Below are 120,246 nucleotides of genomic sequence, written 5' to 3'. Positions count from 1 at the left end.
GATTACTTCATTTTACTCGTTTCTCCTGTCCTTTTTTCCTTCCTTTCTCTTACTGTCTTCCGCTCTCTCTCGGACGAATACCTCCTGTGCCCCAGTCTCTGTCTGGCTCGTCGTCTTTTTCTGTGGTTCTGTTTGTCCAAGTGTGTGTGTGGTGTGTGTGTCGTCTTTTCTATTTCCGTCTAGTCTGATGTGTTTGTCTTCTCCCCCTCCCCTCCCAGACACGCGCGCGCGCACACACACACACACACACACACACACACACACACGACTCCCGCCCCCCCTCCCCTCGCTATCACCGTAGGACCCTCCCCCTCCCACTTAATTCCTTCCATCTGCGGAATCGCTTTGCGGGCCAGCTCCGCCTAGGGGGGCCCGGGTTCCTGCCCCAGGAAGGACTCCCCGCCTCCTTCCCTCGCGTTCCCCCCTCCCCCTCTCCCTTCTCCTATTTCTGCTCTGGGCCGGCCTTTTCCTCCGCCCCGACCCCCGGCCCCAGCCCAACCCGTTGCTTCGGCGGGCCGCCAGGACCCCAGATGGGGCTGGGGGAGCTCGGGAAGACGACTGTCACCCACGGTCCAGGGTGACCCAACTATTCCGAGTATGCCTGGGGGATCCTCCGCCTGACACACCCCAAAGCCCCGGGGCCTTCACCCTCTCAGTCTGGGGTAGTCATCCGGCGCCTGCGCTGTGCCATCGCCAGGAACCTGACGGCTAGGCGCCTGGAGGGGACCGAGTCACCTCTCCCACCTCACCCCTTAGCTCTGGAGCCGTTCCGCCCCGGCGTTCAAGTGTCAGGTTGGCCACCTTCCAGCTCAGTAACCTCGGTATGGCACCTAACCTCTGCGAGCAAGCCTATTTTCTCTTCTGTAAAATGAGGACCGTAACCGTCCTACCTCTGGGTTTGTGAGCTGTTTGTAACCTGATTAGTGTGCGTTTGCTAAGCAGAAGACATTCCATAAAAGCTCTCCACCACTCCCCTCCTCCAGGATTTCTCCCACTACTGCACAGACAACATCTGTGGGTGGGTGCTTGGACCTGAAAGGCCTTCAGGGATGTGCCCCCCTTTCCCACCAACCAAGAACCCCTTCCAAGTTTTTGTCTCAGACCACTTGATGATGTTTTCAAAGATTCTGTCTATCAAACAATTTGCAATTATTCACACAAATGATAGTGCATATGCCAGTTACATCTCAATGTATTTTTATTCATCAGAGACCTACGTATACAATACCCTTTATCTTTCAAGTAGGTATTAAATCTATTTGTTTAAACAGGGGGTACACATTTGTTAGAAATAAGTGTGATAACCAGTTTACTACTGGAAATAATTGGGGTCATCTCTGGAACCCTGCTGCTGTCTTTGAGGTTCTGAGATGGAAGGAGGAAGAATAGGATTTGAAACCACTGGTTTTTATTTTCCCTGGACATTTTAGAGAAAGCCGCTGTTCAGAGAGGGGACATGTTCAATTGCACAAGCAAGCAGTTGGGGAGCCCAGATGAGCCTACCTAGGCCCAGCCCAGAGCTCTCTGTCTCTGCCCCCCTCCCCCAACTCTCCTCCTTGGTAAAAGCAGTCCTGTTATGTTGCGATGCTGGCATTTTCCCCTAAGGTGGATGGCAAATTCACATTGCTCGAGGGGTCAGGCAGGTCCCACCAGGTATAAGGCAATAAATGGGAAGCAGTGGGGCCTGCAGAGAACCTCGGTGCTAGCTACACAAAACCTTTACGTCACTAGGCCTGAAACTCTCTCTGTCACCTGCCTGGAGAGACGTCTGCTCCGGGGTCCCCTGTCTCTTAGTGATTTGATGCTGTGAGGGTTCTTGTCATACCTGGCAACCATGCTGGTGGCCTCTGCCTCCTTTACCCCCTGCCTCCCCACCCCTGTCCCATAGTCCCTACACAGGGCCTGCTGCATAAAAAGTAGGTGATCCAGAACTGTTTGCTACATGGATGGCTGGATGGAGGGTTGGAGAGGTGGCCAGATTACGCTCCCCTTTGGAGCCTGCATGGCTTCTCTGGCTTTACACTTGGCTTCCTCCTCTTGCCTACAGCACACGTGCCCAACACGTGGACTCTATACCCAGTAAGTAATCAATAAATTTGAGCAACTGACAGGCAGTTTGCCGGGGTAGCAGCTGATTGATCTGAGGTCAGCCCCTCAGCCAGTCCCTCAAGATTCCCTGAAACAGCACTTCCTGTGGGATGGGAGGTGATGGGTGAGGATCACCAGATGGGTATGGGGGGCCTGGAGAGCAGGCTCAGAAGACACACCCAGGCCTAAACTCTGTGCCTCCCCTGTCCCCATCATGTGCACATCAAGAAACCTTGCATTTAAAATGTCAGAGGTCCTGGCCCAAACCTTCACTTCCCAGAGGAGGAGGTCCCATGGCCCAGAGAAGGAAAGGGACTTGCCCAAGGTCACCCAGGAAGCCTAATGGCTAAGCCACCTTCTCGTAATCTGCTCCACGTCCTCCCTCTCCCCTCATTGGTCCTCTTCTGGCAGTCTTCTGGTGTGGCGGCCCTGGCCCCGGAAACACAGGGAAGACAGGACTTCCAGGTGAGGCTTGGGTCCCTGCCCCCTTCCCTTTCTGGCAACTCTGTTACCGCATGGTCTCCAGAATGGGACAATGGTGAGAAGACAGGATTTGGAGAAAAGAGAGCTGGCCAAGTGGCCTTGGGCAAGTCTCTGCCCTCTCTGTAAACCTCCATTTTCTCAATTACCGACTGACATGGTCAAGTGAGGGTGTGAACAGGAGGAAGGTGCTTTGCTAACTGTGAATAAGCAGTCGTTTGAAAGGGAAGCGTGGTTTTGGCAATTTCAACAAGAGAAATACCCAATTTACCTGGAGTGGCGGTCGGGAGGAAAAGGGCCCATGTAGGGAAGTGTCTATTCCTAAAGTCCCAGACAACAGTCTGATAGACGTTTGGGGGAGTTGCAAACCAAGAGCTTTGAGCTCAGAGAAAACAAGAGAAACTTTGGAAGGAAGAGCAAGCAGAGGTCTTCATGGGGGAATCAGCCTTCGGTTGGGGCTTGAAAGACACCAGACACGAGCAGAGGAAGAAGAGGGGGCTTCACGATGCTGTGCTCATTGATGCTGCTGCTTTCTTCAAAATGCATCACATCGTGACTTACAACGTGAGAGAATCCTTAACCCTCTTGAACTTGCCCACACTCCATGCCTCGGGAATAAACAGCAAAGTGCACCCTGGGAAGGCTGAGTTTGGCCTCTCCTCTGGGCCAAGACTAGGCATTGGGTTCCTTTGGGCTGTGTGTTGACACAGAAGGTGTCAGCTTACAGCAGTGATAGCAAAATGGCAAATACTCTCCCTGCGGGCGCCACTGCCCCATCCCCCATCCAGGACAGAAATCCCTGAGTGCAGAACTCTTCCCCAGACATGACTTCAGATTCCTTCTCAACACAGTGCTCGGCGTCACCACGAAGGGTGGAGTTGACTCAGAAGATGAAGACTATTTGCCATCTCCTCTTCCTGGGGACGTAGCGTCCTTGTGGCCCCGGGCAGAGGACTCAGCGACTGCCAGCTGGATTTCAGCATCTTTGTGCAGTGCTCTGATGGTAAAACTATAGGGGCAGCCTGACCACTCCAGGCCCCACCCACAGACTCTTGACCATAAGAGAACCACAAGAAGTGAGGAAATCCCTGAACCTTAAACTCAGCCAGCTACTCCATGTAGGTTCTGAGTGGTGCAAAGTGCCTGGGCCTTTGGAGACTGTCCCTTTCCTAGCTGTGACTTCGGTGAGTTGATTATCCTCTGCTAGACAGTTTGCTCATGTGTCACATCTTCCCACTGTTGCTTGAATCTCAGGACACAGGATGGCATTGGACCCTCCAATGACCTTGGCCTCTAGAAGGCCCTCAGAGAGTGCTTGCTTGATTTCAAAGCTGGACACTGTGCATGGGCATGAGGGGCAACGGCCTGGATGTCAGAAGCCTAGAGTTCTCTGCCCTACCCTTGTGCATGGCCTGGGGCAAGCTTGCAGAAGGCCCTGGACCTCTCATTCCTAGAAGTCATAGGGAGCAGGCCGAGCAGGCCCCTACTCACTGAGGAATGACCCTCAGAAAAGTGCTGGGGCAGAGATGGGCCCTTCCTCATGCAGCAGCTATGGGAAACCATGACTTGCCTCCTCTCCTTCCAATTTCACCTCCACTTTAAAAAACAATCCATACGCATTTCATCAATAGCTCCTCAGCAAACCTCAACCACATGGAGATACCCCAGGTCTCCAGGGCTGGAAAGAAGATGCCTGGTCACTCTGGACCAGTGATCGAAATGTGGTCATGTCTCATTGTGGAGCGCGTGGCAGAGAGGGGAGGAAGGGGTGTGGCCCTGGAGTTCCCATGTATTTAGGCTTATGAAGCATCTGTTTGAAAAAACGGGAATTAAAACACTCCACCTAAAGCGGAGTGCACAGAGCTCTCTATGTCGTTTTGGGGAAAAGTCCTGTCTACATCGAAGAATGGAAGAAAGCTTGCTGATGGAGACTTTGGGAGGGGCCAAAACTGCCTCCCCAGTCACCCCGTGGCCTTTCTTGCCTACTAAGAGAATCTTTCCATGGCTGCCCACTGAATACAGTCCACACACTTGAGCGTGACACATGACATTCAAGGCCCTTTTGACCTCTGATTGCTGACCACCTTTCTGTGCTAATTTCAAGTACAAGCTACCTTCCTGCTCCTGTACCACATGTGTACCCCACCCTCCAGCCAAGTGAAACAACTGGCCTTTCCTTCTCATGCAAGGCCTTCCTTGCCTCAGGGCTTCACACATGCTGTTCCCTGCCAGGAAGAGCCTCCTCTTTTGCCTCCCTGGCAGTCAGTCTTCTCTCACCTTTCAAAACCTCATGGAAAAAAATGACTTTCTCAAAGCCACCTTTTGTAATCATAACCCCACTCCCACCCTCATACCCATCCATTCAATATTCTTTTTTAGGGGGTGTTCACATGGCGTTACAATATTCGTAAAATGGTCAGTCCTCCCCTCCCACCCCCTTCCAGCCAGCAACACCACTGGGCTATGTGCTCCTTTGGCTGACCCAGCCCTGGAGCAGAGCAGGCTGCCTATTTACTTAAGGAATGAGTGAATACACTCAGAAAGCCTTTGTGGTTTGTGGACTCAGAGACAGGAGACTGTCGAATCTGGTCTGGAACAACTCAGAGCCCCGAGGATGGCCGAAACGCAGGGGGGCTCTGGCAAGGAGGGTCACTGGTCACTAAGCATCCATGTCCTCCCTCCATTTCCCAGCCTCCTTTGCAGCTGGGGACGGCATGGGACTTGTTCTCAACAATGGGACCGTGAGTAGAAGCAATGTGTCTCTGATGAGGCAGCAAGAGTAGGCGTGGGTTCTCCATGTTTTCTCTCCCCCATTCTTGAGGTGGGACGTGAAGACTCCAAGGCAGAAGAGGCCAGATCGCTCAATCAGCACTGCAGGAGATCTGCGGCAGAGAACCTTCCAGACTGTGATGTGCACTACAGACAAGCCTTCTGGTGTTCAGCCACGAGATTAGGGACTTATTTGCTACAATAGCAGATCCCGATCTAGCTCAGCTAGTAGAGGGGCTCAGAGATGAGCTAGTCCCCAAACCTCATCTCACCCATTTGAAAACTAGTATTAGGAAGAGAAAAATCGCATAGCTTCTGGTTCTGGGGTTTTGAGCTGGCCCCCTGAAAAATTAGCTGGTGGCAGCAGTCAAGTCTTCTGATGTCCAATGCCAACTTTGTCCCTCTCGCCCAGCCCAGGTGCATTGAAGGGCTTTGACCGTAATCCTCACTTTGTAACATTATTTTGTGATTAAATATTTATGAATATAATAAGCTCCTGTGAACAAACCAGCTAACGTAAAAAAACTAAAACCTTGGCAATAACATATGTGTGTGTGTATATATACACACACACATACCTATATATATATATAGGTATGTGTGTGTGTGTGTATATATATATAGGTGTGTGTGCATGTGTGTGTGTATATATATATATATGTACACATATGTGTGTGTGTATATATATATATATATACATATGTGTGTGTGTATATATATATATATATATATATACACACACACACACACACGCACACACACACACCTATGAGGTCTACCCCTAGCCAATCCCCCCCAGGACCCCCAACATGACATAATCACCTTCTGGAATCATTTCCCTGCCTTCCTAATTGGATAGTTTTGTCTCATATATGTGTATTCTAAAAATGTATCTTTGATTTGTTGTTTAACATTATTAAAAGGGCATCATGCAGTTTGAAATCTTTGTGACTTACTTATTCCGCTTACCATAGTACTGCTCAACTTTAATCATGCTGAAGTTACGCTACCACTGTAAATTTGTTCATTCGGATTGCTGTACTCTATCCCATCGTGTAACTATAGCACGGTTTAATCAGCCACTCTCCTATAATGGTTCTTGCAACAGTGCAGTTAGGACTCTTCCTGACATACATTCATAAGAGTCATCTCTTGAGTATATGCATTTGCTGCATTGTAGGATATAGGTGTTCACCTTTACCAGATACTATAAATGTTATCCGGCATAAGGGGCCCTGTGGGCCCACACCCTCCCCAAACTCAATTCCAAACTTTTTTATTTTGCCCAATGTGTATGCAGGTGGTTCTCTGGACACTGTGGCAGGCTCCCTGAATTCCCCGGACCTCAGTTTCCAAATCTGCTGAAGGGAAGTGATACTCAGAGTGCCCACAAAGCTCCCAAACTGAAGATGATATGGAGACAGGGTGATGTTCGTGCACGAGACGTGAAGCCAGGGAGTAGAAAGTTGGCCTTGCTTCACAGCAGACAGCTACTCCTTCTGATGCTGCAGGACCTGGCAGGATAGGCCATTTCAGAGAAGGAACAACTGAGACTCAGAACTATGTAGTCAACGTGCTGAAATATGGGAAGCAGAAGCAGGCAGAACATGAGCGGTCAGGGCTGGGAAAGATTCAGGCCATCCAGAGTGGCCAGCTCCTCAGAGACCCGTGCCTGGCGGGGGGTTGCGGGGGGGGGTGGCGGTTTCCTGTTGGCTCATGTGGTGATATTAAGTCAAGGGGATTGTTTTCCCTGGTCTCTGCCATTGATAAGACAGAGGAAAACAGCTCCAACAATAACACTGATGCCGCCAGCCCTTCCTGCCACTTGCCTTCCTGGTTGGAGTCCTTTTCTCCTGTGCTCTTTCCTCCCTCTCCTTCCAGAGACTGTAATTTGGGTGCAGACACCATGGGTGGGGGGGGCGGCGGGGAACCAAGGAGCAGAGGGGGAGGTCCGTTCCCACCTTCATGACCTCAGTGGGTTTGCTGCCCCTTCTTACCTTGGACCTTCAGCCTGTCAGAGCTCAAAAGGCTCCAGGACAGTGGTGTCCTAGAGCCAACTCACACAGACTGGCTAGAGCTGACTGCTACATGTTTACAGGCTTTGTAAGCCAGTGGTTAAACACAGCATTATTAAATGTTAAATTATATCCAATTACAATTAACTTACTTTGGAAAAAAAGGTAATAGATACTCAAAACTCATCGAGTCCTAATTATTTTGTGACATTTTACTGTTATCCATGCTCTTGAGGCGACTTATGTGTAGTATTTTCATGGCGGAAATGCTACATGATACTGTGCTGCTGCGCCTCTCTTCCCAGCATACGTCTGTCATGTACGTACGACCTTGAAACTGCGGGCAGTATTTATACCCTGGAAATCGGTGAAGGCTACAAATCGAGGATCTCTCCCCCTCCTAGAGCCAGTTGTTAAACATTAACCAGGATGCCGCTGCTCCTAGGCATTCCCTCAAACCTCCCTCTGAGGCCCTTATGGTCCAGAGAGGGCTTGAGATCTGCCTAAGTCCACACAGTGAGTCATATACACAATATACATATACATATATACATATACATATACATATACAATATATAGAGTACAGCAATAAAAATTATGTATGTGTGTGTGTGTATACACACACACACATACATAATTTTTACCAAAAAAGCAGATCAAAAACTGCATCTACTGTTTACTGTCTGAATTCTGCCTTTGTGTTTCAACTCCACAATATAATGTGGACATCTCTTCAAGTCAAGATTCATCCTTCTCCAAAAGACCGAGTACCTCTTTCCTTAACAGAGGTACATTTTGCTCAGGCAGACTTGTTTTGAATCTCAGCTCCGGAAGGTATTTGCTATGTGACTAAGGGTGAGGAAAGTAACCTCTCTGTGCCTCTTCTATAAAATGAAGACAATAGTAACACCTATTCCATTGCATTGTCCTGCGAATGAAATGAATATGTGTAATGCTTTTAACACTGCCTGGCACAGAGTAAGCTCTGAGTAGCTATTAACTAAGGTTTTTTTTTGTTTTGTTTTGTTTTTTGGGTTTTTTTAACCTTAATGTTTCACCATGGGTTGCTTTCTACCTGTTGTGTCCTTTCTTTGGAGCTGATGCTAAGCCTGGAGCAGGAACAATTAAGAGGAGCGAAAGCGTGCTGAAATTAACATCGCCCCAACAGAACTCTTGATTACCTGCAAATCTGCTGCCTCCCCATGGTAACCCCTGTCAGTAATCAGCACTGCTGTTCCCCAGCAATCCAAGCCAAAAACTAAGTCATTACTAATTCCTCCCCCTCTCTCCTTTTACATCGAATTCATTAATAAGTCCTGTCCATGCTGCTTCTAAAATATATCCCATGTCTGCCCATCTGCCTCTGTCTTCACCGCCAACATCCCAGTCCAATCCTCTACCCTTTTGTGTCCAGATTTGTGCACCACCCTCCTCACTGGTCTTCGGGCTGCTCCTCTTGCTTCCCCTCTCCCCCGACAATGTATTTTATACCCAAGGGCCCGAGTAATAGTCTAAAAGCAGGGTAATCTATAGGACACAACCAATTAGTGGGCATGACACCAATCTATGGGTCATGACCTGATTTTCATTTTAATGAAATAGAAGAATTGGGACTATCAGAACACGTTGCACAAGATATCTATTGTTTTGTGATACTTTTGTTTTATTTTAATATTTTTAAAACACATATGTTTGTATACATACCTGGTGTACCTGGTCATTATGTAACATGTACTCCTTTTGTTTTCTATTCTTTCCTTTTCTTTTTTTGTGATAGGAACACTTAACATAAGATCTACCCCCTTAGCAAATTTTTAAGTATACAGTATAGTTAACTGCAGGCACTCTGCTGTCTGGTAGATCTCTAGGACTTAGTCATCTCCTATACCTGAAACTTTGTGCCCGTGTCCCCCTCCTCTCAGCCCCTGGCAACCATGATCTTCTCTGCTTCTATGAGTTTGACTATATTAGGTTCCTCACGTAAGTGGTATAAGCAGTATTTGTCTTTCTGAGCCTGGTTTATTGCATTTAGCACAATGTCCTCAACATGTATTTCTGAAGCCACTGTTTTAAAACATCTATCAGATGCTATTACAGTGCCATTCAAAATCCTTCAGTAGTTTCCAGCCCACTAGAACAAAGCCCAGATTCCTAACCCTTTCCACAGGCTCTTAAGGGGCGCCCTCCCTCTTTCAGACACCGGTCTTCGTTTTGTTCTTCTAACACATTCAGCTTGTCTGCCCCTTAGGGTGTCTGTACTAGCCGTCTCCACTGCCTGGACCTCTCAGCCCCAAATACGTGCCTGGCTGCCCAATTCACTTGGGCTTCAACTCAAACATTGCCTCCCCACTCATGTATTTGTTCTTATTTGTTGTCTGTCTCTCCCCACTCCACCCACCTACAAACCAGGATGTAAGCCCCATGAAGACAGACACCTTGCCCAGCACACGGCATGCTGCCTGGCACATAGTGGGGCATCACTTCATGTTGGTGAGTCAATGAACTGACCCCAGCACCTAGGGCAGCACTCGCTGTCTCCTTACAACCGGAGATGAGCTAGAAGCTCTCCCCGAGCCCCTCCTCAGAACCGCCCTTGTGAACCTTTACCTAACTCACCCCCTCAGAGTGATAAGAGATGCCATAAGGTCACTGAGGGAGTGTACAGAATGACGAGAGCATGACACTGTCCCCTGCTGCCCCCGGGCTCCCCAGCCTGGAGCCAACGGCTTTGTTCTCGAGCCTACTTCGGGCGCCAGCCCTGTGGGAGTTCCGGCTCCCCTGAACCTTTATCGGGTGGTTTGGCACCTTTATTCCTTTTGGCGCTGGTATTTTATTTTGCTGTATTGTATTTTATTTTGTCTGTATTTCATTTCACTTCAGCATTTTATAATAACAATCCACAGCTCCTGTGTCCTGGCGAAGGCAAATGATTTACTAGCAGATCCTGAGCTTTGGTCATTTCTCTACTCCCTGCATCTCCCTCCCTCCCCAGTGAAGGCTCTCTCTGGGCTGATTCCCCTCCCCCTGCATCCCGCCTGCTTGGGAAGTAGGCACCATGCTCCCCCCCGGGCCTGCAGGGTACGATTCGGGGCTTGCCACTGCTCCCCCGCCCCCACCTTGCAAGAGCCGATGCCCTCCCCAGAGACCCCCATTTGTGGGCCCCAACTCCAGAGCCGCACAAAGCCTCCCCGAACTTCGGCTTTCTCCTCGGCACTTCGGGTACTGGGACCTGTGCTGTGCTACTTCCTCGGGCTGAGAGGATCCAATGAAAATGACAGGTGTGAGCACCATTTGTGGACTGAGGCTCCAGCTGTTTGTGAGCAAGTGTGAACAGTCATGAGCAGAAAGCATTCTTGCTTACCCCCCTGATGCTCCTGTCCAGAAGCTGACTCTGCTGCTTTTTTTTTTTAATTTATTTAAATCCAAGTTAGTTAACATAGAGTGTAATAATGGTTTCCGGAGTAGAATTTAGTGATTCACCCCTTACATACAACACCCAGTGCTCATCCCAACGCATGCCCTCCGTAATGCCCCTCACCCATTTAACCCATCTCCCTATCCAACACCTCTCCAGCTACCCTCAGTTTGTTCTCTGTATTTAAGAGTCTTTTATGGGTTGTCTCCCTCTCTGTTTCTACCTTATTTTTCCTTCCCTTCCCCTATGTTCATCTGTTGTGTTTCTTAAATTCCACGTATGAGTGAAATCATATGATACTTATCTTTCTCTGACTTATTTCGTTTAGCATCATACACTCTAGGTCTATCCGAGTCATTGCAAAAAGTGATTTCATTCTTTTTTGATTGCCGAGTAATATTCCATTGTATATATCTACCACACCTTTACCCATTCATCAGTCAAAGGACATTTGGGCTCTTTCCATAATTTGGCCATGGTTGATAGTGCGACTTTGCTGGTTTTGAGCCCTTTCCCCATGCTGGCCACTCTCCTTGGGTGGATACTCTTCTCTCTGCCTGGCTCAGACCTGGCCCTGCCCTCGCTGCCTCCCAGGTCATTAGCCAGGCTCTCTGATTCATACGGCTACTCACCTGCCTTCTGGATCACCAGGTTCAGCAAAACAAAACAAATAAACAAACAAATGAAAAAAAAAAAAGGGGCTGCCCAGCTCGTTTGAATTCACATGAACAATGAAAAAAAAATTTTTTTAGTGTAAGTGTATCCTATGCAATAACTACTTGTTTATTTGAAATTCGAGTTTAACTGGGTGTCCTGTGTCTTATCTGCAACCCTACTTCAGGGCTTTCCTGAATTTGCTGTGGGGTCAATCAACTAAGTCACACCCTGTCTTGGTTTCATTTTCTGAAAGGGAAACACAATAGATAACTCTGAAGAAAGTTATGAGGCTGAAAAAGAAATGCTTGAGAAAGTCCAAAAAATATGACTCATGTAGGAGGCTGAGCAAATCTCATTCTCCACCAGGTCTGGAGGTATCGCCTGTGTCTTCCACTGTCCCCAGACAAGCTTCCCATGCAGACTTCTCTGTCTTTAAAGCGCCTGCCCGGTGAGCTTCTTGGCATTGGTCATGCCACCTCGCCCCACTCTGTGTTCAGCTGCCTGCGTGCCCCATCAGTCCCTAATGGTTTTACACTAGGCACTTCTACTCCATTCTGAGGCCTGCCAGAGGCCTGAGTGGCTGAGCATTAGAATGATCACATGTCGGGGCGCCTGGGCGGCTCAGTCGGTTGAGCGTCCAACTTCAGCTCAGGTCATGATCTCACAGTCCGTGAGTTTGAGCCCCACATCGGGCTCTGTGCTGACAGCCCGGAGCCTGGAGCCTGCTCTGGATTCTGTGTCTCCCTCTCTCTCTGACCCTCCCCCGTTCATGCTCTGTCTCTCTCTGTCTCAAAAATTTAAAAAAAATTAAAAAAAAAGAATGATCACATGTCTCGGTTTGCCCAAAGAAAGCCTCCTTTACCTTGCAAAAGTACAGTAAAGTATCTGCTGCCCCATCACCACCCCACCCTCTCAGTTCCTTAACTGTTTAGTCTCCAGGGACTGGTCACTTCTACTTCCAGTTACTTCCACTGCCCTCCGGTCCCCACACTCTGGCCATGTCACCCGGGACCACATGGCCTCTGACACTGAAAACACAAACATCTCTCTTTGACCACAACTCGGTGGCCAGCATGGGGAAAGGACTCATAACCAACAAAGTTGCGTTACCACTATCTCCTTCTGACTGGGTGATAACTCAGCTTCTCTTACTCCCCTTTTTTCCTTCCTTCCTCATCTACTTTCCATGTCTTGGCACATCTTGTCAATCACTCTGGTAAACATCCCTCTCGTCCCATTGGCCTGCCATCTCACCTGGGTGAGAAATTTCCAGTACGGATCCATCCGTCATCAGCCTTCTCTGGACTGGCCTGGGCTGCCAAGGGATGCTGGAGAACGTCACATAATCGCACAGTCTGAAGCCACTGAATTCTTGGTCTTGGAAATGGCAGGATGTGCTTCTGGAGGGATGCCCTGGCTATAATGCAGAACATAGACTGGAGAGGAGGGCCTAGCAAGCAGGAAACCAGAGAGGAGTTACTCATTCACCAAGACTTTACTAAGTACCTGCTTTTGGTCATTATCGTGATCATCATTAAAGCTTTCATTAATTGCAAGGGCCATGGGACCAAGAGGGGAAGACGCAGTCATGAGTTGTCAAGAAGGGTTTGGCAGGATACAGGGCATTTGCAAGAGCAAAGCTCTAGGGAAACACCCAGCTTTCTGGCTTGGGTCACTGGCTGGATGGTCAGGCCTTACCGAGACTGCAACTATGGGGAGAGAAGGGAAGCAAGTTTTCAAGCGGGGGGATGAGGAACCCAGCATGGGCAGGCTGAGTTTGGGGCACCCTAAGGCCCCAGGTGAATGGGTGGACAGGCCTGGGGCTGATTGGCTAGCCAAATCTTCAGGAGAGACATCTGGGCTGAGGTGCCAATGTGGGAGATTCAAGAATAGATTAGAGCAAGACTGGACTGAAAGTTGGCTCTGCAGTAAATGATTACGATACCTTCCATTTATCAAGCCCATCCCATCAGATGTTAGACACTTAGAGACCACACTTCCTTTGCTCGCACGGCCACCCTATGACGTCAGTGACATCATTTTCCCAGATGCAGGGGAGACATGCAAAGGCGTTAAACGACTTACCCCAAATCAGACTTGGATCAAGTGGTCATCCAACATGCAAACTGTTCTGACACCAATACCCAGGCTCTTTCCATTGCCTCTGAGTTTAGTAGGGACATGGGATGCTTGATCCAAACACCAACCCAAACACTCACAGTGTTCCGGGCCAAGAGCTGAGGTCCAGGACAGAGAGCCCTGTGTGGCCTGGCACAAGAGCATGGTAGGAGCTTTCTAAATGATGCCAGACTGGAATGTGCTAGTGAGTCTTGCCAAAACCCATGGGTGTGGGCAGCTTGGAATCTGAGGCTGGTCAGCTGTGGTCCCCATCCACTGGCTCAGAGCTGGTTTGCCCTGGCATGGCTTAGGAAGATCCCCAGAGACAAGAGTCCCACGGGGGTCAGCTCTAAGTCAGCTGACCAGAAAGAGCTGCGGCCACAGAGGGTCTCTAGAGACCAGGAGCCGAGCAGGGAGCTGAACAGGGAAACCTGTTCCATTCTCTTGTCTGCCTGACTCAACCATGTTACGGCCCTTAGCCTGAGCTGAGGGCGCTAGAGTCTTGCTCTTGCCCAGGGAGCACAGTTTACCCTCTTGGAGTAGGAGAGGCCAACTCTCAAGCCCCCATCTTCTTCCCAGCACAAACCGCTGCCCTTGGCCTGGTGCAAAGCCAGGCTTAGTGGAAATTCTTTCTACTGGTGGGCATGTTCCAAGCAGGTCAGCCACTCCTGACCCCCTCCATCGTGTCCAAGGGTCTGCCCCTTCTCTGGGGCCTTCATGTCAAAATCAGGTTAGACCCAAGGGAAGACTTACTGGCCCCTGGATCATTATCATCACCATCATTGAAGCTTTAATTAATTGCACAGTGTAAACTTGTTTTTCAGAATTGGTCACTGCCCTGGGAATTTGTAATCTGAGACAGGCTTGTTCAAGATGCAAGTAATAGAAAAGACATTTACAAACCTCAGACAGAAATCAGAACTATACAGATGGAAAGACTCTCAACTTAAGGGTAAAGACTGAGTTTATCTTTGATATGCCACCAAAAGCATACGTAACAAAAGAAAAAATAGATAAATTGGACTTCATCAAAATTAAAAATGTTTGTGCTTTAGAGGGCACGATCGAGAAAGTAAAAAGGCAACCAACAGAATGGGAGAAAAACACTGGCAAGTCAGACATCCGATGAGGAATCCGTATGCAGAATATGCAAAGAATTATTGCAACCTATTAATAAAAAGACAAATGCCATTAAAAAAAAATAGGCAAAGGATCTGAGTAGACATTTCTCCAAAGAAGAGATACTAATGGCCAGGGAGCACATGAGAAGATGCTCCACATCATTAGTCACCGGGGAAAGGCAAATCAAAACCACCGTGAGATGCCACCCACCAGAATGGCTGTTTTATAAAAAAGGAAAATAACAAGTGTTGGTGGGGGTGTGGGGAAATCGGGGGTGGAAATGGAAAATGGTGCAGCTGCTGGAGGAGGAAACAGTTTGGTGGTTCCTCAAAGGCGTAAACACAGAATTACCCTATGACCCAGCAATTCCACTCCCAGGTGTGCCCCGGGACAACTGAAAACAGGGACTCCAACAAATACTTGCACACGCGTGTTCATAGCAGCACTATTCCCAGTAGCCCAAAGGTGCCAACAGCCCAAATGTTCACCGGCTGATGGATGGATAAGCAAACTGTGAATAGTACTGGGCCATCAAAAGGAATGAAGTGACGATACGTGCTACGACATGAACCCTGAAACGTGTCTCTGAGTGAAAAAGCCATACACAGAAGACCTCACTTTGTATAATTCCGTTTATATGGAATGTCCAGAAGAGGCACATGGACAGATATCGAGAAAGCAGTTTAGGGGTAGCCAGGAGCTGGGGAGAGCAGGGGCGAGGATGGGGGATGACCACTAACGGGTACGGGGTTTCTTTTCCAGTGATGACAATGCCATGAACTGGCCACTGGTGACGGTTACGCAAACGTGTGACTATACTAAGAAACCACTGAATGGTAGACCTTAAAGAGATGAATTTACGTTTGTGAATTGTATCTCAATTTTTTAAAAAGGCTGAGTGTGGGGCGCCCGGGTGGCTCGGTCAGTTAGGTGTCCGACTCTTGATTACGGCTCAGGTCGTGATCTCGCGGTTCGTGGGATCAAGCCTCACGTCAGGCTCTGTGTTGACAGCTTGGGATTCTCTATCTCTCCTTCTCTCTCTCTCTGCCCCTCCTCGGCTCATTCTCCACCACCCCCCCTCTCTCGCTCTCTCTCTGTCTCTCTCCCTCTCTCAAAATAAATAAACTTTAAAAAGGCTGAGTGTAAACTCCCAGGTCCCATAGGGACACCTTCTCCCCTGCTCCCTTCTCCCCTTCTCCCCTTGGGTGAGCCTGGGCTGCGTTGACAGAACAGGACAGTGGAGGAATGGGGACCCTATCAAAGCAGCTTGAGCAAAAGGGAAAATATTCCAGGGAGGTGCTACCTGAGAGCAGGCAGTGCAGGACTCTGGAGGAGTGAAAACAGGAAGGGAAAGCTGTGGGGAACCAAGACAGGCTGCCTCCCAGCCTCCCTGGGAGCACTGCCCCAAGCTTCACCTCCGCTTACGTAAGAACCCTCATGACTGCCCTCAAAGGCTCTGTTTACCTCCAGGGCTCAGCACTGGCTAATATCTTGACACTGACCATCTATACTCCAATTCTAGGAGACACAATTAGATTGGACCGATCCAGTTTCTGGATTGATTCCCCCAGGGGTCAAATGCCCACCCACAGTCCGATCAGTTGGACCTCAGAAGAGGCTGGGAAACACGGGCTGCTCCTTTGGCATTCTGAGGATGATTCGCGCCACTAAGGGGTGGGACAGGCAGGGCTAAAGGGCACCTGACCCAGGGACCCAATCATGCTGTGTCTTTTATCTCTGCTTCTCTGTGTCAGCTTTGTTCTCTCACTGCAGGCTGGCGCTTTCCACGTGGCTTCCAGCAGCTCCAGATCTACACACGTTGGAGGAAGGAAGATTCTTCCACTTCCAACATGATAAATCCCAGGGAAGAAGCCTGGTTAGCCCAGCTTAGGTCATGGAGAAGGCCATGACCTTCTCCATGAGAAGGAGGTCATGGAGGTCAACGGAAACCCAGGGGATGAGTAGTCATCAGGCAAGGTGCTCCCTCTATACACATGGGAAAGGGGTCGGGACAGTTCCCAAGAAGAGAACGGGAAGTCAGAACCCAGATGTCTTCTATGGGGTCTATAAAAGTAGACAGGACCACTACCCTATCTGATCAGTATGTGAGGGCGTCTTGGAGGAAGGCAGGAGGAATGCTTCCATGATAAAAGAGTTACCATCTGGTGCCTTCAAAGCTGCAGTGTTACTAGAACAAAAGATTAGTAAGCATCTCCACAGATTCTGACAATCTGGGGAGGGTCAAGGGAAGCTTTCACCAATGAAACTCCGTAACACACACCTATGTTAAGAACCCAGTGTATTCTGGGTACGTTCACATCCCCAAAGCACCTCCACGAATGAGTTCCTTCCCTGTTTTTCAGATAAGGGAAACTGAGGTCCTGAGGGGCAAAATCACTCGCCCCCACTGGAGCACAATCTTTTGAAGGACTCCTGAGTCGGGCTTGGATTCTTTCCATTGCTGTGTGCTTCTTCTCTCTTTGCAGACCCCTGAGGTGAGGAGAGGTCAGGACAGGGGCAGGGTGTGGGGCCTTGCTGAATGTGGCCTGATGGGACAGGCCTAGACCTCAGGGGCTATAGCCACAGGGCACGTGGCCATTCCCGGGCACTTTAGAGCTCCCGAGGGAGCTGCTCGGGTGGGAGGCTGGCAGAGTGTTTGTGTGTCTGCGAGGTCATATCCTCTGAGTAAACACATCCATGAGGGAACCCGGGCTCCTCCCTGTGACTGAGACCATTTGATTTGCCTCTGAGCAGTAAACTGTGGCTGACCTGCAGACTGGTTGATACTTCTGGAGAAGAAACCCATCTGATGCTCAACCGTCTCCAAGATGCCTGCCTGATGACCTCCCCCAACCCCCCACTCCAGATGTTGGGGCTCTTCTGTGGCCACCACCTTGGAGGTGACAGGCCTGGCCGTGGTCAGCTTGTTCTAGAGAAGTCCTGCGGGAAATGTAATAACTGTTTACACATCCCCGTGGGACTCAGATTTAGGGCAAACGAAGCAGATGTGTCCTAGAAACCCTAGAGAAAACACAGAAAGGAAGATTCCAACCTGGTACGATGAGAGTCTTCTAGTGGTTAGAGATGTCTCTAGGACAAACGTGGGGTGCTGGGTGAGTAGCGGGCTCCCTATCGCTGGAAGTGTGTGGGCTGCGATGGAATATCACCTTGGAGGACAGACAAGGAGCAGCACCGGTGGAATATTCTGTGTGACATTCAAAGTCCTCTCCCCGCCCTGAGCTTGCTTGCAAGTTTCTTTACTCCTCCCCTTCCAAGCTTGATTTCCGTTCCATTCCTTTTGTTCTAGAGAATACTCATGTGATGAACTTTGTCGTTTGCTCCCCAGCATCCTCCCTCCCTCCCAGCTTTCCAGAACAGCTGCCATTCTGTTCTGGTGGAACTGGCCCCTCCCCAGCCCTGAGGGGGGAGACCCTGCTTCACCTCAGCCAATCAGCGTGACTCCATCTCTTGCCACAATGACAGGTTGCCGGGTGGGCAGTAAGTGAAGACAAAGGCCATCGGGATGGAGTATTCTCCCGGGCGCAGGTTCAGGTTCAGGTGTGGGCATGGGGGCCCAGCAGGACAAACCCGAGTGCACTCCAGGACCACGGGGTGCCAGCTGTGGAAAGGGCCGCTCCCTCCCAGGGACATGACTGAGGAAGCACACTCTTGGGGTGACAGATACACTCAGCGCCCTCCCCGTGTCCCCTCCCTGTCCCATTCCCAATTGCCAGCTCTTGCTTGTTTCGGTCTGGTTTGGTTTTGGCCTGAGGCTTCTTTTTTTGGCTGCTGGAGCCTACTCTGCCTGCTCCCGGGGCAGGCCGGGAGGACCAGGGCCACTCGGGGATAACTCTGTACATGGTTCTTCACCGTTCCCCCAAATTCCTCAGTGGGCCTGCACTCCAGCCCTCTAAAGTTACTTTTCTAGAAAACCCTTTATGGGTTCTTTCCCTTCCCTATCTTAGTTTTGCCATCTTCCTGCTCCAGTTTCCTGGAATCACTTCCCAAATAAACTACTTCATCTAACACCCTCTTCTCAGGATCCGGGGGAAATCTACCCCATAAGTACCTGGACTGCTGCTGACGGCCCTCCTGAGACCTCATGAGAGCCAGTGTTAGTTTAAGACCAGGACCATGAAGAAGGAGGGGCAGGAGAACGAAGAAAAGTGGGTCCCTGCGGGCATCAATGAGCTGTGGGATCCCTCCTTGAGCGAAGTCTGCCTTTCCTCTAGACATTTCATTTCTGTGACCTGCACATGTTCTTTCTAGTTTAAACCGGCTGGAGTTGGGGTTTCTGTCGTTTGCACCCAAGAGCGTCGTGACCTACATAATTCACAACACGGAGAGCCCCAGGCACGGCCTCGCAGGTGGGGATGGCGGACAGGGAATGCCGGATGAGACGGAGAGAGCATGCCGTGGAGGACAGAGCCACATGGGCCTCTCAGCTCGGCCACATAGCACAGCCACTCCCTTGTCCTCTGCAAGGCTTGCTTCTTCGTCTATAAAACAGGAGGGTGCTGGAGGAGAAGCAGGCTTGGAGGCCGTGCTCGGGCAAGAGTCAGAAACCGGTTGGAGCTCTGAGAGGTCCTGTCATTCTAGGAAGATTCTTCAGTCACCTTGTCAACCGGCACAGATGTTTCTCTTTCTTCATATGATGAAGATCAGGGACCTAAAATCTAAACTTCTCCGAGAAAGCTAGAAAGGCACTGTTTGTCCCACTGGAATGGCGGGGTTGCAAAAGTTGTTGCTATGGGCTATATAAATTTAAGAGCAGGGGAAATACTAAAACGGCTGTTCATCTGATGCACATGCATGTGGCAGTCCAAGGCTTGGTTGTGGCATAGTGACTCTTGGTACAGGCTAGTCCATGTATAAGGAATTCTGGGCAAAGCCTAAGCCTTAGAAGAAGAGACTCTGTCTTGATTTCGTTGGTGGTGCTTGCTTTAGACATCTCATGTGGCATTTATATGTTTATGTTGAAAATAACTCATTTGAGGGGCGCCTGGGTGGCCCAGTCGGCTGGGCGTCCGACTTTGGCTCGGATCATGGTCTCCCGGTTGGTGCGTTCGAGCCCCGCGTCAGGCTCTGTGCTGACAGCTCAGAGCCTGGAGCCTGCTTCTGATTCTGTGTCTCCCTCTCTCTGCCCCTCCTCCACTCATGCTCTGTCTCTCTCTGTCTCAGAAATAAATAAACATTAAAACATTTAGAAAAAATAAAAATTAAAAACGTAAATCATTTGAACGGGTCAGACAATAACATGATAATTTAAATATTGGCTTCCTTTCTTGCAGGCTTGATTTGCTTGGTGACCAACTTACTAGTGACTAGTTAACTAGATAGGTCATTCAGGCGAGTCAAATTAGCACAAAAGAAACATGTCACTTTTAAATATACATGACAGTAGTAACACATGCACTTTCTTAAACTCTCCTGCTGAAATTAAGTGTAAAGAGGACAATCTGCCAATCTTGAAGTCCTCCCAGTTGCTGCAAATCATCACATGCTTTTGAGGTTATGTAGGAATCCTGTTTAATTTAACATTTTTCTGCCTGTGTTGCAGACTGACCGAGTACTTCAGTTTTTAGGGCTGGTTGGCTCTTAAAGAATCCTTTCAGAGCAGTGCTTGGAATATAACATTATAAGCTTCTCCACAACCGAAAATGTGTGTGTGTGTGTGTGTGTGTGTGTGTGTGTGTTTAAACCAAACCTAAAAAGCTGATAACAGCTGCTTAGAAGTAGTATTTATTTCAGAATCATGCGTAAACGTGAGAATAACTTAAGTATGGGTCCTAGTTTAGTTTTTTATGTAATTGCAGAATTGTATTTGTGCTGCTGTTGTATTAGAAAAAAATGTTCAATATCACCTTGAAATAGAAATGTGTATTTTAAGTACTAAGGCAAAGGTAAATGAAAAACACTTTTTAAATTCATTTTTAATGTGTATTCATTTTTGATAGAGAGAGAGGGAGAGAGGGAGGGAGGGAGGGAGCGTGAACGGGGGAGGGGCAGAGAGCGAGGGAGACACAGAACCTGAAGCAGGCTCCAGGCTCCGAGCTGTCCGCATACAGCCCAACTTGGGGCTCGAACCCACAAACTGTGAGATCATGACCTAAGCTGAAGTCGGACGCTTAACCCACTGAGCCACAGGCACCCTGAAAAACACTTTTTAAATGTATGAGCTTTGTTTATTTTTCTTCGTAAGAATCATAAATGTTAGCAAATTACCTATAACTGAAGTGATTAGTGATTTATCAGCAAGGTGGTTTGGTCAGATATTATACACAAATTTTGGCGTACTCTAAAATGCTTTATTGCACTTGTGACATTTTCTTATCTAACTGAATTTAGATGTTGCTAACATGGTAAATGTAGTATTATTAAAGTAAGTGAGCACATCAAAAAATAAACCAGTAAATCAATAAATTAATTACTTAAAATAGGAGGGTGTTACTAGCCTTTCAGGATTATGGTGAGTTTTGAAAAAAAATAACACCTGAAAAGTAGCCAATATGTAGCAAATATTCAATGAACAGTAGTTATCACTGATACTAGAAGGAGAAAGAGAGAAAGGAGAAGGAAGAGTAGGATTTAATCTTAAAGCCCTTGAAGACTCTACGGCACGCACAGAAGGTCAGGGTTGGGACGGAAACCGGGAGTGGTCTGGTCTGACTGGAGAGAAGGCTCTATCTTGGGACACACGGGAGGTAAGGAGAGTAGGGGACAGCTGCAGACCACTTTCTGAGCACTATTCTAAGCCCTTGTCACTTACTAATTAGGTTAATCGTCATGAAAACCCACGAGGCACACGCCATGATGACCATCACTTACCATTCTCCAGAGAAGGAAACAGAGGCACAGAGAGGTTGGGTAACTTGCCCGAAGTCTCACAGCAAGTGCACTGGCAGAGTCGGATGGGAACACAGGCACTCTGGCTTCAGAGCCTCCGCTCCTCACCTCGGTGCTCCGCCAACTGCAGCCCCCAAATAAGGGTCACACTGAGCGGCTTCCATGACAGGACTGGGAGTTTCTATCCCACAGACACTGCAGATTTACTGGCACAGGCCTGGGGACAGTGAGAACATTGCATAAGCCCCTGGTCATTGGTGAAATAGCTGTAGAGTCATCCTAGGAACCAGAGTTTCATCCCATATCTTCCCATGGGAACAGAACCTCCTGTGTATTTTCCAAAGGGGAAACCAGAGAGCCGGGAAACTGTATTTAACCCCACTGAGAGATGAGCTAATGGTGCAGGAGAAAAAGTGGAAGTTAAAACAAGCTCCAGGAAAAACTCGTACGTGTTTGTGAGACCCTGAGCTGTGCTGTCGTAAGAGGCCGGGAAACCTCCTTTTCCAAAGAAGGCGGACTTTTACTCGTCTTATGACGGCTGAGGGGCTGAAGCAACACACGAGCCCCTTCCAAAATGAAGGTGTCTCCAGGAAAGAAGGAATGTGTTCTTTCAATTTCAAGTCACACAGCTGTCTTGCCCCACCAAAGACCTAAAAAATTATAGCAAAGACATTTCAAAGCTAACAAAGAAATACAAACCAGTTCTCAGAAACAAAAAGACAATATACAAGTGAGCCAGAAACTTGGAGGGATCCTTCAGAAACACAAACAGATGATGGGCTCAGATCTGAAAAGGGACAGTATGGCACAGAGCACACGCACCTACGATATCTGTGGCACACCCAGGGCAAGCCATCGCCGCTCGGCTAGACTGTAGGAAGGGGACTGTGGCTGGAGATACAACTCGGGGGTGTCCTCAGGAAACAGTACGGGCTGTGAATGAGGACACGGAGTAGAAGGACTCTCCAGGGAGAAGGTACTCCAGGTAGAGCGAAAAGAGAAAGGACAAGGTTACTAGAGGATGGGCAGAGGGAGGTGATTCCATTCAATGACCATTCAATTTGTTGACTATAACCCTGAACCTCACCACTTCGATCACATCCCCAGAAGGCTTACTGCAAGACACTGCTTGTTGTGGAGAGGAGGGAGGATGTGCCAAACAGAGAGCACAACATGTTTAGTGTCCAGGGGGCTCTTGCTTTCTTTGTCCCTTCCCTGCTGTCCCACAGTGGTGTCATTTCTCCAGACGTGACCTTGCTCTGAGGCCTCCGGCTCAGAATGCTAAGCCAGCCATACCGCCCTTCTCCACACATGTGGGCCTTCAAAGCCCCAAGGCAGAGATCAGCCAGGGTGGCGGCTGGGACTGATGCCCTCAGGGGGACGGGCCCTGGGAGACAGATTTGGAGCAGAGGGGTCTTCTCCGGTAACTGAGTTGGTAGCAGCCATGACTTGACAAATATGGGTTCCACCCACTCCATGCCCAGGGAGATCCAATCGGAGGCTTGGAGAGAGGAGGGGAACGCTGCCGGTTGTAGGTGGTGGGCTGGACGCTGACACGAGCTTTCGCTCCCTCGCACTAAAATGACAGCGATCGGATCGCGAGAAGGTAGAAACCCACGAAAATAATGGGGGAAGTAGCGGGGAATGAAGCAACATCATAGTGCAGGCTGGAAAGCTGATGGAAAAGTGTCACAGGCTTAGGACACCAGCGAAAAGCTGAATGATAACGTGGGCAGGTAGAGAGCCCCAAAGCAAGTGGGTTTATACCGCGGAACCCCCGGAAGCTTGAGAACAGGCAGCTTCCCTTTCCTCTGGAAGTGGGTGTGAAGGTGGAGCCAAAAGGAAGAATGATTGGTCACGGGTCTGTTGAATGACCCAGCCGATTTGCAAATCGGATGCCCACACAAAACTCTGCGTGCAAACGTCTACGGCAGCTTTGCTCAGAATCGTCCTGGACCGGAAGCCACCGAGATCCCCTCCCATAGGTGAATGGATAAACAAGCAAACAAAATGGTGTATCCACATGATTGAATATTATTCAGTGATGAAAAGAAAGGAGCTATGAAGCTCGGAAAGGACATGTGGAAACTTAAACGCACACTGCCAAGGGCAAGAAGCCAGTCCGAAAAGGCCTCATACTGTGTGATTCCAAATAGATGGCATCTTGGAAAAAAAACACAACTCTAGAAGAAGTAAAAAGGCCAGTGATTGCAGAGAGTTGGGGAGGGCTCAATAGGTAAAGTGGGTGGGGGGAGGTTAGGGGAGGGGGGCTCCTAGGGCTGCGAAACTAGTCGGTATGATCCTGTAGTGGTGGATTTGTCAAAACCCATGAAACTCATTCACACGAGGAATGAACGTTAACATATGCAGATTTCTAAAAAAATCATCTAGGAGGTCATCAGATCCCAGGACGGAAGGCAGAATGTGACAAAACGATCTCACTGCATTACACATGCATGAAGGAACCTGACTGAAGGGGTCGGGCCAAAGGTGCTGACCTAAGTAATTCTGGAAATGACAGATCATAAAGACAAAAGGAGCCGTACGTAATCACTGTGCTCTAGTCGTGCCCGAAGCCCTCCCCACTGGAGCACAGGCAAACATTCTCACAGTTCCTTACACGGACTTGAGTGCTGAGGTAGATGGATGGAGACTGGCTTACTCGCTGCTGGAGGAGGAGGTTACAAATAAGCAGGGAGAAGAGTCTAGAATGATCCATTTCTTCGGGCGCCTGGGTGGATCAGTCGGTTAAGGGTCCAACTTCAGCTCAGGTCATGATCTCACAGTTCATGGGTTCAAGCCCCGCGTTGGGCTCTATGCTGACAGCTCAGAGCCCGGAGCCTGCTTCGGATTCTGTGTCTCCCTCTCTCTCTCTGCCCCTCCCCTGCTCATGCTCTCTCTGTCTCTCAAAAATAAATACATGTTTAAAAAGTATTTAGAGGGGCGCCTGGGTGGCGCAGTCGGTTAAGCGTCCGACTTCAGCCAGGTCACGATCTCGCGGTCCGTGAGTTCGAGCCCCGCGTCGGGCTCTGGGCTGACGGCTCGGAGCCTGGAGCCTGTTTCCGATTCTGTGTCTCCCTCTCTCTCTGCCCCTCCCCCGTTCGTGCTCTGTCTCTCTCTGTCCCAAAAATAAATAAAAAACGTTGAAAAAAAAAAATTTAAAAAAAAATAAATAAAATAAAAATAAAAAAAAAAAAAAGTATTTAGAGGGGCGCCTGGGTGGCTCAGTCGGTTAAGCGGCCGACTTCAGCTCAGGTCATGATCTCGCGGTCCGTGAGTTCAAGCCCCGCATCGGGCTCTGTGCTGACAGCTCAGAGCCTGGAGCCTGTTTCAGATTCTGTGTCTCCCTCTCTCTGACCCTCCCCCATTCATGCTCTGTCTCTCTCTGTCTCAAAAATAATAAATGTTTAAAAAAAATTTAATAAAAAGTATTTAAAATGATCCATTTCTTAATGGATCTGAGTGGGAAACAGCAGTGTGAATGGATATTTAGCTTCTGTAGATACCATACAGATGGCTGTAGAAATATTTATAGGTATGTATCTACACATGGCATCGTATACACACAGATGGGTTTTGTTACTCTATCAGCGGAGCAGACCTGGGAGCAACAACATCCCAACATCCATGCACACACCCGGCGCCCAGATCCTGGTCGCTAACACTGTCCAGTAAAAGGAACAAGGACTTTTCAGAGAAATGGCTGATTCTACAACTGGGGCAGGAAATAACACAGATGAGCCAGGAGCATCTTGTAGTGCTAAAAAGTAAGTGTTCTCTCTCTCTCTCTCTCTCTCTCTCTCTCTCTCTCTCTCTCTCTTACACACACACACACACACACACACACACACACACACGCGCACAGTGATGGGAGCATGTCAAAGGACACAGGAACCAGGTGAAAGAGCTCCTAATAGCCAAAGCTGGAACGATTTGACCAACTAAATAAAGCAGTTCTGGATTACAACTCAAGGTATAAAATAAAAGCCCATGGGTCCATACCGCTCTAAATGGCTAAATAAACAGAGAATAGTCAAATCTCCCGTACCGAAGAGTTCCAAACAACGTATGTCGAAATCTGCCCTCGTGGAGGGGGACAATAACTCCCCAGTTCTTAAATGTGGGTTGTGCACGGTGACTTCCTTCCGAAGATCACAGCATGGGGGATGGGAGAAGGTGGAAAGAGCCACTTTAGGGTGGAGAAACCTGACCAAGAGCACCTCAGCCAGGTGAGCAAAGTTAACACCATCAGTGATAAGCTGTGTTGATACTATGTGATCTGGATAAAACATGATGAAAATGGCGCTGTGTTTCTGTGGTCTTCCTCTCAAGAACACATAATTCCTTTCTAGTCACTAGAGAGACAGCAGAAGAATCCCAGTTGAAGGACAGTCTACAAAATACCTGACCAGTACGCCTCAAAATTGTCAAGATAATCAAAACCAAGGAAAGTCTGAGAACGGTTATAGCCAAAAGGAGACCAAGGCGAAACGACTGCTAAACAGAAAGTTTCTTTTTTTAAAATCCACGGAAACAATAAATGCTAGATAATGTTAGCTAGAACCCAGAATACTCCAAGAGTCGACTCAACTAAAAACTATAGAAATGTTTTCTGATAGGAGCGTTTTGTTCAAGTTCATTCATTGTAAGTACAGATCAAGGGTAACACAAACTGGATTTTTGGATGAACATATGACAGAAAAGGATACATTTTTGGTAAAGTCTTATCTTGGAATGACAGAAATAATTCCATCATATTGTTATTAAAAGGGAGTTATTAGGGGCACCTGGGTGGCTCAGTCAGTTAACATCAGACTTCGAATCAGCTCATGATCTCGTGGTTCAAGAGTTCGAGCCCCACATGGGGCTCTGTGCTGGCTTTGGATTCTATGTCTCCCTCTCTCTCTCTCTGCCCCTCCTCTACTTGTGCTCTGTCCCACTCTGTCTCTCAAAAATAAATAAATGTTAAAAAAAATTTTAAGGAGTTATTAAAAATTAATGTCAAGTACATATACTCCTTTATCATCACTTCTGATTTTAAAATTTAAGTCCACATGGGGCGCCTGGGTGGCTCAGTCGGTTGAGCGTCCGACTTTGGCTCAGGGCATGGTCTCGTGGCCTGTGAGTTCAAGCCCCACATCAGGCTCTATGCTGACAGCTCAGAGCCTGGAGCCTGCTTCCATGTCTGTGTCTCCCTCTCTCTCTGCCCCTTCCCCGCTCATGTTCTGTCTCTCTCTCTGTCAAAATTAAATAAACATTTTTTAAAAATTTTATAAAATTTAAGTCCACAAACACTATAAAAAGATGTTAGATGCTATTCTTGTAGAATAGAAAACACTGGGGGAAGGGGCACTTGGGTGGCTCAGACGGTTGAACATCCAGCTCTTGATTTTGGCTCAGGTCATGATCCCAGGGTCCTGGGATCGATCCCTGTGACGGTCTCCACGCTGAGCATGGATCCTGCTTAAGATTCTCTCTCTCTCTCTTCCTCTGCCCCTCTCCCCCACTCACGTGCTCTCTCTCTAAAATGAATAAAAAAGAAAAAAAATGTTAAAGGAAACATTGAGGAGAAATGAAATTTTCCCTTTGGAACGAACTCAATATATTACACACACACACACACACACACACACACACACACACACGATCTCTAAGAAGTTTAACCCCAAGATACATTCCCTCCCTCACTACACAGGTTGGGGATGGTCTGTTCTCCACCTCAGCAGAAGCCTGAGGCTTCATTTTCTGGAGACAATAAAACGAGAACATCCAGACAAGAGGACAGCAGCATGGATGGGTATGGAGTATCAAAATGGGATTAAAGGTAAGTTTACTTAATAGACGTTGAAACCTCCAGTCTTCTTCCCCAACTCAGATCTCAAAGCATCAGCAGCGAGACTTATCAGACCCAGACCCAGGTGGTATAGACACTCCCTGACAAAATGTCTGGCCCGATTGCCTAGAGGGAAGTTCATAGTCACCAAGCAGCACTCCCCAAAGACACCCGCACACACATGCCCGCACACACGTGCACACACGTATACAAGCGCACAGCATCCAGTGAAGATGTGGGGGTCCTCCTCAGACAAGAAGACAGCCAAGAATCTCTTATCTTTTGAGGGAAGCCTCTCCAAAGAAGCAAACGCAACCTGGAAGATACAGAGGCTGTGTAGGGAGAGGAGAGCATCAGGAAAAATGGCCCTGAATATCTTCAGAGAGATGGGAAGGAGTATGGCACACATGAAACAAAAAGAGGAACCATAAGAAAAATATCCAGAGAACAAAAATGAGCCCTTAGAAATTAAGCCTGGAGTCAGAACAAAAGTTCGGTACACAAGGAGAATGAAAAGACATGCCCAAGATGAGAGAAAATACTTCCAAAACACACATGTGCTAAAGCCTTGTATCTAAAATATACAAAGGAGTCTTGGGGCGCCTGGGTGGCTCAGTCGGTTGAGTGACCAACTTCGACTTAGGTCATGATCTTGCAGTTTGTGAGTTCGAGCCCCCCGTGGGGCTCTGTGCTGACAGCTGGGAGCCTGGAGCCTGCTTCCGATTCTGTGTCTCCCTCTCTCTCTGCCCCTCCCCCACTCACACTCTGTCTCTCTCTCTCTCTCAAAAATAAATAAACATTAAAAAATTAAAAAAATATATATATATATACCAAGAAGTCTACAAAGAAGTCTTAAAACTGAACAGTAAGAAAACAAACAACCCAATTAAAAAATTGGCAAAATATCTGAACAGATTCCTTCTCAGAGAAGATACACAGAGGTCGAGTAAGCATAAGAGAGGATACTCCACATCACATGCCATTAGGAATTATAAATGAAAATAACGAGACGCCACCACTCAGTTATTAGAATGGCTAAAATCCAAAACACTGACACCACCAAGTGCTGGCGAGCCTGGGGAGCAGCAGGAACTCTCGTTCGTTGCTGGTGCGAATGAGAAGTGACGCAGCCACTTTGGAACGCAGTCTGGAAGTTTCTTACAAAGCCAACCGCAGCCGACCACACAATCCAGAAATCATGTTCCTTGTATTCACCCAAATAGGTTGAACACCTGTGTCCACACAAAAACCTACACGTGAATGTTTACAGCAACTTTATTCATAATTGCCCCAAACTAGAAGCAACCAAGATGTTCTTCAGCAGGTGCATTTAGAAACTATCAACGCGAGCAAGTTATTTTGAAATATGGAAGTAAATACCATATTGTTAAGAAGAACGGGAAAGAACTGTTAAAAAGAGTTGGAAGTCATTGCTTTGGGAGAAAAATAAATAGTGAGGGCAGGGTAGGAAAGCTGTTTTTGTTGTAGCAAAAGAACAATTGGCTTCCTTGACTATGTCCATGGATAACGGTGATAAAAATAAAAACAGGAAAAAAGAGAAAAATAGAAAAAGAACTGGAGAGGGAGGAGAAAGCTCATACATAGACTGAGCACCGCTGACCCAGCACGGTTCCAGACACCTCCTCGTGCTTTTCCTCAATGAATCTCCCCACACCACACCACATGCCCCAACCACAAAGCATGCATCACCTCTTATAGGATATAGGTGATACATGAACAGCCCAGAGACACCGAGATCCTTCCTGGAGATACACGTCTAGTGAGAGAAGCTCAGTCCGTGCATCTCCCTGTTCCCACCCTTTTGGGCAGCTCTTACCAGCATGTTATTTTTCTTCTGAGGTAGTTCCTCTAAGGAGTCAAGGTCTGGTCCCTTCCCCAAAGCCTTCCTCCAGCCCCTGCTGACTTGGGAACATAACTCTGTCAGTGATTTAATTCAATCCAGATGGAGGGCTCCACTTGGCTCTTCAAGCATGCCTTTGGGGAGTGCTGAGATTTGCAGATAAACCTTGCCATGTCAGAGAAGAACAAGAAAACAGGAGGGTGACAGCATATGATGGTTGGGGGTGGGGGAGTCATTTAGGGATGAGTTTGAACCTGAAGGAGGAGACTCCTGCACAGCTGTCAGGCCTGTGGCCAGGCTTTGGGCCTTGGGCCACCAGCCCAGAATCTTCGAGGCAGAGACTCGTGTGCTCCACCCATTCACAAATTCCCCAAACACTTTTGAATGCCCTGTGGCAGGCACTGGGGTAGGAGCTGGGGTACAGCGTTGAATCAGGCACAGACCTCTGCCTTGAGGGATCCACGGTCTAGCAAATGAGATGGTAAGATGGGCAGACATATGGGTAACCAAATATTTATGATCCAGTGGGATCAGAAATAAACGTTATAGTAGAGTCAGGAACAGTACAGGAAAAGAGAGAGTCATAGTCTCGAAGGAATTGACATGGCGCTGGGTTATGGAATATGAACAGGCACATGCCAAGGCAAGAAGCTGGGAGGCACACCCCAGGCAGAGAAAAGAGCAGGTGCAAAGGCATAGTGGCCTGCATGGATGGTGAATCATAGAGGCAGGGTGAGAAAGAACTCTTGCTTGGAACAGCCCCATATAGCTCAGAGGACCGGGTGTCATGAAATATGGCCTCCATTCCTGGTCCTTCCTAGTGTTATCACCTAAGGAAAGTCACCTCCTCTTCAGAACCTCAGTTTCTTCACCTTTTTAATGACGAGGGTAGTTTTGAATTTTAAAAATATGAAAAGAATATATTACATTGTGTTCTTAAAAAAAAAAAAGATATGTTACATACATGTGTGTGGTAAAAAACAAGTTTCTTAGTCCAGTCCTCCCTCCCTCTGACTTACCTCCCCAAGGCAAACTCTTTTAATCATTTATGTTTTTGTTTATTTAGGTGGTTAGCCTCTAAAAATCTAAATCAAATGTTTATGGATCTGTTTCTTGATTTGCCAACTTTAGGTAGTCTCTTGACTTCATGGTGTGATAAAAAAGAATTTGGTTCACAGAAACTCCCTCCTTTGTCTCTTCTTCTCTGTTCATTCTATCTATCTATCTATCTATCTATCTATCTGTCTATCTATCTATCTATCTATCCATCTCTCATCTATTTATCTATCATCATCATCTAATTCTGTCTTCTAGTGGTTACATTTGAACATTGAAACATTGTACCTATACTTCTATTTCTTGTTTTCTCAACTTTATTCAGTAGCTCAACAACTCGGAGAATTTGACTATTAACTCCTCTGGTTTTTATTTCGTTGTCCCCCACAACTCCAGTCTTCCATGGACTCTACATGTATTTTTTTATATTGTCAAGATGATTAACACTGGTATCTGTCTTTAATCATCACTAAGTTTCTATGCATCGTCTACAAGTTGTTCTAAAACATCAAAAATAGCATTTATATTGTTATGACTGTATTAATATCATTTATTAGGGAATCAAAAGTATGCTATAATTACATTGCCTCTATTGTTTTTCTTGCCTTTTTTCCCTGGAGTCGATAATTGCCTTTCTTCCTTGCATTGCCTTTTTTTTTTTTTTTTTTTTTTTAGTGTTTATGTATTTATTTTGAGAGAGAGAGGGAGAGAGCGTGAGTGGGGGAGGAGCAGAGATGGAGAGAGGGAGAGAAAGAATCCCAGGCAGGTGCCACACTGTCCGCGCAGAGCCAGACGTGAGGCACGATCCCACAAACCACAAGATCATGACCCGAGTTGAAATCAGGAGTCAGATACTTAACCCACTGAGCCACCCAGGCGCCCCCTTCCTTGCATTGTCTTATTTTGTCCTATCCCTAGGTTCTAGTATCACAAGGATAATATAAAATCTATGGAATTTCTAGATTGTAAGCTCCACCAGGCAGGCATTTTTATCTGTTTTGGTCAGTGCTGTGTGTCCTCAATGTGCTATCTTGAACCTGAAATCAGAATGATTTTTATCTACCTCCCAAAACTATTTAAAAGTTCAGTTGTACCGGGGCACCTGGGTGGCTCAGTTGGTTGAGCGTCTGACTTTGGCTCATATCATGATCTCGTCGTTTCCAAGTTTGAGCCCCGCATCGGGCTCTGTGCTGACAGCTCAGAGCCTGGAGTCTGTTTCAGATTCTGTGTGTCTCCCTCTTTCTCTGCCCCTCCCCCACTCACGCGCGCGCTCTCTCTCTCTCTCTCTCTCTCCCTCTCTCTCAAAAATAAATAAAACATTTAAAAAAATTTTTTTAATTCAGTTGTACCAAAACAACTTTTTTTTTTTTTAAACTTGATTTTTTTCTTTAACTGTAAGCAATCTCTACACCCAACATGCGGCTCAAACTCATGACTCGGAAATCAAGATTCTCACGCTCTTCTGACTGAGCCAGCCAGGCGCCCCAATAAACTTATTATGTTTTAATTTTATTTTTTACATTTTATTATTTTTTTTAGTAGGCTCCACACCCAACATGGGGCTCAAACTCACACCCCCAAGATCAAGCATTGCACGCTCTTTTGACTGAGCCACCCGGGGGCCCCTTCAAAACAACTTAATGAATGTCAAGTACTATAAACGTAAAATGACTTTCATTATTTCTACTTAATTTCCTTATTTTTACTCAAATGTAGTAATCCTCTCCATCACCTCCCAGGCTAATGATGATTCAACATCTGTGTGCAGTAATGAGAAGCTCACTTTCTATATTTGGGCATCTCTGATTCCGAGAACATCTTTCCTCTGTCCAGTTTAAAAGGATCTCTCCGTAATTTCTTGCCGCTCTTCTTTCCACGCGCTCTTCTTTCCACGGTCTCCGACTGTCAGGCAGCCTGTTGCTTCCTGGGTCAGCTGTTCAGAAATAGGATCGCTGTATCATGACCTTCTTTGGGCTTATCTCTAGGAAAGCATTTTACTACAATTCCTCCCTTCCTTCCACCCACCATGCAGGTTCCCAACCTTCAGCATCTAACCATGCGGCCCAAAGGGAGGTGTCTCCAATTGCCCACAGGCTCAAGGCCCATTTCAACATTTACAGTAAACATGTGACTGAGCCAAAGTCAAACACTTAATGGACTGAGCCACCCAGTTGCCCCTTTAAAATTTTTATTTGATCATTTTATTAAATGATGAGTGATTCCCGGGGCACCTGGATGGCTCAGTTAAGCATCCGACTTAAACATCAGGTCATGACCTCACAGCTCTTGGGTTCGAGCCCTGCGTCGGGCTGTGCTGACACCTGTTTCAGATTCTGTGTCCCGCCCGCCCCCCTGCCACTTCCCTGCTTGTGCTCTGTCTCTCTCTCTCAAAAATAAATAAGCATTAAAAAATGTTTTTTTTTTTAATGATGAGTGATTCCCATGTAAAGGCTCCAGGAACATTTTTGAGAAAACCGAAGTGCAGGTCAGATAATATTTTAATGGGTTTCTTGGAAATATTAACAGTTAGGAACCTCATATAGTCTTCTAGATTGGGAATGTGGGGGTGGGTTTGCTTGTAGGCCCTTGAAATCCAAAAGCCAGGAGCGACCAGGCTAAATAAATGGGTGGAGAATGGGAATCCTGGCGGTCTCAGACTTCCGGGGCAATGCCCTTAGGTCCTCTCCGAGCGGTTACCTTCGCTGCTCTGGAGGCCAGCCCAGGGTAGGTGCGAGTGAGCCAGGGCAACCTTGATTGTTGAGATGGTGAACTGGGAAGGGACCGGGGGCCAGCATGCTGGGGCTTTGGCTACAGAATGGGCTCGTCTTGTGCAGGACTGGAATGAGCCTGGTCTTTTCCTCTCCTAGAGATGTCCTCCAGGAGGTCCTGTGCCTGTACTTCTCCCCAAGAATGAAGGGAGGGGATAAGTTTTGTTATACTAAGATAGGCACAGCAGAGCATCCAGGAAGTGACAAAAGAGAAGATATAAAGTGGAGTTATTTGCCAGAGCTCTGAGACGCACCAGCCCTGGGGGTGGGGGTGGGGGTGGGCAGTGTTAGAGATCTGGGAGGCCTTCCTGGGGAAGGAGGAGTCAGTTGAAGCCTGTGTGTCCAGGTGAGAGTTAAGGGGAGGTATAGAAGTGGCAAAATGCATGATGTCCACAGGGACTACGGAGGCAAGAGTCAGGTCTGGCCTGAGGGTAGGTTAATTTGGGGAATGCTACGTTTAACAAAGTCACGCAGTCTTCTTTACCACAGAGCTTTTAACATGGTGGTATGACCTGTGAATCTCCAGGTTTCAAATATTCCATGTTCCCCCAGTCAGGGACCCTTTATTTAGAAACTGCTGCGGAAACTAGGGAGAAAACACGAAGAGGCTTGACGGGCTAAGATCACGACAAGCCTGACTGAGGTGCTCAGTCTTTCCTGTGTACGAGGAAGGTGGGCTGAATACTAAACATGCAGATTCCCGGGCCCCATCTCCTGATGAGAGCTGGGGAGCAGGGCCCAGGAATCTACGTCTAACAAGCTGATGCCCACATGAGGGTTCCAGTGACCACACTTTGAGAACTGGGAGTACAGATGAGACAGTATCAATGCTCAGAGGGCCTGGAAACTACAGCTCAGACGGCAGTCACAGATTCAAGCCTCTGTCGGGGTAAAGGGCTGAGAGCTGAGAGCCTGTGGTCACTCCACCTCCCCCTGCTTTAAGGGATGGGGGTGGGGAGAGCTGAGCTGCCTACCTTCCGTAGAGCAGAGGAGGTCCCAGCAAAGCCACTCGTCTCCCCCCTGGTGTCTGTGATCAGGTACTGCAGGACAGGGCTCACAGACCCAGAGAGCACCCGCAGCAGCCCCTGGAAAAGTAAGCAGACAAGGCTCCCCTCAAACCTTGCTTCTTCCAGGAAGCCTCTCCTGACTTCCTCCTCCTTTCTACGCTCCTGCAGCGCTCATTTCTGAAACGCACGATCTCCCTTGGCTACACCTCTTCCTGATGTCTCTACAACGGTCGTTTTCAAGCTTATGCAAACACTGATGGCTTTGTCTCATGAAGCAGGGAGCCTTAGGGATACTGTCGACAGCTGAAGGTCTATGGACTGCAGTTAGAGGTACAAAGACAGCAACCGAGGGACAAATACCAGCGACATAGCTGGCCAGGGAGAAGGGGAAGAGGAGTCAGAAATCTCCCATCCATTAGGACTCAACTTCAATAAAGTAGATTAATTAAGAGACAGCAGAGGGGCGCCTGGGTGACTCAGTCAGTGAAGCCTCAAACTCTTGGTTTCGGCTCAGGTCATGACCTCCCAATTTGTGGGTTTCAGCCCCACAGGGGGCTTGCTCTGACAGCACAGAACCTGCTTGGGATTCTCTCTCCCTCTCTCTCTTCCCCTCCTCCGCTCATGTGCACACAGTCTCTCTCTCTCTCTCTCTCTCTCTCTCTCAAAATAAATAAACATGAAAAAAAATTTTTTTAAAGAGACAGCAGAAAGGCTACCTATGTGGAAAAGGCAAACTCATGGAGACATACATTAGCTCAGTGGTTATCAGGGCAGATTGGGGGCTGAACTGAAGAGAGTAAATGCTTTGCAGTCAGGCTCCAAGGCAGGAGGAGGGGTGGGTTAGAGAAGGCTCCAGAAAGCACCCTACCTCCATAGACCACATGACAGTAGTGGAGAAAGATCAGCCTGCTCAGCCAGCACACAGAACCCTCCCAACCCTGCCCTGGCCACTGACTAATGTCTTAGGGACGTGACAGGCCCAGAAAGTACACTGCCAAAGATTCCTTGAGCAGTGGGTCATAGGATCTCGGGGGGAAAATGAACTTAACAGTAAAAGCAGCTGACTTGATTAGAGCTTCCCATGTGCCAGGTGTGGTGTGCTACAGGCTTTACATATATTATCTCATTTAACCTTCACAACAATCTATGGAGTTATTATGCCCCCATGTAACAGAGGAGTGGACTGGAGTCCAGAGATGTTAGGTGACCTGCACAAAGTGACACAGTAAGACAAGAACGGGATTTGAAATCAGGAACCTCTGGCTTCAGAGCCCTAGGCCTCAACCACTACTGCTCTTTTCTGCCACAGAGGCCACCTCCCATCACCCCAGTGACAGGGGAGTCTCTTCCCCCGCCTTCCTGCAGGGCACCTATCCTGCCTTGGTTTGCACACATCTATTGGTAGGTACTCACTATTTTCCCAGGAAGATCATGCTTAAATGAACTTAAAGTTGACTTCTGAGTACATCCACCCACACTCAGTCACCCCTTTGGGGCCTGAGATAGTTGTTGGTGCTGCCCGTCAAACATTTCCACCTGCTCTTGGGCACTGGGTAGGATTGTACTTCCTGGCCTCCTGAAATTAGGTATTCCCACATGACGTCCTCTAACCAAGGAAATGTGAACAGACACTTTAAAAGACAGTGTAAAGTTCACCACATTCCTATGCTGCAGGGTTTGGGGGGCTCATGTCTGTCTGGAGGAAAACCCACTTGGCTTGGACCCCCAAGTTACTAGGACGAGCAGAGCCCCCCTCTCAAAACTGCCCTGATCTGTGCTGGGTGCAAGAAATAAGTCTTAGCTGGGTAAGCCTGAGATTTGGGGATTGTTCATTACAACAGCAATGCCTCGCCTATCCTGGCTGACTGGGTCCCACAGAGCAAGTCAATCTGCTCGGGGCCAGCAACAACCCAGCCTCCCCCAAGTCTTCGCTAAGTTATGTAGCCCCAGTTTTTTCGGCTGAGCCTCCCATGACTTGGTTAGTTGACTTCTTACCTACCTGCTCTTTTCCTCTGGACACATCGCGATGTGAGAACCGGGCACAATAGTCCAAGAGCAATTGGCAAAGCCTGTTGCCTCCTCCCTCGTCCTCAGTGCCCTCCCCTAGTGATGCAGCCAATGGTTCCACTGGGCCTTCATCAGGTAGATGAGGTAGTCCCAGCCACCGATTCTGTTCCCACCTGCCTGGTCCTAATTCTTTGGGCCCTGGATAAAGAGAAGGCTCAGGATTTAGAATTAGACTGACCTGGCTTTTAATCTGGACTTTGCTACTAACTTAACTGGGTTACTGTGGGCAAGTTACTTAACCTCTCTGAGCCTTTTTCTCAAACGAAGGACAGAAATAACAAGACCGACCTTGACATAGTTTTAAGTATCAGGTAAAGTACCCAGAATCCCCCTGGTGTCCAGTGGGTCTGTGCAGATACTATTTCCCTTCCTTTCCCTCTCACCTCCTTCTCCTTCAGGCTCCCAAGATGGGGAAAGGGGAAAGCATTTCTGGAATGAGGCCCCGGGTGATTCCTATTCCACTGCTGTGCCCTAAACCAAGTCTTAGGCCAGCCAGGGGCCCCCCACCCTCCCTTTCCCAGGTCGCAGCTGTCTGCCCCCCCCCCCAGTCCCCATTCCAGGGGGCTGCCCCATGGGGCTGGGAAAGAAGGAAGTGGACTCTAGGCTGCAGATGTTCAGAGCTCAGAGAAGGCTGCTGAGCTAATCCCGAGGCTGCTGGCAAGGCTGGGCCAGAGCCTCAGAAGTAGGCTTCCAAGAGGCCCTCTCCTGCCTGCCGGCTGCCTGTGGCTCGGCTCAAATTTCCGAGGCCCCCAGCTCAGGAACAGCTGCGTGGCTTCCCCTCCCTGCCTCCGTTTTCTCTTCTCTCTTCCCCCGACATGAGTCAAATGGACAGCGGAGCAGCGCTAGCCAGGGGTCTGGACGGAATCCAGACGTCTCCCAGCCACTCGACCCAGTTCTCTGAAGCCTTAAGGAGCTCAGACCCACGAGGTTTTGGGGGCCTTTCAACTTGGGGACACATTTCCTGCTGCTCTTCGTTTGGCGGAAAACCTCGGGCCCAGCTTTGATGCTCGGATTTTTGTCTGCCCCTCTGCTCCCTGGCTGGGTGGGCTTTTCAAGATAAACTCTAGCCAGTGTGGTGGAGCGGAACTAGGCTTGGAACTGGGGCCTCTTAGTTCAACAGCAACCCCACCTCTAAGCCTCCCCAGCTTCCTCCTCCCCCCAAGTCTCTGCTTGCCTCTTCCAACTGCCTCCTGGGGTGCTGGCCTTTTGACCTCTCTTCCCCATCATCACCCCATCATCACCACCCCCAGCAGAGGGGTGTGCATGTGGGTGCACATGCTCGTGTGTGTGCTCACTACCATTTTCTGGATGCTTGTTACATGAAAAGCTTGCTTTATTTTATCCTCCGTCATCTCACTTTTTCTCTCTGACAAATACAGAAATGGAGAGGAGAGGGTGAGAATCTTGACTTATTCATGGAAATAGGAAATGACAAAGCCAGGGTTTGGTCCCAGTTTTGATGTTCTGATGACCTCTGAGCCCACTATGCCCTTTCTCCAGCCAACCATGGGGCCTGGTAAGGACCAGATCAGTCACCTGCCTGGGAGCATGCAGGGCAGCTGCGTGATTTATCCCCATCCGGATACTGAGCCCACATCAGCCACAGATGTGTGTATGCCCTTTCAAGGTTGAGTCCGAGGAGATCCTGATTGAGCTAGTGGGGGGGACCCCACCATCCCAGTGTGCCGGGATGGAGCGTGTGATGGGGTGGCAGAATCTGTCGTTCTCGGCCAGGTCCCCAGTCCCTGGCACAGGACTGTCCCTTTTTGTGCTGGGAGTGATTCCAAATGAACATAAGGGGACTTTTCATGAGTGACCTCATCCACCGAAGCTGGTGTCCACCAAAGAAACCGGGTTCTGAGCCAAGGCGGGGGAACGCCTGCCGTCACGGGTTTGTTGAAGGACTGCGTGGAGGGGTCCACCAGGTGTCTCCTAAGCTGTTTTCAAGGGTAATTTTGACTCTATGCAATCTCTGCCTGTAATTACAAACTAAGTCCAAATATGAAGAGCTGTCCTTTCCTCCCAGGGAACTTGTCTCTAATGGTGGGATCCCAGGACAGGGGAGAAGTCTTAGGAGGGACTGGAGGCCTGGGGTCTTTAGAGAACCGGGTCCCCAGAGCTCCCTGTTGCTTCTCCCCATCTAGGTTTTTGGTGTGGGGCAATGCGGGAGCGTTGGACAGAGAATGGGATCTGGGCTCCAACGTGGCTCTGCAGAGGGACCCTGAGCAGGTCACTTATCGTCCATCTGGGCCCCAGCTTCCCCATTGGACAGACAAGGCTGTTGGACGAGTAATCCTGCTGAGATGCTGGGGCCCCTGGGGGCTGCTTCTGGGATGGGCAGGGCCCCGAACCCCGGTCCAGGGGGGCAGCACTGACTCTAAGACCGCTGGTCTTGCCTGAGGCTCCCGGAAGCCTGTGCCCACTACTGGTGCTTGCTTCTGATTCGGGGCCGGCTGCTAGACCTGCTTCCAGCGACGGTGTCATCACTTCATTTTCCAGGTGAGAAAAACACCTGTGTTGCCTCTGGGGCCTTGCCCTTCCCAACACCTCCATCCTCCCTCTGTCCCTCTGTTGTGATGTCCCCATGTCCTGTGTCTTGTGTCCTAGCCAGGACTGCCCTTCTGCAGAGCCTCAGGTCCAGGTGCCCGCAGGACCCCCCATAACCAACTAGGCACCCCTATTTCCTCAAAGAACTGCCCTCTGCCCTCTTCCTCTGTTTCAAAGTCTACATTTTGGCTTGAAATAGTCATGACCCCAATTTTCCTTCAATACCAACTGGGTCACCTTGGAAAGGTCACCTCAACTCTGAGCCTCAGCTTTGACATCTTGAGATAGGGGCTCTAACAATAATAGTAATTCCAGCAGTGACCTCGTGTTGGGTGCTTATCATGAACCAGGCTGAAAATCAAGTCTTTACATACAACTCAACACCAAAAACACAAACAGCTTGAGGGCACCTTCGGTTAAGCACCCAACTCTTGATTTTGGCTTAGGTCATGATGTGAGATCGAACCCCAACTTGGGCTCTGTGCTGATAGCATGGAGCCTGCTTGGAATTCTCTCTCTCCCTCTCTTTCTGCCCCTTCCCCCCTCACAGTAAATACACATTAAGAAAAAATCTGATTAAAAAACGAGCAGAGGACCTGCATAGACATTTTTCCAAAGAAGACACAGAGATGACCAGCAGACACATGAAAGGATACTCAACATCACTCATCATCAGGGAAATTTAAATCAATTGACCACAATGAGATGTCACCTCACACCTGTCAGAAGGGCCAGAATCAAAGCAACAAGAAATAACCAAGTGTCAGTGAGCATGTGGAGAAAAAGGAACCCTTGTCCACTGCTGGTGGGGTACAGCCACTATGGAAAACAGTAGGGAGGTTCCTCCAAAAATCAAAAATTAAAAAAAATTAAAAATAGAATTACTATATTATCCACCACTGGGTATTTACCCATTGAATATAAAAATACTAATTTAAAAAGATACATGCACCCCTATGTTTATCACAACATTATTTACAAGAGCCAAGATATGGAAGTAACCCAACTATCCATCCATAAAAGAATGGATAAAGAAGTTGTGTGTGTATACACACACACACACACACACACACACACACACACACACACTGTAATATTACTCAGCCGTAAAAAATAATGAGCCCTTGCCACTTGCATCAATGTGGATGGAGCTAGAGGGTATTACGCTAAGTGAAGTAAGTCAGAGTGCACAGCAGCAAAAGCCAAAAGCCCCTCCATCATCAATCAGCCCTTGGGGTGAGCAGAGTCCCAACCAGAATCCTCCCCATAAAGTGTTAGTCCTCTCATGGGGACTATGATTGCGAAGGAGCACATCACCTGCTTGCCGGGGCAGCGGCTGGGCAGTGCGTCCTGGAGAGTCTGACTTGCTTTGGCCTTTAGTCAGATCCCGTGGCCCCGGGGCTGAGGGACAAGGAGATGGGAAGAGAAGGAAAGTGGGAAGGAGGAAAAGGGTGAGAACGAGCCCCCGTGGGAGCCTCTGAAGCTCCATCACATACTGTGATGTATGAAGCTTAATGTGCCTGAGCTCCCACCAAAGCCCTCCTGAACACCATCAACTGGACAGGGCTTGGCCTGTTTAGGTGGGGAAACAGTCCCAGGGATCAGCAGTGGCTTGCCCAATCTGCAGCCGCACCAGGGATCAAACCCAGATCTTGTGATTCCCAGTTTGGGCTCGCTCTGCCTTCTGACATCAGCATGGCGCCTGAGTGCAGGCTTGGAGGGGATGTTCTGCCTCCCCTATGGGCCCATTCTACAGTTGGGGAAGGAGATGAGTGGGTCGGTCTCCTTCCATCAAATGGGCAGGGGACGGAAGAGCGAGGGCAGGAGCTGGGGCCCTTGTTCCAGCTGCCCCCTACGGCCCCTGCAAGCCTATTCTGCCCTAGCAGCTTCCCTCTCCATCCTTAAAATGGAAACTTTATCTCCCTGGCAGGTGGTTGCGGAACCCAATGAGACCAACCATACCTACGGAAGGGAGTTGCAGGCTGTGACGCCGAGGGGAGACAGGCATACTGCCTCCTCTGGCTCAACGTGGCCCTGGGGAAGGCGAGGTCAGGCTGTCCTGTGCTGCTGAAGGAAGGACTGACCCAAGTGGGTGTTTACCTCACCCGTCTCTGCGGTTGGCTTCGGGCCCCTTTGGCCAGTAACACACTTAAACCAAACCTGGCTCCTGGCCGCGGTCCCCAGCTCCGGGAAAGAACTACACGCAACGTGCCTTAATCTGCCCACCTCCCCGGACTTGGGCTAAATTAAGTGCATCCCAGGCAGTAGTTCCGTCCCTAGAAACCCAACACGCTCTTCTTCCCTCCCCCCTCCCCCCACGCACAGCTGTGCCTTCCATCAGGCCAGGTGGCTGCCGAGTTGACAGGCCTCCCAGCCGCGGCCCCGGAGGCTGTCCTCTGGCCCCTGGCTGTCCCTGGGTGGTGAGTGGGGGGACAACAAGAGGAAGGGAGCTACCCCCATACCCTCACCACAGCCCAAGCCCAGGTGGAATGTTGAGGCTAAGCCCCGCCCACCCGCCTTCCCCTCTTCCTTCCACACATACTTTTCCAACCCCTTCTGAATGCCGGGCAGGCTCCTCCAGGCACATGAAAGATAAAACGGATCCCTGCCCTCAGGGAGCTTATGTTCCCCTGAGGGGGACCAAGAGGGAGCACACTGGCTATAAAGGAAGCAGCATTAGAAGGTGCGAGTGTTACGTTGACAAAAGAGAAAAAGGAGACATCCGTGAAGGGGTCAGGATTGCGGTGGGGTGGAGGGGGCAAGCACTGCAGGCTGAATGAGGGAGGTCTGGACAGGGTTCCCAGGGAGGAAAACAGCTGAGGAGGCCTCCGGACCCCCCCACCCCGAGCCCCCACAAGCAGGGTTAAGGTTGGAAGATGGCCGGCATCTGGCGGTAGCTCTGACTTTTTGCAGGGGTGGGAGGGACATAGAGTTGTTGACATGGCTATTCTAGGTCAAGCTAGGGGGAACAGCTTCTCCCTGTCCTGGGCAGGGAGGAGGCTCTCCTGTGGGTGTAAGAGCCCCTGGAGCTCAGGTGGGCCCAGAGGGAGACCCGCGGTCGGGATGAGGCCAGCGTGAAGCCCCCGCCCGTGCCAAGCATTTGGGCCTTATTTAAAACAAAAGAACCCCAGTGGACACACACTGACACAGGCCTTCGCTGGGCACGCCGAGCCACGTGGCAAGGGGGGGGGGGCGGGGCAGCCACAACACGGGTGCTGCGAGAGGCATGGTGTTTGTCCCAGACCTGCCCTCCCCTCCTACACGCGCTCCCACACACTGGACCGCACAGACTCACACACGTGGCACAGCACACACCCATCCACCCGATGAGAACATGCCCACCACACACATACCCATGCGTACTGCACGGCCAGACTCCGAAGGACCCCCTGTGCACACTCACATAGACAAATGCCACACAGCGGAGACCCACAGCACATATACACACGCCGTATACACACGCACAATACGCCACAGACCCACCATACACACACACACACGCACACACGCACACACGCAAACACGCACGGGTCTACACAAACACACGCATAACCGCACATCACAGACCCACCTCGTATAGCCACCCACTGCCACAAACACACAGGCCACCCCCGGCCCCTCAAAACACTTTGTCGTACATAAAGCACAGGCCGAGAGCACCTAGACTAGCTGTCCAAAACTTTCTCTGTCACTTACGGAGCCGGGCGGGTTCTGACCTCCTGACTGGCCCCGATGAGGAATCCATCGGGCACCCACTGTCTCTCTGTTCCAAGGCAGCACAGAGGAAGAAGGTCAGAATTTTCTATGTGTCACTTCATAAAATGCCCACTCATGAGGGACCTTTTCTTTCATCACGTGGGGCTCTCTGGGACAAGGGGAAGGTCCTCTGGCATAAATACCAGAAATCAGGTTTCACTCCTAGCCTGTTGGCTACTGGGTACATGTGTGTGTCACTGGGTAAGATACCGTCCTCCTCTAAACCTTAGTTTCTCCGCCTGCAAAATGGGAATGGAATCTGCTTCTGCCAAACTTCGCTGCCGGGGTGAAATTCCGTGTGAAGTTGCTTTGCAACTTGAAGAAATACCATACAAAATAGGATTGCCAGTAATTTGGGCAAATTGTACAGGCTTTGTTGCCTAACCAAGGCAGGAGGCTTGGGGGGTGGGTGGGGGGAACCTATCTTCTTTTCTTCTGTCTCCCCTGCTGCTTCTAGGGGGAGGCTCACTGGAGTCACAGAGAAATTGAGATGGTGCTTGCAACGCGGGCCATCTCTTCTCATCTCGGCACCCGGCAGGAAGTGATTCTTGCCAGCCGTCATTCTCCCGTGGGCTGTGCAGGGCAGAGAGGTTGGGGATGGCGAGGACGCCAAGGCAGGGCAAGAGAGCCCAGCTGAGGAGGAGAGACAGAGAGCTACAGCATCACCAAGGCGCGGCCTGCCCACCCTGCTCGGGGCTGACACCAGCACTCTGCAGAAAGTGCTGGAAGGACGCCGGCGCTGGAAGAGAGCTTCTTAGTGCAAGGTTGCAGTTGCTCTGAGCGGTCTCGGAGCTGGGGGTCCTAGGCAAGAAGGTGACTAGATCCCTGTGGCACGCTGTAAAAACATGCAGGAGGCTCTTAAAGCTTCCTGGAAAATGGGGACTCTGTCCTTGTCAAAAGCCACCAAAGGTTGTAATAGTCTGGGTGGGGGGCCCAGGTTGGCAGCTCTGAGCCAGCACTGCTTTGTTTGGGTCTCTCTCCTGTAACAATCCTAATGGTACCCTCTGGAGAGAGGGCAGCAGTCCTGGGGCTTTGGGGACCAGGCTCACTCATTCTAGTTTCTCTGTCTTGTTGAGGTCCTGCCCTCATCTTCTGATGTGTCTGCATTCTGGTCCAGGAGATCGTGGGGCAGCCCGTAGCCTCTGCCCCAAAGGGTGGGGAAAGGAGCCCTCTCGCTGGCCATTCTGTTTGTCACCCCTCCCTCCCCCCATGTCTCTCTTCCCCTTTCTGCTATGAACTTGGGGAGGCTCATCCTTGTAGACTGAGTCTTTCTGGCTTCTCTGCCTCTGGTTTCTGATCAGCTTGACCAAAAGGAGGCCCAGGGGGCGGTTTCTGGAGGACAAGAGGAGCAAGCCCCAGGGGTATTCCTCCCTGGCTCCTCTCCTTCCTCACAAACATGTCTCCATTGGCAGATGTGACCTCCATGATGGCAGTTCCCTCAGGAGATCCCTCCTCCATGGCTCCGGCTCTCAAGGGGTCCAGAACACAGTTTCCTCTTCTGATCCCAGCAGCCTGGGGGTAGTAAAGGCTTCCCACTGTGGCTAGTCTCTGGAGCCTCTCCATTTCCTGCCTGTTTCCCTCCCCCACCCACATCTCTGTCAGTAATCTATTACAGCATCTTCACGGGTGTCACCCGAGGTGACTCTGTGTCCTGTAGAGACCCTACTGGATACAGCCCTTAAGGGAGAGTGATGTATAAACAGCTGGTCCAGATGGAGTGTTACTGACTCTTGGTGTCTAAGCTCTGGATCATCAGCAGCAATCCCTCTCCCTCTTCTCTCCCTATAGATTCTGCTTCTCCTACTGTCTCTCTTTCTAGATGTGCCGTGTGACACCCAAGTGTTGGTCTGAACACCTTCTATTAAATCAAAAATGGCTATCTCAGCGCCTGAATGAATTGGCTGAGAACCTGAGGCGACGAGACTGCCTTTCTCAGCCTCAGTCAAAAGCGTAGGGACCCCAGAGTCAGCTGTCAACATCCTTCTTAATGCAAGAGTCATGTCATGATGGCCAGCCAAGTTCTGCTTGTGTACTTCCAGAGACGGGGAGCTCGGTGCTTCTTGACGCAGTCCACTCTATTTACAAATGGCGTGCTGTAATGACAAGCTCGAAGCAAAATCTGTCTCCCTCACATTTCTGCCCACAGGACACAGCCGTGACCTTCCCACAAGTCTGCGCCATCTTCCACACAGCACAGCAGCCTTTCAAAGACTTCAGTAAAAACCGTGTCCTCCTGAACCTTCTTTTCTCCAGGCACTTCGTGTCTAATCCACCCTCCATGCGGATCTTGATTTTGCACACCAGCACAATTCACAAGGGTTTTGGTCACTAAGCCCCACATCTGACCAGTGAAGGCTACACCTTCCCCTGTGACTCCTAGGTGGAGAAGAACATACTCCATGGCCAGCAAAACACAGCAAATTCCCCTCCTTTGAAGGCCCGCTCTGAACATTTCTGTCACCTGTCTCTATCCTCAACCTCAACCAAATTCCAAGACACTCTCCCATAATCTTGGACACACAGTAGGTGCTCAAGAAACGTTAGTTCCCTTTCACCTTACGTGATCTCAATACCCACGTGTCATCGTTAATTCAAAGAAATAACATGCTTCCAGTACATACTAGTTCCAGAAGACGCGAAGATTTTTTTTAAATATATTAAGGCTTCACCAAAAGAAAAAAAATTAAAAAGATATGTTCCCTACCAACAGAGAGCTTAAAATAAGACATAAATAAGCAAATGAACAATAAGATGCTGTAATAAGTGTTACATAGTCCCTCCTTCCAAATTTTTGAAAATTATTCTACATAATTAATTTCCCACAACATTGTGGAGAGAGGTGGTGTTTCAGTCCTCCGAGAGGTAACCAAAAACAGAACAAGCATTTGTATAAAAAAAAAGGATCACTAGGTTGTGGATATAATATATATTATAATATATCTTGAAGTATACCAAGATTATTTTTCCTAATTTGTACATATAAAAAATTTCCTTGGAGTCAATAATTTCTTCTTTATTGACTTACCATATTTTATACATACTTAGAAATTTCATCCCCAGAAGCCCATGGAATGACACTTTTAAAGTGTTGAAAGTAAAAAAAAAAAAAAAAAAAAAAAAAAAAAATCTGCCAACACAGAATTACACCCATTGAAATACACTTCAAAAATCAAAGTGTGAGGTTGTAGGAAAATGATGACAATGACATCATTTTTAAATCTCCCCTAATCGTCACAGGTAAACAGAGCAACCGGATAGCAAAACCAAAAACTCACGGACAACACAGCGAAAATAGATAAAACTTGAGCAAAGACAAAACCAAAAAATTCTGGCAAGACTGATCAAGAAGAGATCAAAATTACCAATATTGGGAATAAAAAGAAGATAGCAATTAAACCCTACAGATATTAAAAAGATAATAAAGGGGGCACCTGGGTGGCTCAGTCGGTTGAGCTTCCAACTCTCGATTACGGCTCAGGTCATGATCTCAGGGTCGTGGGATTAAGTCCTGTGTCAGGCTCTGCACTGAGTGTAGGACATGATTAAGATCCTCTCTCTCTCTCCCTCTGCCCCTCTCCCCTGCTGACATGCTCACTCTCACTCACTCTCTCTCAGTCGGTTGAGCATCCCACTTTGGCTTTGGTCATGATCTCATGGTTCATGAGTTCGAGCCCCGCATCAGGCTCTGTGCTGTCAGCTGGGAGTCTGGAGCCTGCTTCGGAGGCTGTGTCTCCCTCTCTCTGCCCCTCCCCCGCTTGCACTCTATCTCTCTCTCTCTCTCAAAATTAAATTAAATAAACATTAAAAAATTTTAAAAAGATAATAAAGGAACATTATAAACAACTTGATGTCAACAAACTTGACAACGTAGATGAAATGAATTTCCTTGAAAGACACAAATTACCAAATCCGAATTGTTTATATCCATTCAAGAAATCAAACCAAGGAGAATCTACAACTGAGTTATTTGAATGAATAAGAATATTTATCAAGGTTGTGGGCTACAAAATGAGAATATAAAAATGGCTTGCATTTCCATTCACCAGTCACAAACAGAAAAGATGTATTTTTAGAAGATGCCATTCATAGTTGAAATAAGAGATAGAAGGTACCTAGAAACAAATTTTGGGAAAGATGTTTGAGTGGAAAAATTGTAAGTCTTTAGGAAAGATAGGAAGACAAGTAAAAGAGGCATAGACCATAGGCATAGATTGTAATATTCAGTATCTTAAAGATGCCAATCTCTCCTCCAACTGATTTAGAGATATAATATTATGATTCCGATACAAATCCTAACGGGTTTTCCTATGAAATTTGATAAACCGTCTCAAATCTATTTGCAAGAGCCAAAAGCCAAGACACTATTGAAGAACAAGATGGGCACGTTATTTCACCAGACATCTAGAATTACTAGAAAGCTATAGCAATTAACACAGTGTGGCTCTGTTGCAAAGATAGACAAATTAACAATGACACAAAATAAAGAGGCCAGACACAGACCTTCGTTTGTTCGGAAATCGCCTTCATGACCAGACTGCACTTGCAGATCTATGAGGAAATAATGGACTAGTCAATAAGTAGTCTCAGGACAAATTTTTATCCAAAGTGGGGAATAATGGAGTCCGAGCTCTACTTCACAGCAAGGGGAGAAATCAATTTTAGGAAGTTGGAATACTTAAACGTGAAAAAGCAAAACTGTAACAATTTTAGAAGAGTATCTTCACGACCTCGGTGTAGAGAATGATCTTTTTAACTCAGAAAGTGAGATAAATATAGGAAAATGCTGATAAATACAACCACTGTGTTTGTTTTCTATTGCTGCACAATAAATTCAGCAGAGCTTAAAAGCACGCCCATTTGTTGGCTCACAGATGAGTTGCCCAGAAACCCACGCACGGCATGGCTGGGTTCCCTGCTCAGGGTTTCACAGGCCGAAAGCAAGGAATGGACTGGGCTGTGGTCTCTGGGTCCTCTGGCACTCTGGGTCCTCTTCCAAGCTCATGGAGTTGTGGCAGATTTAGCTTCTTGAGGTTGTAAGACTGAGGTCCTTGGGTCCTCGGTGGCTGTCCATCAAGATCTATTAGTTTCCTGGAGACCACCTGCATTGCCATGGAGCCCCTCCATCTTCAAAGCCAGCAATGTTACATCAAATCTCTCATGCTTCGAATCTCTGACCTTTTCCGTTTCTGACCTCTAGACTCAGGCTTGAAGGGACCATGTGACTTGGTCAGGCCCAACTGGATAACATCCCACTTGGTTAACTCATACTCAGCTGAGTAGTAATCACAGCCATATCTGCAAAATTCCTTTTGCCACAGACTAGAACATGATCCCCAATGATACCTATCATATTCCATAACTCCAGTGGGGGGACATTATACCAGGGTGATGGGCATGGCGGTCATCTTAGAAGTCTGCCTGCTACAACTGCATTACCATTAATAACTTCTCTCCTGAAAAGACATTTGTAAGAAGGTGGAAAGGCAAGCTACAGAGTGGGATAAACATTTTCCAGTATACATAGATGATAAAAGAGTTGTATCTCAAATATATTTTTAAACTCCTACAGATTAATAAGACAGGATGTCCAAAGCAGTAAAAGCCTGGGAACAATAGGAAACAATTCAAATGCCATCCACAGCAGAATGTATAAAGAAATGATAATATATTCATATAATGGATGACTTCAGAGGCAACCATATGGTTCCATTTCTTAAAACTGGTGGGGACAACGCAGGCGTTGGTTCCAGTCTTCCTTCAAGAAGTCTTTCCGACTCCACTGTCCCTTCCCCTGAACAGAAGTCAGAGGAGGGCAGGTGCTTAGCGATCTGGAGCCTAGCCCATGGTGTCACAAACACGGGCACAAGGGAAGAGGACATCTGTCAGACTTTCCAAGGGCTTCTCTTGATGCCCTCCTCCTTTCCTTCCCAGTGCCCATCTGTAATATTCTCTTCATCTTTCAAGATCCTTGGAGACCATCCTAGTCCACGCACCTGATGAGAAACCTGAAGCTCAGAGAGGTCAAAGGGTGTGCTTGAGGCACACAGGCACAGGGAGGCGGCCCTGGCTCCCTGGGGTCCGTGTCCTCCTTATTGGCAGCATCCAGGGCTAGGTCATGTCTCTGTTCATAGCATCCTTGAAGATAGTCCCTTATAACCAGTAGGTGCTCAGCAAATGCCTCCTCCTCCCTCCAGGTCCTTAGCTAACTTTGAACGAGAGCTTTGCAAAACTATTAATTTGATGCTGCTACACAGGAAATGACCAGCAGATGACAGCATTTACCTTTCCCGGCTCCTCACTCTTCCCCAATTGCAAGCACAAGGGGAGAAAAGTTGGCTTTTCCGTTCTCCAGACTCTGCCGTCAGGGCGTCCAGAGTGCCCATTGCTCTCATTTGAGGCTCTCTTCTGCCTACTCCTTTGCTGAAATCAACATATATCTGCAGAAGCTCCAGTTTTAGCCACAGAAGGAGAGCACAAGGGGTATGCAACCACAACATGAATGCTTTTACTCTCTACGGAGCCTTATGAAATGCTGCGATACAGTGGGCGGGGAAGGCAGCTTACTCAAGGTTCCCATTTTCATTCGGGGAAACTGAGGTTCAGAGAGGCAAGCCAATGGGCTCAAACTCACACAGCAAGGTCAAATTTTCTGATTCCTACTCCAGCGCACCATGTTCATTTTACCACATCCATTCTCAAAGGCAAAACCTTCCCTGAAGGCATTTTTCAGCTCATAGATACAGACAGGAGATCTGAAAGTTAAAAAAATCATCCAAAATGCTATATGGTGACTAACAAAGGAACAGCACAGAAAACGTGTGGGGGCTCAGAGGAGCAAACCTTACCCTTTTCAGGGTGGGGGCGTGTGAAGAACTGTGAGGTCAGGGAAGAGCTCCTGGAAAGAGAGGAGCTCTTACTCTTGAAAGCAGTCAAGACATACAAAAGGAAAGGAGCCGTGGCGCAAGTTGTAGATCAGGATGGCAAATGTGTGGCCTGGGTCTGCTACTCTCCTTGTTCTTCCACACCCTCCAGCACCCATGCCCATGGCAGACATCATTAATCAATTGCAGGACTCCCCCCTGAGCTCAGTGCCTGCCCAGAATCCATTTTAGCACAGGGCTCCAGGCATCCGCTACCAACCCACAGCAGATGGAAGGCAGATGAAGCCTCTTTGTGCCTCCCCACCCTGCTCTGTGGCCTCCCTGCTTGCCCGCTATCCTTTACTGCGCACTTAACTGGGTGCCTGGAGGTGTGCGGAGTCCTTTACACAAAGCTTCCATTTAATCCACTTGACCACAAAGTCCCAGTTTTACAAATAGGCAAAACTGAGGTATAGAGGTGCTAAAAACCTCCAGGTGGCAGCACCAGGATGCAACCCCAAGCCTGTGTGTCTCCAAAGCCCATGCTCTGAAAGTGCCAGAGAGTTGTGATAAGCCACTGGGGGGGGGGGGGGGGGGGGTTGCAGGGGGGCTGTAATTGAGGCCCTTGATGGGAAGGTAGTGACAAGACTAACTGGTCTGCAGTGGACACTGAGTCCCACAAAACACAGGGCATCGGAGATGCTTTGTTTGTTCATGCATTCCTGAGACATGTATTTATTAAGCACCTACTATATGCCAGATATCTTCTATGCTGGGAGCAGAGTGGTTAACAAATGTAACAAGACACCTCACCCTCGGTTGGGGAAGTCTAACAAATGAGTGAGTCGGCCTTACTATTTGTCGGGTGCTGTGGGGAAAAATAAAGGGTGGAGAGGGCCATAAAGATCTATAAGGGCTTTCCAGTCTGGGAGATAAGGGATGGCCTGGGGGCCTGAACTGTTTGGAGCGACTGAGGCAAATCAAAATAAAGCCTTAAAGATAAGATGGATCCTGATGCTCTCTAGGCAAATAATGGTGGTGAAGAGTAAGCCTGGGGAGGAGAGATGAGGGCCTTCCAGCAACATGTGGAGCTCCTAAGGCCTTCTTCACTCTACCAAAGGTGATGTGGCTGGGGGAAGGGCAGTCTTATTCAGAACACACAGGCTCCTGGGCCCCCTTCTGGTTCTGGTAGATGTGGGATGGAGGCAGGGTTCCATTCATGCGTCATACATTTGAGCACCTAATGGAATCGATTTCATTCTTTGGACATCTCTGACCACTGCCAACATCCGGCCCTTTCGATGAGGTTGGAGCAGGGCGAGAGATGACTTTTCAGCCTCTGGGCCCTTACTCTCAGCAGGGCCATGAGTGGGAACTTAGCGTGCCATGAACAGTAAAAGTATGGAAACTGGTGTCTGTCACTCCCAACAAGTAGCTTGGTGTTTAGTTGGTGGAGGAAAATGACTGGCCTTGAGTCTGTGTAGTAACCCAGGAAGCCTGATGTTCAGAGCACAATGCCCTCTGTGTGCCCAAGCTGACAGATTAGCTAGATGTTGGGGGAAATGAATATGCAAAAAAAAAAAAAAAAAGGCCTTGCCCTGCTGGAGTCTTCAGGTCTCCCTTGGATGCATGACCAATACAGAAGGGAATGGAGAAGGAGGAAGAAATGTCACCCTCCATAACTAGGACAGGGTTTTGGAAGTCTCTTGGTCGATTCTTTCATGCCACCTTGCCCCACCTCCCCCGGAGAGTTAGTTCAGTGCTTTATGGAGGCTTTCTTGTGGCTGTGGGGAACCATGAGTGGTGTTCTTCACTTAGGGTCTGTGAACGTTCTAGAAGTATCCGCCCCCCACCCCCACCCCACCAAGCAGGGTGGATTAGTACACATATATGCACATGCATGAACATATGTATCCACACGTATGTGTTTCCAACTTTCTTCAAATGCCGCTGGTTATCAACTTACTACTTTTCAGCTCCAAATTCACCCAAGAATATGTGCTGGGTGATAACGGGCAGAATCCCCATAAGCATCTTTCCTTTACAGTGAGCCTTCTCTGCAGAGGGTATACTGGGAGAACTCTGCAGGAGAAGGGGCTTCTGCTGCTGGTTTTGGCAAGTGTAGGACATCCTATGGTGCCCTTCCCTGGCTACGTGCCCAGGAGGTCCCCCAGAGACCTTAGAGTCCTGTCCAGCCTGGTGATCACCTTCCCATGACCCTCCCAACACTGACACTGTGTGTTCCGTGCTGCCCATCTAACATTGCTGCCTGACTCCTTCTACATGTCCGCAGCCCCACCTTCCAGGTTGTGACTCACCTGTGCTCCCACAGATTGCTTCATCCTTATCTGGCAACCAAAGAGCAGTTGCGGCCAATGCACTGGGAAATTTCTCTGCCATCCAAGGGGCTGCCACGAATCTTTCTCCAATAAGGCCTGATCCACAGTTTGGAGAGGTGGACCCCTTCCGAGGTTGTCCTTCCTTGGGAAGCCTTCCTCAGCTGTAGGGAGAGTAGCCCTGTAAGGCTCTCTTTACATCCTATAGTTACTCTTTCACCATCGCGTAATATTCTTTATATTACACGTCCATTGCTTAAACCCCTATGTGGTTTCTGTCTCCTGACTGGACCCAGACTGATACAGCACTGGTGGCTCCCAAAAGATCCACCACACCTCGTCCCAGGTAAAACAAAAATATAGAACTCTTAGCTCATTGTTGAGCACACAGAAAATAATAAATCTAAGTGGCTGTGTTACCAAAGTACGTTAGAGATGGACATCAGTTCCCCTGTTACCAAAGTGCTGGCAGCTCTGGGGACTCTCTCTTAGGCATTTCCTCCTGCCTGCTTGACTTGAGAAACATTCTCTCCTGGGGCGGCAGTAAAGTAAGAAATTAGAGCAATCATTTATAGACCACACACTTCATATTAAATGGTGTGTTAAGAGTTTGATATGTACAGGGGCACACCTGGGTGGCTCAGTTGGTTAAGCATCCAACTTCGCCTCAGGTCATGATCTCACGGTTGGTGAGTTCGAGCCTCTGTGCTGATAGCTCAGAGCATAGAGCCTGCTTTGGATTCTGTGTCTCCCTCTCTCTCTGCCCCTCCCCTGCTTGCTCTCTCTCTCTCTCTCTCTCTCTCTCTCTCAAAAATAAATACATATTAAAAAATTTAAAAAAAGAGTTTTATATGTATTATTTGTCCCATTTGGAGACAGAAAAAGATTAAGGACTAAAGAAGTTAGGAAGTTGCCCAAGGTTTCATAGCTGGCTCAGGAAGAGCTGGAATTTGAACCCCAGTATATCCTATTCCAAAGCCCAAACTCTTAACCACCATGATGCATTTCTTCATAGCAAACATCCACTGCTGCGTCAAGCTCTGTGGCAGATGATTCACAGTAGTTACATAATGTGTCTCCGTAACAACTGTGTTTGGCAAGCTGTGTTTTCGTTCCTACCTTACAGATGACGAGACTAGATTTCTTACCCACGGCCACTCAGCTATTGAGCATGGAGGCAGAATTTGAAATTGGCCCTCTGACTCCAGAGCTATACTTTCAACATCTACGGTTCCCTGGCTCCCATAACAGAAGTGAACACTGGAATCTAGATCTGGAGACCGAGGTGGGTGAAGCATTGGACAGCAATTGGCCCCTAACTTCCCATATGGTGCCCATTTGTTTCCAACCATGCCATGTGTGATAAAAGATAGAAAGCTGGTGAGGGAAGAGGGTAGAGAGCTAGATGGGTCTCTCTCCCCATGTCATCGCCCCACTATACCTGATCCTAACCCCAACCCTACATGAGAGGGATAATCTGCAGGCACTTCTATAAGACTGGTTTGGAGAGACCTATGTTGGTCTCCAACCCTTGTCCAGGGAGGGGATTCCCTGACACTCAACATGGCAGGCACATCCTCCAGAGAACCTTGCCAACACCCGTGCTCTGATTCCATTTCACCAACTATGCCAATGTGAGTGATTAGTCCCCTTTGTACAGTCTCACGCTTGTTTATCAACCTAGCTCTAAGACCTAGCAGCAGAGGGAGATGTGACCTATTATAAGGGGAGGGAAATATGACCTATTATAAGATCCAGAGTATTTGCAAGTTGCTAAAAAAAAAAATGCAACTATTCCATAATTCCAGATACATGAGACCAATTAGTGCATTCACTTCTACAAATGGTCCTCATGGAGAGGCCACTATGGGCATGAGAAGCAATGTGCTCAACAGCATCCCTACAACAGATAACGGATCAATGTTCAAAGCCATATTTTGCATAATGTCCCTCAGTAGAGGTTGAGGGACATTGACCCAAACACAATCCACTAAAAGTTGGTCATCAAGAAGCCATGAGAGGCAGTCAAGCACACAAGTCTGATGCTCTGGCTGAATTGGTGATATATTTAAGAACATGTGTCTAGAGAATGAATACAATATATATTTTGTAGGCACTCGTCCACAAACAGCATTTCTTTTAACCAAGCTTTTTAAAAAAGTCCATTGTGGCCATGAGGTCGAGATTCTACTTGGAATGTTGGTACTTTCCATTGCCATTTAAGACATGAGCCACATGCCTTCATAATAAATGGAGCTGGAACTTCGATTCAAGCCTCTTATGAAAACTCAGGTGCCAGCAAGAACGTGTTCCTCGAGCAAAGGCCAACACACATCCCCTCCAAAGTGTGTCGTCAAGGGAGTCCCTGCTGGCAGAGCCACGAGCTGCTTTAGGAGAAACTGAGAGTTCCCTAACAATGCAACAAGTGAGTAATTGAGGCCCCGCAGTTCCACATCATAACATGTGTTGGCAACAAAAATCAGCCTGGAGAAACTGTACAGGAGATGGGTAACCATACACCCTATTTGGCGACACATATAAAAACCTGCAGCACATTTCATTTTGAACAACAGACCCTGCTAGTTAAACTGGTTGTGAAATGCACTCCCAAGGGAACTAAACGAGGTAACTTAATATTAATAATTCTTTTCTATAAATCCCCTAAGGTTGGCGGGTATCTATTAAAATGATTGTTTCAGATCCAAAATCAGTAGCCCTTGTATTTGGAGGTCATAAGATAGCAGTATCGATTGCCTATTAAGACCATTCTGAGTTCATGATGTCAAAAGCAGATAATTTGCATCCCAGAGAACGCTTAGCTTTCTGTTGTCAAGTACAGAGCAGGATGGCACAGTTACTACCACATTTAACAACCTGTATGGCACGGATGCTGACCCTTCGGAACCCACACTGGCAGGCGGGCTGCACTGCGCTCGGTAGGAAAACATACCTGTAACCCATCCAAAAGTGGTATCAGGTGGTTAACGGTAAAGTTAAAAGTTAAAGAAGCCATCTTTGATCCAGCTTTGTTTTACCCACCTGGCAATTACAAATAGCATAGTCCCTATTTTCCCCTCTATATCACGTCAAAGGCTGGAAAAGGATCAGCAAAAGTCACGAACCATTTAATATAACTTTTGGCAGATTTTGCCACCACACCCTACAAATTATAGCAGATGACTGTGCTCACAGGCTGTGAGCTGGGCAAGTGGGCCAGGCTTGCAGATTATTAAGCAAAAGCCAAGCATATGGATCTCGATTATACATGTGGAGTAGGGCGACCAGCTCATCCTGGCTTGCCAGACACCTTCCAGTTTTAGTAAGGAATGTCCCGTGTCCTGGGAAACCCCTTGGTCCCTGGCAAACCAGGACGGTTGGTCACCCTCTTCAGAGGCCTTCCTCCGAGGATGGTGATCCTAGGCTGGACATTCGCATTTAGGGATGAGGCACACAATGGTAAATGGAATCTGCATGGCTGTAGGGCTTGTTGACCAATGGTGTTCACTGGAGGGTGTTTAAGCATCAATCAGCTTTTGTGTTGAGGGAATCAGTAAATATCAGCCAGTGGAGGACATTTGTCTGGGCGGCTCATTTTCTCCCCAGGGGAATCCTTCAGTTCCCTGTTTGCGGATTGCCTACTTCTTGGAGACTAGGGTCCCAGCATTCAATATGCAGATTTTGGTTGGATCCTTATTTAGCCCCATACTCTACTTCCTCCTCACAAATTCATTGTGCCTTACATGTCCCATTCTGCAGTCCCCACAGTTCAATTTATATGACAAATGAGTCCCCTTTCTCCATAGGTGGGGGGAACCTCTGCTGAAGGGGGCAGGGAAAATGAGTAGGGTTTCTGCCTATGTCCCTGTTCCCATACTCATTGCAGCCTCATACTCTAGCTTACATCTGTAAGGCTAAGCCTGGCTGAGATTCTGGGGGTGGGTGGGGAGAATCAGCTGACTTCTTGATTTCTCCCTCTAGTGCACCCAAGTTAAAGCATCCTCCATTCTATCGAATCAGTTACCACTCCTCCATATAATTTCTGTCTTCAAAAAGTGTGTTGAAATTTTGTCTACCATTTTCTTTTCTCTTGTTCCTTTTGTTTTTGCGGGTTTCTTCTATTGCCGTGGTGTTGGGATTTGGGGAGGGAGAGGAAATAAACTTGTGTTGCCAATCAACCACATTTCACTGGACATCCATTGCTCTAGTCTCTTTCTACAACACCTAATGGATGGATCATGGCCCTTCTGGAACTATCTTCCATGTCTGTTATCTTTTCTCCATTCTATTTATTAATCCCCTTCTGTTTTCAGGGAAAATTGCTTCGTCCAATCTGCTAGTTCATTTGTTCTTCAGGGGCATACATTCTACTACTTAGCTCATCCACTTGGCATGGTTTTCTTTCTTTAATTATAAATATATTTTTGGAGATGCCTGGGTGGTTCAGTCAGTTAAACGTCCAACTTTGGCTCAGGTCATGATCTCACGGTTCATGGGTTCGAGCCCCATGTTGGACTCTGTGCCGAAAGCTCAGAGCCTGGAGCCTGCTTCAGATCCTGGGTCTCCCTCTCTCTCTGCCCCTCCCCCACTCACGTTGTCTCTCTCTCTCTCCTTCTCAAAAATAAACATTAAAAAAAATTTTTTTAAATAAATATATTTTTCATTTCCAACATCTCTAATTGGTTCTTTTTCATCTTCTCTTATTTGAGAAAATTAGTTATACTTACTTCAAAGCTCAGTACCAGTTGTCCTATTTGCTTTTTTTAATCTTTGACTCTGGAGGCAGGAAGAATTGTATGGCTGTATGGCTGTAAAGCTGTATGGCTTTGCAGGAAGTTACTTAATCACTTACACCTTAGCTTACCCCTTTGTAAAATGGGATAAAAATAGTCTTACCCTAAAAGATTTCTGGTAGGGTTAAAGTTTTTACATTTTTTTCAATGTTTATTTATTTTTGAGAGAGAGAGACAGAGCGCGAGAGGGGAAGGGCCAGGGAGAGAGGGAGACCCAGAATCCGAAGCAGGCTCCAGGCTCTGAGCTGTCACCAAAGAGCGCTATGCGGGCTCGAACTCACAGACTGTGAGATCATGACCTGAGCCGAAGTCAGACGCTTCACTGACTGAACCATCCAGGTGTCCCTAAAGTTTAAATACATGTAATATGGGGCACTGTGGCTGGCTTAGTCGGTTAAGCATCTGACTCTTGATTTCGGCTCAGATCATGATCTCACGGTTCATGAGTTTGAGCCCCACGTCAGGCCCTGTTCTGATGGTGCAGAGCCTGCTTGGGATTCTCTCTCTCCCTCTCTCTCTCTGTTCCCCCCTCCCAAAACAAATAAGCTTAAATTTTTTTTTTTAATAAATATATTCAATATGTTTAGAATAGTGCCTGGCATATAAATGCTCAGTAAACATTAGCAATGATTATGTTTCTTCAGTTATAAATCTTCCTTTCATGGTGTTGGTGCTTCTCAAAGGGTATTTAATTTTTTGGTAGTGAACTCATGTTTGGCCATGAGATTTCCTGCAAAAAAGATCTGTTTGCGTAACTTACTGTGATGAAGGGGTGAAAGCCACTTTGCAAATGTGTGCACCACACATTCAGAATGTGCAGGATGGGCAGGATGGATCCTTGGGTGGATGCTCTCATACTTGGTCTTTGGAGCTTAGCTGCTACCCTTTCTTCCTTGGCTTTGCCATCCATCTGGGCCTCGTCCTATCTTCACTCCTTCATACCTAGAGACAGATACTCCTGTCACGGCCATCTTGTCTCCAAGGTTGGATTTAAGGAGATGTTGAGGAGTCCACTCATCTAGCTGCTCCCAAGGGCTGCTTATCTCACCTGCCAATCAATAGCCCGTTAGCTCCTTCTTGTCCCAGGCCTCCCCCACCTCAGGCATGGAGTGTCCTTGTTGCTGCTCCTGCTTCTGTAATATATAGTACAGTATACGCATTCCAGAATATGAGGTATAATGTACAGTACAGGATACACACTCCAGAATATAAGCACCGTTTGCTCATGTGCTCGGCTGAAATGTTATATCTCATCCTGTCTACTTTCAGTCTCTCAGAAATTGCTCAGTGCTTCTGCTCCTCTGAACATTCCTTGTCCTCTTTTTTAAAAATACCAACTTTTGTCCTTTCCTCTCATTTTTGGAGTTTGGGGCTGCGGAGAGAGACGAGAGCAGGTGTTCAGTCCACTAGGGTGAAAGAGGAGGTCAGAGAGCTTCTAGAAAAGATGACAGTTAAGCAGAGTCTTGGAGGATGAGTAGGAGCAACCAAGGTGAAAAGCGGAGAGAAGGCTTCTGCAGGCTGAGGGGACAGCATGAGCAAAGGTATGGGGACATGGCAGGGTAGGACGGGGAGGATGGATTGTAAGCAAGTCGACATTTTGAGAGAGGCAAGACTTGCCTGCATTGCAAAAGGAGAGGCGGGACATGGGCTGATGGGGCAGGGTAAGAGCTTAACCTCATCCTGGAGAGCTCACGATGGGCCTAAAAGAGTGACACAGTCACATGTGCATCTTATACTGCCCTGGAGGACAGATCTGAGGAGAATGAGACTGGGGCCAGTAAGAGCAGTTAGAAAGGCCCTGCAGGAGTCCAGGTGAGAAACCACAAGGGCCTGGAAACTACAACAGCGGTGCTTAAGGGGAGGAGAGTATGGGTCAGACGCAAAAAACGCAGAGAAATCTATCTATAGGGAGGCTTTTCTGATAGTATGTTTTCTTCCGTAGAATAGAAAGGGATGCCAATCTTCTTCTAGTACGGTCATATGGTTTTGTAGAATTTGCACAAGTAAGCTACTTGAGTTGCAAACAATTAATACTGCTGGTAGAGTCATGTTGTAGGGGTGAGGGGCAGGCTGCCCAAAAGGTACCCCAATGGAATATAGATTGTTTTGATATTTGAAGCTACTTGGGAAGCAGCAGGTGCAAGACACTTAGACCCTCCTCCGTCCCCCGGAGAGCAGGAAACAAATCTCCCATACAAAAGGTACCCTCCCTGTGCTAAGAAGTAAAAAGACATCCTTATCACCAGATAGGAACTTTAAAGCCAAGAAGGCTATAGAAACAGACCTTGTTACTTCTTTATTTTTATTTTTTTTTAGTAGGCTCCACGCCCAGTGTGGTGCTTGAACTCACAACACTGTGATCAAGAGTCATATGCTCTACTGACTGAGCCAGCCAGGTGTCCTGGGCCAGGAGATTTCTAGGCATTTTAAGTTTTCTTGTGCAATGTCTAATCTTAAATATTTCTTGAATCGATACCGTATTTTCCAGCTTGTCATGGATGTTCTTATCGTAGTGGTAAATTGAGTTTTGTATCATCTGATGTAGTTCATATAAAAGTCATCCTAGGGGCACGTGGGTGGCTCAGTTGGTTGAGCGTCTGACTTCGGCTCAGGTCATGATCTCTTGGTTTGTGGACTGAAGCCCCACATCGGGCTCTGTGCTGTCAGTGAAGAGCCTGCTTTGGATCCTCTGTCTCCCTCTCTCTCTGCCCCTCCCCCACTTGCGCTCTTTCTTTCAAAAATGAATAAACATTAAGAAAAAAAAAGTCATGCTAAAATTTTGTCTTTCTTGGTGTGCGCATCTAGAATTTACAGACTCCATCAGTATAAAACACATGGCATAAGTTGAGATGTGACACAGTGAGGTGCAGAAAGCATTTAATTCACACACTGCACTCCTACAGTTTGTGCCTTATTACACAGAATTCTAGTAAAATATATTTCTTGAAACCGTTTTTTAAAAAGATGTATTTATATCTCTTTGTATATTACAATTGTCTACGTTGCCTTATTGAGTATATTCCTTATAAGAGAGAGCTTCCATTTTAAACAGGCGTGGAGTAGAATAGACTTACATGCTTAAAACTCCATACGTACAATGGTTGGAAGAGTTTTCCATAGACTAGTTTCTGGTTCCGAAGATGTCAAATCTTGTTTCTGCATATTTCTGAAAACAGGTGTTACAGGACATGTTTGTTATTGAGCCATCTCTGGTTTTGCTGGCTGAATCAGAGCCACGTCCATAGAAACCATTTTCTACATGGGAAGATTAGCAATAATGTTAAGTACACACAGAAGTGATTGCACACGGCATAAACATTTCCTACTAAGCCCTAACTAAGTGTATCTCCAGCTCACTTTATTTTTTTATTTTTATTTTTTTTTAGCTAAATCCCAAAAATGTCTATGGCCCCTCCAACACGAGAGGGTTTTGGAGAACTCAGGGTAGAAAGAGCCAGATGTCTTAACTGTTTGTACTTAAAATAGCTTACGTTTGCAAACTCTACAAGAACATTAGACCACAGAAAAGTTTGCCAAGCCTCTCCCATGAGGAGCCCACGGACGTGAGGGACACTACTGTGGTATCTCACCAGAGATACAGAACCCAAGAAGAAAAGCAGGTTGAGGGGAGAAGATGGTTCATTTTTTGACATTATAAATTTGAATTTTTTGAGGGATATCCTGGGAAGGGTGTCTTGTAAGTAGTTATTTATTCATACATTTTTAATTCTAGTATCACCTCTCTGTTTAACCAAAGAAAATTCAAACAATTCAAAGGGAAGTAGGAAAGGAAAAAAAAAAAGGAAACAAGGAGAAAGTATAATTCACATGATATTCAAAATATTAAGCCACCTGCATGGCCTGTTTGCTGACCAATTAGAAAGTTGGAAAAGGTGCTGTAGGTCCCCTCTGATAAGCATTGCCCCTTTCGTTGCTAGGTCAGGGGAATGTCAGGGGTGGGGGCCCTGTGAGGTCTCAAGGCAACAGCTATTTACCAAGCAGGATGAAAGAATTTCAATTTTTTACAATTTACACATTTTATTAATGTGTTTTAGGTGAATACCAGCCCTGAGTGTGTGTGTGTGTGTGTGTGTGTGTGTGTGTGTGTGTGTGTGTAACCAAAACAAGGGGCAGAAATAAGTCCAAATATTTCTGTAATCATTATTCATATAAACTAAACTCACCAATTAAAAGCAGATACTCAGAGGGCACCTGGGTAGCTCAGTCAGTTAAGCATCTGACTCTTGATTTCAGCTTAGGTCATGATCTCGCTGTTAGTGAGTTGAACCCTGGGTTAGGCTCTGCGCTGACAATGTGGGGCCTGCTTGGGATTCTCTGTCTCCCTCTCTCTCTCCTCCCCTCCCTCTCTCTCTCCCCAAAACAGATAAACTTAAAAAAGAGCAGATACTCAGATGGATTTTTTTTTAAGATTGGTACAAAAAATTGTATGTCATTTCCAGGAGACGAACCTAAAGAAGAGTAAAGCCTGAAAAAAGAGAGGAAAAACATACGAGACAAATACTATCTTAGATAGCAATACTAATATCAGGCATCATAATTTTTCAAGGAGAAAAGCAATAAAAGAAGATAAGTCATCAAAAGATAAAGCGATTATGAACTTACGTGAACCTAATAATTTGTTCTCAAAATTATAATGCAAAATGAGACCAAATTATAGAGAACACTGGTAAAGTACAATAAAAGCAGAAAACATTAAATTGACTCTCTCAGAAATCAGCAGATTGAACGGAAAAAAGCCTGGGGTATAAACAAGCTAAATAACTAGATTAGCAAAGTGGATGGAGAAATACTAGAATCTTGTGCCTTTACAAAAACTGGGACATTAAAAAAAAAAAAGTCTGTCTATCAGGTCACAAAGAAGTCTCAACAAATTCTAAAAAGAGCACATTTTCTCATCTCCAAGCATTAAAATTAGAAATCTACGACAAAATGTTTTCTTAAAAAGCCATGACTGTGAAACAAAAATGGAAACACACTTCTAAATAATCCATGAATTAGGGATAAAATCCTAAGAGAAAAAAAAAACACCAAAATATTTATAACTGAGAGATAACAAAAGCATGGCATATTAAAAACTTGTGATATGTAGTTAAAGCAGGATGTAGAGGGAGATTTATAGTCTTATATATATTTATTACAAAGCAACAACAGAAAGATTTGGAAAATAAATGGCCCTAAAGTTCAACTCTAGAAACCAGAGAAAGAGCACTAGGGCAAATCCAAAGAAAGAAGGAACAAACCCACAAAGATAAAACGCAGAAATGAAAGCAATAGATACTTGGGGGCGGGGGGGAGAATAAACATGATTTTGAAAATTAAAAGTCGATTGAAAAGTCTGGCCAGACAGATCAGAAGAAGCCGTTCTGCATCCCATCCTCTACACTGGCTGCTCATCCACCCAGAATGATTCTTTTTACAAGCCTGTATTCTGTGAGGTATTTACGATTTGTTTCCCCACATGAGAAGAGATGGGAGTCTAGAGCAAGAGAATTTCCTTTTGTCCCTCTCTGTGGCACCCAGCAGAGGGCTGTCACATTGGCCATACTCAATCATTGTCGAATGACTCAATGTAAGAACGATCAGAAGAGTCTCCTACTATTATTCGGGGCTGTGCAGCCCCGGACTTATCATAAGGCACTTACTCTCCCTTACCTCGTTTGATGCTTGTTAGCAGCTCCTTTCAGCGATGAAGCAGTGATTACAGGTTTTCAGAGATCATTTTGAAGATTTTCTAGGCGGGAAAACCAAGGCTCAAAGAACATGTAACTTCAAGTGACAGAACCCAGGTGTTTGCACACCAAACCTAGAGTCGTTTCCCCCACCCAAGTGTTCCCACCGAGTCGGAGCTCCACACACGTTTGTTGAAAGTAAACGGTTGAGTCACAGTAAGGGGAGCACAGTGGTAGCTATTCACCATCCTGGCCTTGAAGAGCTCAGTTGCGATGCCAGAAAGTGTGTGCTACGTGCAGAAGGAATTCCAACCCTGATTTGTTTATTTATTTATTTTTTTTAAGGTAGTATTTAAAGAGGCAGTCGCTCATCTACGAAAAAAGTGAGCCATTCGAAGAAGCTTGACTTTGAGGCCGCCGGGACGCGCGGCGCCGGGGCAGGGTGCCCAGGCAGAGGCCTGGTGGGCGCCAGGTGACCTTCCCCGACAAAACCCCCGGCCCAGAGCGCGCCGGGCGACGGAAGCTTCCTCGGAACCCCGCGGGCTCGGTGGGAGCTTCACCCCGACGCCGTTCCTGTGTCGCCGCGGACGCCCCCACCGCAGTAATTCCCAACCTCGGCAGAGTCTCCAGGTGCCACTGACCTCGGCCTCTCTTCTGCTGGGGGTGGGGGCGGGGCATTTCCTCCGTGTCGCACTGGAGCCTTTGGCCAGGGTTTCAGGCTCACCCGGCCACTCATCTCTAAAAAATGCAGTCCAGCTCCGAAAACGGGCCGCGCCTTGCAGGGAGGGGTGTTGCAGAGGCCGTGGAAAATGACTGGGTCCCCGGGGTTCGGAGTCTGGAGGCAGCAGGCTGCCAGAGGGCGCGGCTGCCGCAAGGCACCCGCACCCCTGCCCCCTGCAGAGCCGAGGCCAGAGTCTCCCCTTTGGCCTACTGCGCCCAGTCTCTCCCACTCCGTGCGCTCTGAAAAAATGGAAACAAGACCAGCAGCGCTGTTTGCAATAGCCCCAAACCTGCAGCAACCTAAATGTCCTTCCCTAAGGAGCTAGGTGACACGCACGATGGCGCGCACCATGCAATCCTTAGGAAGAATCAAGTAGATCAAGGTACGCTTGCGGGGAAAGACCCTGCAAGATGCAATGAGTAAAACACATTGAAAAAAAAAATTACTGCAATTATCATTTTAAACAGTACATCTAGGTGAATATATTCACCTAGAGTAGAAGTAGAGTGTTGCAGAGAGAAGGATCTGGAAGGGCACGCCTAAAAGTCTTGGGAGAGTAAGAATTTCAGTTTCTAAAAACTGCTTTTAAATTACCATTTGTTCACTTATTACCTGTGTAACATTTTTTTTCAAAAATAAACTTTAAAAAAAAATTTTTAAGAATTTTAACTATTCTTTTTAAGAATAGTTTTTATATTGGGGCACCTGGGTGGCCCAATCGGTTAAACGTCTGACGTGGGCTCAGGTCATGTTCTCATAGTTGGTGAGCTCGAGCTCTCCCCCAACCCCCAAGCATGCTTCGGATTCTGAGTCTCCCTCTTTCTCTCTGTCTGTCCCCTGCTATGCTCTGTCTCAAAAATAAACATTAAAAAAAAATAGTTTTCTAATTACAGAAAAAAATGAGAAGTTAATACTTGGTTTCTTCTATTATTAGCATCTTCTATTAGTATGGTGCTTTTGCTACAATGAATGAGCCAATACTGATGCCTTATTAACTGACGTCCATACTTTATTCAGATTTCCTTAGTTCTTACCTAATGTCCTTTTACCAGGATCCCATCCAGGATACCACACTACATTATTTTCCTATCTCCGTAGGCTTTCTTGGCTGTAACAACGTGTTTGCAGACTTTCCTTGGTTTTGATGACCTTGACAATTTAGAGGAGTATTGGCCAAGTAGTTTGTAGAACATCCCTCAACCAGGGTTTGGCTGGTGTTTTTCCCATAGACTGGGAATATGTATTCTTGGGAGGAAGACCACAATCGGCACCTACTCTCACCGCTGATTTCTCTCTCTTGATGTTGACCTTGATCACCTGGCTAAGGTAGTTTACTGGGTTTCTCCACTGTACAGCCACTCGCCCTACCCCCACCATTTCCATACGGTTGCGTGGCCATTTTAGCGTGCAAAGTGTTCTTTACCTTAAGGAGAGTCGCTAACAACGGTACACAGGCCAGAGCGGGCTTGGGGAACGCCCGCCCCGAGATCGCGGCGCAGGGCGTGCCCGGCGGAGAGCGAGACCGTCGGAGAAGGCGGGCGGAGCTGCTACTTCTCGCCGACCTCCGAGAGCCCGCGGGATCCCCTGCGGGTTAAAGAGAGCCGGCAAGCCGGAGTGTTTCTTCCCCGGCCTCAGGAGGCAGCTCTCAGCTCTTCAGCCCTCTGGGCTAGGACCTAGGGGCGGGGCCGCACATCGGCCCCGCCCCCAGCCCCGCCCCGCCCCCAGTGCGAGCGGCTCCGCCCCGGGGCGCGCTGGGGCCCAGCCGAGTTTTCCGCCCGCCCGGCTCCTCGTCCCGCCCCGCCCTGGGTGTTGCGGAGCCCAAGTGCCCGAAGTGCCCCGAGTGCCCAGAAAGCCGGAGTGGGACAGAGCTCCAGGCCGACCAAGGCGCCGCGGCCGGACGCCCGCGGAGAGAGACGCCGCTGCCTGCGGCCCCCTTTGTCCCTCGCGGCCCCCACCCCTGTGGTCAGTGGCCAGGTAAGTGAGGGCTGCCCGACCCGCGGCGGGGCGGCGGCAGAGACCGGGCGGCTGCAGTGCGTGGTGGCCCGCCCGGTGAGGCCCGGGACTACCCCGCGCTCGCTCTCGCCCCCGCCCTGCGGCTTCCTGGTTGCAAGGCATGGTGGTGGGGGGGGATGATGGTGTCGGGCTGTCGGTTCCGGACGGGCTGCGTCGGCCTGGCTGTCAGTAGATGGCTGCCCTCCCTGTGGGGTGGGAGGTGCATAGGCCGGGCCCCCGTAGCCAGGACCACGTGATTGTGTTGCTCGGCGGGGGTCTGGGGCTCTGCAGGTTCGGGGTCGGCGTGAGACGACTGGGTGAACTTGGGACCGGGTGAATCTGTGACCAGAAGGCGACTGGCTGGTATGGGGATGGCCTATGGCCCGGGCCCCTCTGACCTAGCTGAGTTCTCGAGAGTGTGTGTGCCCTTCCCGGAAAGGCTTGTGCTAAGGAGAGCTAGTAGGGGAGGCTGGCTTCAGGAACTTTCCTTCTGAACCTGGGAGGACGCAAATCCTGGGAGCTGCCGCCGTTGGAGAGTGTTTGTAAGGCACTTTGAGAGAATGCGGAACCGTCCGGGGTACTGTGTTCACCGGTGTGTTTACCTTCTCTGCTTTTCCCCTCGAGCACAGTTTCAGGGAGGGGTTCTTGAACTTTTCTCTCCCCCTGGGCCCTACCCAGCCCTTTGAAGGCTTAAATAGGCAGAAACCAAGTCTATTGGCTTAAAGGACAGTTGTGAAGTTCCCCTTCCGAGGAGGGGAGTTAAGCTAGCCAATTCTAGCCCAAGACAGTTACAGTTGGCCCCGGGAGCATTTATGTCCCCCCCCTCCTCTCCCCATCAGTGACCTTGCTATGGAGATTGGGTGTTTTAAGACACTCTGGGTATCCTAGGTAGCCAGACACTCTGCTCTCTCTCCTGAGCCCCCGCTTTGCTCCTGGCTGCCCTGACCTAGGCATGGACTGGTGCCGTGGGGGTGAGCCTCTTCCCTGCTCGCGCAACGAGGAACAAAACTTGCAGGGGAGGGCAGGGCTGAGTCCAGGAGCTGGACCGGCAGGGTGTGTTCTCTTGCTCACTCCTAAATGGCTCTCATTATGTTCCTTCATTCCTTCCTTGCTAAAGTCAATTGTTGGGGATTCCAGGAGGATTGACAGTGCTCCTTCCCTCAAAGGCACTCTCTGTGCTTCTAGGTGGTCGCTGAGAAGACCGGCCAAGTGAGGTGCCAGGGAAATTTGTTGCTTTGGCATTGGGTGCTCAGTCCCTGGGGTCCCGCATCCCTCCCGAATCTTGTCTCTTACTAGTCTCCGTGCCTTGGTTTCCTCATCGTTTAAGTGAAGGTAATAATAGTACCTACCTTACAGGGTCACTGAGAATTCAGTGAGTTATTATATTGCAACCATACAACCCAGGCGTTGACCTGAACTGGTGACTGGTACACCATACCCCTGTGCTCCAGGTGGATAGCACCCACAGTAGATAAAGCTTACAGCAGGGCCTGGTTCATAAGTCATAATCTGTGTCAGCCATAATAATAATACAATAATAATAGCTGTTGTTTCTTTCGTGCAGCTGAAGGTTCAGATTGAACTGCCCTTCTGCCAGTTCCTTTGTTTCAGTTCATGTCGTTCTGTCCTCCTGGAATGCCCTCCTTCCCCATTTCTGCCCATTATTCACCACCCTCCTGAGAGCCATCCGAGTGCCTCCTCCTAGCAGAAAGGGACACGACATCCCCTGAGCCCACAAAGTCCTCCTCCTCCACTCCTTTGGCACCACTGTTCAGTACTCACCTTGCTTGGTATTTGTATGACCACATGTCTTGTCTCTGCCCTGTCCTTCCTCTTTGGAAGGTAGGGTCTGTTTCTTATCCATCTCTGGTCTCACAATACCCAGGATGGGCCTTGCCTAATGTGTGTGCTCAGCAGATGTTAGCTGCTTGAAAGAGGCAGGCCAGAGAAGCAAGGTTTTCTTTGATATTAGACCTTGAAGGCTGGGTTTGGATTGGTTTAAAAAAAAAAAAAAAGGAGAATGAAATAGAATTAAGTTCAGACTGAGAGGTGAGAGTAGGAGATGGCTGAGAGTCCTCTTTGATTCCCTTATGTAGCCAGGGCAAGGGTGACAGAACCCATCCTGGATTGCTGTACCTAGAAGGCCAAGATCGATTAGTGATGCCTTGGTCTTGTGATTCAGGGGAGGATGGGTAGTTCCTGGTGACAGCAGTAAGAATCTAGCCAGAATAGGTTAGTGTGGGTTCTTGGCAATTTGCTGTTCACTGCAGAACAGGGGGGGTGGGGTGGGGGGGTGAAGGGGAGGCGGGGGGGCGGGGAAGCCAGTGTAGGCAGGAGGTAAATGTAGAAACAAAATCTGTGCTGAGTGCTGGATGTTCAGAGGACCCAGAGCCTTTCTGGAACTCCCCCTCCTTCCCCTTGGATTCACTTCCTTCTCTCTCTCCTTAGCTTCTGTCTTTCCCCCTTAAGCCTGAGCAGCTCCGGGCACTTGGTCCGATGGGGAGCACTCAGGGAGGAGTCTGTGTGCGGGTGTGCTACACAATCACAACCAGGCAAGCCGACAGGTTTCCCCGGATTTTTCTCTACAGCACCTTCTTGATGCTATTGTCTCCTGGAGCACTGGGAGTTTGAATGATCCTAGATAGGAAAGCCCTTAGGGGAAATGAAAAAAACTGAAGTTTCTTTGTTGGAAATTTGCATTGTTAAAGGGAGTTGTTGAAACTCAGTGGAACTTTCTAATAACTACCGGAAACCGTACCACCGTAGGCCTACTGACTCTGGCCCCTTTGCCCCACAAAATAACCGTTTGATGTCACCCGGTGGCTTGTATTTGGGAGGATCCTAACAGTACCGCCTGAACCGTGACTCAGATACACTGATGGGAGAAAGTAACGGGGTGAGGGCAAAAGAGGAGTCGATAGAGTTCTCATCCGTTGTGGGTCACTTGGGACAAGCCATGGAGCCACACAGGGTCCCAAGTGTTCTGAATGGTAAAAATGCCTACCTCAGATGGTTGATTGCAGAAACTGTTTGCAAAGGGAGTTTAAGATCAGTTAGGATGTAGTGATGACAATGTTGATACCCCTGAGGGTGTTACTGCAACGAAACTTGAAACGGGATTGGAGTGTACAGGTGGTTGAGTCCTGGTTCTGTGATCCCTTAGTGTCTGGTCTTCCATGGGCTTGTGCTCCTGAAAGTGCCACGCCTTAGCAGAAAAGAAGGGAAGAATTGCTCCTGAAATTGAGAGGGAAGTCCCGTGGCTCCAGCCTTTGACACCTACAGCCTGGGGAGAGGCTGGCCAGGAGGACAGTGAAGATGAGAGGAATCTGAGTGAAGGTGGAGAGGAGAAACCCAGAGGAGGGTAGCAGGGTGGAGGGAGCATGTGGCAGGTTAAGCCCGCGAGTGGCATCTCTGGGTGGGGGGGGGGGGGGGGGGCGGGAGAGGTTGTTTTTGTGGGGGGGCTGGTGGTAGCAGATGTGAGCGTGCTGTGTCCACCTAAAAGGTCATGGCTATTTTTAGGAAGTGGGTGACAAGGCGTGTTTCTGTTGAACTCAACATTAGTGAGCACCCACTGTCTGCCTAGCCTTGTGCTGTGTGCATAAAAGCAAAGGCCACCCCACTCACCCTAGTTTGTCCCCCTGGATTCTCCTGAGACATGAAACACTGGATAAGAACCAGGTCTGGAGAGTGGGCATGATCATGAGTTCAGTCTTGGACATGTAGCGTTTGACGTGCCTCTGAGGTACCAAGTAGGCAGGTATGTGGGGGGCTTTGGAGGGGTCTGGGCTAGAGGGACATTTTTTTGTCCGGATTGTATCTGATTTAAGGCATGATGAGATTGAGGAACTCACCTTGAAAGCTGAGTCAAGGAAGATGAGCCTATAAAGGAGCCAGAAAAAGAGCAGTCCATGAGAGGGAAGGAAAAGCAGGACAGTGTCAGATCACAGAGGCCAGGGTGAGTCCACCTCAGTAGGAGGAATGGCCAGCGGTGTCCATTGTTGCTGTGGGAAGCGACAAGGAGGATATTCGGCACTTTATTTAGCCAGGGCAGTTTTGGTGGGATGTTGGAGCAGAAGCCAGACTGGGATGAACGGGTGCAGGAGCTGTAGGAGGTGGGGATCTGGGGATACTGAGTGTAGACAGGCTTTGAAAATGTTGGCTTTGAAAGGAAGAAGAGGGATTGGGTGGTGCTGCAGGAGGCCTGCACTGAGGGGATATTTGTTTCTGTTTCTCAATTCATTCTTTTATTCCCATTCCACCTAGGAAGTTAGCACAGTGGGTGGCCTGCAGCCAAGGGTCTCTCCCTGTGTCCCTCTGTGTCATGTAGACAAAGGCACCTGTAAATGTTTGCTTCTTTCACAGAATGGATTCATACTGCACACCTTACTCTGTAGCTTGTGTTTTTGATTAATTTATCACGGGCAGTAACTCTGGGTTTGCATTCCTCCAGGTCAGTAGCAGCTGTGGAATGTTCTATAGTGCAGATGGACCATAATTTATATAACTTTTCCCTTATCGATGGGCACTGAGACTGTTGACTGTTTTTGTAACTTGAAATTGGAATTGGAATGTCATTGAATGTATTTATTTATAAGGAAGAGTTGACATTTTTATGACATTAAGTTTTCCAAATCAGGGACAGATCACAGGCCTTGTAATACATCTTTGCGATATATTATGAATGGGAATCCAACTGGATATGCTAACTGGAAAATAATTTTTTGTGTGTCCTTTCCACTTTTTTCTGTTTGTTGGTCCTTAATTTCAGCCTTTATCATTATTCATTCCTTCTTTTGGTTATTTTGTTGCTCTACTTTTAATATCTAAATTGGTTCATTTATTTTTAGTCTTTTAATTAATTTTTTTAATGTCTTTTTTTTTTTAATGTTTTATTATTTATCTTTGAGAGAGAGAGACAGAGCATGAGTGAGGGAGGGACAGAGAGAGAGGGAGACACCGAAACCAAAGCAGGCTCCAGGCTCCCAGCTCTCAGCACAGAGCTCAACGCGGGGCTTGAACCCATGAACCCTGAGATCATGACCAGAGCCGAAGTCAGACACTCAACCAACTGAGCCACACAGACGCCCTTACAATCCGCAAAGATAAGCGTGATGAACGTGTATACACCAACCACGGATGCCAGATTAATACATCTAGAATAAATATAAGTACAGCTTGACTTAAATAAAGATCATAATGAGAAATTTTTGGAGCACCTCTGATAATTGATAGATACTCAAGGAAATGCAGAGAAGCTCAAGTTAACAGATACATCTAGAGTATGTGTCCCACAGAGAATACACAGCCTTCCCCGTCTGTGAAACCTTCTGGTATGGGTCATGTAGTTGCCACAAAGAAAATCTTAATACAGCCCAATGAGAAGAAATTTTCCTGATCACATTTAGTAATTATAACCCAATAAAAGCCCCAGTCAACATTAAAATATGATCATACTGCTCCACGAAAATACTCAGAAACCCAGGATGCTGTCTTCTAAAACATCCTTGGATCAAAACTGATCTACATGGTGGGGCGTCTGGCTGGCTCACCTGGAAGAGCATGCGACTCTTGATCTCAGGGTTGTGAGTTCGAGCCCCATGTTGGGTGTAGAGCCACCCAGGCGCCCCAATATGTGTATTTTTTAAGAGAGTAAGTGAAAGGCTCAGAAATGTAGAGGGAGGCATCAGCTAGGGGTTTTCCAATGTTTTGCACGTTTTACAACGTGGTCTGTTTAGTTTTCTTTCAGGTTTGTGTGGAGTAGGTGGTGCTCAGGTCTCCCCCACCTGCTTCTCAGCTCCCTGATAATCATGAAATAATCCAGTCCCAACTTCTTAGGAGGGATGGGTAAAGTAAGATTTGCCTGCAAGCCCCAAGGACAGGCCCAGGTGCCGCATCTCTCCATATCTGCCCCTTCCTTTATGTCCAAAGTCACAGTCAGCTCTGACTGGCAATTACACTGTTCCTTCCTCGTTTGGGACAGCACGTGACCCTTCTCGATTCCACAAGGTATGTGACAAAACAGTCAGTACACAAAAATGTCCGAGGGCCCAATGTCAGATACAAAGACGTGGGCCCCCAAATCTTACACCCTTTTGTATCTTTGTGTTTTAAGTCACATCAGTGATTTCAGGGGAAATCCTAGCGAGTAGTTTTCCAAGTCCTGTATTTGCAGGTAAAGGCAAAAGGCTGAAAAACAGGCTGGAAAAAACCCTCAGCCTGCTGAGGCAGGGTTATTGAAACAGTCTTCAACATATTTTTAATATAAGTATTTCCACTAATAGTTTTTCTTTCTGTTTACCTAATACTGTTTACATACTATATCTATCTATCTATCTATCTATCTATCTATAGAGAGACATATATATTTTTTTATTTTTTTATTTTATTTTATTATTTTTAGATTTTATTTTTCTAAGGGGCTCCTGAGTGGCTCAGCAGTTGAGCGTCTGACTTTGGCTCAGGTCATGATCTGACAGTTCATGAATTTGAGCCCAATGTGGGCTGCTGTCAGCGTAGAGCCTACTTGGGATCCTCTGTCCCCTGCTCTCTGCCCTTCCCCCTCATGTGCATGCACTCTCCCTCTCTCTTTCAAAAATAAACATAAAATTTTATTTTTGTTTTTATTTTTTTAAGTAATTTCCACACCCAATATGGGGCTGGAACTCATAATCCTGAGATCAGGCGTTACCCGCTCCATCAACTGAGCCAGCCAGGCCCCCCCACCCCCACCCCACATACCAGATATTCTTGATTTTATTCCTTGCATCTTGTTTTCTGTTCATTATTTATTATACTTGGATGTTATCACTTTTCTGATTTCTGCTGACTTGCTTCGGTTTCTCATCATCCTGCTTCCCTAACCTACCTGCATTAGGATTCGGGTGTGGTCATGGATTGAGAGAGGAGCTCCTCTCTTCAGAAATTGAAGGCCCGAGTCAATGTCCGCTCCATGAGATGGTGCGGGCACCAGGCTCCTTCTGTAAAGTTGCTTCCAGCATTCTCCGGGGCTGTGGTTTTCAAATGTGAGCATATATAAGAATAATCTGGAAAGTTTGTTAAAACACAGGTTTCTGGGCCCCACCCTAGTTGCGACTTAGGAAGTCTGGGGTGAGGACTGGGAATTGTCATTTGTGACAGCCACCCGGGCTGTGTTGATGCGTCGGTCTGGGGGCCACCCTGGGTAGCCCTGCTCCAGGAGCTTCCCCTGCGTGCATGGCCCGGGACAGCAGACTTTCATGGCAGGACCCTGCTTAAGTTGCCAAGGGAGGCTTGGAAACCCAGTTCTTGTTTGAAGCCACCGTGTGCCAGGCAACAGTTTGTGCTCTGTTACGGAAGTAACAGAGGGCAGATGGTTGAGGGGGACAACCAGAAGTTCCTGGGACACTACCCACTGCTGTCTATAATTTGAACTCCTGCTGTGCTTATCAGTCTTGCCATTGGCTAAGCCCCTATCCCTCAGGTTAGGAAGTAGGAATGGTCTGTCGCTACAGTGGCAGGCCAGCTCGCGGTGCTGGGCGTGGCAGCCTCCCACTCGTGGGCTCGAGAATGAACAGGCAAGCAGCTGCTGCCGCCACTTTGCTGATGCTCTGAGAATCATCGCTCCTTCTGGGCTGTCCCCAGGAGTCAGGTCTGGCGGCCGCACATCCTGTCGCTTGGAGCCACCTCCTGACCTTACAGGCCGCGCAGGGATTTGGATGCCCCTCCAAGACCCAGCTTTGGGATGGAGAGTATCTTGCTGTGCTTCCTCCTCCTGGCTCACCTTTCTCAACTCCAGGTATTAGGCGTAGGTGACTATTTCCAGGAGAGCTTGGGGGAAGAGGCCATTTAAACTCCGAACGGACCCCAGAGAGGTCAGAACAAGAGGCCACCAACCCCCACTCTCTGCTGTTATTAATTCATAGGGAGGGAAACAATGTCCCAGAGGCTTCCGCGGAGCAAAGGTTGTCTTCTGTGCTGCTCGATTTTACGGGAATTTATTTGGGAGGCCGCAGAGTCACTTCCTTATTGACAGCCTGTACATTTCCCCAGCCCATTCTCCAGCCCGGGAAAGTGGGTTGGAGCCCAGAAGTGTGCTGAGTGGAGGGGAGCCCCCGTGGGCCATTAATGCATCAGCCTGGAAGTCAAAAGACATGGTTCTAGTCTGTGTCCTGCCCCTAGTCAATTCTGAGACGTCAGGCAGACCTCTTCTGCTCTCTGGGTCTTGGTTCCCCACTGTAGTAAAATAGGCCGGTTGAAGCAAATGATTTCATGAAGCCCGCTTCCAATTTCAGTATTCTAGGATTCCTGCGTCATCCAATGCTAGCACCCCGGGAATTGACTTTTTATTTCTAAGAGGTATCTTTCAGAACTGGCTTGCTCAAGTTCAGCCCCATGGTAAGGCCTGTACACCGTCCCATTGCCACTCTCCCAGCCTGCTTTGCCCAGAACCTCTCCAGGCTGGTCAGCCCCAGGTGCCAGGCCTCAGAGGACAGCCTGAGGCACTGCCTGGATAATGATTGACATAGGCTCCATCTAGTCTTAATTCTTGGCCTGTGGGTGGGGAGTTGAATGTTTAACCGCACCTCTCAGAGGGTTTTTGTTCAGTGCCTGGGAAAATGTGGTCAGGATCTGTGGAGTGCTGCCCGGTGGCTTTCTGGCTTGTTTCTGTGACTTAATGGCACTGTGCTCACACCTGAGAGGAGAGGCAGCTTCCCCATGAGGGCAGGGCACTAAGGCTCTGCGGTCCCTGCAGAGGGTAAGGCCACTTACCCCCTTTCTCCAGCAGAGTTAGGGATGTTCATACACCCTCTCAAAACGCTTGAGGTCCTGCCTTGGTGTGGGAGGGAGAGAAGGGAATGTCCTTGATGAGTCCTCTCTGCCCCCGGGATTCCTGAAGCCCGTGCACCAGAAGCTTTGACAAAAGAGGCCATCAGAACAGGTGCCACCCAGGATGTGGAAGCGATGAATCAGGGTCCACTCGTATCCTGTCAACGTGTGAGGCGCTCGCTGTGCCCAGCCCTATGCTAGCCAGTGGCAGGAGGAGGAGGGGCCTATCCTACAGCCTGGACACTCGCTCTTCCCCTAGGAAAAAGTAATTCTGGCCCTGGCACTAGTTGGGTGTGTGACCCTTGCCTGTCAGTCGTCTCTAAGCCTTAGCTCCCTTAAGGTGACACTACCCATCTTGTGGGAACATTGTGACGATTAATGAGGTGATCTATTTTGAGCTAATATGTGTGCCTATCATAGGTACTGGAAAAGGGGGAGTATTGTTAGAGCACTGGAGAACATAGAAAACGTTTTAGGCCAAGTGCTGATAAGTTCCAGGAAGAGCGGTCATTATGCGTGGAGAGATTCGGGTAGGCTTCCTGAAGGGGGTTGGGGGGGGGCTCTATCTTGGCTAAAGGAAGGCTAAGACTGACCCAGCCTTAAGGAAGGGATAAAGGAGACAAGGAGGACAGACCAGGTAGAAGGAACTGCCTGAACAGAAGTCCTGAAGATGAGAAGTGCCAAGAAAATGCCCTGGCTGAGCCACGGACATGCCATTTCCTGTGAGTCTTTCCATCGCCCATAGACCTCCAGGAGCCTGCCATTTTCCTGCCATGGCACAGTGTGTCTCTTGGCCCAGGGCCCTTTGGCAAACCTTAGGATCCCAGCTACACAGGGGTCAGCCCATACTTGAGCTCTAAAAGAGAACCTTCACGGATCTTTATAGATCTCTGATCTATAGGCTCTGGTGGGGATTTCTTTCCACTTCAGCAGTAAGAAGGTTGGCCGGGACTTTGTCACCGTTAAGCCGCTGGTAAGTATAATTTGAAGGAGAGGCTTCCTGGGGCTTGTAGGTGAGTGGGGAGTGCCTTAGCCATTTGGACCTGGGATAGATACTGTCTCCTGTCTCCTAGGCTTGAAGGGACTGAGCCTCTCCAAAACCATTTGAACAGCCACCGCCTTCAGTCTTGTCCGCTACCCTTCTTCCCCTACTTCACTGTGAGAGAGGATCTGTGATAGGCCTTGGGCTTTCATATGGCTCGTTGTATCTTAACTGGCAGGGCCCTGGGTGACACCTGTCCCTTTGACTCTGTGTGCAGGTGCCTGGGACTGTGCAAGTGGGGAACAGTGAGCAGCTGAAGCAGGCACACCTGGCCGAAAGGGTAGCTGCTGCCTCCCTAGCCATGTGCTCCCATCAGGAAGTTTAGGACCCGTGTTACCAGATCTCCTATTTTTCCATTAAAACAAAACAAAACAAAACAAAAAAACAGGGATGGCTGGGTGGCTCAGTCGGTTAAGCATTCGACTCTTGGTTTTGGCTCTGGTCATGATCTCATGGTTTGTGAGTTTGAGCCCCGTGTGGGGCTCTGCCGTGACAGCGTGGAGCCTCCTTGGGATTCTCTTTCTCCCTCTCTGCCTCTCCCCCGCTTGTGCTGTCTCTGTCTCAACATAAATAAACATTTAAAAAAACTTTAAGTCAGGCCCAGAGTCTCTTTTATGCTCTTCCCCCTCCCCACCAGGAAATAAGTGTGAGCTACAAAACCTTCACGGAGCCCCAGGTTCTGGGCAGCACACGTCCACGACCGTGGATCCCTCGCAGGCTCACCCATTTAATAGGTGAGGGAGGGAGAGGCCCAGGAGAGCCTTAGGTTGACCAAGACCCTTCAGAGGGAAGCTGGTTGTCTAGACTCTTCTCCCACCTTCCTCTCCCAAAGAATGCATTTCCTGATTCTCAGCCGGAATCTCCATTCTTACTAGGAATGGCTCCTAAAGCGCTTGTGGGTAACTTCCTGCAACTGCTTTATTGTGTGTGTCCACAGCCAGAACGAAAGCCTGGCACAGGAAAGCCCGACTTTGTGTTCTCCTCTTCTTTCTCCACGATGGTCTAGCCCAGCCCCGGTGCCTCTTTGAGCCCAGGAATGGCATTACCTTGAAGCTAATGGAATTTAAGCTTTGGCTTCGGGGGACACCCCTACCCCCACCTCACTTGCCTTGGCCCTTCCACGAGAGGGGCCCTGGCAGTGGATTCACAAAGTCCTATCATTTTGTAAAATTTGCAAAACATTTTATCATTTCTTTTTTTTTTTTTTTTTTTTTTTGTTTTAATGTTTATTTTTGAGAGAGAGAGAGGCAGGATGCGAGCAGGGGAGGGGCAGAGAGAGAGACACACAGAATCCGAAGCAGACGCCAGGCTCTGAGCCGCCAGCACAGAGCCTGACTCTGGGCTTGAACTCACGAGCTGTGAGATCATGACCTGAGCTGAAGTCAGATGCTTAACCCAGACACCCTGACATCGTGTCATTGCTTAAGGAGGGCCCCTAAAACTGTATAAGTTCCAGACCTCCCCAAACCAGGACCAACTCCTGTAGACGCAGCGGCTGACTGGTGTCCTACCTTTTGGACAGTGAGCTCTTGTCTTGGAGGCAGGAGGTGGGGGTCCTGGGTCAGCCCTCTTGAGATCTTGTTATGTCACCTAGGCATGTCCCTTCTTCCCTCCTGGTTGTCAGTGTCCCCATTTGTGAAATGAGGGCTGAGGTGGGGTGAGTAGGAATGAACTGAGTCATCGCTAGGGGGGAGTGAGCTCTGGTGCCCTAGTTGGTGGGGTCCTGGCCAGTTTGAGTGTGATTGCCTGCCTGTGCAGAGCTTTTCCCTCCCCAGAGCATTTGCATTCCTGGCTGGGTGTGTCTGGCCTGGCCATACAGAACCCGCTCGGAGCCCCAAGTCTCACCATGGTGATTCATGTTGACTGATAATACAAGGGAGTAAAGCTTTATTGAGCTCTTATTCCCAGACATACAGGAGAGGCGAGCACCTGCTCCTCCCTTTTTCGGTTGGAATGGTTTTTCTCTGGTCTTGGTGGTTTATTGCTTCCCATGTCAAAGAAAGCTTGCCAAGTTACATAGACTTGTTCACGAATCTTTTACACAAGGAGGGCAGGGACCTTTTCAAAGAGAACACGATGGGAGGATCTGGAAAGAAGGAGATCATTGTATGCATTAGTTTTCTATTGTTGCCATAACAAATTGCCACAAACTTGGTGGCTTAAAACCACACACAGTTTTTTGGTGGTAAAATATATAAAAGATAAAATTTACCGGGGTGCCTGTATGACTCAAGTCAGTTACGTGTCCGACTTTGGCTCAGTTCATGATCTCACAGTTCATTGCTTTGAGCCCTGCATCGGGCTCTGTGCTGATGGCTCAGAGCCTGGAGCCCGCTTCAGATTCTGTGTCTCCCTCTCTGTCTGCCCCTCCCCTGCTTGCACTCTGTCTGTCTCTCTCTCTCTCTCTCTCAAACATAAATAAGCATTTAAAATATATATATACGTTTTTTAAAAAACATAAAATTCACCATTTCAAGCACTTCTCAAAGGTGTGTGGCTCCACCGCATTATGTACATTCACATTTGTTGTGTGACCATCGCCACCACCCACCTGCAGAACTTTTTCATCTTCCCAAACTGAAACTCTGTCCATTAAACAGAAACTCCTCAGTCCCCACTCCTCCCAGGCCCTGGCACCCACAGTTCTTGAATTTGGCCACTCCGGCACCTCTTTCCTGGAAGTGGGATCACACAGTATCGGTCTTTTCGTGATGGGCATATTTCACTGAGCATCACGTCCTCAGCGTTCATCCCTGTTGTAGCACACGTCCGAATCTCCAAATCTCCTTCCCTTTTAAGGCCGAGTAATATTCTGTCATGTGTTGTGCACAGCATTTTGTTCATTCATTCCTTCTCATGGGCATTTGGATTGTTTCCACCTTTTGGCGCTTGTAAAGTGCTGTGGACAGTGGTGTGCTCGTGTGTTTGGGTCCCTGCTTTCTGGTCTTCGGGGTCTGTGACCCCAAAGTGGAATTACCCTACCGTCTGCCACAGCGGCTGCACCATTTACCGCTCAACCTTTCTGTCTTACGCTTTTGTCTCACAGGCCTCGTGGTGTTTGTTGGGCAGGGTTGTGTCTTTTCTGGAGGCTCTAGAGGAGAACGCACCCCTGTCTTGTGAGGTTCTAGAGGCCATCTGCATTCCTTGGCTCATGGCCCCTTCCTCCACGGTGCTTCAAATCCATCCTCTTTGTTCTTCCTTTTCATCCTTTTAAAAATTTTTTTTTTTAACATTTTATTTATTTTTGAGACAGAGAGAGACAGAGCATGAACGGGGGAGGGGCAGAGAGAGAGGGAGACACAGAATCGGAAGCAGGCTCCAGGCTCCAAGCCATCAGCCCAGAGCCCGACGCGGGGCTCGAACTCACGGACCGCGAGATCGTGACCTGAGCCGAAGTCGGACGCCCAACCGACTGAGCCACCCAGGCGCCCCTGTTCTTCCTTTTCATCCTTAACCCAGCCAGGAAGGGGCCTCCGCTCAGGAAAGGACTCATGTAATTAGATCAGGCCCACCTGGGTGGTCTAGGCCAACCTCCCCATCTCATAATTGGTAACCTTGATCATATCTACAAAGCCCCTTTTGCCATGTAAGGTAACATGTTCACACATTCTGGGGGATCAGGGTGTGGACTGTCTGGGATATTTTTGAAGGACCTAATTAAGGAACGTGATGGTGCCTTGATCTCAGGCTTTGAAAAGCCCTCCTCCTTACCAACATTGTCCTGGGACACCCCATGGTTGTATAGTTGGTTAGGCACGCCCCTCCTGTGTGGGCTGGACACGTGGCAGGTGAGTACCAGACACTGACCAAGTTGGGGTGTATGTCCAGGATCTTCGATGACCCTTTTCCCCCTTTCTGAACATCGCCACCTGTCCTCTTGGCCTCTTGGGAGAGACCAGCACTGTGTGAGTTGGTCACAGAGTTAAGAGAGCTGTCCCATACTTGACAAAGTTTTTTTTTCTTTTATTGCTTCCTTCAGTACTCACGGCAACTCCAAGGTAGGTGGGCAGGTCGTATCTTTGCAGACAGCATCGAAATTGAGAGAGGTAGAGCTGCTCCAAGAAGGTCACACAGCAAGTGGTGGAGCCAGGACCCAGATCCTAGCTTCCAGGCTAATGCTTTTTAGGGAGAAAGTTGAAATTACCTGAGTGCCTACTATATGCTAATAAGCTGCATGGTGGGTAGCTTTGTATATGGGTATCAGTGTATTGAATCCTTCCAGCCACATAGTTGGATAGATGTTTCTTCCCCAATTTTCCCGGTAAAGAAAAAGTCTCAAAGGTGTCAAGCAGTATGCCCAAGGTCACCCAGCCAGCAAGTGGTAGAGCTAGACTTGGAATCATTGTCGTCGGGCTCAAAACCCCGTGTGTCACCCTGGTTCCTCCTCAGCAGTGTTAGAAGATGATATCAGATCTGTGTGGGCTGTGGGCAAAACTCATACGGCAGAGCCGAGATGTTTCTTGTGACTGTCCTGTGATATTTGTGGCTCTTGATGGGGGAGCGTGGGTTGTGTGAAGACGGGGAACTGGTTTAGGGTACGGGAGGGAGAGCAGTTGGTGGTAGCAGGACCTACAGAGTATCTGGGGATGGACGCTGGTGATGCTTAGGCTACAAGACGTGGGATGAGCCACTCGGCTTCCTCTTTCCCCACTCAGAGGCGGGGTCCAGGGAAGGAACTCCCCAAGTTGCCTTCCTGTGAGCCACTGAAAGGCTGTGTTGCACAGACAGTAACCGCTCTGGGGTGTGGATGCGCTGCACCCCTGGGGGCCCAGGTGATCCTGGGGAAACGGCCTTGGGTTGGACTTTGCAGGAGGGCGAGGGACTTGAGAGCGAAGGGGGCAGCCAGGAGGGCCCAGGCATCCCTGGCACTCGTGCCTGATTAACGTCTGCGGGCCCCTCCTCCTTGTTTCTCAGGTGGTTCCAGGAGCAGCCCCTCTTGCTCAGGTGGCGTAACCAGGAGGCACCTCCCCAGGCGGAAGTGGTGAGGCAGACACAGACCTGGCTCTCAGCCTGAACTGCACTTGGAAACACAGCCCACAGTTTCCCTTTTTTGGGGTGGGTTTCCTCAGGTCCTGACCGTGACTTGGACTTTTCACTGCCACTGCGTCTGTCACAAGACCCTTGGCATCGGCAATGACCGAGGCCTGAGCCCTTGTCACGTTCTGGGCTTTGGGTGTGAGCCAGACGGTGACACCATATCTGGGTTCACCTTCATTTTCCATCGCTCAGAAATCCCGAATCGGGGATCGGCCTTTGACTGAGCGTCGGCTCTTCCCGAAGCCCGTTCGGCGCGGTGTCAGAGGGAACCGTCCCGTGAACAGGAGCGAGCCAGGTTTGTCGGAGAGCTGTGCTGTGGTCTCTCTCATCCCAGCTGAGATGAGAGAAAATGGTTTCCGTTAGCGCGGGGCCCAGGTAGAAGTGTCGACGCCAGTTCCTGGGTGCCTGCAGGGCTGGAGCTTTATGCAGGGGCGCGGGGGCTCTTCCCCAGCACCCTCCTCCTGAGCAGGTTTCATCTCCAAGAGGCCTTTTCAGAGATGCTCTTCTCCACCCCCCCCCCCCATCAGCTTCTTTCCTCTGTTTCCCCAGCCCCTGCCATTCCTGGGGCTTGCACCAGGCCCCCCAGGGCACCCAGGTGTGCAGAGGGAAAGGAAAGAAAACTTTGCCAGTCTCATGTTCGTGATTTTTCCTTGGGGAGATGAGAACATCCAACACAGCCATTCCCAGGACCTGCTGCTCCCAGGGCTGGGCTTGGTGTGAGAGAAGGGACTGGTGGACTGGATTCTACTCTTCACGTCCTCTGCCCCCACCTCTAGTTTCGCTCCCCAACTCTACACCCTGTCCCCTCTGCCCGCACACTTCTCATCATGAGTGTTATCAAATGGTCTGGGGGTCTCTGGGACCCTCAAACTCTGTTTGCTGTTTTATACCGGGGAAAGAGATATTAATGAAAGGTTAAGTGGTACAAGGAGAACATTTCTGATATTAAACTGTTACTGTCCCCAGTTTACAGATGTGGAAAAGTGAGGCTCAGAAAGGTTAGGTAACCTGCCCAAGGCCACACACCTAGTAGAGATCAGGACTGGAATTTGAACCCGTGTAGTCTGGCATCAGAGTTCATTTCTTCCCACCACCCTATCCTGCCTTTGATGGAGCACCTGGGATCGCAGTGAGGCTTGATGGTCCCAATTCCTAATCCCATACTCTTCCATCAACTGGTGTGTTTTAGTTTTTGAGATACTAGTTTCTGGGGCTGGAGGAAGTATAGTATAGCCGGGTGGGGGGGTGGCGGGGGGAGGGCAGTGAAAGGCCTGGGCTTTGGAGTCTGACTGCTTGGGTGTGAATCTTGGCTCAGTCATTTGCTAGCTGTAACATTGGGCAAGTTTCCTAATCTCTCCATACCTCAGTTTCCTTATCTCTAATAGGGTATCATTATTTTAGTGTTTTGTAGAATTGTTGTAAAGTTGAATTCCACATAAAGCACGTAACACAGTGCCTAGCACATAATTATTCAATAAATGGTAACTGTTGTCATGATTGCCTAATAAGTTTGGGAAATTTGGGGATAAAGTTAAGTAGGCTCCTTTGTTACAGGATTTCTCAGAGCCTTTATTATGCTATTATGAATTGGCACTTTGGGGAGGGGATGTGGTAGGCAGCATTTTCCAAAGTTTTTGGACAACTGATCTCTCTCTCTTTGCATCCGTCTAAATTCTCAACTTGCAAGATATTAAGCTGGTGTCCAAGAACACAGTTCAGGAAACACTGAACAGTACATCAAGCTGCCTGTTTCTGCTTGCTAAGGCTGAGCTGGGGGTGGGGGGTCCAGGTCAGTGCTGAGCCAGCTCTGAATGACTGTATGTGGCATAGCTCTAGCCTGTACCTGGCTTCCCTCCTACCCTGTAGGTGTGGGGAGAGGGAAGTGGTGTGAGCCTAGGCACCAGAGGATATCTGGAGCCTTCTGGCCATAAGGAATGGCCTTGGCAAACCCTGATTCAGAGCATATTTACTGCATTTCCTTCTGCCCTGGGAAGAGGGGCCTGAAAGTAGGTCTCCAGTGGCGGGACCGACTGGGACCACCAAACAAGCCAGCCTAGCTCAGGATGAAGTGGCCACAGGTTTTGCAGCGTGGCTGTGTTAGGAGAGAGCAGGCAGCAAGCAGAGTTCTACCACGGACCCTCTCCCTGGTGTGTTAGTGGCTTGAGTAAACAGTGCCCCTGGTGTATTTTAGCTGCAAAACCAAAGGGGTTGGAAATTAGATATTCTTCAAGGTCGCTTCCAGTGTGAACATTTGGGAGTCTATAGACCTAGGACTGGAGTAAAAATCTAAAGACCCCTTTAGGAGTCCTAGAATGCAAAAGGAAGGACGAGCCCTGAGAGGTAAAGCCCTCCCCCCAGCCCCCCTCCCAATCCCACTTCACGCCCATGGGTTAGTGAGGTCTGCGGAGATCTGGATGGACCTGGCTCCTGGTCACATTTGGGATCCTTTTCCATGTAAGATTCTTGGAAGCGGATTACTTTGGGTAGGTGTTTCTGCTTGCTTTGGGCTTCATTTGCATCCTGTCTGGGTCATTGTCTCCTGTTGTCCTGCCCACTAACCCAGGGAGAATGGCCCACCACTCCTGGGGCAGTGTATGGAGGCCAGAAGTTGCTCAGACTGGCTGGGGGCGAACTAACTTTATCTCCGCAAACAGTGCCAGGTAAGAATGTGCACCATTAATTACACCCGAGTCTGCCCAAACCTAGCCTTGCACTGGAGCGAGGAGAGTTTACAGATAAGCAAATAAATCTCTTGCTTTAAAACAATTGTATACACATAGGAACATACATAAACCACACACGCGCGCACGCATACACATGCATTTATGTGTATGTTTTGGGGGAGGGGGTCTTGAATTATACATGAGAAACTGCTCAGCGGCAACCTTGGGTAGAGAGACCTTTTGTTTTCACTTTGTGTCTTTCTGGCTGGGTTTGAATTTCCCTACAATATGTTCTAATCTTTTTATTTTATTCTTTTATTTTAGTTTTATTTATTTATTTATTTTTAATGTTTATTTATTTTGAGGGAGAGAGAGGGAGAGAGAGAGCACGCGAGCATGAGCAGGGGAGGGGCAGAGAGAGAGGGAGACACAGAATCTGAAGCAGGCTCCAGGCTCCGAGCTGTCAGCACAGGGCCTGATGTGGGGCTCGAACTCACAAACCTTGAGATTATGACCTGAGCCGAAACCAAGAGTCGGACACTCAAATAACAGAGCCACCCAGGCACCCCTGTTCTTTTTTAATTCTATTTTCTATTTTTTTAAGTGTAATTTATATTTCAGAGCAGTTTTAGAGTCACAGCAAAATTGAGTGGAAAGTACATTACTATCAACACCTGTTATCAACACCCCTACCAGACAAGTACATTTGTTATAATTGATGAACCTACGTGGACACATCGTAATCATCCAGAGTCCGTAGTTTACCTTAGGGTTCACTTCTAGTGTTGGACATTCCCTGAATTTTAACTAATATACCCACCATTTTAGTATCATCCAGAGTATTTCACTGGCCTAAAAATTCCTCTGTGCTTTGCCTGTTCATCCCTCCCTATTCCCTAATTCCTGGAAACCACTGATTTTTTTTTTTTTTTACCCCTGATGAGTTTTGCCTTTTCCAGTCTGTCAGGAGTTGGAATCCTGCAGTATGTAGCCTTTTCTCATATGCACTGCATGTCTTTTCGTGGATTGACAGCTCATTTCTTTCTAGCACTGAATAATATTCCATCATTCTGGGTATTCATCCATTCACCTACTTAAGGACTTCTTGGTTGCTTTCAAATGTTGACCATTTTGAATAGAGGTGCTGTAAACATCTGTGTGCAGGTTTCTACGTGGACTGGTTTGCAATGCACTGGGGTTAGTACCAAGAATTGCTGGATTATAGGGTAAGATAAGAAGCTGCCAGACTCTTCCAAGGGGTCTATCCCCTGTTGCACTCCCACCAGCAGTGAGCAAGAGCTCTGGTTGCTCCCTGGCCTCACCAGCATTTGGTGTTGTCACTGGGTGGGATTTGGGGCATTCTGATAAGTGTGTAATGGTATCTCGTTGTTTAATTTGCAATTCCCTAATGTCTGATGGGGAGCATCTTTTCATCTGCTCAAATGCCGTCTGTGGGTCTTCTTTGGTGAGGTGTCCAGGCCTTTGGCCCATTTTTAAAAATCAGGTTGTTTTCTTACTGTTGAGTTTTTAAGCGTTCTTTTCTATATTTTGGATACAGCCCTTTATCAGATGTGTCTTGCATAAACTTTTTCTCCCAGTTGGTGGCTTGTCTTCTCTTCTTTTTGTTTTTAAAAATATATCAGCCGAGAATCATCTGAGCTGCATGACTTAAACTCTATATTTAAATTCTTGCATACAACCAGATTGAGGATTTAATATTAAAAGATGAATACACAAATGAATACTCCAGCCCCCAGGCTGGGGAAGGCCAATAGAGAGGTCATCCCCCAAAAGCTTCCACTCTGGTCCAGGCCTGCCTGGCTTGCTGCAGGGCACAGAGGGGCGGGAGGTCTCAGGGATGGTGCTTTCAGGCCTCCCCTTCTGTTCAGCATTAGCCTGCTGCAAGCTCTGTCCCCCACCTGAGTCCTGTGCTGGCCTTCTGGGGAAGATACTTCTGTGTCCTTGTGCCCAGCATGGCACTGCCACCACCCAACCCTCCCTTTCTCTTCCATGTCCCGGAAAGTCAGCCTAGACACCAGGAGGTGTGCAGAGCCCAGCCTTGCTGGAGGCTCCTGTCTCCCTCTCCCCTTGATGAGGTGGGGAAACGACGAGGCTCTCTGTTACGGGAGGGGGGCGAGTGAGCGGGAGGAGTAAGGTTCTCGTTCTGGATGATTTTGCCTCTTCTGCCAACACAGCATTTCTAGATTCCTGCGTTTGAGGACTCTGGCTCCTGTCCTTGTGGAGCCCTTGAAATGTAACCATATGCTTGCATACGTATACACAGCTTTAGGAAACAGGCCCTTTTACAGTCCTTGAGACTGTAGAGTATATAGTGTGTGCCTGCTGTATACTTTCAGCATTCGCTTTGATGGAATTATGAAGTGGGGTTCACGAGCAAATGGCTAAGGAAGAATTCTTGAGACGTTGTTGGTGCAAAAAGGTGATTTTATTATAGCACAGGGACAGGACCCGTGGGCAGGAAGAGCTGCACTGGGGTTGTGGGGAGTGACTGATGATATACTTTTAAGTTTGTGGAGGGAGGGGGATAGAGATAAAGTGTGTTGTTTTTTTTTTTTATTTTTTTTTTTAACGTTTATTTATTTTTGAGACAGAGAGAGACAAAGCATGAATGGGGGAGGGTCAGAGAGAAGGAGACACAGAATCTGAAACAGGCTCCAGGCTCTGAGCTGTCAGCACAGAGCCTGACACGGGGCTCGAACTCACGGACTACGAGATCATGACCTGAGCCGAAGTCGGCCGCTTAACCGACTGAGCCACCCAGGCTCCCCAAGATAAAGTGTGTTTTAAAGGAATTTGGAAGCAAGGCTTTCAGCGTTTTGAGGGGCTAGATGCTGTTGAGATAAGGTTACTTGTGGTTTGCAATAAAAGGCATGAAGGGGGGGGGTGCCTGGGTGGCTCAGTCGGTTAAGCGGCCGACTTCGGTTCAGGTCATGATCTCACAGTCCGTGAGTTCAAGCCCCGCGTCGGGCTCTGTGCTGACAGCTCAGAGCCTGGAGCCTGTTTCAGATTCTGTCTCCCTCTCTCTGACCCTCCCCTGTTCATGCTCTGTCTCTCCCTGTCTCAAAAATAAATAAAACGTTAAAAAATTAAAAAAAAAAAAAAAAAAGCATGAAGGCAGCCATGAGCTCCTTGAGCAAGGTCACGCTCTGTGTATATCAGATGTGTGTCAGTGGGCTTCAGGTTGTAAGGAGATGTAATTCAAGCTACATTTCTCTTGCTTTTGTTTCCTCATCAGCCTGGCACTATGAGGCTCGGTTCTGATGCGATCCTGGGATGCCCAGGTCTAGGTGCTTGTCTTCAGGGCTTGCTATTGGGAAGAAAGGCTAGGCAGTATAAGCTAGAAGGTGTCCCAGTACCTGAAAGGAAAGAGTGTTTCCTGGAGTGTGGAGCGCAGAATCAGTTACATCAGAATCACTGGGGATGGGGATGGGGTGATTGTTTAAATTGCAGATTCCTCGGTCCTTCCCAGGTTGAAGGGCCCAGAATGACTGGGGCCACGGCACAGGCATTTTCAGTGAGCAGTCCAGATGATTCTCGTGTGTGATGAAGCAGTGCTACCCAAAGTGTGGTCTACAGTCAAGCAGCATCGGCACCACCTGGAAGCTTCCATGTGGAAAATACAGAGTTGGAGGCCTGTCCTAGACCTACCGATTCAGAGACTGTGGGGAAGGGACCCAGCAGTCTGGGTTTTAACAAGTCCGATGGGGGATTGTTTTGCAGACTGAAGTTGGAGAAGCACAATTTAGCCAGAGACAGGCCACAGCTGGATGAAATCAAGTGTCCAGTGGCAGGTGGATGGCCCCAGTGAGGAAGCAGGGGTGGTGTTTGTTTCACACGGGCCCAAAAGTGGCAGGACTGGAGGCTGGACGTTCCCCAGAGACTGGTGTCTGAGAATTGGAGCAATCCTGAAAGAGGCCGGCTGCCTGCCTTGTGGAATAAGCTCTCTCCAGTGAGTCCCCGGGTCAGCGTCCTGACCAGAGCCACCGTAGAATGGGGGATATGCCCCAGTCTGTGAGACTTGCATCAGCAATGTGAAGCATTCCTCCCCAGGCACCTTTCTCCTTTGCTGAAGGACAGAAGTAGGAGAAGGGCCTGGTCAGTGCGGAAGATGCTATACTTGTGGACGCCAAAGAGAAAGCAGATCTGCTAGGTTGTAGCTCACCGTGTTCTCCTCTGCAGTGGAGGACGAGGGCTGGACAGGCCCTGGGAGAGGACGGTGAGGAGCCCCTAGCAGCCCTGCCTGAGCTCACCTCCGAGCGGGGATATGGCAGCCCCGGGGTGCCGGGAACACCTCCACCGAGTACAGCAGGCCCTGGTGGTGGCCTCTTTTTTAAAAAAAAAATGTTTATTTATTTTTGAGAGAGAGAGTGAGACAAAGGATCCGAAGCAGGCTCTGCACTGACAGCAGACAGCCCAATGCGGGGCTCGAACTACAAACCGAGATCATGTCCTGAGCCGAAGCTGGACGCTCAACCGACTGAGCCACAAGCCACCCAGGCACCCCCGGTGGTGGCTCAAAGTTACACAAAGACTGGACGATGAGCAGATTTCTTAATGTTCACAAAGGGGAAAGCATGTGGGCACTATGAGTCAGAGAGTTGGATCCCAGCATCCTCCTGGCTGGGTAGGCACTGGGGCCAGGGATGGTGCACCCCAAGGGTGCCCTAGGTCATCCAGCTGCCGTCGCCCTTCTCCTGGGGATTATTAGGCAGGTAAACCAGAGGACTCTAGGCATGGGCAGTGTGTTAGAATCCTCACTTGACGCAGGCCCTCTTTAAACCATCATGAAGTTGATGGGGACTCATGTGTGGTGTTGTGGTAGAGTTGAGGGCCGGATAGCCGGCTGAGTGGCCGCACCTGCTGTTGTGGGGCTGGCGTGTGGTCGGCAGTGACAGTTCAAGAGTGTGGTCCTTGGCCCTTTTCTCCCAGTTACTTGGAAGAAAGCAGATGTCATGCTTACCAAATCAGCGGCTATAAAACCAAACTGAGCATGAAGATGTTTGATATCGGAATGTCCGCACATCAGCAGGCTGAGCAGCAGGCTGAATAATCGGGAGTTTAATAGGAATCCGCATCAGGTCTCCTTGTCCAGAACTTTCTCTCAGTGTACCCCCCAGAGAGGCAGGGAAGAAGGAGGCAGTGGTCCTGTCCTGCCCTGTACTCTTGGGGGACCACAACTGGGGCCTTTGCTTCTAAAGAGGGCTCCGCGACAGAGAAGGGAGTGAGTTGCAGACCGGAAGTGGTGGGGAAATGAGGCTGCTTGCAGGAGAGGGCGTGGACTGGAGGTGGACTCACAAGGGGAGGGGAAGACCCGGGGATGAAAGCCTGCTCCCCGGACATGGGTTTAGACCCGGCTTACTGACAGGGGACAAATTTAGACTCTTGCTGGGAAGTCTGCAAAGCCCTCCTGGGAATGAGTGCCATCACTCCGGGAGCAGCCTGAGGCTGCCCTGTGGTCCTGCCCTGGGCGGGGACACACTAGTGGATCCTCTGGGTCTGGGTCCCCTGGTACATTTATGTAATAATGCTAACCCCAGGCTCTGAGCCAGGCTGCCTGGGGCTGAATAGACCCTGTGTGAGTTATTTAAATCTTGGAAGGACAGCCATGGCCTCAAGTGAGCTCAGAAATCCGCACCTGAATCAGGCCTTTTTTAAAGCTGTTGTTTTAATAGGCAATACATGCATGTGGCAAAAAAGTGTAAATATAAACCGTAAGCTTCATTTCTATTCCCAGTTTTCCCTTCCAAAGGCAACCGGGGTTACCAAGTTTCTTGTTTATCATTCCAGGGATGGTGTGTATGTGTGTGTGTGTGTGTGTGTGTGTGTGTGTGTGTGTGTGTGTATACATATACACCACTGAGTTTATATGTTTACATTTTTTTTAAAGATGTTAGCTTATAATAGCCAAATTATGGAAAGAGCCTAAATGTCCATCAACTGACGAATGGATAAGATGTGGTTTATATATACAATGGAATACTACTTGGCAATGAGAAAGAATGAAATCTGGCCTTTTGTAGCAACGTGGATGGAACTGGGGAGTATTATGCTAAGTGAAATAAGTCAGGCAGAGAAAGACAGATACCGTATGGTTTCACTCTTCTGTGGATCCTGAGAAACTTCACAGAAGACCAGGGGGGAGGGGAAGGGGAAAAAAAAAAGTTACAGAGAGGGAAGGAGGCAAACCATAGGAGACTGAAATACTGAGAACAAACTGAGGGTTGATGGGGGGTGGGGGAGAGGGGAACGTGGCTGATGGGCATTGAGGAGGGCACCTGTCGGGAGGAGCACTGGGTGTTGTATGGAAACCAGTTTGACAATAAATTATATATATATAAAAAAAAGATGTTAGCTTAGTGTATACACCATTTACACCTTGATTAATAACGGTGACCATTACCTATCCCCACATGTAGGGCTGGCTAATTCTAAAAATAGCTACAGCAGATTTACTGTATGGGTCTGTTCTGATGAACTTAACCAGCCCGTTGCAGATGGTTATTTAGGAGTTTGTTGTTGCAACAGAATGCCCCAGTGAGATCCACGTCTCTGTTATTTCACCCAGGTGTCAGTGTGCCTGGGAAATCGATTTCTAGAAGGTGAGTTTCTGGGTCAGAACTTGGCGTGTTACGTTCTGACATCTCTGTGTTTGTAATTGGCAGCTCTCCTAGCGTATTAGCATGGGTGAGCACCTTCAGTTGCTTTTCTAGAATGGCCTGTTCACATCATTTGAGTTCCTCTAGTGGTTGTTGGGTTTGTTTGGTTTTTTTATTTTTATTTATTTATTTATTTTTTTAACATTTTTATTTATTTTTGAGACAGGGAGAGACAGAGCATGAACAGGGGAGGGGCAGAGAGAGAGGGAGACACAGAATCTGAAACAGGCTCCATGCTCTGAGCTATCAGCACAGAGCCCGACGCGGGGCTCGAACTCACGGACTGTGAGATCATGACCTGAGCCGAAGTCAGCCACTTAACCGACTGAGCCACCCAGGCGCCCCTGTTTGTTTTTTTTAAATCACAAAATAATTTTCTTAAATTTTTCATTTCTCTTGTCTTTTTGTTGTTTTCCTTATTTGTTTCTTATTGTGCAGAACTTATTTTTATGTCTTTGGGGCTTGGGGCCACCTCTCATATTGAAATCTCTAGCTGAAATTAATTTTGATGTGTGGAAACAGGGTAGTATCTAGCTTTTGGTTGTTCGTGGTTTTGTTTTGTTTGTTTGTTTGTTTGTTTGTTTTTCCCTTCCTGGCTATGGATGGGCCTTTTGGCCTCAGTCTTCTGGGAGGAACGAGAAGGGCATGGAAGGGTCTTTGGTGCCCAAAGCTTCTGCTTAATGGTGGTCTCCAGAGAGAAGGGCGTCTGGAACACAACTGCAGCTCACACTGACCTCATGCAGGGTGCTTCCTCTTCCTCCCATCAGAAGGTTCCTGGTTCATCCATCATTCAGATTTCCAGGCTCTCCTCATCAGCAGGGTCTGGGGATTCTGTCAGAAGGATCAGGCCTAGGGCAGGACCTAGGAGGACTTTATGCTGACGGCTCAGCCAGCCACGGGGGGGGGGATGAGTCAGACCGAGGGCAGCACCACTGGGACCCTCAACCACCTACCTCACCACAGTGTGCAAGGGGAAGGGTCTTTGGCCCATTCTGCTCGTGGCCAATTCTAGCTCTCTCCAAGGTCACCAGGCCATCATCTGGCCTCCTGCTGCCCTGCCTACAGTCGCCCCTGGTGACACATCCCACGTCCATCATTCCTGTGGGCCCTGTGGGGACCAGTGAGTGGCACCTTAAGGAAGCCCGTCAGCCTCCTTGACAACGACATGCACAGATCTCCAAAGGAGCTATGAAGGGCAACTAGAATCTTGTGGGTGGACGATGGCATCTAGAGCAGTGGTTCTCGGAGCGGGCTCCCCGCACCAGCAGCGTCACCTGGGAATTAGTTAGAAATGCAGATTCTGGTTCTGCTGACCCAAACTGCGGCGGGGCCCCGCAACGTGTTTTAAAAGCCCCTCGGGGGTTCACACGCTGCAGTTTGAGAACTAGGCTGGGGCCCAATGTACAGGGAGAAGGCGGTCACCAGGGGTCAGCAGGTATGACTGTTGAGGGGGCCTACGGGTTTCCTGCCACTCCCACCTGTCATTGAGTGCCTCTGCAAACCGTGGCAGCTGCCAGTGAGCAAGAGGAAGGAGGCTGCGTGACAGTCTGAGTGATCTGGGTCACAGCAGGTCTTTGTCCCCCCTGGGCAGTTCAAGTGGCGTGGCGCAGGCAGAGGGATCTGTATATAGAGGGACTTAGTGAGAGCAGGTATCCTACCGGCCACCAACAGGCAAGCGTCCTGGGTCCCCGGCCTTTCCCCTTCTCTACTCCTGATCTGCAAGACACTTACCCTTTCTGGGCTCCCAACTGCCTCGCTCGCCCTCACTCCAGATCCTGGGTCAGATGAGCTGTCCTGAGGTGTCTGGTTGCTAGAAATGATGATTCCGTGCCACAGTCCTATGCCTGAGGAACCAGAGGTTGGAGAATGAAAAATGTAGCTTGGGGCAGATGCACTTTGGAGGCCACCGTGGATAGCTTGGGGTCTGTCGGTCGGGCTCAGGGGACAGGGCCTCTGGCTGGATGGTGATGAAGACACTGGAAAACAAAGACAAATAGACCCAGACCCCTGAGAACGAGGCAGTGCGCTCTCGCCCCTGCGGTCAGAGAACAGCTCCCCACGTGCAGCATCCTGTGTCGGCCGAGGTGGGAGCGAAGCGTGGGAGAAAGGGGTTTGCCAGGAAATGCAGCCACTGGTGCGTGGTGAAGCCTGTCGTGGGTGTGGGCGCAGGCATGGGTCTACCGTTGCTTCCCTGTTCTAGCTGGGGGCCCACGCAGCAAGTAGAAGGTGAACTGGGCTGGCCCAGGTCACGCCCGAGGCGGCCCCTCCTCCTGCAGGGGCCTGGCTTGTGGGTGTCCCCGTTGTCGGGAAGGCTGGTGGCGGCTCCCGGCAGAGCCTGAGCATGGTTTCTTCCTCTTCCGCTTCAGATCAAACCATGAGCTACCCAGGTTATCCCCCGCCCGGAGGCGGCTACCCACCGGCTGCACCAGGTAAGAGGGTCGGGGCCGGCGGGGAAGGGAATGAATGCCCTGTCTGCCCGAAGTCCAGGAGTGGAGAGGGAGAGAGGAATGGTGCTTTCCAGTCATTTCCTCACTACCCCAAGGGCTCAGCCAGGTGGGGAGGGGCTGGAGAAAATCCCGGACCCAGGGGCCACGAAAGGCCTGGATTGCAAGCACTTCTGGAAAGCCGGGACAAGGCCGAGACCCAGTTTCTTGCGTTATTAGCTGATAACAAGAAGCAAATGCCTTCTTTTCTCAGAGACTCCATTTTCTCAGTCTTCTCCTTTGCAAGTGGTTTCAAGTATCTCTCCTCACTGGGCTATCCCAGATACTAATGAGGTAGCCAGGTAAAGCCTCTGGCACCGTGTCCTCCAAAGCACTGTTAGGTGACCATTGCCCCTTGTCACTTCTCCTACCCTGGGCTCAAACATGTGGTTGTGCAGCGGCAGGGTCCCTCCTGCCAAGGGAGGAAGAGGAGGCAGTCACTAAGGGTCAGATGGGCCTTCTGCAGCTGCCAGATGCTGTGGCCTGATAGCAACGGGGCTGCACCAGTTGTCAGGCCGTCAGAACCCGGCCCCAGCTCCAACACCTCTCTCTTCACACTTAGAAGTTGGCTCCTCTGGCCCCAGCCCCTCCTAGGTTCCTGAAATGAGACTGGGCCCCATGGTAGGGGAGGAAACGAGGTCTCCTGAGATGAGGGGGAGAGGGGATCATTCCAGGCTGGTCATCCTGAGGTTGCCTGAGCTGCACTGCCCCTCACCCCCACAAGACCACCAGGCACATTCATTTCCCCAGAGCCGAGGTCTTTGAGTCTGAGCACCTATGGCTCCTGCAGGCCTCCTGAGCCCACCGTGCCATCCGACAGGTGGAGAACAGGCCTGGGGCAGGGAGGTGGCTTGGCCACTGTTGTGTGGCATATCGAGTTAAGTGGGGCCATTTCCCGCTGAACGAGACATGGCCTGGGTCTGCCAGCACTGGCCTCATGGGCCTCTCCCCAGTAGGGATCCTGCCCTTGTGTCTTACCCCTGCCACACTGAGCAGCACTGAGAGGAGGTGATTCCCAGCAGGGTCTGTCCTCAGTGTCCCAGAGCCCTGGTCAGGAAGGCATATAACAGGCCAGCGGCCCGCACCGTGATGCTAGCTGCCACGCCCCTTGTCCCGGCGCCTGCTGCAGCATGGGAGCCCTGCATGGGCATTAGGTCTTAGTCCTGCTCACAGCAGTGTGACACAAATGAATTTTTATCCCTACTTGTCAGCTGAGGAAGCTGAACTAGAGGGGCTGAGTCCCTTGCCCCAGGGCACACACCCAGTCCCTCTGGGTTCAGAGCTGGGGCTTTTTACTGCTCTCCCCTAACGTCCCCCCTTGTAGGGATGGGTGTCTGTGTTTTCTGTGACTCAACCCTGTCTCCCTCCACCCTCCCATCCTGCTCTCCCTGCCCTTCACGGACTTATGATTGCAAACAACCCGGTCAGCAGGACACCCACCCCTCCCTGCCATGCTGTTGCTGCATTGTGGATTCTCGGTCCTCTCTGAGCTCACCGCTGTCATGGGCTCAGCACAGCATCCCCAAAGACCTGTTGTTGTTTTTTTTTTATGTCTGTATTCCTGTTCCATGATGGTGAGCCCAGGAGGGCAGGTCTGCCCTTGGCCCTCCTACCTCCTTAATAATATCCCACAGAGGTCCTGGGAGTGTTTGCTGAACCCTACCTTCCTCGGAAGGAGGTGGGGGTCCCTCTCTTCTCTTCTTCTGGCAGTGGGATTGGGTTCAACTCTCTCGCCTGAGTGTTTTCCGTGGGGTCTGTTGTGCTGTCCCCAAGGCCCTGCTTTGGTCTCCCCCCACCCCTGAGAGCTTGATGCTTTGCCTTTCCCTGTTGGGGGTGCCAGCAGGGTGCTAAAGGGCTCAGTGTTGCTTTCAGGTGGCGGTGCCTGGGGAGGTGCTGGCTACCCCCCGCCCAACATGCCCCCCATCGGGCTGGATAACATGGCCAACTACGCAGGGCAGTTCAACCAGGACTACCTCTCGGGAATGGTGAGTCCAGCCCTCCTGCTGGGGCTGCCCCTGGGGGCCACACCTGCATGGCCAGAGGGACAAAGACTGCTGGCTTTGGTGGCTTCAGAGATGTCTGTGTGCGTGTGTACCTATGGGCAGGCACCGGGTACGGAACTGCATCTGAGAATGAAGGGTTTCCGTGAGGCCTGTCTCCAGTTCACCGTCCCTGTGCATCTTGATTTACCATCTGTAAAATGAGGGGAAGGGGAATGTGTTGGGCCGCATGGTCTCTCAAGTCCCTTTCCGCTCTGAACTGGGTGGGGGTGGTGCCTTCATAGAATATGTATTGCGCACCTCTTTTTTTTTCTTTAAAGTGTATTTATTTTGAGAGAGAGTGGGGGAGGGGCAGAGAGAGAATCCCAAGCGGGCTGCACACACTGTCAGTGTGTGGGGCTTCAACCATGAGATCACGACCTGAGCCAAAATCAAGAGCCTGATGCTTAACCGGTTGAGCCTCCCAGGCGCCCCCGGACATGCTCCTTTTATTGTTACTTGGCTTGTAATCTAAAAACAACTGCTGGCACAGTGTAAACAGTGCAGTCAGCACGCAGTCTCACCTGTGCCGGGCTTGTTCTAGACACTGGGGATACGTGAATACAACAAACAGAAACCTCAACCCTGAAGTACGAACCTACTGGGAAGACAGTCGCCATAAGTAAACTGTGTGTTTTTAGAGCAAATATGGGTGCCTTGGGCACAACGGCAGATGAGGGGTCAGGAGTGCAGACGGGGCCGGGGGACAATAGTTGCAAGCTGGGTGGTCGGGTTGGGCCTCGCTAAGAAATCGCTGCTGCTTGGACTCTGAGCTCAGGGCAGGGAAGGACAGATGCACGGGTGTGGCCGTGCTCATCAGGGACGGCCATTGATCTTAGGCTTGCTTTGTGGACTTTCAGGCATCCAACATGTCCGGGACATTTGGAGGAGCCAACGTGCCAAATCTGTACCCTGGGGCCCCCGGGGGTGGTTACCCTCCCATCCCCCCTGGGGGTTTCGGGCAGCCCCCGTCTGCCCAGCAGCCTGTTCCTCCATATGGAATGTATCCGCCCCCTGGAGGAAACGCGCCCTCCGGGATGCCTTCATATCCGCCCTACCCAGGGGCCCCTGTGCCAGGCCAGCCCATGCCGCCCCCTGGACAGCAGCCCCCAGGGCCCTACCCTGGACAGCCGCCAATGACCTACCCCGGGCAGCCGCCGATGCCGCCTCCTGGGCAGCAGCAGCAGCCAGTGCCAAGCTACCCAGGATACCTGGGGTCTGGGACCGTCACCCCTGCCGTGCCTCCAGCCCAGGTGAGTGCCCGCCCTGCACTGCCCTTTGCCCAGGCCTGGGCCCCAAAGGCCCGCAACATGTGGCATAGTGTCTTCCACCGGCAAGGCCAGGGAGGGTGCAGGGGCCAGATAAGGGCTCGGTCCTCCACCCGTAGTATCTTGTTTTAACAGGGTGTTGCGTTCTCTCAAACCCCCCACCCCTGGTTTGTGCTCTGAAAAGACCTGAGGGAGCCGGCCTGTTTCTCCCAGTTCGGTTAGATGTTCCATGTGCGAGTTGGATCTGAATGTCCTGGGGTTCTCATCACTCCTTTGTCATTTACTGCCCGGGCTCTGTGTTTTGTATGAGCTGCCAGGCCGCTGGCCTCAAGGCTTTGTGCCCAACAGCGCTTAGCCTTTAGTCCCCTGAGGTGCCTCTCAGGCTGGGTTTAGAGGATTCTTAAAACCTCCCTTGGCGAGGGAAGGGTGTTGGCCGTTCCTTCGGGACTGCTCTGGGCTCATTTTGGAGAGCATTTCATGTTTGCAGGGCCTAGAATTCATTGTCATGGTTACGTGGCCAAACCAACCAAGCATAGTGCTGGACTACTATTTTTAGACTGAGGGTCTCTGTCTTCCCTGCCCCCACAATCCCCTACTCCCGCCCTACTCTCTGTCCTCCCTGTGCCTTCCCCCTCATCCCTTCTCGGAGCTTCTCTCCTTAATTCTGTTAAAACCGGCATTGTACTGGCCACAGGAGGTAGTCCACCAAGAGACCATTTAGGCAGGAAAATTTGTTTGCCGGGAGTACAGCTGTTAGCATGAGGAAGTCCGGCAGGCGGGTCACAGAGCCTGGAAATCAGCGCTAGCCCAGGAGGTGGCGGGGCTGGGTGTACCATCACGAAGGCTGGGCACCTGCATTTCTGGGGGGAAAACCTTTTTCTCATTTGCACAGAGGTGCTGTGCTGCATGGACCACCCAGACCCTGTCAGGAAGACCCGAATATATGCTCACGTGCGCTGTGGCAGTGAGTTATCAAGAAGAGGCCAGTGGCCCCTGCTCCCGGGGCCTCCCCCTTCATCGGGAACCCAGGCCCAGTCCTGCAGAACCTGGGCAGAGGGCAGATTTTCAGCATCAGGACTCAGCTAGAGCGGGGCTCCTAGCCACAGGAGCCAGGCAGAAAGCTCAGTACCAGAACACGAGGACACGAAATGATCGCCGTAGGCCCACTCAATTATTGGTCGCAGGCTCCTTCGGGTACCCCAACTTGTGGTGGTCAGGGCACTTCCAGAGTCTGGGCTGGGGAAGTCTTGTGTTTCGGAGATACGCCATCTTACCTAAGTCCGTTTGTCCGAGCAGTTTGGAAACCGAGGCACCATCACAGATGCTCCCGGCTTTGACCCCTTGCGAGATGCTGAGGTTCTGCGGAAGGCTATGAAAGGCTTCGGTGAGAAACCCCCGGTGGGCGACATCCTCACAGCCCCCTGGCTCGCCGGGCCCCCTGCGGGGTTGCCTGGAAGAGGGAACCCGGTCCCAGTGGTGGCGGGAGAGGAGGAGGACACGGGGGTGCTGTTGGGACGTCCAGGAGAATTGGAGGGCCCAGGCCAGGGTGGCCCCACGACCACAGCCCTGCCCACACCTACCTCTTCTTCCCCCAGGGACTGACGAGCAGGCCATCATCGACTGCCTGGGGAGTCGCTCCAACAAGCAGCGGCAGCAGATCCTCCTGTCCTTCAAGACTGCTTACGGGAAGGTGAGGGGGACTGCGGGGCAGAGGGAGGCCTGCTCCCCGCCGGACTGAGGCATGTCCTCCAGCACAGCCCTACTCACCCTTGCTTTTCCTTGGTGCCAAGCGAGTCTAGATCTCCTGGATGGGTAGTAAGGCCCATTAGGGCGCTTCCTGCTGCCCGCCCAGTGGTGGCCTCTCGGCTCATGGCATTTTCTAGAGCGGAAGGATACTCTGAGGGGGAAATCTCAAAGGCCGGGGGTGAGGTTTGATGAGAGGCGCCTGGAGATCCGGGTTCTCGCCCTGGCTCTGCCATGACTCACAGAGACTGCAGACAAGTCATTGCCCTTCCGCTCCCACCTGGCCTGTTTTCCCTCCTGGAGACCCAGGCTGCTAGTCCCTGCCCTCATCACGACCGCCCCAGGAGGTGTAGCTGACAGACGAGCTTTGAAGGAAAAGGCTTTCAGCTCTGAACAAATGCAGTGGGACGTGCTTTGAACTTCTGGGCTTTGGAATCTTAGGTAAACACTGGCTGAATTGAACAGGCTGGTGTCCTAGCCCTGTGCTTCTGCAGCTTGACTGTGCCTGGGTCCCCTGGGAAGCTGGCTCACGTGGAGGCCCCGGCTCCACAGATCTGGGCTGGCTGAGATTTGGCTTCTCTGACGCAGATGCCGCTGGTCCCCAGACCTGTGGATTCTCAAGATCGGTCTGTTTGTTTGTTTGAATATTCGACCAGGATTTGATCAAAGATCTGAAATCTGAACTGTCAGGAAACTTTGAGAGGACAATCTTGGCTCTAATGAAGACCCCGGTCCTCTTTGACGTTTATGAGATCAAGGATGCCATCAAGGTATGTACGTGTGTGTGTTCACGTGTGTGTCCGCTGGCACGCATGGACGTGCAAAGGCCAGGCCTTTCCCTGGCCTGCATGGTGTGGCTTAACCCGTTCATTAGCCGCTGTTGTGAGTGTGGCTCCTGGACCCTCTCAGGTTGGAGCCCAAGTTCTCGTGACTTCTCCGGGAGGCAGCGCAGGTATCATTCATCATCGGGGAGCATCCGGGTCTCTCCATCTGAAAAGCATGGTGGCAGCTGGGTTGTAGAGGAAGCTGGTGACACCATGATAGGAAGAGGGATATGAGGCCCTGGGTGGTGCCACCTTTACTCATTTAGGACTCTGTTATTAGCAGAGGGCAGGGACCCAGGCAGGATTTCTCTGGTCTTTGCTGCTTCCTGAGTGTCCCCTTCTTTCTTCATCTGCTGGGGCAGAGGACCCCTGTTGACCCCACTCCATTTACCTATGAGATTCAGCCACAGAAGAGACAAGCTGTCCCTCGGTCCAAATTTCACATAGAGTCAGATTCTGACTGACCTAGTTAGGGTTAATATCTGCCCCCAGTCCAATGGATGGGGAGGAGGCGGCTCCCACAGAAGGAGGAAACCCTTGTGAATTGAACAGGGGCTCCAGAAGGAATCCATAATTTTTCAGAGGGCCTGATAGGCAGAAAGACTTCCTGCCCCCAAGAGGAGAGGCAGAGAATTCAGGACGGAGCCCAGAGGGAGAGCGGACCCTGCCGAAATCCTCAGACATGCCCGCTTCTAGAGACGTGTCAGGAGGCAGTTGGGGATGGCAGCCCAGACCTCAGCCCAGCCCCTGCCCCCCAGCCAGCCACGTGAGGTGGAGGCAATTGTTGAGTATAGGAAACAACACAGATTTGGGGTCGTCTGTCCTTGCCAAGCTATGTGTCTTTGAGCATCTGTAAAACGGGAATGTGGATGTTCTTTCTTGTGGCGTGTGGTGAGGGCCGGGCATGGTAGCTAACCGAAGCTCTTTGTAAGCTCCAAGTAATCTAACAGCAGTGGTAATCATGAAAATAGCTAACCCTGTGGTGTACTTCCTGTGACTGGCACGTTCTAAGTGCTTTACACGCGTAGCTCATTTAATCCCCATGACTTCCCAGGAGTTAGGTGTTAGCGTTGTTCCCATTTGATGCGCGAGGAACCTGAGGCCCAGAGAGGTTAAGGAAGGTGCCCATGGTCACACAGCTAATAAGCAGCAGACCAAGATTCAAGCCAGCCTAGGAGCCAGGATGCTGACCGTGTCCTCGGCTCTCTCCCTGTCCCTGGCGTGGTTGGTCATCTCTCTCGCCCTCGTTGCTGCCTCTTCTAGATGTCTTTAGATTCTCCACAGTCCTATCTGGGACTCACATTTGTCCACACATCTGCTCTTGCTTTATAGCCGTTTTTCAGTTGTTTTCTCGTCTCGTTCATTGGCCGAACTTGGAATAAAAACAGATCTGGGTCCGCATCTCAACCCCCCCCATTCACCGTGTGGCCTTGGAGAAGTCACTACACCTCTCCGATGCTCAGTTTCCTGGTGGTGCAGTGGGGTGGCCCTTCATGTGATCTGTGCTCCATCACCATGTCGCTGTCACTGTGTGGTACTTTTCTGGGCCTGGGGCCTCAGCAGCCAAGCAGGGGCGTGTGGCTGTGTTGGCGGCCGCTGCTTCTGGGATTTGTGCCGTGGGGCATAGGGCACCGGCTCCTTCCCTGGATGCTGGTGAGGGAGCGGTGACAAGCCTGTGGTTTGTGTTGTCTGCCACCTCAGGGGGCTGGCACCGACGAAGCCTGTCTGATCGAGATCTTTGCTTCCCGCAACAACGAGCACATCCGGGAATTAAGCAGAGCCTACAAGACAGGTTAGGCTGGCACCCGCCCTGCGCACACTCCTGTGCTCTCTGGGCCCCGGCCACACCCTTTCCCATGGCCTCTTAAACTTTCCTGGCCTTCTTATCACCTCATCTTCTGCCTCCCCCAACACATGGGGCTTTGATCCAAGACCCGCCCCTGCCTGCTGTTCACGGGGCAGGTGACTGAGGTAAGGGAGGGATGGGGGGGAGAACTTCTTGGGTGTGGTCTGGGCCAGGCCAGGTGGGCCTGGAGGTCACAACCCCTGTGTCCCTGAAGGGCTGTGTAGACACCTCTCTCCTCGCACCCGCGCCCTGCTCCTGCCAGTGCCGGCTGGCGACTGTGGCTGCAAGGGGGGGCCTTCTCTGTGTCTCCCTTTCAGAATTCAAAAAGACCCTGGAGGAGGCCATCCGAAGCGACACGTCAGGGCACTTCCAGCGGCTCCTCATCTCTCTGTCTCAGGTACCTTTCCCGCGACAGAGCTCGGGGCTCAGAGCGGAGCGGGGTGGACCTGTGAGCAGCAAGGAGAGGGCTCGGGGATGGAGCAGGCACACAACCGCGGGGTGGAGACTTGACCACACGTCCTGCTTCCTTTCAGGGAAACCGGGATGAAAGCACCAGTGTGGACATGTCGCTCGTCCAGAGAGACGCCCAGGTGGGTGTGCTGGCCAGGGCCCCTCCTGGGCTTCCTGCGTCGGGGTGTGCCCCCCCACTTTATTTCTTTTTGTTTTTGAGTTTATTTATTTTGAGAGAGAGAACACACAGGAGGGGCAGGCGGGGAGGGGGGTGGGGGAGATAGGGAATCCCAAGCAGGTCTGCACTCAGCACAGAGCCCGAAGCGGGGCTTGTACTCATGAACCGTGAGATCATGACTGAGCAGAAACCAAGAGCCAGGTGCTTAACCGACTGAGCCACACAGGCGCCCTCCCCTTCCCCCCACTTTTTTTGCTGCTGGAGGGAGGAGCTCTGGGATGGGCAGATGGGCTCTGCTGCTTATCAGCCGTGTGACCTTGAGCGACTCTGGGCTTGGGCTCCAGCCGCTTCTCTATCTTTATCCCTCCCCCTCTACCCGCCCTCCCCCCCCCCTTTCTGATCCCTTCTCAGAGCCAACCGGAGAGATAGTAAGTATTGCAAGAGTTGGTAGGTTAGTTATGGGTGCAGGATGTCATGTGACCTAGTCCTCTTCCTGTGTTTGGTTGCATATATCATTATGTTTGCAAACGGGCAGACTTTACACTTGCCTCATAATGCTTTTGAAGGTCTGAGCCTAGGAGCAAGCTGTCACATTCGTTGTGCAGCCTGAGAATTCTGCCCTTTTCCCCAGCCTGGTATGATTGCGGACAAAAGGCGAAGGTCTCTCGCTGCGCCTCTTTGTCCAGGCGTTGAGTGCCTCTCTAGGGGAGTTTGGGTTTCCCCCTAATGAGCTCAGACCACAGCAGTGCTGGCTGGAGAGACAGAGCTGGCTTCACCTCTCCCCTTTCATTACTCCTGCCACCCCCAGCCCGGCACCCACCAGAAGCTGCCAGTGGTCACCTCACCTCTGCTGTCTGCCAGATTGAAGGCGACCTCTGTGGAGGGCCCGCTTTTTAGGGCTAGACGGCAGCTGCTTGTCTGCTCTGGCCCATTTCCTTCCAGATAGGGAAACTGAACCTCAAAAAGGTTGAGCCTTGTGCCCAGAGAAACCTGGAGGCAGAGACCGGATAAGGGCCCAAACTCCTGGCTTGTTCCCTGTGCCCAGACAGTATCCCAAATGCCCTCCTGCAGGGCCTACCCTAACATTTCCTTGGCTTGCGACATCCGTTCCCATTTCTGGACATAGGGCTGGGCACCCCCAAGCTCCCAGGCTCTGGCTCTTATCCCAGTGGGAATTTTCCTATTCCTGTTTTCTTGTTTCCTAGATAGTCCATTCCCTAGCTGAGGCAGAAGTTGCCTCAGTTTCTTGGTTTTGTGCCTGCTTTTCTGTCTTCTTAGTTGTAGACCTGCTCCTGCCTCACCTTGACCCATGGGATCTCCAGGCCCCTGGTGGCTGCCCTCCTCTCCTGGCTCTCGGTGCCTTTAGGTCCAAGAGCCACTACCTGGGGCCTAGAGGGCACCTTCGGGCCATCTGGTACTGGGGTTGCAAGTTGGCAAATATTTTTGGCTTAAACTTTCAAGGATTTAACAGGCAAGTGCAAATTCTGCCCATTTGCAAACATCATGGTACCCACAGTGAGACGCAGGGAAAGCACCTATCACATGAAATCCCACATCCACGGTTGGAGTCTATCAGTTGTCATAATATTTATTGTTTCGTGTGTTCCCCCTTATAGATAGGGAAACTGCTTATAAAGATTGGGAAATTTTACATAGAAATCTGGATTTCTGGCGGCTGTGAGCCTAGCTTCTCTATTAAAGTGCACAGCAGGTGCTGAGAAGCGATCGCCCCTCCCCGTGGTTGGCCTCAGTCCCCGCCACCCCCTGGCCTGACAACTGGCCTGTTTCTCTCATTTCAATTACCCAGCTGACCCCTTTGGGCTTTCAAGTTTGTGACCCTGGATCTAATCTGACCTTCACATTTTAAAGATGAGGAAGTGAGGCTCTGAGCGGGCCGGTGGCCTGCCTAGAGTCCCGCGGCAAGTTGGTAGCCCGGCCCTCATTCTGTTTTGCCCCTGTGCTGCTACTCCCTTGCTTGGGTTAAAGCTGTTGCTTGCCTGTCCTGGCCTCAGTCGGCCTCGGTTCTCCTGGTCCAGGGTGTCCCATCCCTGTGCCCCGCCCCTCCCACCACCCTGCCTCAGAATCCTCTGTGTTGCCACCGAGAGGATGTGTGAATGGTGTCTAGAGCCACAGGGTGAAGGGAGCACGGCCAGGGTGTGCTCCCATTTCTTTCCCCTCTGGGCCTGCAGGGCCGTCCTAGGTGGCCTGGGCCTGGTCTCTGGGGTGAGGCCTGTGTTGCATGGCCATTTTCCCATCTGTCTAGGAGCTGTATGCAGCTGGGGAGAACCGCCTGGGGACAGATGAATCCAAGTTCAACGCAATTCTGTGCTCCCGGAGCCGGGCCCACCTGGTGGCAGGTAAGGCAGTCCCAGGCCTCCCTGGGGCCAGATAGATAAGAGCAGACAAGATATGATGGGGAGACACTGGGCAATCCTACTCTGCATGGAGCTTTACTCCACCTTAAAGGAGCCCCCTGGTGGTGATTTAAAAGATCTTATTGGTGGGTTTCCCAAGTTTCTGCGTGCATCTGGTTCTGGAGGAAAGCAAAGGAAGAGGTGAGAGGAATGGCAGCCTCCTGTGGGCTGGTGTCTTTCTACACCAGAGCATGGAAATTAGAATTCAGACAGCCCTCAAGAGCACCTGTTCCAAGTTATCCAGCGCCTGCATAAAAACATAAGCAGAACAATCGTACATTGTACAAAAGTAGCATTTATTTACTCCTTCACTCAGCACTTAAAAGCCAAGCTCCTGCCACGTGCCAGGTCAAGGAGGAGGTGTGGGGAAGCGGTAGGGAACAGCATCATGGAATCTCTGCTGTCCTGAGGCTCGCATTCTGGCAGTAAACAAAAACGAAATAAAGTCTGTGCCAGATGGCAGATCCTTTAGAAATGAACAATAAAGTTGGAAACGGGGATAGAAAATGGTACAGGGGTCAGGGATGGTGCTTGGGGTGGTCCTTGCTGAGGTAATGACATTTGAGTTAAAAGCATGACAGAGTAAGGGCACCTGGGTGGCTCAGTCAGTTGAGCGAATGACTCTTGGTTTCGGCTCAGGTCATGATCTCACGGTTCAGTTGATGGGTTCAAGCCCCACATCAGGCTCTGCACTGACATTGTGAAGCCTACTTGAAATTCTTTCTGTCTCTCTGCCTCTTCCCCACTTGTGCCATGCAAAGGCCCTGAGCAGAGGGGCTCCTGGCAAAGGGGGTCATTGAGGCTGGGGCGGGTGGCATGAGTGAGAGCCAGAGGAGACGAGATCAGAGTGGTGGACAGCCCTGGGGACAACTGCACGGACTTGGGTTTTCATCCTGAGTAAAGCCAGAGGGCCTGGAGGGCTCAGAGTGGAGGAGGGAGGTGATTTAACTTAGATTTTGCGTGTCCACTGGCTGTTGTGTCGTCAAGGGTGGAGGGTTCAGTGGCAGAGCAGGAAAGCAGCCGGGAGGCTGGCGGCCCAGACTGGGTGGCAGGGGCGGGGCGGGGAGGGGCAGATTCTGGCCCTGTTTGCTGACGCTTGGATGTGGGGTGTAAGAGAAGCAAAGCATGGAGGGTGGGTGGAGGAGGAGCGGAGTGCCTGCCTCTCCCCCGAGATCGGGAAGCTGTGGGCGGAACAGGCTTTAGGAGGGAAAGAAGTCGGGAGCCTCTGTCCAGAGATTCCAGGTGGACCACTGGGTTTAGGATTCTGGAGGTCAGGAGATGCCTACACTCCAGATGGAAGCTTGGGAGCTCTGAGTGGGTCATCGGTGCTTGAGGCTTTGGGACCGCAAGAGGTTCCCTCTGGAGGGGATCTGGAGAGAAACCAGCGGAGGACAGGGCCATGGCCATCACAGCTGGCTGTGAAGGAACACCCAGGGGAAGGGGAGTCCTGGAGGCCAGCTGTGTCGGAAAGGCTAGTATGTGAGGCGGTGAGGACTGGGAATGACAGCCACACTCAGCGGCACGGTGGGAGCCCGAGTGAAAACGCAGGCACCCGTTCCGTACGTGCCCTAGGCTGTACTGCATTCAGCAGGTGTTGGTGTTCTCCCCTTGGTACAGATGGGGGAGAAGCCACGGGGTGGTGCGGGGCCGGTGGGAAGTTAGGCCACCCAGCCGGTCACGTGGCAGAGCTCAGGTCTGAACTTGGCCCCTGGCTCCAGAGCACTTCTTAATCCCTCCACTACGCTGTCATGGAGCATGAGGGAACAGATTTCCATCTTGGTCTTTATTTATTTCAATGCGTATAGAATACATAAGTAGTACATCAAGCGCGTGGTTTCAAAAGTATTATTACTTAGGGGAAAAAGAGGAGCTGATCTGAAGAAAATAGGAAGTAACGAAGACCAATACAGGTACAGCAGAATTCACGACACAGAGGTGCAAATGTCCAAAGGTTAGGGAGCAGTGACAGAAAGGGAGACCCGGTCAGGAGAAGGGAGGATTAATATCCGGGGGCAGAGCCAGAGTTAGGACTTAAGTCACTACTGTGCCATCTGCCTCTCTAGGAACCTAGGGTCCTGTTCCCGTGGGTTCTTGGCCTGTCCTAGCGCAGGCTGTGTGGGCCTGATAGGAGTTAGCACATATAGTCTGCCTGGAGACGGGAAAGGATTTGGGAAAAGAGCAAACATTCTGGTGGTGTGTGTGGAGGGGTCCTGGGTGGGGTAGTAAGGTGTGATTGGGAAAGCAGTCTGGTGAGGGGATCACATGAGCAGGCGGGAGTTGGGGGCACACGTCTCGTGGGGTAAAGACCCTGCCCAACTCGAGAGCTGGGTGGGCACGGTCAGTGGGGCCACGTGGGGTGCTGCAGGCAGAGGGGAGAAGGCGGGCTCTGGCGAGGCGGGGTGGCCTCCTTACCGTGTGTCCTGTGTCAGTTTGATCCAGATGCCACAACAAACTACCACAGACCGAGTGACTTAAACAACAGGTAGTTACTTTCCCACCGTTCTGGAGGCTGGAAGTCCAAGATCAAGGTGTCAGCCTCGGAGGCCTCTCCTTGGCTTGCAGACGGCCAGCTTCTTGGAGTGTTCTAAAACGATCTTTCCTCTGTGTGGATGTCCCTGGTGTTTCCTTGTGTGTCCAAATCTCTTCTTATAAGGACACCAGTCAGATCGGATTAGGGCCCACACTAAGGACCTCAATTTTTTTTTTTTTTAATTCTGTTTTTAATGTTTATTTATTTTTGAGAGAGAGAGAGTACACTCTTGACAGAGTGCAAGCTGGGGAGGGGCAGAAAGAGAGGGAGACACAGAATCCGAAGCAGGCTCCAGGCTCCGAGCTTCAGCACAGAGCCCGACGTAGGGTTCGAACTCATGAACCAGGAGATCATGACCTGAGCCGAAGTCGGACGCTTAACCGACTGAGCCACCCAGGCGCCCCGGTAAGGGCCTCATTTAACTCAATCACCTCTCTAAAGTCTGCATTGCAAATACAGTTACGTTCTGAGGCGCACCGGCGGTTAGGACTCCACCATGTGGATTTCGGGGGACAGAATTCAGTCCATAACTTGTTCCCTCTCTTTCCGCTAGTTTTCAACGAGTATCAGCGGATGACGGGTCGAGACATTGAGAAGAGCATCTGCCGGGAGATGTCCGGGGACCTGGAGCAGGGCATGCTGGCCGTGGGTCGGTGTCTTGGGGTCACTGGCGCTGTCGGTTTCAGGGTGCTCGCCGCTCTCTGCTTGAGGGGTAGCTAGCGAACCACGTGATCCAAGATGCTGAATCCTGGGCCTCCTTGGTGGGAAACGAGACCGTTCCCCGCTCACTGCTGCACCACCCCTCCCGCTGCCCCTGAGGTGTCTTGTTTGTGTCTCGGGCGCAGCTCCGGGGAAGGGAGCCGCGGTGCGCGGGCACTCGCGGGAGGGCAGCCAGCTCCTCTCCCGGAGGAAGATGACTCACATCCTGCCAAGTTCCCTCTAAAAATACATCCCTGCAGGCAGTTGTCAGATGTCGGTGATGGAAACACGTGGAAAGATTTTTACTTGCAACAGCAAAACAGGCCCTTGCTGAGGAAAGCTGGCTTAGCTCCCGGAACAGTGCGGGGCCGTGCCCTTCAGGGCAGGGCCGGGTGGGCTCGCTTCTGCCCACCGTCAGGGCTTGGGCCCCGGCTGCGTAGCCCTCGTGACCTCCCTGTACCCTGTGGGGACGTAGCAGTCTGCCCATCTTTGGCTCCTCGTTTCCTGGAGTGTCCTCTCTGATGTAAGGATCGTGGCCTGAGGTCCCTAAGGAGACCGTCATTCCACTCAGCCGTCCTTTCTCCGTGAGGGTCCCAGTCCCAAGGCTGCCCCTCACACTGGAGCAGGAACGCGGTTCCCCGTCACCAGCCATGCTTCTTCCCTACATGGCTCCTTTCACCACATGGGTTGCCAGGAAGGAGGCTGAGGTTGGTTTCTAGGCCCTGCGAGATTCTATCCCAAAGAGCCGGAGCCAAGATCACAGATAATTGAGCCTGGAGGAGAAATGGGGAGAGGAAGGTGGATGCAGTGACCGGCATCACGTGCGGCCTCCTGGAAGGACACTCGCTCTCTCTGAGGCCCCTCGGACTGAGAGTTTTCTGCAGATTGAGTTATGCTTTTTCTCTCTTCTAGTGAAATGTCTCAAGAATACCCCAGCCTTCTTTGCTGAAAGGCTCAACAAGGCCATGAGGGTAAGTGCCTCCCACATGCAGGGGTCTGGGTGGGGAGTTTCAGCCCCTCCCATGACTGGGGCCCGAGGAGAGCCACCCCTCAGCTAAGAGGACAGAGGGCCCACAGCGGGAGCGTGGGACAGTAAGGATGCCCACTGCTCACGCCGTTGGTGGACTCTTTCCAGGGAGCGGGGACAAAGGACCGGACCCTGATTCGCATCATGGTGTCTCGCAGTGAGATCGACCTCCTGGACATCAGAATGGAGTATAAGCGGCTGTACGGCAAGTCGCTGTACCACGACATTGCGGTAAGGGCCCTCTGGGGGATGGATGCTTGTGGACCTCCCTGGTCACCCGCATTGTTCCTATACCTCCCTGCTCAGAACTCTGGCCTCTGCCCTGCACGGGCATCTTGCCTGTGGGCTGCGTACTTGGCCCTCTTCAGCTTCTGCTTCTTTGTCCAGTTGCCTCCAGGCTGTTGTAAGCTCCCGGGGGCAGGCTGGGCCTTGACCTTGCGTGGCGCCCCGTCCCTATCTCCCCAGCCTCCAGCACACCTGCTGCTCAGTAAGTGGAAAGAGGGGGAGCGCAAACACCGGTGTGTGAGAAAACGCAGGGCCTCCCCACCTGGGTACTTGGTCACCCTGTGACCCTGACCTGTCAGTGAGGACTCCCATCCCGAGGCTCCCTGGAGCTCAGCCCACTGACAAGTACTTCCTTCACCCAGCCTCATGGCAGCGGCAGCATAAGAAGGCACTTGAGAACAGGGCCCTGGGGTCATAGCCATTCCACTCAGCCGTCCTTTATCCATGAAGGTCCCGGTCCTGAGGGTGCCCTGGGGCAGGAACGCGGTTCCTCGTCAGACTGGAGTCCAGCCCAGCTCTTCCACTTGCTAACTGTGTGACCTCAAGCAGGTTCCTCACCCTCCTTGAACCCTGGTTCCATCATCCCCAAGATGGGGATAATTATAGTTCCCCCCAGGAGTTCGGGGAGCCTTGATTGAGACAGCCCCTATAAAGCACGTCATGACATGTGACATGTCTAAGAAATGCTAGCTACTCTTATCACCGTGTTCCAGGGCTGGTCTGACAAAATGCATTCCTGTTGGTGGCAGGGGGTGGGGCGGGGGGGGGGGGGGGGCGGGGTCTGACCATTAAATTCTGAACTCACATGAGCCTTGAAAGCAAAGTCACCACAACCAGGTTCTGATTTCAGACTCCCTCAAATGTGATGTTGGGCCTGTCGTGGAGAACAGCTAATCTCCATTTCCTGGCTATAAAAATGATGATGTTGACAGCAGAGGATTAGTAATTATTCACAGAGTGGGTCTTGTGTGCCCGTGGGCTACTGGAAGACGCCATAGGCCTCACCCCTGAGGAAAGAAACGGTAGAAGGAAATGATGAGAAGTTAGCTAAGTGAGGGGCACCTGGCTGGCTCAGTCAGTAGAGCATGCGACTCTTGATCTTAGGGTCGTGAGTTCAAGCCCCATCTGGGGCATAGAACTTACTTAAAAAATAAATTAGTTTAAAATAAATAAAATTATTTAAAATAAATCAATAAAACTCTTTTAAAAAAAAAAAAAGGAAGTTAGCTGTGTTCTGCATATTTTCTTAATTTCTTTCTTTAATATTTATTTTTGAGAGAGAGAGTGCACGCATGCGAGTGAGGGAGGGTAGATAGAGCGGGGGACAGAAGATCCAGAGTGGGTTCTGAGCTGACAGCAGAGAACCTGATGTGGGGCTCGAGCTCACGAACCGTGAGATCATAACCTGAGCTTATAACCGGGAGATCATAACCTGAGTTGTTGGACGCTTAACCAACTAAGCCACCCAGGCGCCCCTGAGTGGGGATGCCCGAATAATAGCAGCGGACCCTCCTGCCACAGGAGATTACTCTTCCAGAGCACACTTAGTGCCGCATCAGGGGCAGTCTCAATTTAGCACGATGACACTGCACTGGGGAGAGACCACCACGAGTTAGCTCAGAGTTAGGGGCTTGGGGGGAGCTTTTTATAATTTTTGTGTATTTATTTTTCAAATTACGACTTTGATCACCGGGGTGAGTGCAGCTCTGTTTTCTTCAGCGGGGGTTTGGGGAAGCCGAACTGCACCACACTGGGTTTGGGTCTCCAGTGACGCAGAGTACGAGTGAGCCTCTCCCGCCGCGGGACCCACGTGATGGGGAATTTCTCCCGTGGGGCCTGCCTCTCTGTAAAAGCGCTCAGGGCAGAAGAAAATCAGAAGATAGGAGGCCGAAACTGGGCCACAGCGCCCTCAGCTGATGTTTTCCTTGTTTCTGGGATCAGGGAGACACTTCAGGGGATTACCAGAAGATTCTGCTGAAGATCTGTGGCGGCAACGACTGAGCTGTGACTGGTGGCTCCCTTCTGTCCGCCTGCGGGCAACAGCGATGCCAGGAAAAGGTCAAGAGAATGTCCATCTGTTTCTAACAAATCCACAGAGTAGCCCCCCAGGTGCCCCAGTGCCGCCCATCCGTCCGTAGAGCCTTGGCCCATCCTCCGCCACCTCTCCTGCTCCGTATATCATGCTCGAGCTGAAGGACCTGGGTCCCTCCCTCCCTCGGGGTGCCTTCCCCTCCCCAGCCCTCACGGCCGCTTGCTGCTGAAGTACATGTTTTATTTCTCGACTCATGCAGTCATCCCCTTTTGCTTGTGGCTGAGACTCTTGGCTTCATATTAGTCCTGTAATTTTTCATTTTTATTTGGAGGCATCTTTTTTTATAATAGTCCCTGCCAGACAGATGCATACAGGTCTGTGCTGCGTGCACGTTTCGGGTCAGAGAGGCTGGCTGGGGAGCACCGTGTCCTCGGTAAGGAGTAAAAGGGAAGACCTTTGACAGTAATCTTTGCATCTGGTGAGAATGTGTCATCAGCTTTGTCATTGCCAAACCCACTCCTTAGAGTTTTCTTAGAAAAGGGGAAAAAAAAAAAAAAAGAAGAAGAAAAAGGCCAGAAACTCATCTGTTCCTTCTTCTGTGCAAAGCCATGAGGACACGGCCAGCTCCCTGCCAGTGACAGGGCTTCGTGTAAATTACGTGAATGTGCCTTAAACCTGGATGTCAATAGCCAAAAACTTAAACTAAATTAAAGTCAGCCAGCTCTGGAACATTTTGGAAATGTTTTCCCTGGTGCCAGCTTGTTTTCTCCTGCCTCCCGATTCTGCCTGCAGCTCTGGGTTTCGGCCTTAATAGCCAGTGCAAGTGTATATGACTTTAAGTAGAAACATGCTCAGGAAATCCTGAGCGTGGGTGATTTACGGAGCCCCAGCTTGTAAGGAACAAGAAGGGAGGTTCCCGACATCCATGCCCAGGGCCCAGCTGCTGAAGTGATGTGTGGAGTTTGGTCAGATACGGGTGTGGTGTAGTCCACTGAGGACAAGGTAGAAGAGTGTGGTCCTTCATCCGGGTCCTGAGGAAGGAGCACGGGCAAGAGGGTGTGTGTGGGACTCCTGGGGCAGTCCTCACGGCCAGGCACTGGAGAGGAGGGTGGGGACAACCCAGAGAGGCACAAGACTGGCGCCTCCCTTCAGGGACCCTTCGGTCTGAGAGGTGCTTGTGGCTGTGGTCCTGGTGGGCCTTTGGCCCCTTGGTCAGTAGTGCTGGAGGGTGAGTCTAGAAGGGTCACAGTTTCTAGACATCATTGTTCTCTACAGAAGCCTGGAGCTTGCCTTGCCAGGGGTCTCCACTCACTCCCTTTCTGACCTCTGTTGGAATTTAGAAAGGAGAGAATTCAGGGACTGAGGTGGGAGATCAAGCCAGCTGGGCCCTGGCAGGGTCCAGGGAGGCCTTGTCCCTGGAGTAGACGTCTGCCTGGGAATACCACCCAACCCCTCAGTCTCCCCTGGACATAGAAGAGAGGAGAGGATGGCCCAAGGGGCATGGGGCAGCCGTGAGCTAGATCCCACCCTGTTCCCCCTAGACCCACTGCCCAGCCGGAGAAGTCACTGTGGGCCCTGGAATATTGATTTTAGGCCCTGCTCTTCACTCCTTTCCCCGTTTCCATGCCCGTGGCCTCTTGAACAAGGCCCAGCATGCCCGGTGCAGGTGCTGCCCCCCTAGGGCAGGCCCCTTGCCCTCGGGTGCCAGGGGGGCCCTGCCTGTTGGGATGGACTGATTGGCCCGACATGACTGTGAACTCAGGCTGACCCCGGCGGCCTCCTGAGCCCTGCCAGGGCCTGCATTCAGCCCCCTCCAAGGTGACGGTAAGTGTCCCGTGACATTACTTTGCCCTGTTGTCTGCACCAAAGGTTGTAGCCTGGTGCCCAGCAGGCAGTACCTGACTGTACACGCATTTACTTTGGTCCCCAAAGCGTCTTTTCAGACATTCGAATTTATTGCCAACATTGAGGTATTGAGAGGTTTTACGTTTTGTAAAAATACACAATGCTGGCTTCCCTCGAAAAACCCAGCTCTGGCAACCCTGCAGACCAGGAGCTGCTGGAGCCAGGCCGCAGCTGCCCCCTTGGAGCACAGCGCTCTCTGTTTTGCCACCAGCCCCACCACACCCCACTGCATGTTACCTGTTTGGCCCCTGTAGGTGTCGGAGTTTGAGACCCCTGGTCCACACACTTGGGGACCACCTGCCTTCATCCCGGTCTTGGTTTCTCTCTACCTTCCTGTCCCTCAGGCTGCCCTCTTGGTCACGCCCACGGAACCCAACCCATAATAAGTATGGGCTGGAAGACTGCATGACCTCCTCGGTGAGTTCGCTTCAGGGGCAAAGGCATTTATTTACTGCCTTCCAAGGTCGACAGGAGGTTATTAACTGCGTTGATTATGCCCAGGACAAAGAAGATGGGGAGGGAGACATTCAACCTTACAGGCCATCTTTCTGGGAGAGGGCTACCCTGGGTCTTTTTCTGCCCCCTGGAAATGGTGGCCGAGGCCAGTTCATTGCCACGCATCTAATGTCACTTCCAGAAGAGCTACCAGAGGGTGAGATACCCGGTGAATTTCAGCCCTGAGTGAATTCTCCGCAGCTGTGGGGCATCGGAAGGAACACGGTTGGGGGCAGGAGCACGGCGAGGGCGAGGCAAAGGGGTCACTTGTTTTGGGTGCACAATTGAAGAAATCCTCCCTGCTGTATATTAGGCTGAATAAAGGTGCTTACTTTGCGGGTGGAGAAATGGTCCTAAAGTGGTGGTTCCCAAACCCCAGCGTGTATCAGGATTATCTGAGGCACTTGTCAAAATGCAGGTCCCTGGGCCCCAACCTCACAGATCTGAGCAGGCCTGGGGGCCAGGAAACCGCTCCTGCCTCGTGCTTGCCTTGTCATTCTGATGCTGATCTAAACGCTCCTGAGCTGAGACAGAACTTCTGAGCCTGGAGGTGCTGGGTCACACACTGGGCAGGTGAGCTCGAGGAAGGCTGTGTTTGGAGTTCAGTCAGGTGATGGAAGAGGGGGCAAGAGGGATCTGCAGGTTGGCCCTCTACAGATGCCCACGGGCGGTGACCGCTGGGTGACCGTGCTGTGTCCTTCCTCTTGCTTTGGCAAAGGGTTACAGCTCTAGCTTAGGACTCGGCCCCTTATTTCTGCTGCCGGTTCCTCCCTGCCCTGGCTGATGGAAGTGGAGTCAGACCTGGAAACAAGAAGCCAAGCTAAATCATCACCAAGGTCTTCACCGGGCAGATAACAGCTTAAATTTTCACCCCATCAAACCTGAAAGCTCTCTCTGGCCATGTTGCTCAGTCTTCTGCCTGGCCCCTTACAGGGACCCTCTCCATAAAAGATTCAATCACTGAAGCCCTCAGGTTTACAAGGGGCTCTTACCTTCAGCCCCCATTCCCTGGAAAGCTAGCCTTGGCCCAACACGGGTGTCCACTCTGAACCTCGTTCCTCCTAACAGTAAGAGTTGGACATCCTGAAGCAGAAAGAGTACCATTCTGGGAGTCAAGTATCTTGTCCCGATCTCAGATCAGCCGCTGATTTGCTCTATGATCCTAGAAAAGTCATGTGTCCCTGCTTTGGGCCTTTGTTGTGCCTTTGTAAAATGAAAGACTAGATCAGAGTGTCTTAAACTTCAATGTAGTCAGCAAAAATGGTGGAGTAGGGGCCTCTAGAAGTGTTCCTCCCCCACAAAAACAACAAATAAGGTGATGAGAACAGTCAGAATCAACTTTATTCAAACTCCGGAAACTAAATGAAAGTCTGCAGCAACCAAATGCTTGAGAAAAAAAAGGCTCCATTAAGAGGGTTTTGTTGCGTGTTCACTTACCCCGGCCCTATCCCCCCCACACCCCTAGCTCAGCAGCAGCCTCAGAAACAATATCCCACTGTCCTTGTAAGTTCTCAGCACTGGAGGGAACAGAATGGATCTTGTTGTCCTCAAGAACTATGGATATTTTGATCCATCTGGTTGCTCCCTGAAAGCAACCGGCTCGAATGACTTGCTTTTATTTCACCTAATTTGGTGGAGGTGGGTGGGAGGGGGGGAGGCGGCAACCCTGGGGGACATTTGAAGGCAAAAGTATTAGCCACTGATGCCTGGAGGAAGGGGTAACAGTAGGGGCAAATAGGAGACAAATTGAAGAGTTTGGGGAAGAAAGGCTGGGCATGAAATACTTTGGGGGATAACGGTTTCCAAGAGCACCACGAGTCCCTAGCAATCTGGAAGGGCACGCACATGCCCAGGGCTGAACGCATGCCTAGCAAAGACTCGAGAAGGCTCTCAGTGCTCACCTCTGGCTGATCTTAAGGCTCTGCACAAGCAGGAAGTAAAGGCTTAGGTCGAGTCCTAGACCACTTAGCCGAGTGTCAGAAGCCCCAACACACACAGAACACATCTGCAAAGACTGGGAGATTTGGGGATGGAGGTTGGGGAGTTGGTTCCAGGAGTTTAAGGAAATGTGTCGAATCACGAGTGACCACTAAGCTCACTGAATTCAGAGACTTCAATAGTGACACCTAACAAAGAATACAAACTTTAAAAAATCAGTTCAGAAAACTCGCTAAACTACAACTAATGCAGCAAGCAGCAACGATAAATCTTGGGGAAGGGGAAGACTGATTTCCAGAGTTGTTACATTATAATATTTAAATGCCCAATTTTCAACAAAAATTATAAGGCATGCAAAACAAGAAAGCATGAGCCATACGCAGAAACCAAGAAAATCTGTGAATAGAAACTGAGGAAAACCCAGAAATTGGACTTCCCAAACAAAGACTTTAAATTGACTGTCTTTAAAAATGCCAATTTCTATTTGGTTCCCTTTTGTAATTTCCTAATAGAAATAAAATCTATATTAGAATAGAAGAGAGAGAAAATTTCTGTTACTACAAAAAAAAGAACCAAGTAGAAAGTCTAGAGTTGAAAAGTACAGAAAAAGTGAAAAACTCACTTAGAGGGGTTTAAGAAGAAATTTGAGAAGGCAGAAAGCATCAACAAACTTCAAGATAAGCCAGTTGAGCTTTCCCAGTCTGAGGAGCAAAATGAAAAAATGAAGAAAAGTTAACAGAACCTAAGAGACCTGTGAGAGACCATCAAGTGTAGCAACATGCATGTAATGGGAGTCAGCGAAGAGAGAAAGCAGAAATATCTGCAGAAACAGTGGCTGAAAACTGACCAAATTTGATGGAACAAGTGAATCTACACATCTCGGAAGCTCGACGTACTATAAGCAAGATACACAAAATGATCCACATCGAGACACGTAACTAGACACAAGAGACAAGGAATCCTGAGAGCAACAGAGAACCCAACTTGTCACGTACAAGAGATCACCAGTACGATTAACATAGACCTTGGCAAAGGCGACTACTTAGGTAAACATAAACATTACTATTAATATGTTTTTTGGTTTGTAGCTCTTTTTTTTTTTCTACACGATTTAAAGACAGTGACCCCAATCAAGAAATATAACTCTGTTGATGGGCACAAAATGCATAAAGATGTAATTTGTGACAATAACAACATAAAGGAAGGTGGTGGAGCTATGTAGGAGCAGTTTTTATATACTGTTGAAACTTGGTGTTAATTCAAAATGGTTGTTACAAATTAAGATGTTAATCCCTGGCAATAACTAAAACATAGGAAAAGAACTGAGAAGGGAATCAAAATGGTACACTTGAAACTGTCTCAGACAAAATATGGCAATAATCGAGGAATTAAGGAGCCAAAATATACATAACATAGGAAACAAATAGCAAAATGGTACAAGCCTTTACTTAGTAGTAATTGCTTTAAATATAAATGGCATAAACTCTCAAAAAAGCAGATTGGCAGACAAAGGACATTATATCCTGATAAACGGGTTAAATCCATCAAGATAGAACAATTATAAACATGTATGCACCTAACTGTACAGCCCCAGAAAATTTGAAACAAAACCCGACAGAATTGAAGGGAGAAATAGTTAATAATAGTCGGAAACTTCAACACCCCACTTTCCTCATGGATAGAACAAGTAGACAAAGGACAACAAGGAAACAGAAAACTTGAACGACACTGTAGACCAACTAGACATCACAAACATATATAGAACAGTAGACCCAACAACAGAATACACGTTCTTAAGTGCAAATGGAAAACTTTCCACAGAGACCACAAAACAATCTAAACGAATTAAAAAAAAATTTTTTTTGGTCTATTTTTGAGAGAGCAAGAGACAGAGCATGAGCGGGAGGGGGTAGAAAGAGGGAGAGACACAGAATCTAAAGCAGGCTCCAGGCTCTCAGCTGTCAGCACAGAGTGGGACGCTGGACTCGAACCCACGAGCCATGAGATCAGGACCTGAGCCGAAGTCAGATGCTCAACCGACAGCCCCCCAGGTGCCCCTAAACAAATTTTAAAAGATTGAAACTACACAGAATATCTTCTATGACCACAGTGGAATGAAATTAGAAATAAATAACAGGAAGGAATCTGGAAGATTTACAAAATGTGTGGAAATTAAACAACATCCTTAAAAAAAAAAAAGTGCTCAGAGGAAATATATAGTTGCAAATGCCTACGTTAAGAAAGAAAAAAGGGATCTCCAGTCAATAACTTTTCACTTTAAGGAATTAGAAAAAGAAGAACAAGCTAAATGCAAAGCAACCAGAAGGAAGGAAATAATAAAGATTAGAACACAAATAAGCAGAATAGATAAACAATAGGATCAATGAAACAAAAAAATAATTCTTTGGAAAGATCAACAAAATTGACAAACTTGTAGACTGATTGACAGAGGAGACTCAATTACTGAAATCAGAAATGAAAGTGGGACATTACTGATAACCTTATAGAAATAAAATGTTATTTATTTTCAATGGATTATAAAGTTATACAAAAATACTGTTAATAATTTCATGTCAACATATGAGATAACCTACATAAAATGGGATAATTCCTAGAAATCTACAAATTCCCAAATGAGACTCAAGAATAGAAAATCCGAATAGACCTATAAGAAGAGATTAAATTGATAATAAAAACCTCTCAAAGAAAAAGCCAGGACCAGGAGGCTTTATTGGTGAATTCAATCAAACATTTAAAGAAGTAACACCAATCCTGCTCAAACTCTTCAAAATATAGAACATTTCCTGACTCATACGAGACCAATGTTACCCTGATACCAAAGCCAGACAAAGAGATCACAAGGGAAGTGCAAAAATCCTCAATGAAATAGCAGCAAGCTGAATCCAGCAGGGTATTTAAAGGATTAGCCACCATGGCCAGGTGAGATTTATCAAAGGAATACAAGAACCATTCAATATACAAAAATCAGTCCATGTAATACACATTGTTAGTAGGATAAAGGGGGATGAAAACCGCACGATCACCCCAACTAATGCAGAAAAAGCATTTGAAAAAACCCAACGCTTTTGGATGATTAAAAACAAAATTGTAAGAAAAGGAGTATTTATCAACCTGAGATAGAGAGTATCTATGAAAAGCCACAGCTGACATACTTAATGGTGAAAGAAGAAAATCTTTCCCCTAAGATCAGAAATGAGACAAAGATGTTTGCTCTTGCCACCACTAGTCCACATTGTACCGGAAGCTCTAGTCAGGGCAATTAGGCAAGAAAAAGCATCCAAATTGGAAGTAAGAAGTAAAAGTTTCTGTTCACAGATGACATGATCTTATATAGGAAATTATAAATCCTACCCACACAAAAACTATTAGAGCTAATAAACGAATTCAGCAAAGCTGTAGGATATAGGATACATGATCAAAATACAAAAATCAGGTGTGTTTCTATATACTAGCAGTGAGCCATCTGAAAATAAGATTCCGTTTACAATAATAACAAAAAATACGTAAGGCTAAATTTGTTGATGTAAGACTTGTACACTGAAAACACAAAAATACAAAACACCCTGTGCTCACAGATTGGAAGACTCAGTATTGACAAGGCAAATACTCTGCAAACTGATCTACAGATTCAATCTAATCCCTATAAAAATTCCAGCAGCCTTTTTGCAGACATGGACAAGCTGATCCTAAAATGTATGTGGAATTGCAAAGGACCAGTCCCCAAATAACCAAAACAGTCTTGGAAAAGAACAACAAAGTCAGGGATCTCACACTTCTTAATTTCAAATCTTACTTCAAAGCTACAGTAATTCAAACAGTGTGATACCAGCATAAAGATAGACCTATAGATGGGATAGAATTCAGAAACCTAAACATCTACGTTTAATTGATTTTTGTCAAGGGTGCCAGAACCATTTGATAGGGAAGGAATATTCTCTTTAACAAATAATGCAGGGGCAACTGAATATCCACAAGCAAAAGAATTAAGTTGGATCCCAACCTCACACCATATTCAAAAAGTAATTCAAAACATCAGAGAACTAAATGTAACGGCAAACACTATAAAAATCTTAGAAGAAAACAGGAATAAATATCCATGACCTTGGATTTGGCGATGGATTCTTGCTGACACCAAAAGCAAAAGCAAAAACAACAAAAAAATAGATAAATTGGACTTCATCAAAATTAAAACTTTTGTATTTCAAGGGACACCCAAGAAGGTAAAAACCCACAGAATGGGAGAAAATATTTGTAAGTCATATATCTGAAAAAGCCTAGTATCCACAATAATAAAGAACTCTTGCCACTCAATAACAGACAAAAATTTTTAAATGAGCAAAGGACGTGAATAGATATTTCCACAAAAAGACAAATGGCCAAGAAACACACACAAAAAAGATGGTCATCACCATTAGGCAAATGCAACCTAAAACCACAATGAGTTACCACTTCATACCTAGTACGATAGCTATACTTAAAAAGATACACAGTGAAGATGTGGAAAAATCGAAACCCTTCTATACACATTGTTGGGGAGAATGAAAAATGGTATAGTATCATTCAGCTATACGAGAATAAAGTACTGAGACATGCCACAACACGGATGAAACTTGAAAGCATTATGGTCAATGGTAAAAAGGTTTGACACAAAGGCCACATATTGTATGATTCCGTTTATATAAAATGTCCATGGAGACAGAAATACTAGTGGTTTCTGAAGGATGGCAGGAAGGGGAATAGAAAGTGATGGCTTGGGAGCACCTGGGTGGCTCAGTCGGTTAAGCGACCGACTGCGGCTCAGGTCACGATCTGGAGGTTCGAGCCCGGCATCGGGCTCTGTGCTGACAGCTCGGAGCCTCCAGCCCGCTTCAGATTCTATGTCTCCCTCTTTCTCTCTGCCCCTCCCCCACTCTCTCTCTCTCTCTCTCTCTCTCTCTTTCAAAAATAATAATAAAAAGAAAAATTTTTAAAAAGTGACTGCTTGTAGGTACAGGGTTTCTTTTGGGGGTGATGAAAATGTTCGGCAATGAGTATACAACAGTGTGAAACCGCTGAATTTGAAGTTTAACAAGGTTAAAAATCTGAAACTTACGTTGCGCGAATTTTACCTCAATAGAAAAGGTTTTAAGTCACACAGAAATTTGCACACCTGTCCCCTGGGGATCTCACTGAAATGTAGGTTCTGATTCAGGAGGTCTGGGTTGTGACGGGCTCCCACTGCCGCTCATCTATGGCCACATTCTGAGTAGTGAGGCTACTCAAGGGCCCTTCCACTGTGTCCCCTTGCCAGTCTGGGCCTCAGGTGCCTCACCTCCGCACCAGCTCCTGCCCTGTCTGCCCCTATAACGAAGACGGGCGGAAGCAGCCCGCCAGAAGTCCCCAGGTCTGAGCCTGCAGGAGGATGTGGGCCTCAGGGCGTGGGAGTGGACAGAGAAGGCGCTGTGGCTATAGGGGTCACGGTCAGCAGACACAGAGGACCAAGGGAGTAGCTTTTATTGTGCACAAAGCTGAGGAAGGCAGGCCACCATGTGCCACTCTGTGCCCAGAGAAGCTGCACCACGGGCGTGTCATTTCCAGTTGCCGGGCAGCTCTGGCTCCGGTGCTCCAAAGCCATCTGAAAGAGAAGGGACGGCTCGGGAGCGCTGAAGGCCCCCCGCGGCCCCGCTCCCAGGCCCCGCCCCCCCCCCCAAGTCCTGTGACAGGGAACTCGGGGCTCCGGGAAGGGCAGGGGGCAGCCCCTCCGCCGCGTCCTCGGAGGGTTCTGTGGTGGCGCAGGAGTGGTTCCCTGCAAGGGACCTGAAAGGAGACCAGGAGCTTTGAGGTGGGAAGATGGCCAGCGGGGGAGGCAGCAGCGCTGTGCCCCCGGCGGCGCTGGGTGGGACCCCGGTGAACTGTGAACAGCTCTTCCCGAAGCCCCCGTCCGGATGCCAGGCTGCAGCGCCCTCCGGGGAGGGGGGGGGGGGCGAGGGCAGAGAACATTGGGGGTGGGCCGGGGAGGGGGTGATGCCCTCCCAACTCTGACCCGAGGCCTCTCCCTGCCTGTCCAAGCCACACCTGTGCGGTGGGCAACCATCCCTCCCCCCACCCCCCACCCCAGCCCGAGGCAGCCGCTCACCGTCTCCGAAGAGGTCGGGGGTCGTGGGGCTGAAAGACCCGGGGGGCAGGTTCCAGGCCAGCTCCTCCAGCTGACCCAGCAAGCCTTTCACTTCTGCCTCCAGGTGTTCCACCGTCTTCTCCACCGTCTAGAGCGAGAGAGATGGGAGCGGGGCGGGGGCAGGGGGGCAGGAGTGGGGAACTAGAGTGGAGCCAAGTCCATCAGCCACATCCTAAGGGGCACGGGGCGGCCCAGTGGGGCGCGAGAGAACAGAGCGCCAGGGGACTTGGGCCCTTCTTGTTCAGGCTCAGCCCCTGCCGGCCTCGCCATTCCCCTGATGACAGGATCCTAGGGCTTCGTTCTCTAAGGCCGCCGCTGGCTCGGGCCCTAAGCGCTTCACCCAGTCACAACAGGTTTGACAAGGAGCCACCCTTTTTTCCTGTTTTCCTTTCCGTTCTTCACCACTAGGAGCTCACATTCCTTTTGTCGCCCCGCCCCCTGGTGGCAATTCTGCCAAATGACAGGTGGGGGATTTTGAAATGTTCTTTATTCAGGGTTCCTAGCCTTTTCATGAATGAAAAGCAGTCTGGTGAAACCTACAGACCCCCTTCTCAGAAAAATACCTTAATTGAAAACAAAATAAAGCATACAGGACCTCCAAGGATTCCCACTGCATTAAAATACTATTCAAGTGCTAAAAAATTAAATCTTTGATGTAAAAATGTATGTATTTATTAACTTAGGAAATAACACGATCTAACATCAGGTCTAACGACGACTGTAATTACGTCATGCTGGCAAGGATGAATGATGTGTGGATATATTCACAACAACTATGATGGAGTGAAATTATCTGTGATTTCTATTGAGAACAAAGTCACAGTACTGTTAATACTACTATGGTTTGTTGCCTGTATTTATAGTGAATTGGAATGCTAAATTCCAGTTAAAGGTTTG

General features: G+C 49.5%; 2 protein-coding genes, 2 long non-coding RNA genes and 1 pseudogene across 13 annotated transcripts in view; 2 read left to right on the top strand and 3 right to left on the bottom strand.

Moving 5' to 3' along the window:
* Window positions 1-18,798: 18,798 nt before the first annotated feature.
* On the top strand, window positions 18,799-19,797 carry LOC132684653 (HIG1 domain family member 1A, mitochondrial pseudogene; annotated as a pseudogene).
* Window positions 19,798-30,836: 11,039 nt separating this feature from the next.
* Window positions 30,837-66,690, bottom strand: LOC132685249 (uncharacterized). Of its 9 annotated transcripts, XR_013550485.2 has the most exons (8): window positions 64,226-64,551; window positions 62,065-62,143; window positions 59,488-59,646; window positions 57,152-57,333; window positions 51,584-51,765; window positions 39,967-40,050; window positions 36,035-36,240; window positions 30,837-32,193 (listed from the first exon to the last, which is right to left on the bottom strand). It is a non-coding gene; the product is annotated as an uncharacterized LOC132685249 (long non-coding RNA). The 9 variants fall into 9 exon arrangements; XR_013550486.2 differs by lacking the exon at window positions 36,035-36,240 and having other exon boundaries at window positions 64,226-64,544; XR_013550482.2 differs by lacking the exons at window positions 30,837-32,193; window positions 36,035-36,240; window positions 39,967-40,050 and adding exons at window positions 46,984-49,157; window positions 57,440-57,763 and having other exon boundaries at window positions 59,466-59,646; window positions 64,226-64,549.
* On the top strand, window positions 64,591-109,406 carry ANXA11 (annexin A11). 2 transcript variants are annotated; one of them, XM_060642355.3, is made up of 16 exons: window positions 64,591-64,776; window positions 88,928-88,961; window positions 91,385-91,447; window positions 93,374-93,486; window positions 94,401-94,793; window positions 96,105-96,192; window positions 96,404-96,498; window positions 97,208-97,321; window positions 99,077-99,167; window positions 99,539-99,618; window positions 99,755-99,811; window positions 102,113-102,206; window positions 105,347-105,442; window positions 106,405-106,463; window positions 106,628-106,750; window positions 108,746-109,406. In XM_060642355.3, the coding sequence occupies exons 3-16, from the start codon at window positions 91,393-91,395 to the stop codon at window positions 108,803-108,805; spliced, it is 1,518 nt and encodes a 505-aa protein (XP_060498338.1). In that variant the 5' UTR covers window positions 64,591-64,776; window positions 88,928-88,961; window positions 91,385-91,392; the 3' UTR covers window positions 108,806-109,406. The 2 variants fall into 2 exon arrangements, with proteins under 2 accessions (XP_060498338.1, XP_060498337.1); XM_060642354.3 differs by lacking the exon at window positions 88,928-88,961 and having other exon boundaries at window positions 64,592-64,776.
* On the bottom strand, window positions 102,541-105,351 carry LOC132685250 (uncharacterized). The gene is made up of 2 exons (XR_009613016.3): window positions 104,676-105,351; window positions 102,541-102,682 (listed from the first exon to the last, which is right to left on the bottom strand). It is a non-coding gene; the product is annotated as an uncharacterized LOC132685250 (long non-coding RNA).
* A 9,266-nt stretch (window positions 109,407-118,672) lies between the features above and the next one.
* PLAC9 (placenta associated 9) overlaps window positions 118,673-120,246 on the bottom strand; it is a 14,076-nt gene continuing 12,502 nt past the window's right edge. The window contains exons 3-4 of the mRNA XM_078434471.2: window positions 119,311-119,437; window positions 118,673-118,809 (exon numbers count right to left, since the gene is read on the bottom strand). Coding sequence (XP_078290597.1) covers window positions 118,763-118,809; window positions 119,311-119,437 — 174 coding nt within the window. The 3' untranslated portion in view covers window positions 118,673-118,762. The remainder of the gene's footprint in view (window positions 118,810-119,310; window positions 119,438-120,246) is intronic.

Source organism: Panthera onca, chromosome D2 (assembly GCF_046562875.1).
Source record: "Panthera onca isolate mPanOnc1 chromosome D2, mPanOnc1 haplotype 2, whole genome shotgun sequence".
Lineage (NCBI taxonomy): Eukaryota > Metazoa > Chordata > Mammalia > Carnivora > Felidae > Panthera > Panthera onca.
The sequence above is the reverse complement of the archived record's forward strand: the minus strand, read 5'-3'. Positions and strand labels throughout refer to the sequence as shown.

Bases quoted from the DNA above. Each gene is read 5' to 3' on its own strand.
- ANXA11 (XM_060642355.3), top strand. From the start codon at position 91,393: ATGAGCTACCCAGGTTATCCCCCGCCCGGAGGCGGCTACCCACCGGCT. The intron at 94,794-96,104 runs GTGAGTGCCCGC...TTGTCCGAGCAG, and splicing joins CTGCCGTGCCTCCAGCCCAG to TTTGGAAACCGAGGCACCAT. The intron at 96,499-97,207 runs GTGAGGGGGACT...ATATTCGACCAG, and splicing joins TCAAGACTGCTTACGGGAAG to GATTTGATCAAAGATCTGAA.